The 121,896-nt window shown below is 29.6% G+C and overlaps 1 protein-coding gene across 4 annotated transcripts; it reads right to left on the reverse strand.

Annotated features, from left to right (window-relative positions):
* Positions 1-37,698: 37,698 nt before the first annotated feature.
* Positions 37,699-103,500, reverse strand: LOC129971050 (retinal-binding protein-like). 4 transcript variants are annotated; one of them, XM_056084517.1, is made up of 13 exons: positions 103,410-103,500; positions 72,880-72,930; positions 70,671-70,746; positions 69,598-69,641; positions 63,022-63,084; positions 60,746-60,839; positions 58,166-58,260; positions 54,633-54,705; positions 50,431-50,511; positions 47,905-47,991; positions 44,109-44,215; positions 40,924-41,221; positions 37,699-37,909 (listed from the first exon to the last, which is right to left on the reverse strand). In XM_056084517.1, exons 1-13 carry the CDS (start codon positions 103,425-103,427, stop codon positions 37,803-37,805), a joined length of 1,194 nt encoding a protein of 397 aa, XP_055940492.1. In that variant the 5' UTR covers positions 103,428-103,500; the 3' UTR covers positions 37,699-37,802. The 4 variants fall into 4 exon arrangements, with proteins under 4 accessions (XP_055940492.1, XP_055940493.1, XP_055940494.1 ...); XM_056084518.1 differs by lacking the exon at positions 103,410-103,500 and adding an exon at positions 87,789-88,143; XM_056084519.1 differs by lacking the exon at positions 63,022-63,084.
* Between the last annotated feature and the right edge of the window lie 18,396 nt (positions 103,501-121,896).

Here is a 121,896-nt window from a genome sequence, read left to right on the forward strand (position 1 = left end):
AATTATATTACATTTTCGTTGTAGTTCTCTTTCACACTTTTGTTTACAATTATTTGTTGCACAAGTAGATCAAATTACTGAATTTTTAGCATTTAAATCTTGAATTAAGTGAAACCATTAAGTGCAGGATGATTATAATTAAACTGACTCTATTCAGAGTCATACAGAGACCTTTCTTTTGACGTATTTTAATGAAACATTATTTGAACAATGGTATATGTTTTGGCATATATGTTATTTGAACATAACATAACGCCATCCTGTGCCCCCGGTGCCTATAACACTAAGTTATCTAACCAGTTGGATGAGCACAAGATGGAAGGGAAAAAAAAAGAAAGAAAGAAAGAAGATAAAAAGAAAGAGACGACAGACCATCCAGGGTTCTCCAGAGAGAATCACATTGGTGTCAAATCCTACATGACTATATTCAATTTTTTGGTGATGTAATAACTGGATAGAGGGGAAAAGAATACTTAAACAAATGGTGACTTTGAGTTGAACTTACAGGGAAATGAGATTACTAACTGAAAAATTGATAAATTACATTGAGAATATCTGTATGACATATATTAGCATATAAGTAATCACTAAAGAGTCAGAAATCTGTGGCGTCCGTCTGAATCCTGTGGTTTTGATTTCCTTCTCGAGAACTGCACTTTTGAGGGACTTTTGAAGTTATAATTTCGGCTGATTTTGACATGTGGCATTTTGGTCTCAGCTAATGTGTAGTCTTGAATAGGTCTTGGTATTTGTGAATATGGTTTACTATGGAGTGGATCTTGCCACTATGTTATTTGAACAGTGGTAAAAAAAGAAATATACAATAAAAATAGATAAATGAGATCTCGATCACCAAGTGAACATGTGGCGTATAAAAAAACAAACAAGAAAGTACTCTTAGGTAATACTGCGATAACCCAACCTAGCAAGATGTCGTGTGGGAAACTTGATGGGGCCGCCGAAGAGCAACCCCACCTAGTACGAAGGAACAAACTACTCTTGATGACATTGGACCCTTGCAAACAATAAAAAACCCTCTTAAAACACAAAACTTTTTAAATCACATTATTTGTTCATCCGTGTCAAACACATCTTCAAAGAATGTTATAATATATTGAAAAACATTGCAAAGAGTTTCTTATGGAATTGCGGCAACATGACGTGCTATTCTTAGACGCAATATTTCAGGAATTCTTAGAACCAGAAATTACAGGGATTCAAGTCTGAAGAACGAGGAGGCTAAGAAGTCAAAAAATGTCTCGAAATAATTCATCCAACGTCAAAGTTTCTTCATTTGTCAGCTAGTGTGGGATGTTGTACTATCTTTCATGAGGACAGTAACCCTTAAATATTTGTGTTCTTGTATGGCAGGAATAACTTGTGGCAATAGAAGTTTGTAGAAACGGCACAAATTCGACAGAATAATTTTTAGTCCCCTGAAATGCGTTATCTTCAAAGAAAAAGGAGCGAGGAATGAAAGCAGGAGTAAATCCATTCCATACAGTTGTGCAATTAGAATGCTGAGGCTGTTCAGGCAAAACGTTAGTACATACAGCATCCAATACAGTAGTTTTAAGTATTGACTGCTCCGTCTAGGATATTGACTGTTGAGTAGTCTCTACTGACCCCAAAATTTTCCAAGGTCATGCATTATCGATAGCTGCTCTGGCCAGAAACCGTAAGTAAACTCAGTGCATTATTTCAGACCTTTGTGTCGTAATTTTAGACGAATTGGAACTTGTATGGATATAATTTACAAATGGAATGAAAAACCTTTTATAACATAAACCTTTTATACCAATTATACCAAGTAATTTCATCCAGGGAATTTCAACTTAAATGAATATAACTTTTTTTATAATTTCTAAAACACATTTAAAAATAATTTATTATTAAATGCGTTTTCTTTAAATGTTCCTTTTCAAAATTCTATTAATTTTGAAAAACAAATCCATAAAATATTGAACTGTATTTTACTTTAAAAAAAAGAATCAAGTTTCTTCATTTGAAATCTCTGATGTTTTAAAAACGATTTACCCTCAAATCAGCAAAATTACGGACTTCACTTTTTATTTTATTTGGGTATGTGGGCAGTCTTTCTCGATGGACGGATGTTTTCGCATTCATTTCGTTTTATTCTATTTCGAAAGATTCATTTGCATATGAAAACAGAACCTAATGATTTCGTTATCAATGTCTAATTTTCCTTTCGGAACTCTTTTTTGCAAGACGAAATTAATGGAGAAATTATACTTCACTAGAAGAAAATTTGTAATAATTCATATTTTGAGGTATTCGTTATATGGAAAGTTATTCCATTTTTCTTTAAGAATAAAGAAGTTGTTTCAGAGATGACAAATCGTTCCGTGATTTTCATTTGAGAAGTGGAAAGCATCAAAATGTATACAGTTTGATAATTTCAAAATTTAAGTAAAATTAATCTCTGAAGTCTTGTCAAAATCTCTGGCATCATGAAAGCGAACAACAAAAACATTTTTTAGTGATGATTAATATCTACTCTTTGGAAGTCTAAATTGCCTCTATCCGGAAGTAAATGATTCGTTTCATATGTAAATTTTTGATTTCATTTCTTAAATTTACTTAAGTCTAAATGATTAATGTTGACTGTAGCTGTTGTTAACTACGTTTCAGATTATGTATAACTTATTGTAAAAGTGTTGTTGAATATTATTTAGTTCTATATATCTCTACAAAAATATCTGTATGCTCGGTTGCGTGTAGTTTCATATTGTTACTTTTATGGTTTATTGTAGTTTCATATTGTAACTTTTATGGTTTATTGTAGTGTCATATTGTTACTTTTATGGTTTATTGCAGTTTCATATTATTACTTTTATGAATTATTGCTTCTTTCTAATATAAAATTATTTCTTGTGGTTTGAATTAATTCTAATTAATTCTTGTGGTTAATTTTAAATAATTAAAACTTCTCTAATAAGTTATACTTTAAAAATACAGGGTGAGAACAAATGATGGACCCCATTAAAAAAAAATTCATTTTTGAAACCACTGCACATATTACAATAAGTGATACATGAATTTAAAGAGAAATATACCAAGTTTCTTTCAGTTATAAATTTTCGATGTGTGACCCTCTTGTTACACAGTATATGTCCAATTTGTAATCCAGTTCTTTCTAAATGTTTTGTAACATCACTCCGTCAATGGTTCTGAATGCTGCACAAATGCGTTCTTTAAGTTCTGGCAGTATTTTCGGCATTGGTGGTACATAAACAATCTCTTGTCTCAATGATTACTTTTTGTGGGGATTTCTTTTTGTGTCAAAGACAACAGACAAAACAAAATGCTACAAAATGTTTGGAACGAACTTAATTACATATTGGACGTATGCTGAGTAACAAGAGAGTCACACATCGGATATTCGTAATTGAAAAAAAAACTAGGTATATTTCTCAACATATTTATGTATCACTTATTGTAAAAAGTGCAGTAGTTTCGAAAATACGATTTTTTTAAAATCGGATCCATCATTTCTTCTCGCCCTGTATATTTATACTCTCGGTTCAAAGTAAATGGTCTTTGTTTATTAACCCTTAAATGTATATTGTTGCCAATTGTCTACATCCAGTTCCACTTATTCAGAAACCTGAATGTGTCCGTTTCCGAACGCACGTTGATAACCACAGACAATAAATCATGTGTGAAAGAAAAAAAAAGGACATTACTTTTGGTGGGTAAGTTGTATCGTTTTTTTAATTAATTAATTAATTTTTTACATTTGAATGTAGTGCTTGATGAAGTGCAGTGGGTTATCTGAAGAGATAGTTTCTATTGTCGAGTTCCCTATAAAAGAGTGATCTATCTAATTGTTAAACAAATGACCTCTCATCTGTTGTCAGGTACGCTATCAATGTTTGATGTTGTATGTGAAAATTATATTAAGTACAAGCTCGATTTTTGGGAAATACTGTATGCTGCCAAAAATCTACATACAACTTTTTCAAAATAATTATACTATGTTATTACCAGGAATTTTTAATTTGTTTTTACATAACCTATGACTATTTTCCTATCAGAAAGAATTTTTCTTAAATTAAAAACAAATAATTCTTGCATTCAAGGGTTAAAAAGTTTTCTAAAAATATTAATTTCTGAGCAATTTTGTATCATTGTTAAAAAAAATTAAAAGTATATTAAAAAAAACAACCTATCTATCTGTAGATTGATCTGTTACAAACTTTGATACAGATTTATATTTTTGGAATAAAATTAAAATAACGAATTTCATTCAGCTTATTGTATTTCTAAGCACTCAAATAATCATAAATAGAAGCATGGATCATATTTCAAATTGTATGTTTTGGAGACAAGAAATCTAACAATAAAATAAAGAGATTATCTTGTGGCTGGGTTTTTTAACGTTATAATGCGATTTTTTTATGTCTGACTTCTTTCATTTTAATATAAAACATAGTACATGATAAAAATTCATTAATATTCTCTTAAATTAGCAGAAAAAAATTATGAAAGTAAAAATAATTTTGAATTTGAAGATAGTTATTCAGTCACCATTTTTTTAGAAAAGAATCATTAAGACATTCACGAAATTTCAAAAATACATTAAATATATTTACCATTTAAACTTCGTCGAACACGTACTTAGACATTCTCATCAGAAGTTTCTATATTTGTTGAGTCATTGGGGCAATAAAATTAATCATTAAATTCTACTGAAATTTTTATAAATGAAGAAAAAAATATTAGTCTTTTAAATTATTTATTTATTTGTCGTCTACTACTACTTAAGTTCATTTTGTTTTAAATATAATAAAAATCGTTTGGGAAAATAATTTTTAAAAAAACGTCTGTTGATAATTTTATTTGTTTTTTTTAATCGCCTCTTATCAATAATTTTTAACATTTCTTTCTTTATTTTTCTTTATTTTAATTTTCTGCGAATAAAAAACTGTGAAGTTAAATTATTTAAAAAATAATTCGTTGAAATTTTCTACATTATAAAAAAATTGATCATACTGAAAATATTACAATTCTTTTCGAAAAAAAACAAAACATTAAGAGGAATAATGATAAAGGAAAATAATTTATTCCTTTCAAAATTATGAAACTTTTTCAATCAGATTTTACCATTATTATTTTGAAAACAATTTATAAAACTTATTTTCGTTCATAACTATTATTTGATTTGATAACAATATCAAGGAGTTTTATTATAGTATTTGAGGTTTAATCTATTTTTAATGAAAGTAATTGATAAACAAAAACCGAAATTATCTTTAAAATGTTTGAATTGATTTCTTTGACATTTTATATATGATTCTTATGAACTATTTGAAATATTATGATCTGTAAGATTAATTTGGAATGAAAATAGATTAATCTTCTGAAATGAAATACCTTAATTTCGCAGCAAAATTTATTCGTATAAAATGAAAACTGCATTTTAAGTAATAGATTCCTTTTCTTTTTAAATGTCATTCGATTTAAGATTCATTAATGTTGACGTAATTTCAAATCAATATTTTAAATTATGAATCTAAAAATACGCTCAACGTAATTGCCTTAAAATTTAGACTAAAGGAAATTATTCATATAAAAGCAAACTCATTATTTCTTTGTTATGCTTTTTTTGGATTCTCTAAAGAGGTTCAATATTAAATGTAATTGGAAGATATAAACTAATAAAAGTTTAAACATTTTTCAATAACTGAAATTTTAAATGCCTAGTGATTTTAGCTAATTTTTCAAATTTTGCTGCATTGCAGTAAATTATATAACGATAATGAAGTGCGTTGTAAGATTTAATTATTTTGAAATGTTTTAAATTATACAAAAATATTCAGTTATGCATGAAAAAAATAATTTAAGTAACCAAATCTCATGTAATTTGTGAAAGAGCCTTTTTAACTAATAATGTAATTAAAACGTATTTATAATGAAATTAAATGGAATAAAATTTTGTATATTTCTCTTTCTCCTTGGTCAAAACGTTATTTAACGGCGGTTATAATTCTTTTTATAGTTTCGTTTGTAGTAAAATTCCGGGCTTGAGATTATTTAGTTATGAAAGTTTAAAAATAATTTTCTTTGTCAGTACAAAATTTATTTATTTTTGATTCATTTGAATTTTTTTTTCAGTTTAATAATAAGATAACAAATTTAAAGAAAAAAATCCTCCATACACTAATAATGTTAAATTATCTGTAAAGATAATGTTAAATTTAAAGATAATGTTAAATTAACAATAAAGATAATATGTCTATACTTATAATTATGCAGATTATATATTTACTGAAAAATGTATAAACCAATGAATTTGATTCTGCAACTACTAATTTATGGAACAAAGCACTTCAGGCAATTTATTTCACTAAAGCAACTATGAAGTTAGCGTTTTACATAAGAAAAGAGCGTTCTTAAATTTTTACCCTATTTATGCCCTATCCATTTTGAGTGTTTAAAATTTCCTTTCTTTGTTAACTTAGCCTCTTTAGTCATTTCTTCCCCAGAGTCTGTCGAAATTCCATTTTTAGGTACGCATTATCCCATTTTCGTACCGCTCCAGCATGTTAAATCCTCAGTCACTTACCATTAACTTGGACTGTGCTTTCAGTTGTCCATTAAGAATTTTTGACGCAGAAAGCGTTTATGTAATTGAGTTGGAATTAGCGGATTCCCAGAGCTTCAGCACTCTAAACCTAGAACAGTGCCTTAAGTGGGTTTCGCTGATATTCTACGGTACGGAAACAGCACATTTCCCGAATAGAACATACTACTCAATGGTGAACATTTTATGTTTTCAGAGAATGATTCTTCAGTAAAGAATTTTTACATTTATGGTTAGTGTTAGTTAGAAAAATACACAGATTGCTCCAAAACAAACTGTCAGTGACTCTTATTGTAGTAAACAAAAATGTCAGACGATTCATTTACAGTATAGTAAAACTCATTTATACGAATGAGGACTACGAAATGTAGGAAAGAACCATTTCTACATCTCTCAAGAAACTGTTGTAAAACAATGCATGATAAAAAAAAAACGAGCAATAGAAATTTTAATAACTTCGATTATTTCAAATTGAAGAGATTTTCTAAGAATTTAATTACTTAAAAAAATACATTTGATTTTTACTTTCTTGTATATGTAGTATAGAGAAAATAAAGTAATCATCAAACAATTCGAACTCGAAATTTTGACGACTTTCCACGTTTTAGATCTCCCTGAATTCGAAAAATACATTTTTGAAAAATGTCCGTCTATCTGTCTGTTGCAAAGATAACTCTAAAACGATTTCAGCTAGACGGGTCTTTACACCAAATTTGGAGATTTATATCATATTATGAGTAAAATGTGTTCAGTAGATGTCCATCTGTCCGCCTGTTCGAATAATAGTTAATATGATAGTAGAAAAACAAAGAGAGCTAGATAGATAAAATTTGGTACACAGATTTAATATCTATAGCATAAGAACATGTCACATTTTTAGTCGAATCCAATAACGGATTGACTGTCTATCGGTCTGTACTTTCAGAAGCATGTGAAAGCGATCATTCAAAAGTACAATGACTTAAATATATCTAATTTGGTATGGGAATTTGTGACTTCAAATGCAGTTTTGTGTCAAATATATGTATCAATTGGTTGTGAAAAACTTGTCTAAAACACAAATTCGATTTTTGGATACTGTTAACAGATGCCAGAGATTGGTCGCCAAATAATTCGCCAAGGATGACACGATAGATTCAATTAAAAGGCTAAATTCACGCCAAATGTTAATATTTCGAAATATTGTACGCCATAGCCATGTGAGGTGTTCTCTGACTTGGCAAATTTATTAGAAATTGTGCGAGAAAATTTTGGAGAGACCAATCCCGCTGGTTTTTAAATATATGTTACTATATAGTATTCAAAGAAAAATTAAAATCTTAAATGAAATATGTATTATAATTGTGAGAAAGAATAAATATTTGTTGAATATTTTGAGTACTGATAACGTAATTCTAATATTTCAATATATATATATATATAGTAATATTTTTTTACGCTCGCCATTGAACGTTTAATTAATAGATATTTAAAAATCGTCTGCTTTACAGACGATTACTGAATTTTCTTGCTTTCTGCAAATATTAAACACAACGTCATGAATCCAGTTAAGTTTTTATAAGGAGTTTCACAAGTGTGTTGACAAAAATATAAATTCAAAGTCTTGTAATCTAATCTATTGAGATTCTAAAGAAAAGTAGAATAACTTGTTTCCGTTCTTCTTCATTTTAGCTTAAATTAGCAACGCGGAGCTATTTTTTTTTTAATTAATTCATCAATTGTGAGCAATTTTGAATTCGTGATATCGTTTCTAATACAGTTCACATTCTCCGAGAAAGTGATTTCTGCTCTCCTGAGATTCTAATCTACAACTATAAACATGGTTTAAAGTCGAAACTCTGCGTCTTTCGTATAGTATAAGTGTAGAATTTTATCACTGCAGTGAATAAGGAATGCGAAGTATAAACGAGAAAAGTTAAACATTGTTAATATTCTATTTTAGACAGCGATAAAAAGACTAACGAGGATAAACAGTAAGATCGATCCAGCATGATAATATTTTAGGGCTAATTCGCCTATTTTTATATTAGTTTCAAATTTAACTAAATTCATTTACTAATAATGGTTCCTTATTATGTTATAGTGCAAGGTGAATGCATATTATCTGTGAAGTCTCTTAAAAAAAACTTACTGAAAATTGTTCATAAATACGATTATCAGTGCAGTCTGGATAATAAACTCTCCACTGTACGGATCGCTGTTTTTACAAAGAGATCCATAAACGAATTAAAATTTTAGAGATCGTTTTCTATTTATCATGGATAAAAATTAAATATCTCACTTCTTTCAGTCAGTGTATATATGAAATGGATTTATGTGCATTTACTGATGGGTTGAAATTTCTATCGCATATAAATCTCAATAACTGTACTTAATGAATTGAACAATCGTCAAATATCAATTCTTAAAAAAAAATTGACTTTTTTTATAAGTCATATTGACTCAAAAATTTACTTGATTTGTGAAATAGATATCCCGTTTTGAAGCATGATACTATTTTGAGCCAATCAAAGTATTTTTATTTCGTTTCTTTGCATTCATATTTTTCCATTGATCGCGTTTACTCATCTTGGATAGTTACGTTTTGCTTTGAAACGACAGGAGGAATTTTTTTCAGGATGTACTCATAATTTTCAATCATAATCAGATGACAAGGAGACATTAACAAGACATGTCTTCTTCAAACTCTTATGTTTCACTGCAGACAGAAAGATCATTAGGTCCTGGCAGGTTTAAAGTGTTTCAAATCCCCTTGCATAGCAGTTCTTCTTGGAAGCTTTCCGTCCGTGGAACTGAGACTTTTTCCCCAAGCATTGTGATCATTATTTTTAAGTCATTATTTGATGATAAATTCTACCATTGCCTATCAGAACTCTCTTGTTTTATTTTCGCACTCATCAACATTAGGATCTTTAAACTATATCGGCCATCTTAACTTATTACCACATTTATGCTGGATATTAGTATTGCGTATCATTTCAGTATTGGTGTAATTGGATAGCTAATCCTTCCGATTCCTATTTCCTAAAGCCACTAATTAAACATGGAAGTTTCGATGTCTCTCACAGAAATATATAATTCTGGAAACTTAAGATAGAGAATCTTATCACGCAATACTGGATTTGTTTCTTTTTTCACAAACTGATTAGTAGACGAAGAGTATTTCTTTGAATAGATATGAGTCAATATTATCTCCTTTTTTTATCAAACACACAAAAGTTATTATTTTTTATGTATTTCATGATTTAATGGAGGAATCGCGTTACGGAAGTAATTTATTCTATAAAAGCAATCGCATAGAATGCCAAATATTATCTGAATATTTTTGGAATCAGTGTCAGTAACGATCTTCTATTTTTGATTCTGGAATATAAGGGTGATGTTTGATTTATTTTAGGGTCATGCTTCATTGATTAAACTCAATGTATTGCGTATTATTTTAGTACCTCGATAATAAAGATTTATATATAATAAGAAAAAAAATATTTAATGTCTATGAGAGATTATGAAGCATACACCTTAAAATATTTGAAAACTTATGACGAAATTTGTTAATATCAGAAATAAGAGTAATAAAATATAAATTTTGGAAAATTTTAGATATCAGGTGAGTTATCAGCTACCGACGTACCTAGATAACCAGATATTTGCCATAATAATACTTTTAGAAAATTTTTAGACAAATTTTTGATTGAATGTAAAATAATGCGGATGAAAACTTTTTACAAATGCACATATGCAAGAATACAATCATTCAAAAATTTTAAAAATGGAACTTAAAACTGCATTTGCATGAAATTTAAAATGGTTAAAAGATTTTATACTCGTTTATTTGTTAAAAACTTATTAGAAGAATTTAGAAATATACAGTTAAGATTTTATTTAGTATTTCAGGAAATTTTCCTTTGGAATAACTAATCTTGTATGCTACACACTACACGAAGTTTAAACTATAAAGATTCATTGAACGTATGCAATTGAAAACATAAGAATTTGGATAGAGAACTGATTTTTTTTATTAATATTTCTGCTAGTTATGTCTCACTATATATTTATTTGTTAGTTTTTTTTAACTAGCTTTTTTTTAAGGGAAATGTTTAATATTTGTTCCGATGGATTTCTCCAAATGATTTTCCATTCAATTTTTGATGTATCATAATTTTTAAATTTTGCATACTTGTGTATTCTCAATAATAATGAACTATTTAAATTTTTTAAAGTTATACTATTAGTTATTTGATTGATGTAATTGTTTTTTTTATTCTTTACACATGGCGACATCTGGTATTGGGTTTTATAAAAAATTTATTTCAAAATATCATGTTATTTACAATAACCAATTATAATTTAGAGACTAAAAACAAAAAACAAAATCAAATAAAAGAGTTATATTTAATAAATTTACAAAAAAAAAAAAAATCAAACTAAAAAAATTCTATTTAAGGCATTTACAAAAATAAATTTTTGAAAACTATTTTTAATAAATTTAGTTAAAACTAGCCTCCTTTGGCGACCAGCCGGTTCGCCAATCTTAATGTTCGTTTAAATTTTCATAATTAAATAGGTTGAACCGGAGTTTAACCCCCTGCTTCGCCAAGTTGCGATAACGCACCAAAGCTGGCAATCTTTATTATGCACTATAATTGAACATCTGCTCCTTTGCTTTTGAACATTTCGCAAGACCGTTGTTGGCGATTTTTAAAAATTGAGCGAAACAGGGGGTTAAACTCCGTCGTACCATTAAATATTTTATGCAATTCCAACTTTAATAGATTCTTCATCAAAATATTTTAAAACTTCAAATTTTGAGAGTCATATAATTCACTCATAATATTATAAAGGTCTACAGTCATAACGTAATATGTATCTCTCTTCTTTTCTGTTACCTCTCGTAGAATTTATGCTTTAAATTAAAGTGGAAAGGATTAATCTGCAATTAATATAATAATATTTTTTACTGAAACAAAGCATTTTTTTAATAATATGATTACTGATAACAGAGTCACTGAGCGTTTAAACTTTAAGGGCACTAAAGAAAATCTTTCTTAATTTATGTAATATCTCAAGAATTTGCAACAAAATTTTCTCAGATTCATCATGACCAGATCGATTCATTAACAATGTTTAATTTTAAATGCATCAAAAACTAAGAAAATAAAATGAATCGTTTAAAATAATCGGTCGAAAACAGGTTTATAAAAACTACTTAAAAAACGATGTACTTAAAACTATAAGCATATACAAAAAAAAACATATATAACTAGCATAAATACAATTTAATTACAAAAGCATGCAACTAACCTAAAAATAATTTAAATCATTGAAAACAGGTTAAAAAAAACTACTTAGAAAACGATGTACTTAAAACTATAAGCATTTACAAAAAATATATAACTAACATAAATACAATTTACTTACAAAAGCATGCAACTAACCTAAAAATAATTTAAATCCTCCGTTGGATGCCATGTCAACAATCAGAACACAAAGCGCATGCGTGAATTTTCTTCGCCAGTTACGTTAACGCAAATACGTAAATTTTTCTACGCCAATTGGGGTAACGCTATGCTGATTAGACATTTTTAATTTCCTTTAATCTGTGTTATTTTAATTCAAAAGAACTTCAGAATGAATCTGAAACATGGATTAATTAACAATGTTTAATTTTAAATGCATCAAACATTAAGAAAATAAACAGAATCGTTTGAAATAATCCGCCGAAAATTTTTTACCCTAGCCTCATTACTTTTGGAAGAAAAAAAAAAAAAAAACTGACGCCTTACTCATTTGGCGGTGGAGAAAATGGAAGATTTTTTTGGCGGAAAAGTTGGCGGTGGGGAAAATGGAAGATTTTTTTGGCGGGAAAGTTAGTTTTTAATTAATAATTAAAATTTCCAAAAAAGGTACCCCAGGTGCACATTCCCGACCTCCAAGGTATACATGTACCAAATTTGATAGCTGTATGTCAAATGACCTGGCCTGTAGAGCGCCAACACACACACACTTTGAGCTTTATTATAAGTATATAGATATATAGATGAAATAAACAACAAACGATGAGAAAGGATTTCTACTCTCTACAGATAAAAGATTTTTCTCTGGAATATGTTTTTGTCAAATACTTATGAATGTAATAATAATAATGATCTTATTTTCGGGCAATATTTATATTTTATTCATTTACACATTATTTTTTTTCTACAATATTTCGTAATTTTTATTAAAGCATAAAAATAATAAATAATGAAACAGTTTATGTTAGAAATAATCGTTTGATACGTTTAATTGATGGTGCATCATAAAAAATGTTTAAAAATTATTTTCTGAATGGGATTTTTTTTTTAAAGAATTTCACTAGACTAAATAATACGAAAAGGGAATTTTCACAATTTATTCAAAATATCGAAAATATTTGAATTTCACTTTTATGAAGATTATTTCTGACTACATTTGATTATTCGAATCTTCGTTATAATTCTGATGAAAAGAAATGCTTTGCCTTTGATTAAAGTATGCGATGTTACTTTCATTTGTTGAGCACTTTTATGATTAAATCTCTTTTAATAAAAGTAATTGATAAACAAGAAGTGATCTTGTTTACAATTTCTTAATAAAATTCTTTGATCTTTTAGCTTTAACTTGATGAGATACTTCAAAGATGACGATTTGTATGATTAACTTGAAAGCAGAATTTTTAATTTGGGAGTTAGAAATATCTTGATTTTTTTTAGCAACGAATCTATCTAAAGACGAGTGATAATTTAGGAATTAATTGCTTTTTATTTTTAAAATCAATTTTATCTTGAGATGGTGACTGAATCTTCGCAGAATTCTGAATATTATTTGAAGTAATAAAATTGTTATTATACTTAATATAGAAATAAAGAAAGAAATAGAAGTTGAGAAAATTTGACCCATAAAATTCATTAGAATGTTTCATGATATATTAAAACCGAATTTAGCATGATAATTTATTTGAACGAGTGTAAGCTAGCGCCATAGAACTTATTTTAACATTTTAGAAAAATTTTATATTTAATATGCCCTAAACAATAACATTTAAGATTTTTCTGGCAGCAAATTCGAAGTATAGTATTTAACAAAAATAATTTTTACTTCTTTTTAATATTCAAAACATTTAGTTTTTAATGATATCAGTTTCGTTGTTAAAAAATTTATTTTATTTTAATTAATATTTCAATTTTTTTTTAGATTTATATTTGTAAAATAGGATATTATTGTTGTAATAAAAAAGCAACCTTATTTTTCGATTCGTATTTTAATCGCTTATTAAATTATGATAAAGGATTCCTTATTTGATAATTTCTCACATTCATACTGTATTATATACACTTTTTAAAATAAATACCTTCTAAACACTACATTTGAAAATCATTTGACTTGATTGGACTTAATTGTTTGAAAAGAGAAATTCTTGATTGTTCGATACGTGCAGATAAATTTCACCTTCCTCCTATAGCTTTCTTGCATTTTCGTAGTAAAACCAAGAAAGGGGAGAAAAATTTTATTATTATTTTTTTTTTAGTGTTAAAGCAAATTATTTCGTCTCTTATTTTTGCATCGTCTCTTTATTAATTATTTTTGTATCTTTTAAAAAATTATATATGACGTATATAGTATAAAAATTTATAATATACTTTATTCAACAAATTATACTTAATCTTTGAATAAATTGCTTAATATTAAATGAAATGAAAACAAAAACAAAGATTCTTTGTCTGAAAGAATGAATTATTTCATAAATATATTTCGATGAGTGATTTTTTCCCCGAAATTACTTATTACGAAAATTATTTTTTCTATATTTATTAGGTAAAGAGATTTAGAAAATCATTAAGCCAAAATTTGTAAACGAAATTTACTCCTTCAAAACGCATTTAAAAAAGAGATTTAGTTTTCAAGGTGAAAAATAGGCTCTTAGTTAAAAAAAAGAAGATAGTTAATGTAATCTATTAATTAACATTAGAAGATAATTAATCTAATCTAACATTAATTAGCATTAAAAGATAATTAATTTAATTTATTATTTTGAATGGCAATAAAGGAATGACAACCTAATTGCGGGGATCAAATTTACAGTCGCAGCCTCTGCCATAATTCCTCGGTACTATTTGACCTTTAAGATAAGAGATAGAAGAAGAATTAATATTGGAAACAACAAGGTCTAGAAGAAAGTAGAAATCTCCCCTGGCGATTGACTAATGGCCCATCAGAGTTTCTTTTATCGATTTCTCTTTATTTATCTAGAGAAGTGTCAACTTAAAAAAAAAAAAATTCAAATTCTATTACTTATTGGTGAATGGGTTAAAAAGTCTTTACATACGATGTAAAATTGCTACCTAATTATTGATGGCCATACAGCATGACAAGGAATGAAAACATTGTTTTATGTGGACAATTAACATTGTTTCATCCATTTTCAATTAAAAAATAATACCTCGGTTTATGAATGATCAAGTCCACTAACGCAGAAAATATGTATAAAGAAGTATTTTTATGAAATCTATGATTAAAAATATCAATAAATAACATAATACAATTTATCACTAAATAACATAATACAAATGCAAGATAACGGAGCAAGAAAAAGAAGAGAGCCACAGTTGTTCAAGTGCTTCAATCATGAAACTGTGACTCATTCATTTATTATCCTATTAAAGAAGTTTTCGTAATCGTTTGGTATGTAATGGTTGAATTTCTGGATGGCTTGTATTTTCTTCATAGGAAACTTTTCTTGTCAGCAGTGGTATATTTTGGATTCGGAATGAAAAACGGAAAGTCATCCTCGTTTTATCAGGAATAGAAATCGTTTCTCTAAGAAGATTTAGATGTTCGATCTATTATTCTATTAAAACCAATTTGGATCTTCAAAGAATGAATGGGAATTCATTCTTTGAACTTTGTTCATTGCAAAATGATATTTCTGTTTTATAACTTTGAATGGCAAGAGCAATCGTTTTAGAGAAAGCTGACCACCAAATTTTAAAATCAGGTATATTTTGATATCTGGCACTTCTTGATTCGAATTTGTTAGTTTGTAATCTAATTTAGGTAATTAATGCATGCTTGGCGGTGGATGAAAGAGTGACTCTTTAGATGGCCCGTTTTCAAAATGAGAGTTGAAATGAGATCCGTCTAGAATTATTTAGAAGGAGAGTATATATTTTGTTTTCATATGTAATCGATGTTGAATAACCATCAAAAGGAGAATTTATATATATATATATATATATATATATATATATATATAAAGATTACCTCTTTGAAAATGTCTGGGCCGTACGCAAACAAAACCTTGAACTTCGTTTCTGCAATATGTCCAAGTTTTTTTCTTTGTACCATTTCTTACAAAAACGTTACAGCCATTTCCACGTTTCAATAATTTTGAACAATTACAATAATTCTTTAAATTGTTTTGATCTTGTGCAGAATGAGCTTTTAAAGGATTTTTTGACAGGATTCAGTGTTAAATCTGTTATCGTTCTATTTCGAAGTCGAAACTCTTCATAAACTACTCCAGAATTTAAACATATATAGACAAGATATACAACAACAATAGTGTTTACAGCATTGTGGATGTAAAAAAATATTTTTTTAAAAAAATTTGATTAAAATTAAACTATTTAATTCTTAATTAATGTCTTTTTCCTCATACATTCTTCCTAATTATCTATTCTTAACCAAAATATTTGCAAAATCTTAATTCGAAGAGTATCTTCAGATAATCAATTTTTCGAAAAACAAGAGTTTGATCAGTCTATTTGTTTATCTTTAATCAAGCATATTGCAAAAATGTTTTTAATAAATATTTGCAATTTTCTCTAAACATATACTTTTTTCTGTTGAAAAAAACCCCGTTGTTATTTTTTTTAAGTATTTGCATTGCTTTCTTTCTTGTTTTAAACCCTTTTATTTGTGGTGTATTATAAATATTCGATTTTTTTATATAGCAGCAATTTTTTAAGAATTTTTTGTAGATAAACTTTTATGTTATAGAACCCACAGTCTATGCAGTTGAACAGTTCCCCAAATATATCATCATGTTTGTTGTAACTATTTTGCACATTTAACAAAAAAAAAAGTCTCAATAAATTTCTTTTCAGTGAATAACAAAACTGCAACATGGTTTTCAATAAAAAGGTATAAAATTTTTATTTTAAAGTATAAAAGGAAAAGAATTCTTAAAGCTAATCTGATGAAAAATCGACTACAGAAAATTAATAAGTTTCCGCTTTTTACCAATAACCATCGAGTTACATCATCTTTCCATCCCAGCATCTGTGTTTTATCTCGCCAATCTATCTTATATTTCATGCACCTAGCTATACTTCTTATAAATGAAAGTTTTTGATTTTCTTTCTAAGTCCATTCTAAGCTGAAAAAGTAATAAGGTTAAAAAGAGAAAATTAAAAATGAAATTAATAAAGAGATAAAAAAAATGGGAACATGATTTGATTGACATATTTTGAATTTTTTTATTGACATTAAATAGGAATTAGATTGTTCATTTTATAGTTAGTAATTAAGAAACAGTTATTTTGCATATATTTCATTTTCTGCTCTCTTTTCTGCACATTTAGGTTAATTTTGTGTTCTCATTAAAAGAAAATATAGATTCTCTTATTCAAAAGAATGTAATAAGGACTGCTCATTGAGGTTTCTTACTTTATAATACATGAAATATAGAGAAAGTATTATAATTTAAAAAAAATTGAATTGGAAATATTGACGAATCTCCACGTTTTAAAATTCTATGAGTTAGAAAAATACATTTTTAGTATTATGTCAGTCTGTGAACAAAGATAACAAAAATAATTTGAATTAGACTAATGAAACCTGTTATATGGTCTTAACATTGGATTTGTAGGATTCATTAACATTGGATTTGTAGGATTCATTAACATTGGATTTGTAGGATTCATTAACATTGGATTTGAAGGATTCTTCACATTGGATTCATTAACAAGAAGTCTTCCTGTCAGTCTGTTGGAATATATACTAAAACGATAACTACAAAAGAAGAAAAACTAGAAGGTTAAAATTTGCCACACAGAAAAGTATAGAACCGAACGCCTTCTCATACCCCCGTATCCGTGACCATATTGGTCACTGAACGGTTTGGTGGTCGTGTTACGGGAAATTTATTTAATTAACAAAATATTTACAGTAGGAAAACGAACGAAACAAAAATAACTATTTACAGAATTTACAAGCATATAAGAAATTATATTAAGCTAAAACCGTTTACAAAATGTTTCAACTTAGAAATATAATTTGAAATAATAAACTTAGAAATATAATGCTGAGAGATAAAATGTGTAAAAATATACATATATTCTCTGCTCACTTATTTTTTATGATATAGTAGATCAGGATGCAGTTAAAAAAGTCAGATGAAAATAATTTGGTAAATGGGAATGAAGAGAATCTCTGTTTGATTGAAATGTATGACAGTTGACTACGGTGCTTGTTTTTTTTCCCCTTAGTCTTTTTTGGTATGAGGCAAGAATAGGTCTCTATTTTCACTTATACATTTGATTATATTGTGGATTTTTTTGCCTGGAAAGGAAGTTGCGTTCGACTCTTTTCAGCCATTCCTGTTCATGGCTTGATGATGGTTTTTTCATATGCCAGGAGATTGTGAGGATGCATTCCGTACCATAATGAAGTGTGGTGCCAATCCCACCGCAACTACACTGGTTACTCTCAGACAGATTGAACCTTTTGAGGTAGGCAGGCAAAGGGCCGTGTTCTGAGAAGAAAATGATATCCTCTCTGATCCAGTTAGTGGGATGAAGGTTGATTGAAGGCAGGATATTAAAAACTCTTCTGCCTGTTGCTACATTGCTCCAATATCCTTGCCATTCCTCAAGCATGTCTTTCCGGAGGTGGGCATTTATGTGTGGTTTAGGAAGCTTTGTTTGCATTTAAAATTGCTCATTTCGCGTTGCGTTCTTCGCCAGTCGGTCTGCTTTTTCATTGCCTATATTGTATGCATGTGCTTTAACCCATGAGACTTTTACTGTTGGTTTTGAAAGCAGTACACCAAACATTTATCTTGCTGTTTGGTATGTGCTCTTTGGATTAAGAGACGCCATGAAACTAGCTCTATTGTCGACATGTATTTTAAAAGTACTGTTATTTGAAAACTGAGATGCATATTTTACTGTTTCATGAAGTGCGGTGAGTTCAGCTTGAAAAATAGTATTGTTGTCATTCAATTTGGAAGACTAGTGGTAGGACAAGGAATCATTAAACAGGACACAAAACGCAGATATAGATATCGTATAATCCAAAGTATAGATACCTATACATCTAAGTATAGATATCTATGAAATTAGGAGCCAAATTCATCAAAGTTCTGACATTGTATCTATCTTCTGTAATTTCACAGGCATGTAAAAAATAATATATCAAATCTGGTATGGGCAAATTTATCAAATCTGGTATGCGGTTTTGTGAATACAATTTTAGTTTTATTGTAGTTTTTAGTTTTTGTGAATATAGTTAATTTTGAATATAATGATAGTTTTTGTGAATACAATTAATTATATTTTTCATTTTGCTTTCAAACGGTTGGAAGAAATGCATCTAAAATACGAGTTCGATTCTCAAATACTATTATTAGCATGCTTTGAATTCATCGCCAAAATCTCGCCAAGGATCACATGATTGATTCAATAAAAATGCTAAATTCACGCCAAGAGTTAATATTTTATAACTGTTGCATGCCAATGCCATGTAAGGGGGTTCCCTGGCATGACAAGTTTATTAAAAAATATGTGAAAAATATTTTGGGAGATCACTTCCCCTGGTCTCCCCAAAGATTAATATTTCGTAACTTTCTTCCATAAGGTATTCACGGCTTTACCCAAAGTCCAAACTTTTTGAGGGGTATAACATCTATATTAGAGAGTATGCTAATAAGCTTTAGTAGAGACCACTACAACTGGTGTTATTTTGAATCTTTTCGTAAATTAGTGAAAACGGGGAATAGGAAACATTCTTTTTTGAACAATATACAAAATATCGTCGGTATATATTTAAATGTGATCAATTCAAAAGAAAAGGGGAAATAAAATTAAGGTGCTCTCATTGTTTTAAAATAGATTTTTTGGGAGGAAATATCACGTATTACAGTGTACAATATTTGCTGCAAATATATCGATGTGTACGGTTTTTCTGCCACAGAAATGAATTCTAAAACTATTAGAATATATTAATTATATTTTTTCTTTTGGTTCCATTTAGTTGTATACTGTCTATTGAGTTGAAATTTGTCTGAAAATCAGAACAGAAAAAAATTGAATATCACCATATGCAGAAATATTTTTACCACTTTTGTTGTATATATACAGGATAAAAATTTAAACATAAAAACAAGGTTTTAATAATATATAAAAGAAATAATTACTGGAGAAAATTAAGCTGGAAAAAGGGAAATTCGAATGTCTTGTCTGAAGCATTGTAAGATTATATTTTTTTTCCAGTCTCGATCCATCTCTTTTGTTTTCTCTTGATTTGATTGCGTCGATTGATGAATTCTTAAAAATATTTATTACCAAAATTAATATTTTATTTTTATGATTTAGAGCAGTTTTTTTCTCTGATACTTTTACGAATCGACCACAGGGAAATGAGTCAAAAATTTCTTTTGGTATTTCATGTAATTTTAATTCGGTTTTAGATATTTACGTACAGTTTACCGAAAGAACGCCAGCTCATGATTAAGGAATCCTATTTCTTTCCTCACCCACGATTGTAAAACATTAATTCGTCGTCACTTACAAATCAAGTTTACGAATTTGAGAAAATTATACCAAGTACGCATGTGCGCGCGCACACACACACACACACACACACACACACACACACACACACACACACACACACACACACACACACACACACACACACACACACACACACACATGCCAGCGCGCGTGCAATAAAATCGAGATATTTTCATGAAATTTGAAACAAAAGTATGTAAAAAGGTTTTGATAACCGAAATGTACTGAAATGTTTGAAACTACTTTTGAATTGTAAATCTCGAATTTACAAGTTATACTTTAAACGCCACAATATAGCTTAACTCTCTGCCATAAAACGAATAATCGAGTATTTGAATTGTAAATGAGTGATAAATTCAACTGCAGTTATAGTTTCATGGCAATTCTTAAAAATTTATTAACTAGACAAAAAAAGTTCCACGGAAATAAAACTTGTTTAACTGAGAATATAATTTTTTTTGAGTTTTAAAGTGGTATCGCATTGGTAATAGAGCATTAGCGTTTCTGAAGTCACTGATAAAAACAAAAAAAAAATTGATTAGTGTTAATTAACCAAAAATATAATTAAACTATAAAAAAACTTTTTTAAATGAATCTCTATTTCCTAAGAAATAATTACGATCCAAATTTGGAAGCTTTAGATTCAGTGTTTTAAATCAAATTTGAATAATGTATCACTCTATTTACAGAAAACATGCCAGCTTATGAATTATATATTAACATTTTAATATATCAGATCAAAATGACTTTTTAGTTCATTTATCTTATACATATTGAAATTTTTTTCCACTTTCAACAGTACAAACTTTTTGAAATCCAAATATTACAAAATTGTGATAGAAGACAATATTTCTAATAACCGCTTTTAAGCTTAGGAAATTTTTGATATCAAACTATCAAAAAATCAGAAATAAAATTTTAAAATTAATGCTTAGAAATTTTCTAAAATTTTAATGCCTCCTTTCTGAAATGATCCTATCTTTGAAATATAGATAATAGAAATTTTACTATTAACAATTTTTGATTTTCAACTCACTGCATATATTAGATATTGACTGCCATCTGATACGAATCCCTTGGGGCAAGAACTGATTTTTAAGAGGGGTTATAAATGTCTTTTAGAGGGCATTTGGAGCGATTACAGCTTAAGTGATGTGTCATAAAGGAGGATGTTTCGGAAGTACTCTAATCGAGCACTATTGGACCGACCACGTGACCAAGTCTATCTAAAAGACTTCCTGATTTACCATTCTTCGAAACTTTAAAAAGACATGGATTTCATTCGAGTTACTACTCTTCAAGCAGTCAATCCAATCTCCGGCCAACAGGCAGTTGAATCGTTTGCTTAAAATGAAAGAAAAATCATGTCCACAGAGAGAATTGTTTAATGTTATGTTTGCTTAAAGAAGTAGCTATCTAAATTAAACTGGACTAAATTTGATTGGTATTGTATACATTCTTTTAAATATTTGAAAGTACGCAAAGGCAAATTATTTTGTAACGATGAAAATGTGATATATGAGAATGCTTTTGACTCAAAGCGCTAAATGCTTGCAATTATAGAATAAGTGTTTTGATTTAGATATTATAAATTAAATATTTTAACAGAACTAATTGTTAAATATTATTTGAAGATAAATATCAATCAAATTTTCAGAGAAAAGCTTATTTGGATTCAAATTATTATAATAGTTTCATTAAGATATATTAAATGTGGAATCTTTTCTTCCTTTATTTTTGTTTAAAATTTGTTCATACTAGTTTATAAGTGATTGCATAGATCTTATTTAAACCAAAGAGAATATTATCTTGAACTAGAATAATTACCCATAAAGGAGTTATTGTTGTAATAATAGAATATATCATATAAAGAATTGGAACAAATCAAAACAATTTGTTAATGGAGTAGCAGTTATTGTTAGAATAATAGTAGTTTTCATATAAGGAATTGGAACAAACCAAGACAATTAGTAAATGGAGTAGCAGTTATTTTTGTAATAATGTTTTCATATAATGAATTGAAACAAACAAAACAATTTAATAAATTTAGCATTTATTGTTGTAATAATAGCAGTTTTCATATAATGAGTTGGAACAAGCAAAACAATTAGTAAATGGAGTAGCAGTTATTGTTGTAATAATGTTTTCATATAATGAATTGAAACAAGCCAAAACAATTAGTAAATGGAGTAGCAGTTATTGTTATAATAATAGTAATTTTCATATAATGAATTGGAACAAACCAAGACAATTAGTAAACGGAGCAGTTATTGTTAGAATAATAGTAGTTTTCATATAAGGAATTGGAATAAGCCAAAATAATTAATAAATGGAGTAGCAAATATTGCTGTAATAAAGTAGTTTTCACATAATGAACTGAAACGAGCCAAAACAATTAGTAAATGGAAGTTAAAGACATCAAACTTTATTCTGAAACTATTATGAAAATTAGTTTCATTAACTGCTTAGAATAAAACTATTTTTAAGAACTTGTAACATTTCTTTCCTATAATGGTAATCCCAACTCTGAAAATAAATTAATAGATATTCTTAATGGATACCAAATGAATGATCCCCGTCAAAAATAAAGGTTCTAGAAAATGTGAGAAATACGGAGATAACTATTAGGAGCCGAGATCTAGAGATTCTTCGAGATAAATTCATTCCCTATTGGAAGATAATAAATGGTGATGCTCTCACTGGATGAGTAATTTTCTCTTTGTAGTGTTATCACATTTTGAACAGGTGCGCGCCGAGCGTTATTGTTTTGTCGTAATTTAAATAGAACAACAAAAACTAAATCTACTTGAGTTTGTATCATATATCAAGAAACAAAGGAAGAAGAAGAAACATAATAGTGCTTAAAAGACCATACACTTGGATCCATACATTGTGTGCTGAAGCGAATTTAAGATACAAAAAGTACTTTTGTTTTAATTTACCCTAAGAAAAATGACTCTTAAATTTGGAAAGCCAATGATACAATCTGGACAAACTAGTTTTTCTTCATTTCGAACGATTACACGATTTTTAAACCATTTCTTTATTTTATTAAAATGTATGTCATAGAAAAGTCGCCAACTTATCCCCAAAATTCACTATTAAAAATATATAATTCCTCATGCATACATTTTACACACATAAAGCATATCTGCTATTTTTATTTTAAACATGACCTGAATGGTAAGTAGCAATATGTTTCTACTACTTACCAGTTAGTATTATTTAAGATATTTGAACTGTTCGCTACAAGATTTTAACATAGTTATGTATGCAGACCTGGATTATTAAATAGGCAAAGTAGGCAATTTCCTATGTACCCTTCATCTTGAACGGACCCTGAGTCACATGTTTTTGTGGTATTTTGAAATTATTTAATTTTATGCTTTCCTTTAATTATAAAGGACGTGAAATCGAACTTTTTCTAAAATCATGTTAATTAATCATGTCAAAATTTAATATTTAAATTAATTTTCGAACATCATTATAGTAACATTCTTAATTATTGTTTACGTGTTTTATATTATACTTATTTCATAATCCTAAAAAAAATTATTCTTTATAATTAAAAAAAAATTCCGATCCTATTAATAAATAATTTTTAAATTTTGTTAAGAATTTTTTTGCCATTCTTTGATTATTTTGTTTAAATTTCAATTTGGCATTTTTTTTTATATTCGATGCACCAAAACCAACTTTTTAGAAAGTGATCAGCAATTAAGCATTATGCTATTTCAATTTCTATTTAAACTTTCTAAACAAACTTTCTATTTAAAACCACTAATATAAAATTTAAATCAAAATGTATAAAAAAAATAGGATTAAGCGATTGGACTGGAAAAGGAGTCCCAATATTTACATTGTCAAGAGTCCCTACAAGGCTTAATCGGACCTAAATCTAAAGTACAACAGTATTCACTATTGCTGAAGATGTTGATATTTGTCCAGAAAACTGATTACAACATCTAGATACAATGAACTTTGACCACATGTTACAAGTTAAATCCTTACACGAAGCAGACGAGAAAGTCGAAAGGAAAACACATGCACGATATTTTTTCTGTCACCACTGTGAGAGTTACTGTTCTTTATGGGCGGTGGGGAGGTTCCAATATAAGATGTTCTGTGGACTTCCGACAGAGCAGGAGGTCGTCTTCCCACTTCATCTCTTAGGGGGCTAACGATCAGATAGAATCGATGAAAGAGATGTTATTGTTTCCTTCCCTGCGCACATCCTTCCTCTATATAATCTAATAAAACAGAGCGTAATAACAATGGTGTTTCACAGAGAATTGGATCAGATGTTTGTTGAATGGATAAATTTGGGGTTAAAGAAAGATAAATTGTGATATCATTTGTATTCTTTCAGAAAGTTAAAAAAGAACCAAATTCATATTTTTATTATAAAATTAATGTAGTTATTTATATTACGTAGTATTATATTCGTATAAAAATTTTTAATTGCCTAAGTTGAATTGAAATTCGTATGATAATTGAATTGGTATCATTAAAAGGATAATTTTTTAAAATTTTGAAATGGTGTGAAATTTATTTTGTGCGATAATATTTTTGTAAATTAATTCTGAAAAATGCCAAAATTCAGCTATATTTTTAATTAATTATATTTCTTCTTAATGTTCCAAAAAATTGCTAAGCAAATATTCTAGCAACAAAAATACGATAGAATTGTTTTTAGAAAATATCTTGACATATTTTTTTCAAAAATTTAAGTATATTTGTATATAAAGCGTACCGATGTAGAAGTATTACTAAAAGTCTTTTCTACATATACTTAAGAAATTTTTGTTAAGGAAACAGTTTTAAAAAATATATAAAGTTTTGACTGCACGAAAATACTTGTAGAATGAGACGTTAAAAAACATGGATTTAAAAATCGATCAAAGATTTTTCCAAATATTGGCATGGTACAGTTTTTAATCGTATGCAAATATTAATTTTTAAAAATCCTCGCAAATGATAGACTGAAAAAAAACTCTTAATATAACAGAAATCTGAAGACATATTCAAATTTTTACAAAAAAAAACAACATTCATATAATTATATTTTAACATATTTCTTCAAAAATTAAGAAATAATGTTAATTTCAGGGAAAAAATATTTGCGTCTAAAAATTCAGAAGTATAAAATTTGTATTTTAAATGATTAATTTTTTATCTTTATAGCGTATTTAAGGCACTTAACAGAAAAAAAATCACATAATGTTTTCCATAGTAAAATTCAGAATGCTCTAAATAATGAATATAAAACTTTATTCCTATTTGGAATTCGCCCTTTTAAGTCTGATTTCATATCATGCCTTAGAAATAGAAAAATGTAAATTATATATAAATCACTATTTTCATAATATAAAGATCACACAAAAGTAGCTATCAGTAGTCCTCGTTAGGTTGAGGTTATTGTCAGGTCCTGGGAAACTATAACAAAGCTTGAAATATCCAATGATCTATGCTCTACAATCACATGAATAATATATGAGGATTTTTAAAATCCAGTTGTTCCGAGTTTATCTAATTTTAAGCATCCGTCATTGCTCTAGAGCCCAAATATCAAATTCCTTTTTTTATACATAAGTCGTTTATTTTTATAGAATAACAAGAAATACAGCAATTTTATTATCATTTCAATAAATTTTTTAAATTTCTAATTTCTCTTTTAAAGTATGTGACTACGTTCAGAAAAAAATGACTGAAATGTTCTAAAATAGTTATGTTTTTGAATATTTGCATTAAAAAGATTGAAAAAATTGTCTATGAAAAAACTGTCTATATCAGTTAAGTGGCAAATAATAAAAAAAAATAGGAAAAGGGGTCTTTTTGCAGCTTAAGAAGAGATGTAAAGCAAAAATCTTCTAGTTTAGAGGCTCATCAAATGATTTGTTTATAATTTTGCAGATAACTTCAGAAATATATTTTCTAGTTCCTGAACTAAAAGATAAATGTATTTCTATCCATTCTTTAAATATTGGATTTCGACTGATAAATAATATGAAAATTTCGACTTTTTTTATTTCAATTGTGAAGCCCTAATACCACTGTAAAATTATTCTAAATAAATAGATTACTTATTCGTTCATTCAAGAACTGCAGAACATATTGAAAAATCCTTATACCAAATTTGGACAAAAAATGTGCATTAGATTTTAGTTATGAGGTTTTTCGGTAGAAAATTCTGTCATATCAACCTATGCATATCAACCTACTATCGCAAAATTTTATAACTTTCCTTACTTCCTTACTAAGCTCTTGTTTTTGCTCTCAGACTATTAAGTCCATAGTTGTTGGAGCATGAAGCGTCGTCATTCGGGAAGCGTTAAAATCTATCTTTAAATGGTCCTAGTGAAAAAATCATTGTGGCTTAGTAAGCAACAGATGAATCCAGAAACGAGCTATTAAGCTTAGTATGGTACTAGAAACGAAATGAGGAGAAAACGTAAGTGGTGTATCGCATTCTGAAGAATAGTGATGTGATCTTTTTTTGTGTGTGGCAGTTCTCAATATTCATGTTGTAGAACTTGAATAATTGAAACTTTTTAATTAGAATTTTTTGATTATCTGAATTTTTCCTTTATATCTCAAATTTACTATTTAACCTAGGTGACTACGGTAAAAAGTACATCTTTTGCGAAATTATAAAATTTTTTATTTGATATTTGTAATGTTTGAACAGATGTCTTTACAAAAACATTTAAATTTTGTTTCGAATTCTATTTTGGGGGAAGTTATACTGACTTTTATATCGGAATTTACGTACATTTTAATGCTATTTTGTATCTTTAGGTGTTATTTTTTAAAATTCCAATCGTTGATAAAATTTTCTAACAAAAACCTTATAAATTAAAATCTATTGTAAATTTTTCGACCAAATTTTGTATAAAAAAATTCTTAATACGTTTCTGCAGTTCCTGAAGTAGAGAACAATTAAGCTATTCATTTAGAAATATTTTGTAGTTGTTTTACTGCTTCACAATGTGAAAAAATTGAAGAAATTCGTGTTATTTATGAGTCAAAACCCAATATTTAAAGTGTGGATGGAAATACAACTTTGTTTTTAGATCAGAAATTAAATAATATATTTTTAAAGCTATTTCCAAAATTTAAGCAATCCATTTGTTAAACTCTGAACTAGGAGAATTTTGCTTTATACCTCTTTTTTTTTGGACAAAAAAAAAAGCCATTTTATTTCCAATTTTTTACAAAAAAAAAACAATGCCACTTAATTGGAATATTTTGGTTTCATACATGTTTTTCCAATATTTTTTTATGCAAATATTCAAAAATATAACTATTTTCGAAAGTTTTTCTAAAAATTCGTCTAGAACGAATTCATATTTAACACCCTCCCTCCTTTGGAATTCTGGTAATTCGTCAGAAATGCTGCTGTTTGAGCCCTTAAATTATGTATTTTTTTTTTATTTTAGCCTTATAAAATATGGGACATTTCACTAATAAATAGAATTCATAAAATGTATAGATTAGAAAAACCATAGCACTTGAATTAACTTTTAATAATGTAATTAGCAAGAATCCTTATGGCGAAATACAGCCTCGTGTCTTTTTTGCAAAGCATATATTCGCATTTTAATATTTTTTTGTATTTAATATGGATATTAAAATAATTTTCGTTGCATTCGATTGAAATTTTGTTTAATAATATTTTCATTGTACATGCATGTGTTAAACCTGTTTTTATTTATTTCATGATAATAAGATATTTTTAGATCTATTTATCATGAAAAATGCAATGTATTTTTAAACTTTCAACTTCAAATGTCTTTTTTTTAATTTTAATTATATTAAAATGAAAACAAGTTCTCTATAATTATTAAACATGTTCTCACATAATAACTGAACTTCAAAATATTTATATTCAATTTTTTTTTGCAGGCTGATTTTAGATTATAAATTTGAAATTTTGAACCAGCATATTATCACCTCCTAGCCCATTTTCGATTTGATACCAAAATACAAATAGTCGAAGAAACAAATTTTTTTATGCTGCTTTATAATGAAAAAAGCTCCTTCTTTCTAAAGATACTAAATGTTACATTTTATACAATATTTCTTTTAAAGAAATTCTCTTTATTCAAATTTGAAGTTTCTGAGATTTTTGTTATTAAGGTCCCAGTCCCCTTAAACCACATTTGTAAAATTCAATATTTCTAGCACCTTCAATACGGTATTTTTAAAGAAAAAATAGCCCAATGCCTTTTCTCTTCATAACTTAGCTAATACGGGCGTATCAAACAAAATGACATTTATATGCAGATATAATTGTGCATAATCTTATAGAAAACCAGATACAAGCTAGCTCCGCTGTGCTATCGCATCTGGGATGAACCGAATAAACGACCTGTCACGACAGTATAATCATCATACACCAAGGTAAACGCAAAGTACCCCCCATTACTGTACAGCCCTTGCGTTTACTTCTCACAAATGAAGTACATCCCGACATAAGTATGGAGGCAGCTGATCCTGACAACATTTTTGAACCCATCAAAGAAGCGAGAATCTGCTTACTTATACGGAAATTTCTCATTCTCATGCCTAAAGTGCCTTTCACTGGGATAATAATAAGAGCTCTAGATTATGTGGTGATCCCTGTAGAAAATTGGCACAACATACACAAACACAAAAACGCGTGGGCGCTCTTATAGTAATAGATAATATTAACAGAACTTAATTTCCTTTAATTCAAATTTTTATTTTAATTCCATCAACTTTATTTTATTTAAGTACCAAACAAAAATTATGTTCATTCAAGATTCTTATTATGTATACAGCAAATGAGAAACATTTAGTAATAGGCATTCTCTATAAATTAAAATACTGCATTGAAAATCCAAAACCTTGAACGCTGTTGAAGACTTTACTAAATGTAAAAGTACGCCAATATTTAGAATTCGTACTATATAGCTGATGAGCATGAAAAACTTTATACAGATTTTAGAAAAAAAAATTTTCTTTTCAAAATACAGCTGAGCAAGCAGTTACTTTAAGCACGTAGTTTTTACTTGATATTGCAGCTGAACGTCGAAGAATTTAAAGTTACCAAAATTAAACTTTGAGAAGTACGATGCTTTTTAAATCTGAGTTTATTCGCTTAGATAATAATAATTACTTTTAAAAATGCGGGTACATTGTTCGCCCTTTGGGAATTTTATACTTCAAAAGCATATCAAGCATGATAAATCAAACTTCTTTTGTAATATTTGTAACAAAATTAAATATCTGGATCAAATTTTGGAATCGGCCAGTCAACCGTAAGCTTCAAAAAGCATATTGATTTTCTTCGTTGTGTTGCAATTCTTAAATTCTTGAAGAGTTGTAATGTTTAATAACAAAACGAAACTTCAACAAAATGTGATAGAATATTTCCTCTAAGTTTTTTTCTTTGTCTTTTAGAGTAAAAAAATGTCTCTTAGAGGAAATATAACCATATCAAATATGTAATATATATTTTGGAAATATAACTACAAGGCATTGCAATGTGGCAACAACAGTTACTTAACTAATTGAAAATTTTATTACATAGACGTATACGTAGTATTAAAAACTATAATAATCGTCAAAAAATTCGAAGTCGAAATTTTTACGAATCCCTATTTTTAGACTTACCTAAGTTCGAAAAAAACATTTTCAGAAAAAGTCTGTCTCTTTCTATCTGTGACAAAGATAACTCAAAAACGTTTTGAGAAAACTTGGTATACGTTCTTTGCACTAAATCTGCAGATTTTTATCAAATTATAACTAAATTCTGTAGGAAATCCATCCGTCCGAATATATGTTAAGACGATAAATACCAAACGAAGAGAACTAGATACATAAAATTCGGTACATAGGATTCACATTATAGTGTGAATCCTATGACACGTCAAATTTTGATCCAAATCCAACAAGGGATTAACCTGTTTGCCGGTCTGTACTTTCAGAAACATGTAAACAAGAAAACTCAAAGGTCCAATGACTTAACTATATCAAATACGGAATGGGATTTTGTGACTGCAATTATAGTTTTATATTAAATTTTTGTTTCAATCGGTTGGGAAAAGCATTAATCGATTGGGGCATTTAAAACAAAATTGATTTTCGGATACTATTAATTGTATGTCAGGAATGGATCGCTAAATAATTCGTCAAGGATGACCCGATTGATTCACTAAAAATGCTAAATTTACGTCAAAATTAATATTTCATTACTATTGTACGCACATTCCATGTTATTCGTTCTCTGGAATGACAAGTTTATTAGGGAGTATGCAAGAAAGTTTTGGGGAAACTACTACATTTTATTTTTAATTTCTGTAATTAAATGAATATATGCATGGATGCGAAGTCAGAAACAATGGATTTACCTCAAGCAATTTTAAGTGGATCAGAGATTATATTCGATTACGCATCAAATATGGAGATTAACTGCATGGCATGATTACGTATTATTATGACAAAATAAACAGAATCTCATAATTGACTTAAGGCATCACAGTTAAGATAAAGTGATAAACATATTCTAGTCAATCCCTAGGCACATCGTCGAAAGCTGCTGCCAGAGATATTATTAATAATACTGAACCGCAAACGATATGCTAATGTCTCTATCAGTAGTCAGTTTCGCACATAATATGGCCGCCTAGTTGTGAATTTCATATTATATCCTTTAAGTGGTTGATTATCTGGACAAATATCACGCAAATACTGGGTATCTACATTATGCTTCTTGTAGTTTAATTTTTTTTTTTCAGATTCTGAATTTTGGCGAAATAAGCTTGGGAAATACTTCATAAATTAAAATTTAATGTATATTTTCCCCTCAAATTAGAAATAATAATTTCTCAATATCAACCGAAGTTCCAGAATACGTAATTAACGGAATTAACAATCTATTTTAAAAAAGATTTTACAATTGTTTTAGTGCTTATAATGTGAAAAAATATTGAAAAATTTCATATTATTTATTATTTGAACCTCAGCATTTAGAGAATGGATTGAAATATAGCTTATTTCTTAGTTCGTAAACTAGATAATATGTTTCTTATCTGTAAAATCTTAAAGAAATCCTTTAATTAAACTAAAAAAATTCTGTTTCATTTCTCATTTTATACCCTTCCGAAAAAACAACACATTTCGTTCTATTTTCAAATCATTGCTGGTTTTTAACTATTTATTAACAAAAGCATTTTCGTTTCATACATATTTTATTTCAATCTATTTTATGTAAAAATTCAAAAATATAAATATTATACAGCATTTTACAAACAATTCACTCTAAATTTTATGATGCTGAAACACTGTTATTCAAGAAAGCATTGTACTCATAAAAGTATCTTCTTTTATACGAAGAGTACAATAAAAAAGTATAATCATCAAATATTTGATTCCCAGATGGTGAGGTTTAATCACCTCTCTCACTTTCTTGAATCAATAAAAGAAACATTGGAATGTTGGAAACGGAAAGTCACAAATAAGTTCCAAACTAAAAATTTACTAGCGAGCGAAAAACCAATTTCAAATAAATTTTGTCACTTACTGCATTTTCCAATTGAATGGAACTTATTTTGGTCCCTCGTACAAACGACCTAGTGGCATTTATTACTTTCTCCAGGTCACATATCTCAATATTTACCTCTTTGGTGAAGTATGTCGACACGATTTTCGACTATTTAGGTATGTTGGACATTTTCAATGTTGGAAACCCTGGAATATACGATGTTTTAGCAAGAGAAAATACAATTTTTTATATATCATCTCTTACTGCGTTTGTAATTTTTGGAACTACATATGTCTATAACAAATCAATAGCACAATGGTCTGGGACAAATGTTTCCAACACTTTTTTCTTCCTTACCCCTTAATTAGACTTTTAATTTTTGAATATTCCTTTATTCCTCAGGGCTTACTTTGTTCCAAATTTTTATTAATTTTTAATGCATAGTTCTAACAATAATCGAATGACTCGAATTAATATTAAAAATATGTGTAAAATGTTTTATGTTTTTTCTGATTTTGTAGCATAGCACCATTTCCATGTCTTAAATAAAAAGAACATTGAAATAATTTCTGGCCAAATGATGTTGAAAATAATGATATCTTATTGAGATAATTAAGTGCATGAATCTAAGAAATTATTAATGCCATACTCAAGCCTGTTTTAAGCTAATTAAACTTGTTTAGAAAGTTCAGAAATTTCGATTCAATAAAAACAAATATAATAGTATGACTGCATATAGTGATTTTTAAACTATTTATTGTAGATGTCTTGATCATGTTGTCTCAGCTGGACTCACATATCCATTATTAAAATCAATGCACATTCCGAAATATCCTTTAAGACATTTACACTCAGTTTCGTGCTCAACCATGTTGTCACAAGTGGAAACAGAAATCGAAACCATAAGACCCACTCATTAGCTACAGATTTAAAAACAGAGGTTATGATATTTCGCAGTGAACGATAGCCACTTCAGATGAAATTCTGAATAATTTTTCTACATTTTTGCTTGAGAGAATTCTTATTAATTATTTCTTATCATACATTCGTCGTTGTTCTGTTTATTACATGACTAGCATTACATAATTAACATTGAGTGCATGATTTAATCGTGTTTTCTTAAGAAAAGTATCTAAGATTTTAATTCCACGTAAATGTGTTGGAACATAATTGTTAAAAATCTTATCTGATTGCACCAGTGTTTACAATATTTTTACGTACAATATTTATTTATATGTCTATAGACGTCACATAGATGTTTACAATGTTGATTATCAATTTTTATCATTTTTCTATTTCTTTCTCTTTTTTAGTTAGTAATCTTTATTTAGTTTATCCTCTGATAACGGACTCAAAATGTAAACTGCATCTATAAACACTTTCAACGTTTTTCTGACAAGTTCAATTATCAGCATTTATTTTTAGATATATTGTTGCCTTCATCTGACTGTATCTGACTGTTATTCTCTTAAAAAGTTGAATATAACTGGCCAGGAAGTATCTTCTATGAGGTTCTCTATGGAGACCCCTTGAATGATTTGTCGTATCATTCTTTCCATTTTTTTCTTCCTTCTTTCTTTTCCTCCTCTAATGTACCCATCCAACTGATTAGATAACTCAGTGTTATAGCATCGGGAGCTCAGAATGACATTAAATTATGAGCTCCATGTACGTGCTGTGTTAGCTGTGCTTACATGCCAATGATAAAATTCCATGCACAGTTGAGAAACTGAGTAGAAATATTTTTAAAGATACATTCAGTTTCATGTTTGTAACAAATGCTCATGCTTATGTTTAATTATTAAAAAAGTGTAAGTGACTTAGACGTATCGTACTATAAATTACAAAATAGATAAATGAAGAATTTAGAATTGCATCGTCTTGTCGGAAGATTACTTTTAGCCAGAAATACTTGGGACAAAAAATATTAAATAGATGGTTGATTTAATTTTTTGAATGAATAAATATATAAAATATATTTTATGTAAAAAAAAAGTTCCCCCGATTTCAATACTTATAGGGTCCACTTAAATTCCTTATGTCCCCCTGAATGAAGGAACGACGGCAACCACAATCATGAAAGTGTTGTCTAGATATAGTACAAATAGCTATGCAGCTCTATACAGAGCCATCTGGTGGCAAACAAAAGTTATCATTTCTATCTCGAAACTGGAACAAGTTGGATACAAAATATCAATTGCAAAATTGTAAAGCGTTATCGATGTAGAACAAAAACTCTTGTGACCCATAATGCTAAAAACAAAACATTCAAAATGCATATACATTTGTTCACGATTTTCAAAACTGCGGTATCACAAAATGTGATAAAAAATAGGGGGGGGGGACCCGAATATCTGTAGATAGCTTCATTTAACAAACATTATAATAATTTAACAAACATTCTAACTAAACATTCAGATAAAAACAAAACATTCAAAATGCATATACATTTGTTCACGATTTTCAAAACTGCGGTATCACAAAATGTGATAAAAAATAGGGGGGGGACCCGAATATCTGTAGATAGCTTCATTTAACAAACATTATAATAATTTAACAAACATTCTAACTAAACATTCAGATAAAAACAAAACATTCAAAATGCATATACATTTGTTCACGATTTTCAAAACTGCGGTATCACAAAATGTGATAAAAAATAGGGGGGGGGGACCCGAATATCTGTAGATAGCTTCATTTAACAAACATTATAATAATTTAACAAACATTCTAACTAAACATTCAGATAAAAACAAAACATTCAAAATGCATATACATTTGTTCACGATTTTCAAAACTGCGGTATCACAAAATGTGATAAAAGAAGAAGAGGAAAAAAACCCCGAATATCTGTAGATAACTTCATTTAACAAACATTATAATTTATTTAACAAGCATTCTAACTAAACATTCAGCTAAAAACAAAACATTCAAAATGCATATGCATTTGTTCTTGATTTTCGAAAGCTGTGACGTCACAAAACGTGATAAAAAAAGAGGGGGGGGGGGACCCAAATATCTGTAGATGCCTTTATTTTGGCAGTTCAAAATGTTCTCCATTAATTAGAACGCAGATTTAGTTCATTATTTGAACTTTATTGTACATGTTTTAGCATATCATGTGGCGCGCTAGCACCAGCAACAAAAATATGCCATTAAAAGTCCTGCAGCGTTGGAAGAAATATCGCATATATTTACAGGAAAAAGTAAAGTAAATTGAGATAACCTTTTTTGCTGGACAAATAATATTTTCTACTTCTATCTATGCCTTGGAACGTCGCAATTTTGAAAAAGAATTGCGTTTTAAGCGTTCTATTCTTAATATTAATGTATACAACGAATTTTTTTGCACTAAATTAGTAATGTTCTACAATTTTATAATTGACATTTTTACCCTATCTCCTACCGTTCTCGAGACAGGAACTAATATTAAATAGCTGTAAGTTGTTTCCTCGTTTAGCGCATAGGCATTTTATTACACTTAGATACCACTTTCATGGCTGTAGCTGTCAATGTTTAGAAATTAAGGGAGGGGTTTAAAGAATTTCAGAGGCGCATTGTATGTTCTGCTTTTATTTTTAAAAGTGATCCCAAAATGTCGGAATAATGTGTTCAGAATATACTTATTTTTATCATTTATGAATGAAGAAAAACTATCAGAAATAACTTTTCACTAAAAAAAAAAATAGCACTTTCTTTTTTTAAATCAAAACCACTCTTTCATAATGGAAAGTTATGCATTACTTAAACCATTACAATAACTGTTTGCAGGTGAAATATGCTTTCCGTTTGATTCGTATTTAAATGTTATTCAAAAATAAAAGAGCCATGTTTATTAAAAGATATTGAAAACAAATCGTTTTATTGCTAAAACAAAATTCATTTTCTGCGGAACATTTAACATGGGCATTTCTGAACAATCGGCTTTTCTTTGATTTTCTGAAAAAGTAATTTGCATTTCATAATCTCGATTCAGGTTACATTTTGATGGATTGGATTGATTGTGCTCCGAGACAAAACAAAACACATTAATATTCATGCGACAATCTCAGTGCAACATTTCCATAGCAGAGACGATCATAATCATAGATAGAAAGTGTTTTTCACACAGACTTTTTCTCCTTTTTTTTTTTAAGAAAATCACCGATGTACCTATAAAATAAATTACTTTCGGGACCATCTTTTTCGATAGCAATGTGGAAAACCGAGTAATATTGCTTTGCTTAGTCCGCTGCGAAATTTGAGAAATGAGATAGTTTAAAGCTTTGAACGGTTTAAAGGATATTGCCACTTTAAAAATTGAATACATTTCGGTGAAATAACATTTATTTTCTGATTGGGTTGTTACATACATAATCTTGATTTAAAATGGAACTTTTTCTCGGTTTAAAAAATAAGTAGAAATCATTTATTTGTTTTAATTTTTGATTCAGATTAAGTCGTCTGTTTCTTTTCTTCCTCATATGCAAACCATGCAAAGATTAAGTATTATAAAAGAAAAAAAAATTCATTTTCGAGATTAGAGCGAATCTCTGTGTATCAGATTTATAGGAGTCCGAAAAATTTATTTTTGGATCTTTGTCTCTGTGTGTGAAAGGAATAATTCAAGAATGGTTTAAATTATTAGAGTTTATTTATTAACAATGTATAGTTTAAAAGATGTTTTCTCTTTAAAAATTCAATAATTTTTGCTGTGTTTCATTTGTATTTCTTGAGTGTCTTTCCGGTAGTTAATATTAATTTTTCCTTTTTTTTTCATTATTTGAAACTAGTCTTCTTTGATAACCAGCTCGGTCGTCGGGAATATTGGATATATATATCTATCTTATGCATAATCTGATGTTGATAATTCTTTCAACAAAATAATTTTAAGCAGTAATTAATGATTGATTATTAACCATGCCATTTTAATTGTTTTACACCAATTCTATTTATTGTATCGCTTGCATGCAGTTAAGATAAAGGTTCTAGAAAATCGACTACTTATTTTGGGCACCTTTTTCCGGACCGATTGATACAAATCATGACGTAGTTACAAAACCACGAACCAAATTTCATTTATTTAAGTCATTGTAGTTCTAATTATTGCGTTTACATGCTTGGGAAAATAAAGACCAACAGACAGTTCAGGCTTTATCAAATTTGATTTTGAATTTGTTACATATTTACGCTTTAAATGCTGTATCTGAGTACTAAATTTTATCCCACCTAGCTGTCTTGTATTATCTTGTCAATTTATATTCAGACTTACTCAGAAATGATTTTGTTCAAAATTTGATGTAAAGTCATATGCTAAATGTCATCCGCCTAGATCAAAGTGGTTTTGAATTATCGTGTTGTCAGAAAGACAGACAGACAGTCATAATTTCAAAAATTTGTTTTTCGAAGTTAGGGAGGTCTGAAATGTGAAGATTCGTCAAAATCTTGAGTTGGAATTTTTTGAAAATTACAGTTATTTTTCTTTCTTTATTTCGTGTACGAGAAAATAAAAAGGAATATCTTTCTTGTTGAAAACGGGTATGAAAGGTATTAATATTTAATAAAGTTATTAAACTACATGCATCTTTAAGAAAGTCATTTTCCACTTCCTCATAAAAGTCGTTTTGTTTGATGGTTGTTGAAATGAAATGATCTAACATAAAATTTCGATAGAACTTGATTTGAAATATAGTCTACTTTTAATCCATAAAATTGTTTTTATAAATACAATTTGGATATGTAAAAAAGGAAAAAATATGTATACTGGATAAAAATGAATGCGCTAAGTTTTACACAAACGTTTATTCCTTTTACATTACAGCCAAAGCTCTATCATCTTTTTCTTAGTTTTTTTTCTTCAACATTTTCTACTGTTATTCGTCCTGTTCCAGTCCTAGTCCCACTGCTCGTTTTTGTCATCATTCGGAGGTCTAATTGCTGCTTTGTAATATACCTCTTTCGAGTGAATCCAGCTGTAAGTATTATCTAATAACATTGTATCTGAAAGATGAAGAATATAAAAATCAATGCAATGTGAATTAATGCAACATCGAGATTGTTAATTAAATACAAGGTGATCAAAATTAAAACACCCAATTCTGAGCTCTCTATACAGCGAACTATTCAGTGTAAAGGCTCTAAAATTGTTGAACATACAATTCAAGTCATGGGCAGATGAGTTATTCGAAAAAAAAGTTCCAGGAACACCGATAGATGGCGCTGTACAACAAAAAATACGCGGTAAAGACTCAAAATACACATTTGTAACACAATTTATTCGAACTTTTCAAGGGCCGCGGTGGCCTGGTGGTAAGGCCTCGGCTTCGGAACCGGAGGGTTTCAGGTTCGTGACCCGATTCCACCGAAGAACCATCGTGTAAGGGGGTCTGTTGCACGTTAAATCCGTCATGACCAAACGTCCTCCCGCTGGTGTGGTGTGGTGTGGAGAGGGGGTGCCAGCTCAGATGTCGTCCTCGTCATCTGACCGCGGTTCCAAATTACGAGGTCCGTCCCAAAATAGCCCTAGTGTTGCTTCAAACGGGACGTTAATATAACCAAACCAAACCAAATCGAACTTTTCAAACATTCAATCAAAGGACATTATCAATGCAAGAGAAACTGCTTAATATGGTTCCCTTCTTCCAGGTGTAAAATCTGCATTCTATGGACAGCTTGTTCAACTGTGGATCGTGATTGGTTGATTGAGATGCTTCTCACATGCAGAATGCTACTTTCTTTCAAATCTGCCGAATGTCAGCAGACGTCCACAATAAGCAACATTTTTTAAATATCCCCAAAGCCAAATATCACAGGGATAAATATGTGTAGAACGAGATGGTTAGGTTGCCGGAAGCGCACGACTAATTACTCTAACATTAGTAAAATGCTGCCGAAGATATTGCTGTACACAGAGTCCAATGTATGGAGGCGCTTCATCTTGCATAAAAGTAATTGAATTAAGACATAAGTGCTGTTGCATTTGGGATACTACAAAATTTTTTAGCATGTTTTGGTACCTGCTGGCCTTTGGGTAAATTCTCAAGTCAACGAAACGCTCGAACTGCAGCTGCAGCATTTCTTTTGTTTTCATAAAACAACTTCACTAGCAAAGCTCGAAGCCATCGCTGATAAGAATGACATTTTACAAGCTTTATCCCTTTTGTGCCTAGAACAGTAGCAGCAATTCAAGGATTTATGAAAATTTTTGTGATTACAGTGCGAAATTGCAGTTACAATGACAGTTTGAATTTCTTCACATTTTTATCTTCATCTTTATCATTTGAGTAATAGAAATTAGAATGAAAAAATTCCATATCGCATTTTTTTTGTGTGATTGTTTGCATCTTTTTGGCATTTTTCTATTATACAACGTCATCTATTGTTATTTCCTAAATTAATTTTTAAAAAAAGTGTAATCAGTCACTCCATGTCTTGAATAGTATTTTCAACAATTTTGGAGTCTTTACACTGAGTAGTTCTCTATATAGAGAGCTCAGAGTATGGGTGTTTTAATTTCGATCTTTTTATAATTTTTTATGGAGAAGATCTGTTAAAATTGAACCATCGACTAGTGATCGGTATCATAATACCTTAATTCTATTAAATCTCTGAACCATAATGTAGGCAACTAATATTGTAACGATATAAATAAGTTTATTGAATTATTTTGAGGGCAGAGCTACATGGTTGCAGTTAGAGAAAAAATATAATTGCGGAAAAATTGTTCCGGTGAGCGTATGGTGGGAAAAGTCCACCACGTTGGATAATAAGAAAATGTTGTTTTATTCTACGAAAAACACGAAGAATACGTGGCAAAAATACAAACGAGCTCACAAAAAGGAACGGTACTGTAAAAATTGCAAGAATAAAGTAAATCGAAAATAATCTCATTAAGAGTGACAGGTAGAGAGCTCGCATTATGATCAGCACTCCAAAGGAAGAATTCACTCGACGTACTGAGAACATCTGCTTAAATAGTCTCCAAGATAGAGTATTGACTCTCTAAAAGGATCTTTATATTTTGAGTTCTGATACAGATAATGCTGTAATTCTTGTATTTTCTAGAATTTTTATTTTTGTTTTCAAATTTTTCACTGAGACGTCAAACCCGGGATCATTGAATCAGTATCCATTCAAATGTCTGTAAAATTCCCTTCCCCAATATTATACAGACTGTGTAAAGAAGTAATATTACAAATTGGTAAAAATATTTTTATTTTGATTGTAATTAAGTATTTTTATAAAAAGCTAGTATATTTATAATTTTTTTAAATAATAAAAATGATATATATTGAATGAGAAAGCATTTCGTTACAATTTTCTACCACAGGTAATAAAAAAAAAGAATTATGTTATATGAATTCATTTTTGAAATCGTCACCAAATTGAAATGCTATTGTTATTCCAGTTTGGAGCCAATATTTATTACTACGATCGATAGAATTTGGCGTAGATAGCAGAATTTTTTTTCTCTATATTAACGATGAAAGACACAAAAAAGGCAACAAAACAAATATTGGTACCAAACACCAAAGTTATCGGTAGTTTGGCGATTTGACTCTCGAATTTATCACAGATCGCCAAATTCTGGTGACCTTAATCTTAAATCTTGGCCTCGAAAACAGAATAGTGCCAACATTATAGCTTAGAGTGATGAGGCAGTTTTTCCTAAATGACAGTAAGACTTCTCACAATTTAATTTTAAAAAATTGAATAATGTTACGCGAATTTTCTTTTGAAATCATCAGCAAATTGAAATACTGATATTGTTTCCATTTTGAGCCAACATTTACCACTAAGATTGATGGAATTTGGCGCAGATCGTGAAATTTTCTCTATCCTAATGATGAATGTTACAAAAATAGCAATGAAATGTTGGTACAAAATATCAGAGTTATCTATAGCTTGGCAATCTCTTTGACCAACATCATAGCTTAGTAGGGATAAGATGTCTTTTATCTGAAGAGCACTTTTTGGATAATATAAAGATAAAAATAGCACTTTTATGTACTTACATGTTCCCGTTTTTTCACATTTAAAGAGTCCTTTCTCAGTTTCAAAATTAGTGTCTATTCTCTGTTTGGGAATAAGTTCAACAATTTCAAAATTATCTCCTTTGAAATGCAAGGAAAAGTCAATGTCTCTGGATTTTACTTCGAATTCCCACTGGAGATTCGAATTTTCTTCTTTGACTTCGAAGCTGATCTCTTCTTTAGAGAAGGGTAAGATAGTCAACTTTTCACAGCCAACTCTCAATTTTTTCTTTTCGTTCGCCATGTAATATTTTTTAGGGATTGGCTCTCCATGTTTTACCTAGTGAAAAAAAATGCGGAACATAATTATTAAATAAATATTTTCTATGAAATTAGTTACATTACTTAATTCAAAAATTCAGGAATTGCGTAAAAGACTTTCCAAATGTAAATTAATTATACAATATCCTCCTGAAAAAGTGAAGTATAGAACTTTCTTGTCTAATCATGTGATTAATTGATCCAGACAGATTTTGTTCGTTTGAAAGATGTAAAGAGCATGCGTGTTGTTCGTGATTTGAGCTATTCAGAACTTTCTGTCTCGGTGAAAAAATATTGAATTTCGAACGGCATTCAAGTGCTTCACAGAATTTTGTGTGTAGCTTGAAAATTCTTTCACAGAGACTTTTCAAAAGATTACATTAGCTTATGGTGAAATGTCGATGGTTGAAATTGAGTTTAAGGATGGAAACGAGAGATTGTAAAACGATGAGAGATCAAAGCGGCTTTAATGTCAAACAGCTAATGACCAAACAGCCACTATCAAAGAAATTGTGAAAAATGTCTGCAAAAAATTGCTGATATAATTGCCGAGTTTGTTATCGTGAAAATCTTTATTATTTGGTAAGACGCCAGTGACAAGACCTTTGGAAAGTCAAATCAAGAATGGTCCATGATTATAATGCACAACAAGTCCTTTCTGATGTCAAAAAACAAACAGCAATCATATTACAGTAGTCTAACTTATTTTACTGATTTCAAGCCCTATGTTTTTTCTCGTATAAAGAATTGTTATAATAGTTAGTTATAAGTTAAAACAGTTTTCAAGTTTTAGAAATGTGCATCGGAAAAGGTACGGGAGAAAGTGACAAAAAGAGATCTGTAATTCTTATTTGCAATTTAATACGAACATTGATAAATATACGTAGTCACATATAACAATTACTTCGAAAAAGACAACACATGAACTTGTTCTCTTTGCATTCTGTTCTCCATAATGAAACAAAATCCGGAATTTTTTGGAGTATGTATACAAAATTACTCCAATTAAATTTCAATATTACCTTTGATTTGATATCTATGCCTTTATATCGTATTATATAAAATAATATCGGATCTTTTTTACTTGTTTAAGTTGCTTCAGTAAATTTTTTTACTCTATTAACTCAAGATTTTTCTGCACTATTACTGCGATGCTTTCATGGTATTGAATTTCTTATATTATTATTTTCACTGATATTTAAAATATTCAGAATTATGAAACTAGTGCATAATATCTCATGCTAAATAGGTAACATTTAAAATCGTAATTGTAATCGTAATAGAAAAAAAATTTTGCCCAGTTTATTTAAAGGTTTTCATCGTTTTTCAGAGTGAGGTTTTTTTTTCTATGAAATGCGATTATTTTTTTTCCTTTTGTCTTCTACAAAGGAAATCAAAAGGGAAAAGAAAGGTTTTGGACACTTACAATTTTTACTATAATTTTTTTTTCATTCTTACTCCTTTTTTTTAATATTTGCACATTATTGAGTGAGCACATACTTATGAAATCTTATAAAAAATATGTTCTTTTGATAATTTTATCACTGCATAAATCATCTAATTATTCATTTCTTAGGATTAAAAAGTCATCACTTCTCCTCATTTGAATAAATGTCCGACTAACTGTCTAAATTATCTTAAATTCTTGCTAATATCAAATTATTATTATTTCTTCATAAATTATTGTTCACTAACTTTTATAAAAGTTTCAATTTATTCAAAGGCTAAAATTCATAGAATTACTGACATTGGTCTGAAGATTTCCGAAAATGAATTGCACATTGAAGAAATTTTATTTTATAATCTTCACTGAAAACGATATTATTTGCTCATAATTTTAAAAGGTCTTAAGAAACTAATTCGTTTTTATTTTGCCTTTTATTAATGAAAAATAGGCTATTCCTTTTTGCATTGCTAACACTGTTGCACCAAGCACAATCATTTCATTGAAAGAGAGGCGGTAAAATGATTATAACCCTTGGATTGAGACAATTTAATTGATAGATAATTTGGGTATTAAAAAGTCATAGATTCAAATGTGTGAGAACATACGCATATATTCAAAATTTAATCGCAATGGAGCTCGAATTGTAGAATAAAAAGATTTTAAGTCGCAGAGATAACTAGAATCACCATGTTCTATACTTTGATCGAAACTAAGACTGAAATTCAGTGGAGTTGTCCGTCTTTTATAAATTTCACAATGGAACTTTCTAGAAACTTCCTCGTATCTCGTGAACCAAGCTTCGTTTAGTCGTTGCGCCTCGGATTTTCTAAAGGAGCATTTAATTTCCAATCTGATTGCCAAGAAAAATATCATCAAGTCGAAGTCGTCAAGTCATCAAGAAAAATATCATCAAATCAAAATCGTCAAGTCATCAAAAAAAATATCATCAAGTCAAAATCGTCAAGTCATCAAAAAAATATCGTCGAGTCAAAATCGTCCAGTCATTAAAAAAACTATCAGGAAGTCAAAATCGTCAAGTCATCAAAAAAAAAATATCATCAAGTCAAAATCGTCAAGTCATCAAAAAAATATCGTCGAGTCAAAATCGTCCAGTTATTAAAAAAAAACTATCAAAAAGTCAAAATCGTCAAGCAATCAAGAAAAATATTATCAAGTGAAAATCGTCAAGTCATCAAAAAAAATATATCATCAAGTCAAAATCGTCCAATCATTAAAAAACTATCAGGAAGTCAAAATCGTCAAGTTATCAAAAAAAAAAATATCATCAATTCAAAATCATCAAGTCATCAAAAAAAATATTAAGTCAAAATCGTCGATCCCTTACTGTTTGTATTTAAATTCTAAAGATATTCATGCCAAAATATTTGTTTCGAAGCCAGCAAAAAGGAAGAAGCATATATGATGAAATAAAATAATAAAATCTGAATAAGTAACTCACGATGGTTTTGCAGAGGGGGTTACCGTCCGGATCGGTTTTATTTCCTCCAAGGAACGCAGGCAAAACGTCTGCGTCGATAAATTTCAGGAGCTCTTCTTTCCAACCGTCTGAATGAAATGAAATAGCTCAAATAAATATTGTTTAATAATTCAAATAAATTTCAAATAGATACAGTTTCTATAAGGGTTGTGCAAATGAAAAGTGGACACTTGCGATTGCGTCAGAATGACTGCAGCTATAACAGCGCTACTGTACAGGGATATAAAGGGTGGTAGAAGGTGCGCATTGCATACGGTGTTCAACAGTAGAAACTGCTTCTGGTAGAGGAAATTGATCAAAAGTAAAATCTACAATAGAGGGATGCGTCCAAATCAGAAAAACGCGATGTCATACGATGTCTGATTATTCAATTTCTATGGACTTCGCTTGATTGATTTCCTGCCGCAAGGGAGTAATATCAATTCAACACAATACTGCAGTATATTCTGACGAAACTACAGAAAGCAAACAAAAGCAAACGACCAAGCCTTCTCACACAACAATGATCCAACAATGACAATGCACGCCCGCACCTCTCCCGTGAAATCCAGACGACCTTGAAAAATAATTCCGCTGGGAAGAAGCGGAAGAATTCCAGTCGTACATTGCGGATTTATCACCCTGTGACTTCCAAATCTTTGGGCCTCTTAAAAGAGCATTTCAGGAGACATGTTTCCATTCGGAGGACGAAGGAAGGAAGCTGTACAGGACTTCCTCAAGAATCAATTACCATCTTTCTACAGCAAAGTCATAGACCTGCTCCCTAAACGATGGCGCCTCTGTTGCAACGCCCATGACGATTTCTTTTGATTTACAATAAAAATAGTCTTTTCATTCAACTTGTTCACTTTTCATTTGAGCAACCCTTATAATAATCCACGCTGCTTTAATCGAGAAATTCGTTTTTAAAAGGGTTCTTAAATGTAAAGCCGTGATGATGAAAAAATCGTTTAAAACTCTGTACAAAGACAGATCACTTGATATAGCGCTAACAAATTTAGTATGTAGTTACTTTTTGAGAAGAACTTAATGAGAAAGGTTATTTTTAAAATTTTAATTAGGTTTTTATTTAGAAATTAACTGAACATTTTGTTTTCTCTAGAATAATGTAGCAATGCGTGATTGCACGAAAATTATTTTTAGATCACTTTAAAATTTCAAAAAGTAACTTTTCAATAATAATTAATTTTAATAATGCCATGTAATTTTAGTATTTTTTTAAAAAATGTTTGAAAGTATGTTTTATACCAATCCTTTTCACTGTTTCAGTGATTATGATTATTTTTACGAATTTTGCGACAATCATTAAATTTATTTTTTGTGTGCTCATTGCAATTGCACCAATAATATGATATATAAAGATAAACAAATAAATAATCCATTTGAATTATCAGCTTTGTCACTACATTCCTTTCGTTTCTGGTCCTATATCTGGAAGCAAATATAATGATTTGTTTTGGAGGTCCAATCAATAACTTAACCCATTAAAATACCTTTATGGACTTTTTTTATGGATTTTTTATAGCAAAATAAGACTGGATTATAAGCCTAAAACATTATCATGCTGCTGTGTTTAGGGCGATAGAATTGCATGAGCTTTAACTATATTATTTTGCCGTATGTAAAAAAGAGAAAATATTGTGATGGTTAAAAAAAAATCGAATTCAGAATAACAATTTTTGGAATTTTGTCTTTCTGCTTACGATAACACACTAACTCAATAATGCGTTGAACTGGATGGATGAGATATAGATCTGGTCTTTAGATCGAAACTGTAGATTTTTTATCACACTTTGAATGAAATCCATTCGCAGGAAGTATGTTTGTCCGGTTGTCTGAATATGAGTTACCACAAGAACTATAGAATTTAGAGACTTAGATGGAAAAGACAGTGCACAGATTCAGCATCTAAAATCTAGACCCACATTTTCATTTTAAACCAAATCCGAGAAGGTGCCGACAGTCTGTAACTATGTACTTTTGCATGCATATAACCGTTATAATTCAAAAATGCAATGACTATGTGGTGAAAGCTTATAAGCCAGTTAACAGCTACGCTTTGTGAGCAATTGCTTTTGTATTGTGGTCATGTTACTGGGCTGCGAGCAACAAGGTTCTATCCTCGCTCATACCAATTCGCTACATTGGTGACCTCGGACGATGAACCTTCAACCTTCGTACAGCTGTTGTGGCGCCACAGCAATTCAAAGTCGTCATACTCACTTGACGCAGCAACACAAAGCCATCAGACTCACTTGGCGCATCAGCAACAGCAACCACTCACCCACACACACTCGCCATAACGCTTGACACTACTCAAATGGGTACAGGCGCATTAGACTCAACAGCTAATAAATACATCACCACTCAACAGCATATCGTTCATCTCACCTCCGACTCACTGGAGGGAGAGCATATAACCGTTATAATTCAAGAATGCAATGACTATGTGGTGAAAGCTTATAAGCCAGTTAACAGCTACGCTTCGTGAGCAATTGCTTTTGTATTGTGGTCATATTACTGGGCTGCTAACCACAAGGTCCCAGGTTCTATCCTCGCTCATATCAATCCTCCACAACTAGAATAATTCGATTTTGATTTGTGATTCTATTACTAAAATTGTGATCCTGGATCGAATTTTAGTTTTAATTGATCATATAATGGTATCAATAAGGCGTATTCAATATTCTTTATTATACTAAGAGACATAAAACTTTATGTGTGAGGGTTTGAAAATAAAAATTTAAGCATCCTTGCTCAAGACCCCCAGTTTAAAGCAGGAAGGGGGAGGGGTAGCATTTTTTTCAGAGGATATGCGAGAATATTTCGGTGAAACTACTACCGCAGGTTTTATTACTTTTAAATCCTTTGCCTCTGATTATATATAAAATAAACAGCAGGACTGGTCTCCTTTATACTTTCTCGTCTACTCTCTAATAAACTTGTCATGCCAGAGAACGCCTGCATAACATTAACGCACAATAGTAACGAAATATTAATTTTTGGCCTGAATTTAACATTTTTACTGAATCTATCGTGTCATCCTTGGCGTGTTTTTTGGCGATTAATCACTGGCATGTCATTAATAATATCCTAAAATCGAATTTGTTCTTTAGATTTTTTTTTCTTTATAAAAATCCAATACTAAATTTGATATGTTTAAGTCATTGCGTTTTCTAATTATCACATTTACATGTTTCTGAAAGTACAGACAGACAGCGAGACAATCAAGCCTTTATTCGATTTGGCTCCAAATTTGTTAGGTGTCTATACTATAGATGTTAATTCTGTGTACGGAATCTTATCAGTCTTGCTGTCTTTGTATTGAAGGTACAGTGTTATCTTATATTCGAACATCCGTACAGACGGTCTTCCTCTGAACAGAGTTTACACAAAATTTGATAACAATTTGCAAATTTTATGTGATGACCATATACAAATTTCAAATGTCTAGCTCAAAGCGTTTTTGAGTTCTCTTTGTCACAGACAGACAGATCGACATTTTCCAAAAATGTGTTTTTCGAACAAAATCTCGAGCTCAAACTTTTTGTCGATTACTATACTTTCTCTATACTACGCATATGAGAAAGTAAAAATTGTTTAAAGATTATTGGGGTGCAAAAGGTTATTAAAAATGATTCAAAGATGCTTTCTTTCACTTGAAAAGCATGTTTATGTATGAACAAGTAAACTCTTTTCACGCACAGAAATCGCATAACTTCAGCCGTAATCAATAAAATAAATAGTAGTATATTACCTGCTCCGTAGATCCGTATTTTTTGAAGAACTGCAGCAGGAAGGACTTGCTTGAAAACTGCAAACATCCACACAAAATAAAAGGGAGCTGAAACAGGAAATTTAATTACGATGGTTTCTCTTAATTTTCAATCAGTTTATCAGTCAGACTATAACAGAAATAGAAAATTTCTTCTCATCTTCGAAGTAGCATATCCATTTAGAAAGTTATTCCGAAAATGAAACGTTTGCAAAAGTAAAATTCGTTTTCATCAGCCATTTAACTGGAAAAAGATTATTGTACTAACATAGAAATTACATGAATTGATGTCCAAAACTAAAATTATATTCAAATATATTCATGATTTGATTGTGTCATATTTATCCTAGATGTTATTTCGTCTGTATTGAATAGCAACTTGAAACTGGTGTCATACAAAATATGAAAAAAAAATATTTCTTTAGGTAAATGAATGGTATTTTGACTGCAATTGTATATGAAAGTGAATAGTTAATGCGCATGCTTAAATAAAACTTTAAAAATAATGCTTGCGCTCGAATCCTGGCTCACCAACTGATAACCAAGCTCTTAGAGATAGATGTATGCTTCCAATTAGGAACTTGTCTAGGCCATTTAAAGATTAAAATTTTTCTCGCTTGAGTCGGTGAAATGTACGGCTGAAAGAATTAAGAAGTCTAAGTTTTTATGCATATTCCCGGTTCTTATTAATTATTTGCAGAAAAAATATTCCTGGCTCACTGATATTTTGCGCCTCCCCCCCCCCAAAAAAAAACTATTTTGTGATTAAAATTTTTCGAGTTAAGAATCTTCGAATCTTCTTATTTTGACAATCAATGATCATATCAGTAGGAGAGTATGTTTATCAACTGACCGATCTTCCACGAAGCTCCAATTGAAATGGTCTAAAATTGCGTAAAACAATGGTATTCAAAGTTTCTTTATTTGGTCAATTTGGGTCATGGGAGAGGGAATATTTTTCATTTAAAATGTTATTTTGTCAGAAATATTTTACTAAATAACAGTAATGAAATACAGGAATCTAAAAATAACTTAAATTTTTTTTATGTATATTTATTGACTGAAGGAACATAATTACGTTATTTAAAGCATTTTAACTTTATATATATATATATGTATGTGTGTGTGTGTGTGTTTGCAAACACTTTTGCAGATGCGCGTCCGAAAAAAAAGAAACCTTTGAAATCTTAACTTCGTCATATTTTATACATAGGAGAGGCTATGATAAAGAGACGTCTATTTTACATCGCGATACAAGAGAAAAATGTCAGAAATTTTTCCTTTCAGTGATTTTATTATGATATTCTGATAGAGATTTCTTTGACACGTGTAGACTTAGCAAAAGGAATCTTAGGTATCTTGGTTTGGGTGATAGGGATTTTTATCTTTTCGTTCTTAGTATGGAAACCCCGGAATCAGCAATTTTATTAAGTGCGAGTTAAAAATAATTAAAAAGTCAGAATGGGTTTAAGAAATAATAGAACGTTTTAGAATTAAGTAAACACAGTCTAATTTAGTATAAAAATTAGGAAAGTAATTAGGATTAGGGCTTAAAATTAAATTAAGAAATATCATTATGTATTTTGTTATGAATTCGGGGTTCTTTCGATTTCTCAGTCAACTGAATAAACAGTCTTTAGTAACGAGTGCCAACTTTATTAGCATGAAGAATCAAATACTCAGACACGAATACGTAGACGAAGACACGCAATACACAGCAACACAATACAACAAACAATAGCCCACGAGTAGTAATCGTTAGTAATAATAACCATAGCACACAAAGCGACCAGAAAGAATTCAGCAGGAGGAGGGAATCTACGTAGCTACACTCTACGATCACTCCAAACGCCTGCAATTCCCCACTGTCTCCTAGATTCAGCTGTATCCAATTGCAAACTCACTACTTCACGACTGGCTACTCCATACACGACTCGATGCTGCTTCTATAATAAACCCCAAAATTCGGCACGCAGCTCAATTCGCCAAATGCTTGAGCTCCACGCAACGCTTGCGCTTCGCCGTTGACTCGCTATGTGACTCTAAACCGCTCAATGACTCTATACACGATTGTCTTTAGCTTAGATTGCCGCCTTTTATAGTTCCCAGAACAGGGTAGAGAACGTTCTGGAACAGTCAGGCATATATCGGTTCCTATTGGCTCTATCACCAAAATTCTGAAAGATTCCGTTATTATCTATTTTGTCGCTTAATTTGTCACCAAGTTTGTCGCCAAGCCCTGAGATCACTAATTTGGCATCCGATCGACATCCGATCCGATTTTTAATAGTTAAATATCAACTAGTGATATATTGATTTTGTTTTGTTAGTTTCGAATTTTGCATAATTACACTGTATGGTATTAAATATCAACTGATATTTATTAACTTAATTATGTATATTGTATCTTATTGTATGAAATGATATTTATTTGTACTTCAGTGGCGCAATTTTACTCATTCTATACGAAGAAAGTAATTTGAAACTAAAGTAATGAAAGTTTCTTACCATTGATGACCAATGCACATTTCAGTCTTTCAGGAAAATTGTCCACATAGCCCTTCAAAAAATATAAGCAATATTGAAGCGCTGAAAAATAGATTATTCGAAAATAAGAATTGTACTGTTTGATAGGGCAATAAAAAGGGGGTGGAGAAGAAAATAAACAAGGAAGGATTGCTTCTGGATAGTTTGACTTTCGCCCAACTTTTTATAAAAAAATTTTTTGCTAAAAGATATTTTTCATGATCTTAAATTGATTTTAGGGGTTTTGTATTATTTCAAACCATATCCGAAAACCAAAGAAGGTAGAAAGCACACACTAAGAAAAAAAATTTCAAAATTTTAATTAGATATTTAATTAAAATTTTGCATTTTTACACCTTTTTTCACCAATAACTTTGGAGTATAAAATTCCAAAAATGAAATACATCATTTTAAAATTTAAATAAATTAGCTTTTAATAAATTATTTTTTTTCAAAAAATCTATTCATTTTTTAAATAAATTTCTAAAATTATTTCTTATTTAATTTACAATAATATCTTATATTGTTTAAGTTCTGATTCGATGCACATTACGATGATATGGAATGTGAGTTTTTCTTACTAAAATTAAGAGTAAATTATTTTAAATAATATAAATATACACATACAGTGGTGGCCAAAAGTGTGGACATTTTTTGAAAGTTTCATGTTTTTCAACTTTGCGTGCTTGTAGAATATATTAATTTTCACTTAAATACAAATGTTTATATATCAAATTGAAGGTAATTTATTGTAGAATTTAATAACAAAAACAGTATTATAATATCTGTATTACAAAAAAAGTTACGCTCATTTTAGTAGAACAAACAAACACAAATCGTTTTGAATAATGACGTGTTTTGTAATAAAAGCGTACTAGCCAAACACAAACACTGTTCTGAGGACCCATCAAATGTCTGTAACTATAGTTTAGGTTATTTGGTATGTAAAATAGTTATTGTTGTGGAAATATTTTGCGGAATGATGCATACAAGTTCAATTAAATAGAGTATTGCTGTTTTTGAATATTTTAAGTCCTTTTTTCTAATTATACTAATTTTAAACAATGTCACCAACAAGAAGAACTGATTGGACATCTACAAAAAGAAGCCGAATTGACATAGTGAGAGAAATTGTCCTCTCTTATGCTGAAATTGCAAGACAAGTTGGTGGTTCAGTGACTTGTTCTGGTGTACGAAAGTTCTGTTTACGTTATGAAAAAACGAAATCAGTGGAAAATAAGGCCAAATCAGGCCGAAAAAAGTGCACAAGGGCTACTGCCGATAGAAAAATTAAACGGCTATGCCTTCAAGATAGAAAAATTTCATCAGATGCCATTAGATGTGAAATGAATGCAGCGGGTATTGCAGTAAGTTCAAGAACAATAAGAAGAAGGTTATCAGGATTTAGACTACAAGCTAGAATTCCAAGCAAAAAACCATATTTAAATAAAAAGCAACGTGAAAAACGAGTTAAGTGAAAAGAACACATTAAATGGTCAGAAAATCAATGAAAGCAAGTAATCTGGAGCGATGAGACTAAAATATCGCTCTTTGGTAGTGATGGTAGAAAATATGTGAGAAGTAGAGTAGGTGAAGGACTTCATCCTGATTGCATTGAAGCAACTATAAAAACTACAACAAATGCGATGATTTGGGCATGTATTTCTGCAGATAGTGTGGGCCGAATTCAAGTGATTGATGGCATCCTGAATGCCAAAAAATACATCAAAACTGTCCTGGAACCAAAATTGATACTTTCCATCAGGTATTTCTTCCCCAACAAATCACCATTTATTTTTCAGCAGAATTCAGCTCCATGCCACACAGCAAAAGTATGCAAAGCATGGTTTCAAAATAAAGGCATAGATGTATTACCATGGCCAAGAAACAGTCCTAATCTCAATCCAATTGAAAATTTGTGGCGACGTTTGAAAATTCTTGTACGAAAAAAACGTCCCTCCAATAAAAGACAACTTCTTGAATCTATAATTGATTCTTGACACCATGTGATTACGAAAGATGAACTCCAAACACTCGTTCACTCGATGAAAAGACGCTGTGAAGCTGTCTTAAAAAATAAGGGTTATCCTACTAAGTATTGCAAATCTAAGATAGATCTTACTAAAATGAGCGTTACTTTTTTTGTAATAGAGATATTGTAATACTGTTTTTGTTATTAAATTTTACATTAAATTACCTTCAATTTGATATATAAACATTTGTATTTAAGTGAAAATTAATATATTCTACAAGCACGCAAAGTTAAAAAACATGAAACTTTCAAAAAATGTCCACACTTTTGGCCACCACTGTATTAAGTATGAATATCACACGCTTCAAATATTATATACTGCGGTGTTATGCGTTTACAAGCTTTGAATATCCTTAAAAAAATTTTCTTATTTACATCCTTATACAAAATGTAGAGATTCTTTTGAATTAGGACAGTCGAGTATTTCAGGAAGAAATCATTTTCTTCATCATTCCATTCAAAATTTTCACAGATTTGTTAAAATCATGTAATCGTCCTGCATCTGCGCCGTGATGGTAACATGGCTGTAAGAAATTCATGGCTGGCCTTCACTCCCACATGTGGGTGCATTTGTTAACAAAGAGATAGGTATAAAATAGACATCTAGTCGAAATAATAAAGTTGTAATAAATACAAATGTAGGGCGCATTTTCTTCCTGATTGTTTTAAAAAAGCCGAGTCTAGCCCTTTTGAACGATTTTATTACTCAGAAGGTGATATAAAATAAACAAGGGGAATATGAAAACCGTTTATTCTAACCTCCGAAAGACCATAAAAAAAGAGAAGAGAAGAGAAGAAAAGGAATTTATTACAAAAGGTCTGCACAATCATGGTCCCTCTTTAACATAATCCCCACAAAGATTTAGGCATTTGTCATATCGTTGCATCAGATATCTGATATTCTTTCAGAAGAAAATTGCTACCAAAACTATATATAGGTCTTAATGCTACTAAGAATTTCATAAATTTGGAAGTTTTAACCTCCTAGAGTGCTCATTAATTAAGGGAAGAGATGAAAGTCACTCGGATCGCAAAACAACCTGCATTACGATGGAGCCCAACCGCTTACTTATTCCCAATAAAGGGGAACAATATATAATTGAAGTGAAAATAGTTCGACCCCACTCCATTCTAGTATCCACCAGAGAAGAGAGAATCTGCTTACTTATAAGGCAACTTCTCCCTTTCATAACTGATGTGCCCTAACGGTGTGATTGAAGAAAAAGTAAAATGACACAAATCTGGCACAACAGATTTCCTTCAAGCATGTAATCGAATGGTTAGAAAAAAAAACTGTAGGTTCTGGTATCCTAGACAACAAGATGGCCGATTAGCTTTCCAAGATCCCGAATTCGCAATATAAATGTTAAGACAGTCTTGCTTCAGATTCTTTTCCTCAAAGAATTGCCAAACTAATGAGGAGATTCAGAGGAATATTAAGACCCACCTCACGCCACTGGTGCCAGTGTTTTTTGATGAGGGGACAGAAAATTTGATCCACCGACATGACAAATGTGTGAATATTCATGGTTATTATGTTGAAAAGTAACCATACGCAAAAATAATTTTTTGTACTAAATTCATACTGTTTTCTAGATTTTTCTTTTTTATATATACTATCGGTGGTTGAAAAAAAAAACTCTTTAATCCTTTCTCATAATGTTGGCTTTCTTCCATTGCACCTTTATTTTAGCAAAATTAAGACAAACTGGGATTCACACAAAAGTGCAAATTTTTTTCGTGTCTGAAAATAAGGTGTGCCTCCATTACTGATATGTCTGCAATCGCTTGTTAAGAAGAAGCAAAATGTAACTAGATATGAAAGAAATCAACTCTTAAACTTTGATTCCGTTCATCTTCTAATTTACAAAAATAGATTCTTTTAAAATCACGTGATAGTTACGTCACATCCGCCAATCCATCAGTGTCAACAAACAATCTGATATTATTTAGTCATGTGATTATCGTAGTAATGTAATATTGTTTGATCTAATCTGTATTTTTTTTTTCAAATAATAGATTTAACATTTTTCAAAGAAATAAAGCATTTTGTGAGTGTCATTTGTATTTCTCCCCTAGTAATCAGAAATATTAAATTGAATCAAATTAAATAGGAAATGATATCACTAAGAAATTTTTTAAAAAAACTTACTTTTCATGTTGGTGGCAGTAGCGTAAGACAGATTTTCAAAATTAAATATCGGTAAGAAAATTTGTTTCTGAAGCTGAAAAGGATTTTTACAATAATGATTAGAATCAGTTATCCGTATCAAAAAATTTTAAAATTCTAAACAATGATATTATAACTAGAAGAAGTAAATAGAGAAAATAGACCTGTGAAGGGAAAAAATTAAATAATAAGATCATAATTAATAAATAAAAACAAAAATGGTCATTAAAAATGTGCACTCTTTCTGATTTCAAATAAATAGTTTTTTTTAATTTTATTAAAAGAATTTTCCACTGTTTATCGTTTTAAAAAGAAATTAAATTTTGCTTACAGTTTTAAAATCAGCTGAAGTTGTCTGCCCAAAAGTTTCTAGCGTATTCTCACAAAAAGATGTCATCCCTAAAATGCCTTACATGATGACTTACGGAAGTTGTCTCCCCAAAACTTTCTAGCCTATTCTCACAAAAAGATGTCATCCCTAAAATGCCTTACATGATGCCTTACGGAAGTTGTCTCCCCAAAACTTTCTAGCCTATTCTCACAAAAAGATGTCATCCCTAAAATGCCTTACATGATGCCTTACGGAAGTTGTCTTCCCAAAACTTTCTAGCGTATTCTCACAAAAAGATGTCATCCCTAAAATGCCTTACATGATGCCTTACGGAAGTTGTCTCCCCAAAACTTTATAGCCTATTCTCACAAAAAGATGTCATCCCTAAAATGCCTTACATGATGCCTTACGGAAGTTGTCTCCCCAAAACTTTCTAGCGTATTCTCACAAAAAGATGTCATCCCTAAAATGCCTTACATGATGCCTTACGGAAGTTGTCTTCCCAAAACTTTCTAGCGTATTCTCACAAAAAGATGTCATCCCTAAAATGCCTTACATGATGCCTTACGGAAGTTGTCTTCCCAAAACTTTCTAGCCTATTCTCACAAAAAGATGTCATCCCTAAAATGCCTTACATGATGCCTTACGGAAGTTGTCTTCCCAAAACTAGCATATTCTCACAAGAAGGTTTCATCCCTAAAATGCCTTACATGATACTGAAATGTTAAGTTTTGGCGTGAATTTAACATTCAGGCTGAATTTTCGTGTCATCTTAATCGAGTTTTTTGGTTATTTATCTCTAGCATGCGGTTAATAGTATCTAAAAACCGAATTTATGTTTTATGCGCGTTTCTATCAACCGATTGAAACAAAAATTTGACACAAAACTACACTTGTAGTCACAAAATCCCATACCAAATTTGATACATTAAAGTTGCTGCGTTTTTCAGTCACGGACAGACGGTCAAGGTCAAGACATTAAGATTTTGCTCAAAATTTGATGTGTCCTTTACAGATATTAAATCTGTGTACCGAATTTCCTCTATATAGCTTTATTCGTTTCGTAGTTATTGTGACAAATTATATTCGGACAAACGGACAGACAGACCTGCTCTGAGCGTATTTTTATCCAAATTTGATAGAGACCTACACATTTGAGATAAATACCGTATACCATGTTTCATCTGCCTAGATTGAAGCCTTTTTAGAGATACCTTAATAGAGACAGGCCGAGTTTTCCCAACTCAGGAATGTGTAAATCTCGAGTTCGAATTTTTTGACGATTACTGTACTTTCTCTGTACTACGTGTAAAAGAAAGGAAATACAATATACGTATCACTAAAAGAGCAGTAATGCATTTATCGTTTGGTCTTACTGCTTGCAACAGACAATAGAAGATGTTCATCCGCACCGAAACGGAATCCAATAAGGTGCGTTGCTTTTAGATAACTGCATCTAAGTTATAGGGTAAAAGTTCTTTGAAATCCTTAAAATGGGAAGGACGATGTTCTGTTACACAAACACACAAAAGAATACACATTCCAATACATTAACAACTGCTATTCCCTGCAGTTTTCCACAAACCACTGCTGGAAGTGTTTTAGTTCCATTTTGTCGCAAACGTGCCCTGCCCAAATACTATGGTTTGAAATCCTTAAAATGGGAAGGACGATGTTCTGTTACACAAACACACAAAAGAATACACATTCCAATACATTTAAAACTGCTATTCCCTGCAGTTTTCCACAAACCACTGCTGGAAGTGTTTTAGTTCCATTTTGTCGCAAACATGCCCTGCCCAAATACTATGGTTTGAAATCTTTAAAATGGGAAGGACGATGTTCTGTTACACAAACACACAAAAGAATACACATTCCAATACATTAACAACTGCTATTCCCTGCAGTTTTCCACAAACCACTGCTGGAAGTGTTTTAGTTCCATTTTGTCGCAAACATGCCCTGCCCAAATACTATGGTTTGAAATCTTTAAAATGGGAAGGACGATGTTCTGTTACACAAACACACAAAAGAATACACATTCCAATACATTAACAACTGCTATTCCCTGCAGTTTTCCACAAACCACTGCTGGAAGTGTTTTAGTTCCATTTTGTCGCAAACGTGCCCTGCCCAAATACTATGGTTTGAAATCCTTAAAATGGGAAGGACGATGTTCTGTTACACAAACACACAAAGGAATACACATTCCAATACATTAACAACTGCTATTCCCTGCAGTTTTCCACAAACCACTGCTGGAAGTGTTTTAGTTCCATTTTGTCGCAAACATGCCCTGCCCAAATACTATGGTTTGAAATCCTTAAAATGGGAAGGACGATGTTCTGTTACACAAACACACAAAGGAATACACATTCCAATACATTAACAACTGCTATTCCCTGCAGTTTTCCCCAAACCACTGCTGGAAGTGTTTTAGTTCCATTTTGTCGCAAACATGCCCTGCCCAAATACTATGGTTAAGGTGATTAGTTTGCTCTATAATTAACTATAGTTGCTTTTGCCTAATGGCATTTGTATATCAGTGCAGTAGATTCCTTTTCTCTGATTTTCTTTCTAATTTACATAGGAGATAAATTTCTCTTGGGTAAATTACTTTTGCTCAATGATATCTGTAATTAAGTGGTGACAAATCTTTTTCTTCTTTCTGTTTTCATCTTTTTTCAGATAATATGTGTGTTTCATTAAGAAAAGTTGCTACACTCTATACTCAGGGAGCTTTCTTTTCTATTATTCCGCGAATGTAGACCTGTTATGTTGGAGATGTAGATATGGGGTTGGAAGGTGTATATCCTGCGTGGGTATTTTACTCATTCTGTAATTGTTGCAGTTGCATTTGCCGACTTTGCATTACTGGATCTTGGCCTGTTTTTGAGTAGACTTTCCCTGCCAGAACATTGTATATTATTTATGAATTATCCGTTAATGTTAATTATTAATTTTCCAGTCAAAGCAATCATGAAGCCTGAACTCTCCATGTTGTTAAAGCCTACAAAGGTAATTAACAATTGTCTCTCCGGAAAAAAAAACCCTCGGAAACTCGTTTTTGTTTTCAAACGCATGTAATTTTACTGAATGATCATGAAAATTTCTACTTCATTTATGAAAAAAAAAATCCTGTCTTTAAAGTCATTGGAACTTATCATTTAAAAGGAAATAATACCTTTTCGTTCCGTTTCCGAAGTTCCTGGAAATCTTGTTCGATACGATAAGAAAAATACTTCAGACAGTCCTGCTTTTTGGCACAATTCCATAAACCTTGAAGAAATAAAAACTATTATTACCAATTCAATATGATATTAACATCTGAAATATGTCCCAAAGCGTGAAAATTCTCGTTTAAATTTTAGTAAACTTAAATATGTTGCCCTTTTATGTTATGCTGGTTATGAGAAGCTTCTGATTTGGTGATTAGTTTTCTCTACCTTCATAATCAAGTAATGATGTAGGGCTGAGTTACCCTCTGCCGATAACGCGACATACCGTTTTCGAAAGCAAGTTTTACCGCGATTGGTACAACCTCGTTTCTTAAAGGATTGGCTTTGATTTGTAGGAGGTTGTACCGCTTATGTATTGACAAAGTTAAGCTATACGAGTGCTAATATTGATAGTTCTTATAAATTTAGCTTTGTTGTACTCATAAAACTGAGAGGTTAACAATTTCTTTGGCAACACGGGAGTTTGGCTCATTGAAGACTTGGTATATAATATGTATGACCTTGGCTTTGGGAGGATTGAACAATAATCAATATGACTTTTCCCTTGATCTGTATAGATCATTATCATATGCCATATATGATCTTTTTTTTAAACTGTGCCAGGCACAAGGCTTCAAACACGCATACCCCTCAAATTTTTTGTGAAATCGCTTCTCACATGACTATCCTATGTCTAAGACAACATTCTGTCTCTAGTTCATGCTATACGAGCTCTAATATAGGATGGTTCTTATAAGTTTAACGTTGTGCATTTATAAAAGTGAGAAGTTACACAGTTTTTCTATCAACATGAGAACTTGGCTCATTGAAGACTTGCTTTATAATCTATAGGACCTTGATTTTGATTTGAAAGTACGATTGACATATAATCATATGACTTTGTTACTGATCTGTACATATCATTATCAAGTGCTATATACGCTGAGTCTCCAAATTAGTGTGACCACCTGACAGTTTTATGCAAAATGAGTCATTGCGTCGCAGTGTTGCCTCTAGAGGGCGAGATAGCTACAAAAAGGGAATGCAAGGCAAGTGAACATCAATTGCACTGTGCTACGCGCAAAGATAAGGGCAAAAAACATGACTTAACTGAGTTGTAGGCTCTCGAAGCGTCGGAACCAGTATCAGTAAAACGGCTGTTCTTGTGAAATGTTCGAGAGCAGTAGTTATTAATGTATACAGAGACTACCGAACAGAAAACTGAGTCTCAACGTCAGACTTGTAGTCTTCACAGACTACTGAATACTCGAACTGAAAGGAAACTTGTCAGAGTTGTTCACTCCAACAGAAGAGCAACAGTGCATCAAATAGCGGAGAATCTTAATGAAGGAGCAACTGCGAACGTCTCTGAACGAATTGTGCGGCGCACATTACACCGTATAGGCTATGGGAGCCGATGACCTGTTCGAACGCCTCTGCTGTCACCCTTGAACAAGAGCAGACTACTCCAGTTAGCAAAGGCGCATCAGGATTGGACAGTAGATGACTGGAAAAGGGTCATGTGGTCTGATGAATCGCATTTTCAATTACAGGTAGGGTTCGGATATGGCGAAAACAGCACGAAAGCATGGACCCCAATTGCATTGCCAAAATACTTCAAGCTAGTGGAGGCAATATTAAGGTTTGGGGAATGTTTTCTTGGCATTGCATGGGTCCTTTGATTACTGTGGAACAATGTCTGAATACCCAAGGGTATTTAAGTGTTATCGTAGATTAAGTACATCCTGTTATGTTAATGGTGTACCCTGTCGGAGATGGATACTTTCAATAAGATAATGCTCCTTGTCATACAGCTGGTATTGTCGTCAGATGGTTCAAAGAACATGAATCTGACTTTACCTGCCTTCGTTCGCCCACCCTATCATCGGATTGCAATCCAATTGAGAATTTTTGGGATGAGATCTAATGGGGTATCAGACAGTTATGTCTAGTGCTATCCAATCTGGAAGAACAGGAAAGTGCAATTCATCGGATATGGGGCCAAATTTCTCCTACCACTTACCAATATCTCACAAAATCTGTGCCAAGAAGAATGCGAGCAGTATCACGGACTAAAGGTGGTCTAACACTATATTAAGGGAGAGGTCATAATAATTTGGCCACTGTATGATTTTGCCTTTGACCTATGTGAGGTACTAGACATCAGGTCCGCGTACTCCTCGAATTTTCTGTGAAATCGCTTCTCACTTGACTATCCAATGCCATATTCTGTCATGACTATCCTATCAGAGGCAATAAATCTCGTAGTATTTTATGACACCAAGAGTATAGCATACATATAAACTATTAACTTTTCATCTTTGCAATTGGAAAATAAACTTACAAACTGATATTTTCATTGATTCCATTAGAGATTATATAACCAGCGTCAACAACTGTAAAACATCGGAATTCACTTGAAAAAATCCTTAGAATCTCAGGATTTTCCGCTAGACTTTCTATCTGAATACGAATATTAAATTTATCAGTTAGAAACCGAGCACTGGACGGGTTATTCATAATTATTATCAAAATAAAAGACTCACCTTTGCAATCTAATCGACCGCAATCAATGTATCGAACGGTGCATCCTGTCTTATCGAAACACATCAAGCAAGTGGAAACATATTTCACAAGAACCTTGAAAAGAGTATTTATTAAAATTTCTGTTTAATTCATTGTGCCATGAAATTTACGTCAATGAGTAAAAATTTCATTCATATTGAATGGAAAATAAAATTTATAAAAAAATTTGATAATAAAGATTTAAAAATGAAAAATTAATTTAAGCTGATAAGGCATTTAGTAATCAATTATATGCAGGATAGCTCATTGATCTATTTTATATCAAAATATTTCAAGCACGCTGGAAATATATTCAATTGTAAACTAAAAATAGGTAGTTAGGTAATATATTTCTTCACCTAACAACTGATTTGATAAACTTCTAAACTAAAAGATTTTTGATTATAATAAATAATTATTTTTACTCAATTTAATAAGCCCCCTACCCTAAAAATAACCTTTTGATTTTCTAAATGCTTTTGGTTTTAAATTGATATATTTTTTGTTGTATATATTTTTTTCAATTTATTTAATGCATAATTGAAAAATTTAAAAAAAAATAACATTATATCAATGCCATTGAATCTGTGGGCCACACTCGAAATAGCGGTTTAAAAATACAAAATCAAAAACAAAACCCATTTAAAGCAAGTGGAGCAAGAATATATCTTCAGATACCGCCAAAAATTTGTGGAATCAGTACCACGACATTTAAAGGCCATTATGAAAGCTAACTGACATGCAACTAAATATTGACTCTTTCTTTCTATGTGAGATATTAAAAAATTTCATTGGCGTATTCTCAATTTTTTGATGCAAAAATGTGCGTTTATTTATTTAACCCTTTAAAGAGCCATTTTTTTCTAGTTATATTATTTCTAGACTTGAAATTAGAATAAGAAAAGTGATACATTTAGCTTATTAAATAATTTAATTTGATGAATTAATTAATTTGGTTAATTAATAATTAAGTAACAAATCAAGACACATCATTTTGTCTGAGAAAAAGAACTGAAGCATCTAAGTTTCTGACTTACTAAAAGGATTTGTCAGAACTTATGCCAACCTACATAATTTCAAACAAAGATTGAGAAATTTAGTGGGAAGCATACTTCTCACGGCCCTAGAAAGGGTTAAAATAACTTATGAAACATTTCAATTCGGAAGATTTTCGTTTATCGTTCTTTATTTTTACTTTAAATTAAACCAATTGTTATGTCTAAAAATAAAAACACGTTTGCACTGCTCGGTAATGTGTTATTTCTATTGAAAGTCGGATTTATCAAGTAAAAGTAAGGTGTATTCTAAATTGTTTGAGTCACTGTATGTAAAAATTTAAAATTCCTAATTCATCAGAGCATTTATTGACTCAAATTACATAAAATATAATTATTTAGTTCAATTAGGTCAATTTGTTAGCAGATGTATGTACCAGATTAGCTGATGGATGCTTAGAGTGATTATCTTATATATATTAAATAATGTATACCTTAAATTAAACTGTTTTATTGAATTAATAGTATAAATATTGTAAAATATTATAAAAAACTTTTCCTCCATTTGCTTTTTAGGAAATTTCATATATAATATATTTTTCAATTCATACAGACACGTGCTGAAAATTACACTTTTATATATTTAATTTGCAATAAGAGTTGATTTATTTTTGAATTTGTACTTCTGTTAATGTGACGGCAACACGCTGATAAAAGCTAATTTTTCCCATTGACGTGCTCGTGCAGATTAAATTTTATTTTTATTTGGTACGAAATACATTGCTGAAAAATATGGTTAAAATATTTCTTTAAAAATTGAAATTTAATTTATAGACTAGAACATTGGTATCGTTAAAAGATATTTTTTTTAGCTTTAACTTGATGCAAAAATCACTTTTTCACTTTAATACTTTTGGAAAAACACTGAAATTTCATTTAATTTTTAATTAATTAAAATTCTAATTAAAAATTCAAAAAAAATTCTCCAAATTGCACATTTTTGACCTCCAAGTTATGAACGTGGCAAATTTGGTAGCTGAAGGTCGAACGGTCTGGCCTGTAGAAAGCTAACACCCATCCACATGCACGCACGCACGCACACACACACAATGAGCTTTATTATAAGTATAGATATAGATAAGAAATTATGGCAGCTGTATATTGGAATTTGGATCCTTGATTACTTTTGGCAAATTAATAAATATTATTAAAGAAATTTTCCTTTTCTTTTTCAAAATGAATTTTTTAAAATCTGTCCTTACCTCTGATGGTGTGTAATCTGTCAATATTGTGTCGAGACCAAATTCTTTTCTCCAAACGAGATGCTGATAATTATCGGAGGAAAATTTAAAATGAGTCATTCCATAAGAAGCAGGATATAGGCAAGAGAAGATAAGAATAAGCAAGTTTTTTATTAAATAGTTATAATTTTAAAAAAAAACCTTAGTAATAGGATATATTAAAAGTATCGAATAATGGAATATCAAGATACGAAATTCGGCACAAAAATGAGAAATTCCCTTTGTATTGTTTTAAAAATGCAGCACACTCCCAAGTTTCCGGTTCACAACTATCCGGCCTAATTTTTCAAAAATTAAAAAAAAATAAGTTTTGATTCTTATCTTAGAGTTGCTTTTTGATATTTGTGTATCACTTATCAATGAAAAATAAAATCATTTTAAGTCAGTTTTCTTAAGACTTAAGCCTACGATTTACGTTAATGTTTTGTTCATGTTTCCTGCGTTTAAGTTCGGCATTGCAAAATTTGTGTTAAAATGTGAACAGTTTACATCCTTTAACTTACTTTTTCTCTAATATATTCTTGAAACGTGCAATGCAGTATATACACATATATAAACTACCAGTACAGAGCCTTCTATTTTAACTCGACACGTTACCGGCAACTACTTTTATGATTCAATGAGTTGTGGCTGTATTCACTTTAAGATAAATGGAGCGCTTGGTACTCAACAAGCTATGATAAAATACGTATTATAGCTTGAATTTTGGTATTAAATCTTTGTCTTTTGGTATTGGTGAGCAAAGAAATAAGTTCCTAGAAATTCATCCTATCCGGCTTTTTTTTTATCCGAGCTGTCCTATTAGGCCGAAAACTCAGGAGTGCACTGTATATAATCAGAATACGGGTATGGTAAAACATAAGCTTTAATTTATAGGAATTAAATAGTAAATAACGTAAATTAATGGGGGAAAAAACGTGTATTACTTTATCTCAGTCTAACTATTCATGTTGCAGCGTTGCACGTTGCAATCGCATTTCAATATTGGTTTAATTTCATCATTCTTAAGCCTTTCCAAATACACCTATGTCATAATATTTTAAATGATAAAAAGTAAAACTAGCTGCCTATGGCGACCAGTTCTTTCGCCCAATTTATCGGCATTTTAAGTTATTAAATGATTAATTTATTATTTGATTAGACTGAAAATCATGAATTCAATCAATGTACTGCAAATTAAAAAAGTATATATGTTACAAAATAAAAGGGGAAGTGAAAATTCTACTACTGAGTTAATGACTGGTAAAAACACGCGATTGATTGTTTTATTGTATAGTTTGAATTCCTTCGTAGCATTTAAAAATATTGTTTCAAGATATCAAATTGAATTTAAAATATTATTTCTATTAACAAGAAAATTGTGGAAAAATGAAATTGATATCATTAAAAAGATAACTCTTTGAGTCTTAATATAATTTAAAGGCGATTTTATGTAAGATAATTGTTTTAGAAAATATGAATGTCCATTTCCATAGTGAAGACATAACGATGCGGCTGGACATCGTCAACATTAAAATATCTTGAGGCGACTTGTCGCCAATTTTTTTTTTTTTTTTTTTTTTTTGCAATCTCTGAGAGCCATTTGTTACCATTTCTGGTATCCATTCAGAATAGCAGTTTTTAGACAATTGGCACGATTTTAATGTTCTTGTCGAGAAACCGTTAATTAATCTGAAACCTTACCGAATTACTTATCTCCAGATGGAAGCTTACTTTTGCCCTCGATTAAACTTTTTGTGAAATAGGTTTTTCTGAAACCTATTTCTTTATTTCATATATATCTTTTTTCCTCTGACTAAATGTACTTTTTGATGAGATGGCAAAACATCTCGAGAATATTTCTAATGACATTATGAAGCTCCATTCATTAGCTGAGCGAAGCGAAGGATTTAATGCACCTGTAAAAATATTCAATGAATGAAGCAGTCTTGATGGTTGGGTTGACGGGGCGCCTAGCCCCGGCAGGGGCTTATCCCCGGTAAGGAGAGACTTCACAGTGCTTTGCTGTCTATACTTTGCCGTGGCCGTCTTCGACGAAATTTGGAGATGACGAGTGTCAGGACTCATTGTGATTGTCTGATATTAGGGTGAGGGTGTGGGGGGGGGTACGCTGCCGTTGGGCTTAGTAAGTTTTTACTGCTTGTGAGCTAGAATTGGCTATTGAGAAACAGTATAATTTGAGTTTGAAAAAATAAAAGTTAGGAAGAAAAACTAAGGGGCTGAGATAAATTAAAGTAGTATATTACGGGGTCTTCTAGAGTTTGTAGATGGTTTATATTTAGGGATTTTAGCTATTGCTTCATTTTTATTCTTATCCATGTTTTTAAAGAAGTTAGTGGCTAGATTTTTAATGAATTTTTTAAGAGGGGGATAGTCTAGGCATAAGTACATATTTGTATTGGGCATGTAGTATTTCATATTGCAGAAATTTCTAATTAAGTTATTTTGCTGGCGTTCAATAAGTCTAAGATTAGTCTTGGCAGCATATCCCCACACATGGCAGGCATAAGTTAATACTGGACGCAAGTAGGCAGAGTAAATAAGCATTTTATTTTGTCTACTCATTTTGGAGTTTCGAGAAATTAAGGGATAAAATTTACGAGTTAGGTCTCGAAACTTTTTAGCTGTGTAAATAAAGTGGGGTTTCCAAGTTAATTTACTATCTAGAATAACGCCTAAATATTTGCATTCCTTAGACCACGGGACAGTTTGATTTTTAATTTTAACTGGGGAGAAATTCTTTTTACAGTTATTTTTGTTAAAAACTATAGCTTCAGTTTTACTAGCATTTATTTCAATTTTCCATTCGACGAACCAGTCCTCAAGAGATTTAATATGTCGGTTTAAAGCTATGGTAATGAAATTTTGATTTTTGTTTCTAGCTAGTATTGCAGTGTCATCAGCGTACATGCACAACATAGTGTTAAATTGCTTGGGGATATCATTAATAAACAAGGAAAATAAAATTGGCCCTAGTTTAGATCCTTGAGGTACACCTGCAAGAATAGGTTTTACTTCCGAAAATTCATTGTTTATCTTGATTTTAAAGGATCTGTAACTGAGGTAAGAAATTATAATTTTGATAAGGTGTGAGGGTATGTTGTAATTAATTAGCTTGTATATAAGACCATCTTGCCAAACTCTGTCAAAAGCTTTCTGAATGTCAAGGAAAACCGCTGCAGTTTTTTGTTTATTTTCAAAACCTTCCTCAATGAATTCTACTGCTCTAATTAATTGGTGGGTTGTAGATAGGTTACGGCGAAATCCAAATTGTTCAGGTGTTAGTATATTATGTTCTTCAAGGTAATTATTTAATCTATTGAGAATTATCTGTTCAGCAATTTTGCTGACAGAAGAGAGTAGGGATATGGGTCTATAACTGCAGAATGAAGCAGTCTGAAATTCGTATAATTTTTATATTATTTCAATATTGCCATTCTATAGTAAGTAATAAGCTCGATTTCTGTGCCACGTACGTTAGCGTTTTATATATATAAATAATAACAGCTTTGAAAAGTGGCATCAGAGCTGCCAAATTGCTTCGTAAGGGATTACTTCAATATGCGAGTAAAATTAGAATAATTTCCTTATCGATGACCTGCTAAGGAGTCATACCATCATCTAATTATCCATTTTGTTACAGAAGGTCATATTTCAAGGATACAAGTATTTTTTTATGGCAACTTCTGACGAATCGCAAGGAAAACTTCTCACGTCCCAACATTGGTTTAAACAAAGCTCGAATATAATGATTGAATTTAATTTAAATAAAAATCCAATTGGGTAATTAGATAAATCATTGGATTTAGTTCAGATAAAAATCAAATTAGGTAATTAGGTAAATCATACGATTAAATTAAGTCAAAATCATATAAGGTTATTTAAAATAATTGCACTGACAATAAATGGTTATAGCTTTCTTAAAAACGTCGATAAGAACTTATTTTGTTCAGAAGGAAGCTTACAATTTTCTTTGCGTACTTACTTATTGTAATAACTGCCCTGTGTGATTAGTAAATTCCCTTTATCTTAATCTCATGGTCAACTATGGGTTCAAATGGCAGATCATTTTATTATTGCTTGAAACATTTTCTAAATATGTTTTTAATTTGTTCGCTGATGCAATCTTAAGGTTCAAACATGGATTGAAACCTAAGATTATTTTATTATACACAAAGCATTTTCTACGAATATTTTTAGTTCGTTCTTTGATGTGTGCAAAGAAATATTACGACTGAATCGGTGGCATCATTCAAATAAAATGAAGATACAAAAAATGGTTTCAGAAAATTTCGATTGCCAGATGTAGCACATTCATACAGTTATTGAACACGATCAGTAGCTGATAATATGTTTAACAGCGTCTGCCATGAGATAAGATTTCAGTATAATATTGCCAGTTTGACCAGGGGAAATCGTATAGAACAATGATTATGCACACATGCAACATTTTATGCTTCTTTCTGTAGTATGCTTATGTTAGTTTTTCACATCTTTTTTATTTCAAATAAGAATTTTATATCTTTTAGTGGAAATAATAGCCGTTTGTCATTGGTGTTCCATGCCATTTGAATAACACTATAGTCGGAATATTCATGTGAAATTCTGATGTAAATTTTTCAGCAACTTGAAAATCTAAAAGGATTGCAAGTTTAAAAAAGTATTGTAAATTGTATTTTAGTTTTAAAAACATATGCATACATTGTAAGATTAATTTCAGTTATCTTTCGCTTATCGGAATGCGATATCCATCCAAAAGAGCTCTTCTTCGGTACTTCTTTTTGCTCTAAAGTATGTGACCAAAATACAAATATCTCTGAGCATTGATTTATATTTCAATAGAATGCAATAAATCTTGTAGATAATAAACACGATTTTTAAAAAAATATTTGAATAAATTCGCTTTCTTGTCTGTCTGTTTGTTTATCCGTTCGGTACAATTTTACAATCGATTTTAAACAAACCTCCCTTTGAGCTACAAATTTTAAATTTTAAACATATTTTATAATTCGATGATAATACAAAATTAACCCGCCTTCTTGTCTATTTAATACAAATTTTGTCATCAGGTGCAACTTATCGGAAAGTTAGTTTAAAATCGAATGCAAACTTTCACACGCACTAAGCTAAAAAGCAGAAAGACATTATTCGAATAAAAAGTACAATATTTTTTAAGCGTACAAAAAATATAAAATTGCATTTCCTAGCACCACAGAGATTTATAAATCTATATAGATTGTTCTGAAAATTTGTCATTGTAATTCCCAAGGTAAGGAATCTGCATGGAGCTAGGAAAAATTATTTTATATTTCTTAGTCCATTTTAAAAACGTGGCATAATCCTTTTTTGTTTTTAAGTAATTATAATCCTCAAATAAATATGAGCAACTGAAAAGAAATTATAATAAACCCCGCTGCCTTGATATAAAATCTTTGCTTAAATACAGCTTCGGGAACTTTATTTTAGTTTGAATACAACGTAAAACGAATGATTTTGAAAGGAAAAAAGATCATTATTTCGATAAATATACTCAGTGAAATAATCATGAATTTTATCGAAATTTAGTTGTTTACGATATGTGACAATAAATAAATTTAAATTGTTGTGGAAATATTGCTTGCTCTTTTAAGATTATAAAAATTATTTAAATGTCGTTTTAATGCGTTTTTTTTATTTAATCAAAAAATTTGTTCATTGAAGTATTTGGGGAAAATTGGTATGCGAAATCCCGTCATTATATTTCTACATGATACTTTTCCCTCTTACCAAACGATTCGAAGCCAATGAGAAATCTTCGTGTTTAAATTTTTCTTCACAGGGATTTTGATAGGGAATTTTTTAGTAACGATTTCTTTGAAATTATCATTTAAGTTCGTATTTTGTTTATACAACTTTATTTATGTTTTTATATTTTATTTATGATTTTTATGTTTTTGTATATACAAATTTACTATAAATAATAAATTTGAATTTTTAATCTTAAGAAGAAATAGTCACCTTTCAACACGAATCCTGTATTTTGTTAATTCTTTTTTCATTTATCTCATTTTTTACTAACTATTTTATTTGTAGAAGAATTTGTGAAATAATGGTATTGGAAATGCCGGTCTTTTTCGTATACATGAGACTTTTCCCCTAAAAAAATGATTCACAGCCAATGAGAACTATTCATGCTTGAAATTTTCCCCATGGGGATTTTAAAGTTCCAAAAAAAATCAATATATTTAAACTTTACTTTTATTTATGTAAGGTAATGCTGTTATATAATAAATAGAGGTTTCCAATCCGTTGAAAAAATAAGAATTTCTTTTTGGAGTGGATTCTTTAGTTTATCTGTAGGGGCAAAAATGTGGTATGTGTGACGAAATTGAATCAGCTTCTCGCCATGCTGAATGAAAATTTAAAGGTACGACATTATATTAATAAGTTAATTTTTTTAAAATTTGAACGTGCTGTAATGTCATAAATTATAAAATAAAGCGCAAAATTACAATTGGGAAATTCATTGCATTCATAATTCGGATAAATCGTACTTACTCTTCTTAACATGGATTCTGCTTCAGTTAGATTATAATCTCGAGCTGAAAATAATGAAAATAACTTTTAAAATATTCATCTTATAATTTTGATATTGAAAAAAATAAATGAACGATATAGTTTCGAAAGTAATCTCACACATAGAATTGAAATTAGATACACGGTCTTTACACCAAATTTGCAGATTTCTGTCAAATTTTGAGTAAAATTTGATCAGAGGAAGTCAGTCTGTCCAACTATTCCAATATAAATTAACACAATAATTACAGAACAAAGAGAACTAGCAAATAAAATTCAGTATGAAGATTTAACATCTATATTATAAATATTTGTCAAATTTTCAGTCAAATCCATTTACTGTTTGACTCTTTGTTAGTCTTTATTTTCAGAAGCACGTAAACGAGATGATTCAAAAATGAAATTTATAATATTTCATATGGAATTTTGTGACTACAAGTAAAATTTTATGTCGAATTTTTGTTACAATCGGTTGGGAAAAACCGGTTGAAAACACGAATTCGATTTTTGGGTACTATTAAACATGTTAGGGATTAATCGCCAAATAACTCGCCAAAGATGATATTATAAATTCAGGAAAAATGCTAAATTCTCGCCAAAAGCTAATATTTTGTAACTATTGTACGCCAATGCCATATGAGGCTTTCTGTAGCATGAGAAGTGTATTAGAGAATATGCGATAAAGTTATGGACAAGAAATACCTGATGGTTTCTAATTTGTAACGACATAAGATTTATGATATTATAAAAAACGACCAATGTGTAAAATCAAAAATAAACTCTGCAAATATTATGAGATTATCAAATCGTTTGATTCCTAAATTTATCTAAAGTTTGAATTAAAAAAATGTTGTCAATTCAAAAAAATTAAACATGCACAGAAAAAAAAATAAAGATAAAAGATAAAATTTTATATTTATGGATATGTTATATTTTTCAATAATGCCAGTTTGATTTCTACGATATTCTAATTTAGCTGCTTAGCAACATTTTTGCATAAAATTTCCTTTCAGTAAGATAATATTATGATTTGAGGATCAAGATTTGCAAATTACCTTTAGCAAAGCGATAAAATAGGTAATTATCTTCCAACATCATTGGCGTGACGTCATCAATTGTTCGCCTCCTCAACTGAAACAAACAATTAGTTTGATCATTTCAATATAGGTTAGTGGTTAATAAGGTCCATGTTTTAGGTACATTCCTATAGGAAGACAACCTACTGCAATGGTTCTCATGACAGGAAATGTTCTTCAGTTCTTCACCGATCATGGCCCCTAAAACTCAAAACCACCCTTCCTTCAAAAGCTTGTATATGCGTACAACGCTTTGCCCATATTATCTTGTGAACAGAATAACTAGAGAAATTTTGTTTGGATTTTAACTGGCTTGGAATACGTTGTTAGAAATGTACAAATCTCGGACGAATTCGTAAATGGCCCATCTAGCTCAAAGGGGTTGGAAATGGTGGAGGCTGAGATTTTCATTTCGCTATAACTTTCTTAATATTGAAGTTAGAAAAATAAATACAATTAGCCAAATGAGCGCTTTATTAAGATGAACAACTATTATATTTGAAGTTTTCCGGTTACTGCGACATCGTAGAAGTTAAATGCTAAAATGTAATTTTCATGACATAAGTTTGATTTTTTATCTAACGTTAACAATTTATGTTGCCAGAGAGTAAACTAGATGTAAAGGAATCTACTTCTGCCTTTCAGGTTGCCGAGAGGAATTTTTTTCTTATAAAATGCACAAAAATTTAGACCAATCATTCATAGATAGTTTCCATCAAATTTATAAGGCGAGAAATTTGGAATCTTCATGGTAATTATAAATTGTTTGATTCTTTAAATGTCTTATTATTATTTTTTTTATATTCATTAGATCTTTTTTTGTGGAGAATCACTTTTCTAAATATCTATGGTACGAGCAACGCAAGAACTTTTTAATTCATAGCATTTATTCTTAGCTACAAGGAAACGTCTATAAGTAATAAAGCCCTTTTATCTAATCTAACTATTCGCAGCCTTAATCCGTTATATTCTGAAATAATTTACCAGTAATTTTTAATTGTATTTTTTCATCAATAAATAAATTTTGGTATAGAATTACCCCAGAAAAGCAGGAAATGGTTTCTGATAATAAAATGACTAAACAATACAGTTGTTAAGATAATTCAATTAATAATCAAAATAACTAATTCCTATATTCACTTATAATTTATTTTTTGCTGTCTAAACTACATTCTTCAAATCCTAGTTAATCACACACTGACTTCTCAAAGGCACACGGTTAAATATGAATGATCGGAGCACTGCTATATCATTAGTAGGAATTAAGATGGATTCGTAAGAGCCATCACCGGCTACGATACAACCATTCCCGTGGGAAACACGTCTCTTCATTGGTAGGGGATAGTCGACCCCATACCATTTCTATACCTATCCGAGTGACGAGAACCAACCACTACGCAAGAAATTTCTCATCCTTATATCTGAGATGCCCCCTTGAGGGAATCATATCCTAGTTAAATTCTTCCGTCAAAGAAGGGATTAAGGGATTCATATTCAGAATATATAAGAATTTGATTAAATCTACACTTTCAGGTATTCTAAAGACATACAAAAATTACTACAATTTGCATTTGGTTTTCTTAACTGCTTCTATTTATGTGCTTGCCTGATTCAATGTTCATATCAAACCCTTAGTCCGGCTTAAGAACACATTCAGTTAGACAAAGTTTAAAATTCTGAAAGCATATGTTACTATATTTTGTGAGAATTCAAGATGGCGATCATTTGCACATTTTTGAATATTTGGCGCGATTTTGAAGTTCGTGGCTAGAAGTTGGATATTATTCCAATGCTCAAATTCTTTTAAAATGATTAATCAGAAGATCAAATTAAATACTGAATTTCTTTTGAATGGGAATTTTCCCTTTCTCTTTTTTATCTAGTCATATAATTTTTTGTTGTCAAATTACTACAAATACTGGTGATACAAGCAGATAACAGAATATATTAATTTTTTTTTTCGTTGACAGATAAAAAACACTAAATTGCAGTGACAAAATCCACTTAATTTTACCAATCATTCGGTCGCGACTGTATTAATTTAATTAGTACAGAATATTAACTTTGAATTCCTACTAAAAATAATATTTTGGCTGTATTTTGTCACAAAATATATGCATCTAATGTATTGAGAAGTAACTCTTCTTTACATGGAATAAATAATGAGAGAAAAAAAACATAACATTACCTCATCTATAACTGCTTGTTCTTCAGGTGTGAAATCCGCTAGCGTCATGTTCTGAAACAACAGTAGCTTATTAAAATAATATTACAAAAATCTGCTCACTACACACACACACACGCACGCACATAGGGTGATCATTAGAGATCTTTTAAGCTCATTAAATTCAGAACGTCTCGTATAGTTAGAAAAGTAACGCATACTTGTAGTAAAGTGACTTCTCTGAAATTATTAAGAGTGGTTAGAGCTCCTCTAAGGGCAAAATAATGTATTCATGAAAAATTGTTCTAAAAATTAATAAAAGAGATCGACAAAAAATTACAATTAGAAGAGAGGACGCTATGCCATAGTAAAATCTATATAATTTTCGGTTATCATAGTCGTCTATAAAGTTCTCGGACATATTTGCAATTAAAATCATGAGCTTTCAGTGACATAAAAAAGGGGTTTGTCCTAAAATTTAAAAATGTAGTATCATATAGTTTTTCTGAATTAAACAACGGCCAAACGGAATTTAAGAGACGAAGAAAGGAGCAAAAATAATAATAATAATAAAAATTCAAATACACCCTTGAGTAAAATCAGAGAACGGGATCTCAAAAGCACTTTACTGATCTTTCTGTGCATATATATATATATCTATATCTATATATATATATATATATATATATAATCCAAATTAATTTCCTAAATTTTTACCTAATTCGGCACATGTTGGGTCATTCTAAAGGGATCTCTTGTTTCCTGATCCCATTCCACGCATGAAGCTTTATAAAAATAATGCGCCATCAGTTCCACGTGGCAAGTGAAAATGATCACTTTGTTGCCCTTGACAAAGGTCAGCAAGTGTATTAATTGAAATAAGACTAGTGATCATTTGTTTCGTCCCTTCCTTACTTCTGCTTTTGTGCCGTACTGTGGCGGACGTATTTTGTCTGCGTATCTGCTTGTAAATAATTATGCTTTCCCAGAATGGATATTAAAATTAATTTAAAAAGTCTGTTCAATGTCTTTAAACCTGCTGCTTTAAACAACATAATGCTTATATATATATATATAAGCAGTATGAGATACATTACTACAAATCTATTATTCCCTAGACGTTAAACAAAGAATTATAATTAATTGATGTCTAAGTATTTGCGAACTTGAATAAAAATTAGATGATTTTTCTTGGCAAAGGCTTGAGTCAAGGAGAAAAAAAATCCCAGAATGTTGTATCGGAGATTAAAAATTTTTTCAAAGCCACATCTCTGTAAGTTGAATTTTTTTGTACTTTTTTACGGGATGTGACAAATGCTGCTCACTTCATGAAAACTGATGTACAAAATTTTGGCAGAAAAATTGAATTTGTACAAGAGACTTAGTCTTATAATCCTTTTACTAACTCCACGTGCAATAAATCTGTGCTGTACTTATGTGTCCATAATTTGTACTGTATCTTTGTTCATTGTGTGCTATAATACCTGTGAAATTTCCAATCGAAATTTGATATTTGTTCCCACGATAATTTTTTTTGTGGTTAATTGAATAGATTTTTTTCGAATGGAAAGTAATAAGTTTTGAATGTATTTAATTTATGAACGTCGAGAATACCGTGATTGCTTTTGTATGGACAAATACTTCTTTTTCGATAGAATTCCTGAGTAACAAGAATCTATTAGAAAAAAGAAAAAAAAATTGACTCATTTTTTTAAAATAAATTTTTGAAGCTAGTCGTTGAAAAATACTCACATAATGATACTTATAGACTTGATAGCATTTGTAAAATTTCGTGATATTATAAATATGATGCAAAAATGATATTAAATATTCTTAGGGGAGATCTTTCGAGCTTGAGCGGTAATTGTGTACTAACCGCACACCTGTGATTAATTGCCAAAAATCTGTCAAAGATCGCACTTTAATAGGATCTTTAGTAACTAGTGTTAGCCAATGGCATGCGGCTAATACATAAATTCCCTTTGAATTATCAAATTTAGGCATAAACTTTTCTGGAAGCAAATAATCCATCAAGGAGTATTTTTAAAAAATTTAAATCGTTTTCTTATTAAAAATTAATTAAAATTTAAAACTTTTGCTCAATATTTAAGTATATTATTCTTCTAAAGTCAATTGCCTCATTGCTTTAAAGACGAAAAATTTTAGAGTTCATTGTTTTGGTAATTCCATTTTTATTTCTTAATAATTTTTCTAATTAATTTTTAAAACATTTATATTTTAAAAATAAATTTCATTGTTTTAGTAGCTATATCGATACATATGCGCAATGTAAAGATATTTTAACAGAATTTTTTGTGTTCAATTTTAGTTATTACGTTTATATATTATCAGTGAAATGTAATCATATGTAGCCTATAACTCTACCCAAGATGCAAATTTTGAAGGAAAATCGAAACATATCCTTATTTTTTCTATATAAAATATGAGACAATATTTTAAATGCGATTATATTTTGTCACATTGTTCTTTGATAATCAAAGTTGACAAAAAATAAAAAAAATTAATCATATTTATCGGTTTTTAAATTTCTAATTTAATTTCTCATGTTTATTCAATATGGGAATATTATCCTGGCAAAAGATTCAGTCTCTGGATAAACTCCAATAAAATTTGATTCAAAAAGAATTAAACAACTACGCACATGCAAAATAACTTGAAAATCAGATTTTGAAACAAGTATCACCGATGATTACTAAGTCCGAGATACGATAAAAAATTTCCTGGCAAAAGATTCAGTCTCTAGATAAACTTCAATAAAATTTTATATAAAAAAAATTAAACTACGTCTTAAACAACTACGCACATTCCAAATAACTTGAAAATCAGATTTTAGAACAAATATCACCGATGATTACAAAGTCCGAGATACGATTAAAAATTTTTTTGGTTGTATCAAGGACATTCAGCGTTTTGATAAAATCTATTAAATGAAGGACATTATTAAAATGTGCTTTTTGTCCAATTAAAAGCGGGAAACAACAAAATATAATACGTGCTTATTTACGTGCTTTGTTTTAAGAATAAAGAATGTATGTGTGTTTCAGTGTGGGTTTGGATATTCTACTGGACAGACTATTTCATCTAGAAGTGCAGAAATTTAGTGCAACTATTGTTTAGAATGTGCATTTCTAAACAAATAAAGTTTTAATTAAATAAAAATGAAAGGAAATTTTGGCATCTTTCTGTAATAATTCCCGAAACTGTCACCATGTAAAACTGATTTTTGCACCATTTTGAAATTCAAAAAATTTTTATTGCCACCAAATTAATTTATATTTAAATTCTTTCCAAGTTTTTAGCGGTTTTTTTAAAATTATTTTGTTGCATAATTTTAAATAATAATAGCCATAAAAGAAATCCCTCAGTTTGATGTATTAAATTGAGGTTTGCCAAACGGTAGTTTCGCCTGATCATTATACTTATCTATCTATACTTATATAAAGCTTAATGTGTGTGTGTGTGTGTGTGTGTGTGTGTTGGCGCTCTACAGAAAAGACCATTTGACCTACAGCTGCCAAATTTGGTACATGTATACCCTGGAGGTCGGGAATGCGCACCTGGGGTCCCTTTTTTTGAAATTTTAATTAGAATTTTAATTATTAATTAAAAACTAACTTTCCCGCCAAAAAAAATCCTCATTCCCCACCGCCAAATGAGTAAGGCTTCAGCATTTTTTTCCCACGCTAATGAGGCTTAGGCTTAACATTTTTCGAGCGATTATTTCAAACGATTCTGTTTATTTTCTTAATGTTTGATGCATTTAAAATTAAACATTGTTAATTAATCGATTTTTCAGATTCATTCTGAAGTACTTTTGAATTAAAATAAAACAGAATAAAGGAAATTAAATATTTCTAATCTGCATAGCGTTACCCCAACTGGCGTAGAAAAATTCACGCACTTGCGTTACCATAACTGGCGTTGAAAATTCACGCATGAGCATTGTGTTCTGATTGTTTACAACTATTTTCAACGGAAACGAATTTGATTTAAATTATTTTTAGTAATTAAATTGTATTTATGTTAGTTTAAATTCATCGTTTTTTAAGTAATTTTTTTAACCTGTTTTCGGCCGATTCTTTTAAACGATTCTGTTTATTTTCTTAGTGTTTGATACATTTAAAATTAAACATTGTAAATGAATCGAACTGCTCATGATGAACCTGAGAAAATTTTGTTGACAAATTCTTGAGATATTACATAAATTAAGAAAGATATTCTTTAGTGCCCATAAGGTTTAAATGCTCAGTGACTCTGTTTTCAATAATCATATTACAAAAAAAAAGCTTTTTTTCAGTAAAAAATATTATTATATTAATTGCAGATTAATCATTTCCACTTTAATTTAAAGCATAAATTCTACAGGAGCTAACAGAAAATTAGAGAGAGACAGATTACGTTGACTGAAGGCCTTTATAATATTATGAGTGAATTGAAATTTGAAGTTTTAAAATATTTTAATGAAGAAGCTATTAAAGTAGGAATTACATAAAATATTTAATTATTAAAATTTTAACGAGCCTTAAGATTGGCGAACCAGCTGGTCGCCAAAGGCGGCTAGTACTAATAATAAAGATGAAAGTGTGTGTGTGTATGGGTGATCTACATGCCAGAAAGTTTGATTTACAGCTACCACATTTGGCCCATGTATGCCTTGGGGAGGGTAAGAATGTACATCTTACAGTATTTTTTTTTTGAATTTCCAACAGAATTTTAATTAATTGAAAATTAAACTGAATTTTGGCATTTCCTTCCCGGTAACTTCTGAAAATATTATTGTATACAAAAATAAATTTTATACCTTTTTAAAATTTAAACGATTGTTTTTTTTAATATTACCAATTTAATAGTCATGAAAATTTTTGTTACATTTTCTAATTTTTTTAAAAAAAATATTTTTGTCCGATTTTCCAACAATACATTACACTGTTGCCCTAAAACTCAAACGTTTTTCATTGCTTCATTAAATATTGAATCGAATGGTTTTCTTTTATTGTGGACCCTAAAGAAACAGGATTCTGTTTAATATTTGCGTAGTTTACAGGATAAATTCAAAAGCTAAGCTACAATTTCGCGAAATTAAGAACATAGACAAATAGGATATTTACGTTTTTAATAGCATTGTCTGTAAGCTTCGTTTTTAATAACTCTAAATGTCACGAAATTTGATTCCATTTGGATAAATGATGAACATATTAGTTATCAGACTATTAAAATTACATTGTTTTGATGTCCGTCATAGTTTGATACTTAAAAATACTTTCTTGGAATTATAATGAGCATCAAGTGCAACTGGTCTCAACATCAAGTCAACTAAGAGATTCAAGTGCAACTGGTCGACAGAGGCGGTTAGTTTTATATAGAAGCGTTCGCAATTTGTGTCGAAAAAAGACGGAACACATCCAACACACGACAAAATAAAGTTGATTTTAACATTGTTTGGTTTCAAAAGTGGGCCAACTCATTTGTAAAGACTGCATTTAGCGCTCAACTCGAGGTTTGACAGAGGATTTGAAACAAAGCCTTTTTAAAAAGTTCTGATAACAACACTTTTATTTCACAATTGAATTTTACCAGAGGTTTATTTGCATTTCATGAAATTGACACCTTCACCTTTAAAAATATTATGCCGGGTTCACACTCGGCCAGTTATAAGACGGCTAGTAGGCAGCACATGCTTAGAAAGGCTGAAAAATGCTATTCGGTCGATGGCAAGTAATTGTTCCGATAGGACAACTATAAGCAGCTGTATTGTATTTTTTCTTACTGTGCATGCGTTTGTAGAATTAGCGGTTTTTTTGGCGTGAAAAAATTAATCATTTATCATAAATTAATTCCGGCATTTTTTGCTCTTTGTTCTTTCTGATGCGAGGTTGTACTTTTTTTTTCCATTTGAATTTGCCATTTCTTTTCTATGGTTGTTCAAATTTAGGTATGTTGACCTTTTTTTTTATTTTACCATGTTTCTTTGTGTAAATATCCATCATTTTAATCCGATACTCAGGGGGAAAAAATTCAAGGATGCCAAAATGGCAGTTTATAGCCAAGCAAGGAATGCTTGAATCTATCTTATGAAACTGCGGCAAATATATATCAGTCCCTTTCTATGCATGCGCTCCCTACTTGCCGTCTTATAACTGGCCGAGTGTAAACCTGGCATTAATAACTATTCATTCAAAGGACTAATTAAATCTAATTAGCTGAATAAATGAAAATTAAATTTTTCTGAATTGAAAAGTAAGTCAATACTGAATAAATAGGGAAAGATTTGTTTTGAAATTCTAACATTTTTGTTTGGTGTCTATATTATTGTTTTTAAACTTGAATCGTATTCTTAGTGTGAATTGCATTAAATTGTATATCCTGTTAAAGGAAAAATAAAAGAAATTAAAAAGAATTTAGAATCTTTTATATCAATCAATCATTATCAAACATTTCAAAATTACAGAAATAAAGAAAGTAATTTTGGAAAATGTAGGTTACAATGGCATGTTTACGAGCTTTTCTAAATGTTCGTAATAGCTAAATTATATACTACTATAACGAACAATGGGAAGATAAAGGAAAGAAAAGAAAGGAAAAAGAAAAGAAAGAGTTTCAAGGGAGGAGAAAAAGAAAAAGAGAGATTATTCTATTTAGAAACGCTCAGATTAAAAAGCCGAGTTTCAAAATAGTAACTGTATTAATGACTCGATAGTAATATTAGATGGATTCTGCTAAACAATAGATGTCATTGTTTGAAGCAGATTAAAAACCGTTTCCATTGTTCTATCATATATTTAATTCTATGGTTTTCTTTCATTGTCAAACTCTAAGGAAGAATGGATTTGCTTTCTAGCTGAGCAATTAACATGATGAATCAGAAAATAAAATTCCGTTACAAAACTAAGGCAACGTGTCATTTGAAGTAGATCATGCTTAACATGTTGACTTCCACGTGACTTGCCTGTGATTCACTGCTATCTTTTTCATGACTATTATCTAATTAGATGATCTCTTCTGTATTAAAATTAAAAGATATCACAAAAATATCATGAAACTATGCAGATGACACGAATAGCAAGCGTAAACCCTGACAGTGTATGAATTAATAGACAAGTATGCTTACCTAAACACTTAATGTAATGAAAACACTTAACCAGATACTTAGGATTTAACCGTTAACTGTTTCGATTTCTTCGAAAAACGTGTATCTCAATTGTCATAAACATATATATATTATATAAATATTACGTAAATATAATAAATAATTCATTATAAATATAATAATTAAACAATTATTACATTTTCTATGACGAATTATTTCACGACGAATATTACTTTTTCCATGACGAATATACTCTTTAAAAATAGTTAACTGGAACTAGAATATCATGCAAATATATTTTACTAGCCGCCTTTGGCGACCAGCCGGTTCATCAATCTTAATGCTCGTCAAAATTTTAATAATTAAATATATTATGTTACTCCTATTTTAATAGCTTCTTCATCAAAATATTTTAAAGCTACAAATTTTGATAGTCATATAATTCATTCATAATATTATAAAGGCCTTCAGTCATAACGTAATATGTATCTCTCAAATTTTCTGTCAGCTCCCGTAGAATTTATGCTTTAAATTAAAGTGGAAAGGATTAATCTGCAATTAATATAATAATATTTTTTACTGAAACGAAGCATTTTTTTTTAAATATGAGTACTGAAAACAGAGTCGCTGAGTATTTAAACTAAAACTTATGGGCACTAAAGAATATCTTTCTTAATTTATGTAATATCTCAAGAAGTTTTCTACAAAATTTTCTCAGATTCATCATGAACAGATCAATTAATTAACAATGTTTAGTTTTAAATGCATCAAACACTAAGAAAATAAACAAATCAGTCGGAAACAGGTTAGCCTTCAAAACGTCCGTATCCGTTGTCAACAATTAGAACACAATGCACATTCGTGAATTTTCAACGCCAGTTATGGTAACGCAAATGCGTGAATTTTTCTACGCCAGTTGAAGAAAAGCTATGCATATTAAAAAATTTTTATTTCCTCTTTTCTGTTTTATTTTAATTTAAAAGCACTTCAGAATGAATCTGAAAGATCGATTCATTAACAATTTTTAATTTTAAATGCATCAAACATTAAGAAAATAACCAAAATCGTATGAAATAATCGCCCGAAAAAAGTTAAGCCTAGCCTCATTACTGTTGAGAAAAAAAAAAAACCTGAAGCCTTACTCATCTGGCGGTGGAGAAAATGAAAAGATTTTTTGGCAGGAAAGTTAGTTTTTAATTAATAGTTAAAATTCTAATTTAAAATTCAAAAAAACGAACCCCATGTGCACATTCCCGACCTCCAAGGTATACATGGGCCAAATTTGGTAGCTGTAGGTCAAACGGTCTGGCCTGTAGAGCGCCAACACACACATTGAGCTTTATATAAGTATAGATTAAGGAAATCAGGAACATGACTGGCATGCCTCTAACCTCCAGCCTTGCGGCTGAAAGGAGATGAAGTGAAGAGAGAGAAAAGGCTGTGCTGGGGTTGGTGGCTGATACCAGTAAGCGCGTGTGTTTGTAGACGCTCCGGTGGGAACTGCAAGAATTGAGTTTAGATTTTAATAGGAATTTAATTGTATAGATATAAACATTCATCGATCATTTAATCTTTAAAATATAATAAATTTCTATAGCCAAGAAAAGTGTCGACACTTGTGTCAAAGCACGCGACAATGACGTTATGGATAAGATACTTAATTTAAATGAATGAAAATTAATATTCCCATTAAAATATTCGAGCTAAAAAGGAACAAGAAATTCAACCTTGAATTTTTACGTTTTAATCAATTCCATTCAATCAAGAAGCTGACAGTCACTTTTACCACGGCTCCACTATCAAACAGGCCTTTTCAAAATGTTAATATTTTTATAAATTTACAAACTTCGAGTGTATGATTACAAGTGATTTCGAGTGATGTATACAAGTTGAGTGTATGATTTCAATTAACAAGGTTAATGAAGCCATTGATTGAACTGAATGAGATTTCCGAAATGTTGGTAGAATTAAAGAAAAAAAAATCATTGTCATAATATCAGATGAATTTCATCAAACCCAACTTGTAATCTCAAGGACTAAATAAGTAGAATTTAAATATATACCCAAAAGCCACAGGTATTAGGCAATTTGCTCATATCGCTTTTAGAACTACACAAAACTCATGCTTAGGTGATATAAGATTCCCCAGTAAAAAACCCACGCATCTAATTTAGATTATATTTCATTCGAATTTTTTACAAGTACCCTTTCTGAAAAAATTAATATGAGTTTTTTAATTAGTAATGTAAATAAATAAATGAAAGGAGCATCGATGACATATTGAATTTTTATCCTTGGCAGTTAGCAATTCTAGATGCCAAGGATAAAACTTTTATGGTATGGTAAACGAATTATTCTTAAAGAAGTACTAGGAAACTATATTACATATAAAGTTATGGGTTCTATAATGAATGAAGAGGCTATTTAATATTCTATAGAAATTCCGAATTCTTGGAACCTTATCAAATGCCACCTTTAGCACATTGAATATAGAATACGTCACACTGCTTTTAAATTGAGATCCTACAAAAAGTTTTAATGGGGCAAATGAACATGAGGTGTTTTATGCCCAATGGAGTTCATGCTACTTTCATTTCAGGCCGCCGTGACCTGTTGGTAACGTCTCGGCTTGTGAGCCGTAGGATTTCAGGTTCAAATCCGATTCCACCGAAGAACCGTCGTGTAAGGGGTCTGTTGCACGTTAAATCCTTCAGACCAAACGTCCTCCTGCTGGTGTGGTGGGGTGTGGAGAGAGGGGTGTCAGCTCAGGTGTCGTCCTCGTCATCTGACCGCGGTTCAAAATGACGAGGTCCGTCCCAAAATAGCCCTAGTGCTGCTTTACAACGGGACGTTCATATAATTAAACTAAACTAAACGTTGGCGCTCTACAGGCCAGAATGTTTGGCCTACATTTACAAAATTTGGCGCGTTTATACTTAGGATGGTGGGAAAATATATCTTGATGCGTGATTTTTGAAATTTTAATCAGAATTTTAAATAATTAAAAAGTAAGCGTGATTTTAACATTCATCCACTATAACGTCCGAAACTATCACAACATAAAAATGATAACATCAACTTAAAATTGAAAAAAATTGCCTTTAATGATGATGATTTAATAGTTGTCCAAATTTTTTCTCAATTTTAGCAATTTTAAAAAAAGTTATTTTCTTGGATAAATTTCACAATAGATTATTCTGTTGTTCTGAAACTGAAACCGTTTTCAATGTTTTATCAATTATCTGATATGGTGATTTTCTACTATTGTTGAAAGTTAAAGAAGAATGACTTAGTTTGACATCTGTATATCTGTATAGTTTACAAAACTTTAAAAAAAATACTGCGGAATTTCTTAGATGGATGAACTATATTTATTTACATTTATACTGAGCAAAAAAAGGTAGAAGGACAGCTGTTTTTTGCAAATTTTCTTTATATTTTCATCCTGCTTCATAGATTCTTATGTAGATTTTATTTAACAATGTTTTCTTTATTTTCATGTAAAAATGAAATAGCTACCACTATCTACAATTAGAAAGATGAGAATATGTGATTTACAGTGTGTAAAAAAAGTAGGACACCTACTACATTTTTCTTTTTATTTAGTGAAAGTAGAAGTAGTAGAAGAGTAAAGTAGACTAGTAGAAGAGTATATATATATATATTTTTACTGATGTTTCACTTTCATTCATTTCACTGATGCTTTAATTTTAGAATGCGTAAAGGTATTCCCTTCAATAATTTTAAAAAGAATCAAAATGTTGCATATAAAAATGAAGATTAAGGTATTAGAGAGATCGCTCGTACACTGCACGTCAGCTCCAATACAGTTTCTAACTTTATTAAAAATCAAACAGAAACGGAATAAGAAAGAAGACTGGTAGACCTAAAAAGTCAAAGCCTCGTGATGAAAGAAAACTTGCTCGTGATATTAAAAAGAGTAGTGGAAATGTTGTAAAAGCTCGAAATCAAGCAGGACTTATTCATGTGTTCAAGCATACAGAACACAACTACATCCAAAAGTCAAAAAAAATTCGTTTTCAAAAAACGGAGACATCATCCAAAATGGAAACACACACATATTAATAATCTTTTGTCTTGGGCTAAGGAATACATTTTATGGACCACAGAATGGACTTCTGTGATATTTTTAGATTAAAAAAAATTTACTTAGATGGTCCAGACGGTTATCAATCCTACTGGCATTATCTGAAGAATGCAAAACAATATTATTTAATTACTCAAATGGGGGGAGCACGTTTGATGATCTGGTTAGCAGTTGGTTATGGAGGAAGAACAAGTTTGGTATTTCTCAATGGTAAGCGAAAGCATGCAGACTACATTAATGTTCTGAATTCTGGGCTTCTTCTTTATGGCTCTGAATTAGAAGGAGAACAGTGGATGTTTCTTTAAGATGAAATCTCAATCCACATCGCCAATGGAGTTAAAATTGGTTCGCTGCAAATAATGTACAGGTTTTATCATGGCCAGCTAAAAGCCCCTATCTGAGTTTAGTAGAAAATATCTACACAAAGCTTGTTCGTCGAGTATATGCTGGTTTGAAGCAGTTTGAATCGCTCTCTGAGTTTCGAGTGACATTAAATACCTCATGCGATAATTTTTATCAAACAAAAATCGTATCTTTGTATGATTCACTTCCAAACAGAATATTCGAAGTCATAAAAACTAATGGAAAGAGTATTCCTTACTAAAACCGCTTATATTTTGTTCTTTTTATAATTGTCCTACTTTTTTTTACACGGTTTCAAATGAAAAAAAAAACATTTTTTGTTGTCATATATATTTTATTTTTGAATATCACGGTAATGATACTAATATTTTTTCGGTGAATGATCTAAAAAAATAATTTTTATAAAAATAATTATAGTAAAAATAAGATAAAAATCCTTATTTAAAAAAAATCTAGTGTCCTTATACTTTTTTCACACAGTATATCATAGTGCCATGATATTATGTTTCCAATAGAAAGTTTCTTGTACATAATGAGCAAAGAAAATGTAATTAAATTAAATATCTAAATTAATAATAATTAATATAATTAATTAATAATAATTAATATAATTAATTAATAATAATTAATATAATTAATTAATAATAATTAATATAATTAATTAATAATAATTAATATAATTAATTAATAATAATTAAAGTAATTAATAATTAAAATAACGCAATTTTAATATCTGGCACTTTTATGGTATTTTGAATATGAAGTTATATCTAAACGATTTAGTCGCCATTAAAAATAGATGGTCGCCGAAGGCAATAGTTTATAATTAAGATAAATGTGTTTATTTGTATGTTGGCGCTCTATTTGAGCGAAAGCTGCCAAGTTTGACCATATATAATCTTTAGAAGCTGGAAATGGGGGCCTTGAAGGGTTTTTTTTAAAATTTCAATTAGAATAGGATTAATTAAAAATTAAGCGAATTATTAGCTCTTTTTCGCAATAGTTTACAAAATATTATTGCATAAAAATAAAGTTCACACCGTTCTGAAATTTTAAAAAATGTCTTTTTAAAGATGAAAATTTAAAAATCGCTAGATTTTTTTTAATTTTGTCAATTTTTTTAAAGATGTTTTGTGCCTAACTTCCAATAATGGATTGCACTGTTACTCTGAAATTCAAACCATTTTCCTTGTTTTATCAAATATTTCATTGCACGATTATCTGCCGTTATTTAAAGCTAAAAAAAGAATTATGTTTAATATCTGTGCAGTTTACAAGACAAATATAGAAGTGAAATTACGATACCTTGAAATTTGAAAGATGGTTTAACCAGATATTTACGTTTTAAATAGTTTTCCGATATAATGAATCTTCTCTCTATCAGAAAAAAATTCATGCAAGTAATGAACAAAACACATGTGAGACAATTAAAATAGCACGGATTAATGCCTGACAGTTTGACAGATTAATGGACGTGGAATTATATCGAAATTATATGACTGAAATAAAATATAACCAATATCAACAAAGAACCAATTGGTCGCCCAGGGCGACTAGTTCTTAATACAATGAATGGCTATAAAGAAACCGGCACTTCAGAAGAGAAACTGGAACTTTAAGTTTTAAGCCAGAAATTTCATTTTTGTCCCTTGATATGTGTGTCATAATCTAGAGATAAGTTCTAAATAATATATATATATATATATATATATATATATATATATATATATATATATATATATATATATATATATATATATATATATATATATATATATATATATTAACAAATTAATGAAACTAAAAATCTTTTTATGCTAAAGGTTTATTGTAGCAATAAATTAATTATTACTTATAAATGAAGTTCTTGAAATATTTTAAGCAATTAAAAAAAAGAAATCTGTAGGCTGTAAAAATGTTTTTCTTTTTTCGTACGTACAAAACCGATGGTGAAAATCGCAAATGCAACTGATTTCTACATAAAATTGAATGCCCCATTGTTTGAAATATATATAATTCCAACTTGAGATATTAAATTCAATTAAAATTTGGTACGCTTTTTTAATATGTGCCAAATTTTAAAAAGATGCCATATTTTTTAAATATGCTTTTAAAAGGGATTCAAAGGGATACTTTTTAAAAAGGGATGCTATATTTTAAGAGGGCAGGCGAGGCAATTCCTTATGGATAGTTATTTTTTTTTAATTAGGCTTAGGATCTGAGGTATTATTCTACTTAAGAGGTTTATTTGCTGTTATTGAGTTATGATATTATTGCATAGGTTTCAAAATCATAATTATTAAAACGTTTGAACGAATTATTTCTTCTGATTTTCGGTATCATTTTAATTTCGCAATGCCAACAATTCATAAAGTTTTTTTTCCCTGTTACCAAATGTTAGCATATAATCGGGGCTCGAAATCTAAATTCTGGCTTTTGAGTATTTCATTAAACATCGAAAAAAAAATTTTTTGAATACCAGAGCTCTTAAAATAACATGGAGGCTTATTACTATGTCTATACAAAAACGAAAATATTTCATCAAAAATGTAAACTCAATTAAAGATATTTGCAAAAAATATAAACTCAATTACAGATATTGCAAATTATTTGCATACCAACGGGCATGAAAATAAGAAAATAAGCATTACCTAAATCGTATAATTATTAAAATTCTCTTTATAGTAATTGTCCGCATTAAACATCATGCACGTTTGTTATATCATCAATTGTTAAATAAAGGAATTATTAAGTGCCTGCGACCAGACAATCTTTTAGACTACCTTTTTTTAAAAAATTTCTAATCTCTTATTAAAAATTTAATCTCTTAAAGTTTACCAGTATAAGCATCATACTTATACAACTACAAATATATTTTGCAAAGTTCTGGTGTGTGAACTCCAATTAATTTTTACATGTATACACAAAATAATAAAATTAAAAAAGTCGTTTATCCGAAAACTTTCAATTAGTAACTAATTACAGCTAAATTAACTAATTACATTATTATTCTATCTAATTATTACCTAATTACATTACATTATCACTCTATCTAATTATTGACTAATTAGAGTACATTATTTCTCTATCTAATTATTAATTAAATTCACGGTTCCAAAATCTTTCAAGTGTTAAATAAAAGGATTGGAAACTATTGCACGTGAAAGTATTTGAATTTTACTTTTATTTACAAATGAATAGGCGAGTATAGAGTTAGTTTTAAAAATAAAATAAATATAGATAAAACAAGTTTAAAACATCAACATGTTACTATAATTTCGATCAGAAGTTCAAAATTTTTTGCTGTTGCCGTTGCTAAATAATAGAAAATTTAGGGGAAAAAAAGTTACTCACCAAATCCTGTGAGAATGTATCAGTGAATATAACTCAATCTGCAGTAGAAAATAACCTTTTGTTTCTTAATTCACGATGTTTTCGGTTATATCGAGTGTTTAACACGTTCCAAGGAAGAAATTTTCATATTTATACAGTACTAGACTGTTTATACTATTTGTACAGTTGCCAAAACTCGTTCTTGACGTAGCTGAAATTGAATTTTTCAATTTATAAGGAAAACATCGACCTAGCATATCATGAAATCATCATTATGTCGTTTCATTGTTCCGTAAGTGCTTGCATATTATAAATTATAAGAGAAGTGGTCATTTAGAATCCCAACACAACAATAAACTTTATATTTTTTTTTCCGCTAACGACGTCTTCAGCTGAATGTTGTAATACGTTTGAACTATTAGGTTTTCGAACTCTCGCTAACCAACACATGATCATACATTTTGTGTGCTTTTAATGATAGTAGTAGATCTTATCTCTCTGACCTCTTATCTCAAAATTGCAGTATCTATATTTTAAAATAGCGGAATGCAAATGAACATAATTTTTTTATCAATTCAGAAGCATCTGGATTTTATCAATTCTTGATTTCATGAGGAAACATTAACCATCAACTAGGAAAAATGTTTAAAGTGTCAGAATACATTTTGTTGCGCTTTATTTTATGTAGATTTGCATCCCAACTTTTGAAGTAATGCTTGATAAATAGTTTGTAAAGTCAGAAATAGAGAAAAAAAAATAAGGAATTCTCGGAAAAATAATCTAACAGTAAATATGTCATTCAAAAAATATTTTATAATTTCAAGAAATATTTTTCAAATAAAAAGAAAAACATATATCAAGCGTAACTCAAAAAAAAAAATCGTTTGTTCTTGATTTTCAAAAAAAATCGTTTGTTCTTGATTTTCAAAAAAAAATCGTTTGTTCTTGATTTTCAAAAAAAATCGTTTGTTCTTGATTTTCAAAAAAAAATCGTTTGTTCTTGATTTTCAAAAAAAAATCGTTTGTTCTTGATTTTCAGGATAATATGAACATTTTTCGATTTCTTATGTACTCTAAAATACTCTGAATCTTGAAATATGTTTACAAAATTGTATATTGATAAATTTAGGAATCGAAATAAATGCTGAACTTTTTTTTTTAGATTTCTAACTGCCTACAAAGCTACCGAAAAATTATTTTTTTCTTCAAGTTTATAAAAATGTTTGGCTTTCGGAATATTCTTAACATTCGTAAAATGATTAGGTTTTTCATCAATTTAAGATATGCATGATGGAACAATTTCCAGATGGTATCTTTCTCATAAAAAATGCCAATCAAATAAAATAAAGAATTTAAAAAATTCAAAGCTTTCGTAATGCTTTAATTTTTGAGCGATATTCGAATTTTATAGTTAATATTTTTTAATTATTTTTATTTTCAGAAATATAAATGAATTAAATCTAAAATTATTATATTACATGTTTTGGACTATATTTGGACATAGAATATGAAGGAGATTCCATCAATGTTCTAATAAGGGATATTTATTTTCATTTTTTAAAATATTTTTTAAAGAAATTTGATTAATTCTATTTTCATTGTTGATTAACTTGAATGAATTTATTCGGTTTGATTGAGCACAGTTAAAATTCAATATAACTGAACCCTAAAATTGAAATTAATTTTTTTTTAACTTAAGAGAAATATATGTTATAAAATGAGTAGAAACTCGTTTTACTTTATTTAAGAATGCTCGTAATTTTCAACAATTTATAATTATTTATTAAAGTAGATGTGTAGCATTTTTTCCCCTTGAGAAGAGAGCGCCCCCTTGTGGCGTTTTGAAGAAAACGACCAGTTGAACGGCATACCTGCACCCTGAAGTCGACTTTTTCCCCATGCGCAACCCTTGCGCTAACACCGAATGCTTTCGGCTGGAAACCGTGGAATACCTCCATCATACTGTTATTTAACCTAATTTTCTATGTGTGTCTGTAGTAATAAGTGTTTGTGAATTTTGTAGTGCAGCTGTGTTTGTGAAGCTTAAACATAGAGTATTTAAAACCGGGCAGTCCCTTAGAAAACCACAACACACCACTATACATGTTTATTACTACAAATGTGTCCTAATTTCTAAACCTACAAAGGAAACCTTTTTCCCTGAAATTCAAATTTCATTAACATTTTTTTGTGAAATTACTTATTAAATAGAAAATGATGACTACATAAAAGAAAAAAAAATTGTACTTATAAAATAACAAATGACATATACAGTACAAATTAAATATTTCACTAATAACATCATCTTTCACATTATCAAGGTATAAGTATTAGATGATAATTAATGTGCATTTTATTAAAAAAACATAATGGAATTAAGAATTAGAACAAATAAATTGCTACTCATTTTTGACATTATCATAATAAATAATAGATAATACTTAAAATATCAGAGAATTAATTGTTGAAAATTTGCATCGACAATTTCGAATGACACTTAAAATCAGATGTTTAAAAAATTTTTTAAACGATAAATATTTTCAAAAACATTTAAATTGTACTTATATGAGTTATCATTACATTTTCTGCAATGTATTAAATACTATTGTTCTCAAAATTTATGTTTTCATTAACCGCACATAGAAAAATCAGGTTTATTTTTCAAAAATTATCATTCCGGACTTTAAAGTCTTTTTACTTGTGAGTATATCTTTATAGAAAATTATTCATTCCTTAAATCATTCTAGCAGTGATTTACATGTGGAATCGATTTTCAAAGTTTGATTCGCATTTTAACATCGCTCAAAAATCTGAAATTCATTTTTATTAAATGAAGTTGAAAATAAACTCTTTTGCAAACGAACAACGTTACATTTTTTTTTTTTTTTTTTTTTGTGAAATATTTAACAAACACATTTCAGAATAATCAGCACTTCATCGATTTTTTGAGGTAGTAGTTTACATATAAATTCTCATCTTTTAAGTTTCATTTTGATGGATTGGGTTGGCTGTAGAGACATCTTGGCAAATCAAAACACATTAATATTTATGTAGTCGCCTCAGTGCAATATTTCCATAACACGGTGAGATCATAATCGTAAACAGAAAGTGTTTTTCACGGACGCTATTTTTTATTTTAAAAAAAATCTCATGGATGTGCCTATAAAATAAATTACTTTCACGATCGTCTTTTTTGATAGAAATGTGGAACACCGAGATATATTGGTTTTCTCGATCGGTAATTCGTGAGAAATTCGATCTTAAATATGTTGCCACAATGGGAAAAATTTTGGTAGAATATTGTTTATTTTCTGATTGCCATTATGTTGGATAATAGTAATTAAGTTTTTTTTTTTAAATTTAAACTGGAAACTATCCTAGGACTTAAAAATAATAGGTACCATTTATTTGCTTTAATTTTTGATTAATAATAATTCTTACAATTTTTACTGTCTCTTCATAATTATCAAAACATCTACGCTTAAAATTTTGAGGCATTATGTACCTGATTTCGATAAACACATTTTTGTAATTATTTCTGTATCTCTGAGAATGCTATAATTCAAATAGACATTGAAATATAGCAATGAAATTACACGATACAGTTCAATCAAAAAATTCGCGAAATATTCATGAATATTTGTCTGAATCCTATAAAAATATTACGGAATTTCTCGAATTGCAGCTTAAAATTTTATGTTGGATAATCGAGTTGTTATTTTATGTCTAATCTTATGAACATACACCAATAAGTAATCTGCTCCACAAAAAAAGAAAATAGAAAAAAATTACATTTTATTTCTTCTATAAACCAATAATCTATAACATCTATAAACCAATGCTTCTAAAAATATAAACGTTTCCTCTTTGAGTACTGTAAGAGAATAAAGTCAGAAAATCAAAGCCAAAATTCTTTTTTTTCTGACGTTTTCAGGCACCTATCTACTTCAGACAGTCATCATTTCTGACAGCCCTTTAAAATAAAAAGACGGACACAGTTTTTTTTTAGGAAAATAGAGGTTAGAAAAGAACCAGTAAAAAATATAATAAAATAAAACCCTAAACCTTTGTCAACCTGGCGTAAACGATTGTATCATCATAGCATAATCTTTACCTTTTAAAAATGGTTCAGACTTCATTGTCCTGATGATTGAGTTCCTGCTTTAAAATAGAGGTGTCAAATCTTTAATGTCCTACTCAATGTCATTCTTTTCTTGTGCATATTCTCCTGTACGTAGTTCCTCATGCAAGAGCAAAATCTTTCTTCTTTGTGTAAGTTCAAAATCTTTCTTTCACTATTATTTCCTCTTTTAGATTTTATTTTCTTAAAATTTTACCTCTCTCTTATCCTATCTTTTTGTTTTCATTTCTTATTCATTATCTTATCATATTCTTTTTCCATTGCTTCTTTACGAGTTGGGTCTTAAGGATTATTTTTATGTTAAGTGAACCTCTGATAGACTCGTTCAAAGGAGGGGGTGAGTCGGTTCCTTAGGGAGAGATCTGATTCTTGAAGGTGCATGTTAAAATTAAAAGCCGAAAGTCTAGCCACGTTAATCAAACATAAAGGAAGAAAAATCTTGGGAGTTCTGATGTGTCAAATCTTTCCCAGAGAAGTTGTTACAACTTATCTACATATTTCAGACAATTCCGTAGATTTATTAAGAAATATGAAGATTGGTAAAAAAAAAAAAAAAAAAAAAAAAAAGCTTTTTAAATTTTAAAAATACTTACTTCTTTTTCTTATTTTCTTTAAATTTTAAATAAATGCTTCTTTTTTTATTTATTTCTCAAGTTTTGGGGGACTGGGTAAAGGAACTAATCATATCTTATATAGCCTTTTCTATTATAGCACTAAAAACAAAAACATTTTAACTATAGGTGTTTTATTTTACGTAATTTTATTCTACATTAATTTTTAATATCTATAGACAATAAGATAAATAAGCAGGAGTGTCTTCTCAAAATGTTCTCGAATACTATTTAAAAAAAGTGTTATTCTAGAGAACCCTTCAGATGGCTTGGCGTGCAATAATTACGAAGTATTTTTTGGCGTGAATTTAGTATTTTGACGGAATCTATCATGCCATCCTTGGCGATTATTACCTGGCATGCGTTAATATTATTAAAAAATCGAATTTTGTTTTAGACACGTTTTTACCAACCGATTAAAATGAAAATTTGACACAAAACTAGACTTGTAGTTACAAAATCCCATCCCAAATTTGATATATTTAAGCATCTTCGTTTTTGAGTTACTGCGTTTATTTATTTCTGAAAGTATAGACCGACGGACAGTCAATTCTTAGTTGGATTTGGTTCAAAAGCTGATAGATATTTACACTATAAATGTTAAATCTGTGTACCAAATTTTATATATTTAGCTCTCTTTGTTTTTAATTATCGTGTTAAATTATATTCGAATAACCGGATAGACAGATTGCCTCTGAACAGATTTGACTCAAAATTTGACAGAAATCTACAAATTTGATGTTAAGACAGAATAACAAATTTCAACCGCCTAGTTCAAGTCCTAGTTTTGAATTTTCTTAGATAGACAGACAGATAGACATTTTACAAAAATGTGTTTTTTGAACTCAGGATGGTTCTAGAACTCGTCAAAATCTCATGTTCGATTTTTTTTGACGATTACAATACTTTTCCTATACTACGTTTATGAGAAAATAAAAAATATATAATCTTTCTGAAATTTCACTTTTTTGCAGAAAAAACACATTTATAACTACACTCACAAACAAGTACTGAACGGTAATCAAAAGTTTGTAAAGTACTAGTGAGTATTGATTGAGATAATTCAAATGTTTTTTCAATGGCAGCCCGTACCGAGAAAACAGATAGGACATAAAGTACACTACTAAAACTATTACTAAGATTCAACATTCTCTCTTATCTGAGAACTTTTGATTATGGAATTGATGATAGAATGGAAAAAAATGATGGAATTTTAATGATCGAAGGAATTTTTTCTGATATTTCGAAGTTGGTGGCGAATGCTATAAGTTTTTAGCGGTTTGAGACGCGCTAGGATAGAACCTGGGACCTTTAGGTTAGCAGTCCAGTAACTAACCGATTTTACCAAGACAGCTGTTCGGGTAGAAGCGCTGTTACTGGCTTATATGCAATTCACCACAGTACTCTCCCTCCAGTGAGTCGAAGGGGAGACAAACGATATGGCGTTGAGTGGTGATATATTTAGTAGCTGTTGTCTTAATGAGCCTACTCAGTTGAATAGCGCCAAGCGTTATGGCGAGCGTGTGTGGTGCTGATGCGTCAAATGTGTCTGACGGCTTTTGGGTTGCTGCGTCACGTGAGTCTGACGACTTTTAGTTTGCTGCGTCAAGTGAGTCTGACGACTTTTTAGTTGCGGGTAGATGGCGCCACAACAGCTGTATGAAGGTTGAAGGTTCAGCGTCCGAGGTCACTAATGAAGAGGTATGAGGTTCGAACTCGCAACGTTTGGGTTCGTAGCCGCGTAACATAACCACTAGGCAAAAGAGTACTCTCTTCTCCGGAAGTTGTTATCTGGCTTATAATATTACCACCACAAGTTTTTTAAAGCTGGAATGGAAAAAAAAAGATTTCGACATAATGTTATAACTTTAAACGAGCAATAATTATATATATACATATTAGATAAGGTTTTGCTTCTTAAGTTTATCTATATAAGTGCATTTCCTGAAAACACGCGATTTTACATGCACAAAAAACAACCATTTTTTTAATCACTACCTGTAAGAGCCTTTTTTTTTATCTGTGCTCATGCTGACAATGTCATAAAGCGCCATCTCGTATATCTTTTGCTTCTTGTATTGTTGCCATAGGATGATAACCAACTTTTACCTCAAAATTTTGTTAGATGGCGCTATGTGACATTATCCGAATATGAATACGTTCGGCTCACATCCAATAGCAACAATCCAATTACTGTGTTAACCAATTCCATTAACATATTAAACTAATTGCACTCACAATTTTTTTTATTTAAGTAACCAGGTTATATGCAGTAAAATTGAAAAATATTCTTCGGTAATCAGTAAGTTATTCGTATCTAAACATTTTCTATAAAAACACACGATTTTACAAGAAAAGAAAAAAAATTTCTCTGGTACTATTAAGGTATCCGACTACGTTGAAAACACTGGTTTTCGACCACATTGGCGAATTCTTCTTTTATTATTATTTCTTGTAGTTCAGGCTTTCCTCTTTCCAAAATAGTATTTTCTAGAAAAAGGAAGGTCTGATCTATCATCCAGGAGAATTTTAAACAATTTTTTTTAGCTAAAATGTTTTTTTAACTTCAATTTTCTCAAACTTTAATTTTTATAAAAATTATCCACCGTTAACATGATATCTCAAAAACTAATAGAGGTATTTACATAAAAATTTCAGCGTGTGTTTTAAATACTGTGGGCAATGAAATGAACCAAAAGTTTTATTGTTGGTGAAATATTTTTTCATTTATAGGTGTTTTTAGAAAAATGAAGTTGTAAATTTATGGAAAAAAATGTATATATACGTACATTTTTACCCATAATTTCTTTTCATCTCAAAATGTTTCTTAGATTTGGGTTCATTTCATTCATCATTATATTCTATAACTCGTGTACAAAGAAAAATAGGATTGCTGCATTACAATTTTGTGTAGAGTGTTAACCGTTTAGGTTAAATTTCATCGAAATTTACTACACATTTTCCTATTTCTCAAAATATATTATATTTCCAAATAATTTTTTTGTATATATAGTGTTTATAATTGACAATACATCTAAAAACGATAAATAGTTTTTAAAAAATCCAATTTTTCAAAAATATTGCTTCGAACGTAGTCGGCTACCTTAAATAAACAGTGGTTGCTGGGGAAGTTTCTGAATATTATTTAATTGTATTAAGACTATTATAATTGGATATGTTTATTTTTTAAATTATAATTATCATTATGCATTTTGTAGTAAAACAAGTTATTTTAATAAATTTCAATGTGTTTTCTGTCGTATTAGAGATAACGTCAAAGTGATATTCTTATTCATACCACATGATGTCTAATTTTTGTTGAAAAATACTAACCATAATATTTATTATATTAGTTTTCATTGTTTCAATATTGAAAGCTGATATGATAAACTCTCCAGATTAATTTCGGCATGTATTCTTAGACATAAAATAAACATTAAGAACCTAAACTGCTATAAATAAAAATTTGCATTAATACATGCAAATTTCATACCGTGCTAAGATTTCACAGCACGAAACAACAAGGAAAAAATTTTCAATTAAGCCAGGCTTTGAACTTTTTAAAGGAAAAATTTTGAATTAAAACCTTTCTAGAAAGCTTCTTTAAATCTTTAAGTTTAATCTTGATTTCTAGGATATTAAACTGTTTTATAAATTCTATTGGTAGATAGTCGCAAAAAGATACAATGAATGTAAATTATTTTTATTTCAGTGCATTCAAAAGGTGCCATTTGACATGCGTATCTGCGCATATTTAAGAATTTTTTTTTGCACGTGTCGTGTTATGCGTCTTATTTTTGCAAAATATTAATAAACTATATAAAATAATTCTATTATGTTCCATTCAAGTATCAGATAAAAATCGTTTTTAGAACTTTGAATCTGTTTAGTAACGTTTGACAGATGGCTAGAATCAAGATATAATGAATATTTAATTTTTTTTCTTCGGTGGAAACAATTTAGGTGATGACCTAGTCACAAGACATACTTATCTGCAAATGTTGTCTAACATCAATTTGCAAGAAGTCTTACAATGTATATATGATGCTCACATAATTTTAAGAGAATATAAAAGCACATGAGGTCAAAAAGTAAATTAAAACACTCATTAATTCGTCATAAAGTAAATTAAAACACTTAAGCATACCAATTACGAATTTAGTTTTGAAATCGATTGATAATTATTTACGGAAAGCATTTTCTATAAAGAAAATTCTAGAAAATAATCAGAATCACTTATTAACACCAAATTTATTTTATGTCTTGGAAATTTATAAGATTGGAAAAGCAAATTTTTTAAAGTTTTAATATTTTGCAAATTTTGTGAGGAAACAAATTATGTGAGTTTGTTTGCAATAAGTTGATATATGCATACAATGATATTTAATAATTACTGAATAATATTTTAAGCAATAATTTTCAGTAACTCTAGAGATTACCTTCTTTGAATAATTCTTATGATGGATTCAGGGTACGTGGTGACTTCAAATCTCTTTATCAATTATATGGAAAAAAATGCTACTTGTTATAGAAATTCCTGATATAAAAATTAGGTAATACATAATTCTGTTTAAAATATAGCTAAGCTATATATTTCCCATAATTGAGAAACATTTCTTTGTGTATATTAGAGAGGGAATGAAGTTCTTTGCTCTATTTTCCATTAATTTTGTGCCAATCATTTCGAAAAGTTTTAATCAGTGATTGCTATGAAAATGAGAAAAATTCTTTATTAATAAAATTATAAGGCGATAATCTTCTAGAATCCACCTTCAATATTTGGAAAAAAATTGTACTTTTTTAAGTAGAAAATTAATTAGATGAACCTTTATCCTCTTTCTATTTCTCTCATGTTTAACAAGATAATATCACATTTTATTCGTTTAACGCGATTAAGTCAACCATTAGTTTTGTCGACCATCTGCTGTGTTAAAAATATTTTAAGGAAATATGCAAGGAATAATACAAGCGTAAACATGGCAGCCAAAACATTAATTACTCGTTTGGGAATAAAATCATACACCACCAAATTACTTGGAATTGCAGTATTTTGCACATTCACTGTTTGGCTCTCCCTCTACTTTTTATTCATGTTTTCCTCTTTCCTTCATATATTTTTTTAATACTTTATTTTCGGTTTTTCTTTTTCTATTTTTATTTTTAATATTGCTTTTTCTTTAGATTTTATCAACATATTCTGTTTGAAGCAGAATGCAGATTGAATACAGAGACGAGACGTTCCATTTTTAATTTCGTTTTATTCTCTCTCGGCAGGCATGATACAAGAAGGCGCAGCGCGGCACAAAAGCAGAAGTCAAGAAGAGCGAAACAAATGATTACTAGTCTTATATAACATAGGATTTCCGCCCACGTGCCGATGGAATACATATGTTGACCTTTTACAAGGGCAACGGAAGTATCACTTTCATTTGATGCATAGTACTGATGGCGCATTAGTTTTACAGAGGAATTAATTAAACCGAAAGTGGAATTGGATCATGAAATACGAGAATACTTATACTATGGGCTAAATTAAGATAAAATCTCGGAAATTAATTAAATTGAAATTAGAATTAAAATATCATTATATATATATAATATTGTTTGCTTGGATATAGTTTAGTGGAATCGGGTTTCAAACATAGGACCCATCGGTCCAGAAAAAAAAAGAACTTATCAACAAGTCGCTGCAATTCCTCTTTCGTTATGCGAAATCAAATATCTGCAGTTGGAAAGACTGCAAAGCGGTCTGAAAAACACAACCAAGGCGTTATTATTGAGATTTCAATTTATAATCCAGCTTAAATATTAAAAGCAGACATTTTTGTGATTTGTAAGTAATTGGACAAATAGAGTTCAGTTGAAATATTTACATAATTGCGCATGCTTCTCATCAACCAAGGAAACTTTCTTTACTAAAAATGGAAATGTTTCAAATATACGAAAAAAATCCCAAATAAACAAGAAAACGATTTTGATACTATCGAGGGCATATATAAATCTTCTAAAGTTTAAGAAAAAAAGTAAATATTTGGATTAAAATTGGATTGATTTTAATAAGCAGTTGATGAACAATCTTAATACCAGTATTAGGGTCAATCTAAAAGGATTGAATTCTAAATGCGTAATATGACAACTAAGCAATTATCTAACAAAAATTCAATAACGTTTATAATTCGGATAAAAGATGGATTCAAATTAATAAATGAAATTATTTTGAAAATTTTAATTATATTAACACAATGCGTACGGGTTAAGAGATTTCTCTTTTTTAGCAGATCGACGGTTGTGACCGGGTCACGAGATTTCTCGTTTTTAGCAGATCGACGGTTGTGACCGGGTCACGAGATTTCTCATTTTTGGCAGGCCGAACGTTATAACCGGGTCACGAGATATCTCGTTTTTTTTTTTTTTAAATCGATGCATAACTAATCAGAGGTAAAAAACAAAAAATTTACGTTACCAAGGTAACGAAGCCTTACGCATTCTTATGACAAATGATTAGCAAAAATAACTGAATGTTGACATTCCAAGCATATAGAAACAATCAGTCAGTATAGCCAGTACGTCGATAGATCTGTGCTGATCATTTAACGTACTTTATAAAGTATTTTATAATTGTACATTTTATAAGTTCGTGTTTTAATTTAAGGAAAAAGTTTTTTGAAATGTAAAAAAAAATCTTATATAATAAATAGATGTATAAAATATATAGTAAAGTTTAAGAAAACTTTATGTAAATGTAATACAAAATACAAATTAAATGAGCATATATGCATCCTATTGCTTGTCAAGATGCTTCTAAAGCGTTCAAAAATACCCGGGCCCTGAGAGCACGTTGAGCGCGCAGATCGTAGTACGCAATGTGTTAACTAATATTTTGTTGTGGTTAGATGCATGAATTTTAATGTGGTTAAGTGCATGAAATTTAAATAAAACATATTCAAGTATACAGAATTAAAATTTTAGTTTTAAAAATTAATTTCTTATTCAAATTTTTATAAATTTTTACTATTCTATTCAAAACGCTGTTTATATATTTTTCAAATAATGTGCTTGAAAACAAACAAAAAATAACAATTCTTTTGATGGTATGAATTGCAACATTTACAAGAAGGTATTCTGGAAAACTCTCGTTGCTTCCATTCATTCTTGGAATCTCGTTTCCGTTTTTTTAATATCACAAGCATTCAGTATCCCCATAGAAAACGAAAACCACAGAAAAACTTTCCGAAACTCGATTCATCTTATTCGTGGTTCTTCGCATCGTTTCCACCACCATGCTAAGCTTAATACCAGGTTTCTGGTTTCATCTGGAATTTACTTTCCTAATCCGAAATTGCCTCTTTCAATTGTGCCATCAAACGATAAAATGTAGCTTCTCGTGAAAAGGCAGACACTCGCATTTCGACAGCTATAACCCTAGTCTAGGCCGAAAATCGAGAGTCTATTAAAGAATTAAGGAAGGCCATAAAATCTATGATAGAGGCTCATGTTGCTTCTTTACTGGGATTAACGTTAAGTGTCGTGTTTACGCCAGGGTTTTCCTTTTTTTTCCCAATTCCACAAGGGAAATACTCCGATTTGGTTTTTGAGTTTTTCTTAGAACATTTTTACTAGAAAGTATGCGAGAAAGTTTTAGGGTGACCGCGCTCGCTGGTATTTTTTAGTAATTCAGCAAGAATATTACCAGATTTGTTGAAGTGTCATAATTGTCAATTTTAAATTAAACAAATTTTAGATAAAATAATGGAAAATTAGAGAGACCTATAGTAAGATACACACACTCGTAACTGCATAAAGCATCTAAAATATTTTGAGTTATATGGCGATCAAAATTTGAAGTATAAAAACATTTTGTTGAAGAAGTCATTGCAATTAAATTGTGTACAAAAGATTCAATTGAAATTTTATGTAGTTAATAATTCCGGTAAAGCGATTGACCCCTAAAGGTGATTAACTATATAATTTGAAAAAAAAATTACTTATAACTTGGTCAAACTTACATATTTAAGCAGCCCTTCTAAAATAAAACAATTTTATTAATATTTCTTGAAAATAAGTAGCTACGATTAAGTAACTGCACAGAAAGTAAGCAACAAAAAATGGTACTTCTAACAGTTAAATTCATAGTTTCAGAATTGAAATAATTTTCAATGATTTGGTTATTTAAAAGATAAAAATGTTTCGAGAAATGCATTATGCCATCATGCAATTAGGTTGTAAGTTGAAAACAGACAAATGCTCAAATCGATTACTTATTTATCCTAGTTCATTTCCTAATATGAGATTTTAAATCTTTAGTCCATTAAGAATTTTCTTGTAATGTAATTCTTTATTTGTAAAATTAGTTATATTTTCAATATGGATAATTGTAGAAACTTGTATGGCTATAACAGAGCTAACAATTGTTTAAAATATTTTGATTTCTCTCTGAAATTAAAACGTAAAAATTCAGATTAATTTTTTTGTCTTTCTTTATTTTATTGTTCTTCTGTTATTTGTAGAATAATACCTCACATTTTTTAATGCGCATCTTGTAATAGAGCAAAACATAAATAACTCTTGGTATATACAAAAGTTTGGCCCAAAAATAAAAATGGTCAAATGCCAATAGTTTAAAATATCCTTTTGTGTCTAAAAAGATGAAAAACTTTATTTGCATTATTTATTTCGCCATTTAAATTCGCAAGTTTATCTTTTTTCGATGCAAATTCCAAAATTTCCTTATGCATTTTTAGAATACTCGAATGGTTGAAAAGATCAAACGATTTTTTTTATCTAGTTTGATATTTTTTTTAAACAAAAAATCGTCGCAAAAAATATTTTGCATCAAAGTTGTGTTTAGATAATTTCCTGACGATTCTTTTTGGGTTTTTTTCCCTTCTTCTTTAACGTATACTTTACAATTTATTTATAAAGTATTATTTGAAAAGTTCAAATGCAAATTAGCTTACAAGTATAAATCTGATGAAATATAGAAAAAACACAAGCTAAAAGGAGTAAGTGAATTATTTTTTATGATGGATGAGAAAAATATGACTCGTGCAATGAAAAATCGCTCAGTTTTTCATCCTCTTTTATTCGATTTTAGTACGATATTTCTCTAATAAAGCCCGTGCGTTGTATTCTGAAACAAGTAATTATCATTTATCCAATTACAAAAGTCTCAATCATATAAATATTTTTTCTTTAGATTTTATATCTATTTCGCTACTCTATTTCTATCCTCAAGTAGGCTATAAAACATCACATGTGCTCAGAATTTTATTTTCAGAGTCTCACATGGGAGTTTTGTTCTTCTGTAGTATAGCAACGTAAAACGAACATGGAATTTAAATTCTTAATTTTCGGCTGATTGTAACCAAAATTTGCCACAAACTGTTTTAGTACCGAAAAAAAAATCATTTATTTAAATCTTTGCTTTTTTTTTAGCTATCACGTTTACAATGAAAGTACGTTCTTGTTTTTAAATTAAAGATAAAGATTCAAATAAACACTTAAAAAATATGAAATATTAATGGAAATAGAATGTCGGATGTAGGAATTTTGTTAAGGGGAAAAGTGACTAATTCTCAAATATTTCTTAAAACTCTGTAATTTAAGTCAAAGATTTAAAACAAACTTTTTTTAAATGTCAGCTGTTTAATTCTTTTGATAATGCAAAGTTTTTATCCGGAACCATCAACAGCTATATTACGAGGAAATACTTTTCAAAAATCATCCAAAACAACTCAAAGCATTAAATAAACGGTTTTATATTTAAAATTCGGGTATCAAAATGCCTTGAGTCACAATTATGATTATCTGTGTGCCAAATTTCATGTCAGGATTTGCCTGGACACGCACAAACATTTCCTTTTATAACTGATTCATGAATTGCGTGGTATTTATATTTATGTCTAATGTTAACATAGTAGAAGTTCAGTGTTTATAATATTATAATAATTAAAGAAAAGTAATGAAATATCTAGAAGTACGCCCAATTACTCTGGTTAAATTAATAAATTCGTCAGATATTTTATGATTCATAGATTTTATTTTAAAATTTATTTATTTAGTAATTTGGAGTTACATGCCCAATTACTCTGGTTAAAGGAATAAATTCTTCAGAGTATTTTATAAATCCTGGAAATTTTTTTTTACAAATTTATTTATTTAGTAATTTGGAGTAACATGCCGAATTACTCTGATTAAAGGAATAAATTCTTCAGAGTATTTTATAAATCCTGGAATTTTTTGTTACAAATTTATTTATTTAGTAATTTGAAGTAGCATGCCGAATTACTCCGGTTAAAGTAATAAATTCTTCAGAGTATTTTATAATTAGTAGAATTCATTTTACAAATTTATTTATTTAGTAATTTGGAGTAGCATGCCGAATTACTCTGGTTAAAGTAATAAATTCTTCAGAGTATTTTATAATTCGTAGAATTCATTTTACAAATTTATTTATTCAGTAATTTGGAGTAACATTCCCAATTACTCTGGTTAAAGTAATAAATTTGTCACACTATTTTATAATTCATAGAATTCATTTTACAAATTTATTAATTTAGTAATTTGGAGTTGCATGCCGAATTACTCTGGTTAAAGTAATAAATTCTTCAGAATATTTTATAATTCATAGAATTGATTTTACAAATTTATTTATTTAGTAATTTGGAGTAACATACCTAATTACTCTGGTAAAAGTAATAAATTCGTCAGAGTATTTTATGATTCATAGAATTCATTTAAAAATTTACTTATTTAGCAATTTGGTGTAACATGCCCAATTATTTTGGTTAATGTAATAAATTCGTCGCAGTATTTTATAATTGAAAGAATCTATTTTACAAATTTATTTATTTAGTAATTTCGCTGGTAACATCTCTTAAATTAACTTACCTGCAACTCCCTTTTCATGCAGCTATCTTTCGCAGTTGCCTATTCTGCCTAATAGGAAATACTAAAGAGCGAAAATCTGTTTGTAGATTCCTTTACATCATATTAATATGCGTTTATTTCCCTGATGATAGGATGTTTCCTTAAAAGTTTGATAGACAGATTCACCAAGACAAATTGAATGTTAAAATCTTTTATTTTAATCGAGTTTATTCAGTTGAGGTTACAGTCACGTTTCACATTTAATTGAATAACCAATTTTACGTTATCTCAATAGAGGATGCATACACAATAAATTAGAAAATAAATAAAATTAAAAAAAATCCGCTATATTTAAACATTTTTTTATTTGCAAAAAAGATATCTAGATTAATTTATAAATATGCCTATTGTTTCATATATATATTTCGTATTAATGGAATCGAATTATAAAATCCTGTGCTCATACAAGACCTTAATTCATTTCTTGTTTTGATTGATAATTACTTGCGGGAAAATCTTCTATCAAAACAATCAAGGAAATTATGAAAATGCGTTGTTTACAGCACATTTATTTTGGATGTAGAAATTTAATAATGCTAGAAAAGCAATCTTTAAGAAATTTAATATGCACTAAGCTATGTGAGCCTCTTTTATTTACAATATATTAATAGACGTATGCAAACTTTTTTAATAACTGCTGAATGATATTTTGCGTGGGAATTTTCATTAACTTTAGGGTTTATTTTCTTCGAATAACTAGTAAGCGATGCAACCCTCGTTTTAGAATACTTGATGATGTCAATCAATAAAAAGGGAAGTAATATCACCTGTTATAGAACTACCTGACATAAATAATAAATAATATTCATTCGAAAATAATAATAAAGCAATGTGTTTTCGAAACATGGGGGGCATTTGATGTTATTTACGCTTTGCTATCACCATTTTTCATTATTTGATTGCATTTTCAATTCTTGCAGATTATTAGAATCAAAAAATTTCATTAAATAGTTTTTACTATTATTGAAATTATAAGATATTAGTTATCTGGAATTCAGAATCCAAATATGGTTGTAAGTGATATGCATTTTTGAACTATCATGTTTACGTATTTCTGAAAGAACAGACTGACAGACAGTGAAACGTAGTTGGATTTGACTCAAAATTTGACATGTGTCTATACTTAAGATGTTAAATATGTGCACCGAATTTTATCTGTCTAGCTCTCTTCGTTTTGCAATTATCGTGTTCAATTATATTTGAACAAGCCGCACAGACAGACTTCCTCTGAACAGATTTTGCTCAACATTTGACAGAAATCTACAAATTTGATATAAAATTTCACCGGTCTGTATCAAAGCGTTTTTGAGTTAGTTTTGTTATGGACAGACAGACTGACATTTTTCCAAAGCTGTGTTTTTGGAACTCAGGGAGATCAAAATTGTAAAGATTCCGCAAAATCTCGAGTTCGAATTTTTTATCGATTGCTATACTTTTTCTATACTAATTATACGAGAAAGTGAAAAAAAAGGGATACATTCGTGAATTTAGAGGGAAAATAATCTCATTTATCTAACTCAAAGAATCGCTTCTCCCTTTAATTAGCATCTGAAACATTCCCACAAATAAAAAAGACAACAGATAAATTCTACAATACTGAATGCTATTTATTTGTCCTTCGACAAGTCATTTCCAGAATCACATTAAGCATAATATCATGTTCCGGACTTCATCTGGAATTTGTTTTCCTGATCCAAAATTGCCTCTTCCAATTGAGCCATAAAGCGCGTAGATTTTGGCTCCTTGTGAAAGCGGATATACGTTACGCTCTGGCAGCTATAGACACGTCTGAGAACAAGAATCAAAGTCAATTATGGATGGCCATAAAAATCTAAGATACAAGTTCCGATTGCTTCTTCCTTTAGTTTAGCTGTAGCCGACGTTTTCATTTTTTTCGTTCTAGTAAAACTTGGAATAAAAAAGATGTTTCACAACCGAATGGTCTTAATATGTTAGTTGGCAATTTTGTTTCAACATCTGAGTATTTCTTTAGAATTTCAAAAATTAAATTCCAATTTATGACATTATTCCAATTCTTCTGATATTATTCCAATTTCGATTTTAATATGTTAAAAAGTTTTAATTATTTTATCGTCTATGAAATTATGATATAATTTTACTATGGTTTCCGAATTTCATCTATAAATTCTCGGTGATATCAAATTTATACTAAATGCTGGATGTGTCCGTAAAATTACAAACAGAAGTTCGCAAAAATAGACTGAAAATTAAATATTTTTTCTAAAATAAAATCTGTCCTCCATTTTTTTACTTTCTCGTATACGTAGTATACAGAAAGCACAGTAATCATAAAAAAAAATATGGACTCGAAATTTTTGACAAATTTCTATGTTTTAAACTTTCTTGAGAAAAACACATTTTTTGGAAAATGTCCGTCTGTCTGCCTGTATCTGAGGCAAACGGAATGGGAAGAAGGCGAAACAGGCCACTCAACAAAACACCAAAAGTTTCTCTCTACGCGGCCAACTGGAACAGAGTGGATGCCCTTTTCTTCACTGGACACAATCCATTTCCGACATACCTACACAGATTCCATCTGGCCAAACTCTCCTTCCTGTAGCTGTTGGGAGATAGGATCCCTAATTCACTATGCCACCTGACTATGCTTACTGATTCTCTCATGGCACACGAGAAAGCCAGAAACAAGTCTCGAGGAAGAATGGTACAGGAGAGTTGCATCGAATACCCCTTCACGCGGCAAATCCACTCCATAGTAAATCATATTCATAAATACCAAAACCTCTTCAAGACTACACAATAACTGAGACCAAAATGCCACTTATCAAAATCAATTAAATTATTCATTCAAAAGTGCAGTTCTCACGAAGGAAATCAAAACACAGGACCCTGACGAACGCTGCAGATTTCTGACTCTACAATGTTTGTTTATATGCTTATATATGTCATACAGATGTTCACAATGAAATTTATCAGGGTTTTTTTTTCTTTTCAGTTAGTAATCTCATTCCCCTGTAAGTTCAACCCATAGTCACCATTTGTTTAAGTATTCTTTCCCCCTCCATTTAGTTATTACTTCACCAAAAATTAAATACAGTCGTGCAGGATTTGACACCGATGGAATTCTCTCTGAAGATCCCTGGATGGTTTGTCGTCTCTTTCTTTCTTTTTTTTCTTTTTTCCATCTTGTGCTCATCCAACTGGTTAGATAATTTAGTGTTATAGGCACCGGGGCACAGGATGGCGTTATGTTATGTATCTGAGACAAAGATAACTCGAAAACAATTTGGGCTATACAGTTGAAATTTGGTATACGGTCTTTACACTAAATTTGCATATTTCTATCAATTTTGTATAAAATCTGTTGAGATGAAGTATGTCTGTCTGGCTGTAAGAATATATCTTAATTACAAAAGGAAGAAAGCTAGATAGAAAAAATTCGGAAAGCAGATTTAGCACCTATCGTGTAGACACACCTGTCAAATTTTTAGTCAAATCAACTATGGATTGGCCGTCTGTCGGTCTATAAAAGGCTTTAAAAAGATATTATTTAAATACATCAAATTCTAGTATGGAATTTAATTACTGCAAGTTCAGTTTCGTGTCAAATTTTCATTCCAATTAGTTCGGAAGAACCTATTTAAAACACAAATTTGATTTTTATTTATTATAAACAACATGCCAGGGAGCAATCGCCGAATAACTCGCCAAGTATCATACGGTAGATTCAGTAAAAATGTTCAATTCACGCCAAATTTAATATTTCGTAACTATTGTACACCAGTGTCATGTAATGTGTCTGGCGAGATAAATTTATTTTTGGAGGAGGGCACTCCCTCTGGTTTCAAATAAAGATTATAATCCTTAATTAAACCGTCTGCTCAAAATTCAACAGCAAATAAATGGCAAAAAATTTAATCAACTGTTGTATAGCAAATATTTAAAAAGTTATTCAAATTAAGCCATTAGGAGTGGTTTTCCTGAAATTTTCTTGCATACTCTCTAATAAATATGCTTGTATGTTATTAACCGCATGCCATTGGCGAACAATAATTATCCGTTTATTACAAATGGACCAAAATACCGAATGAGTATTTTTGGATTTTTTTAAAGACTGAAACCAAAATTTGACATAGAAGTACAATTTCCAAATCGAAAATCGCATAACATATTTCATACATTTAAATCATTGCTTTTTTTAAAAATTATCGCGTTTACATGCTTGTGAAAGAAAGACCGAACAGACGGTCAACTCCATGAAAGATTTGGTTTAAAATTTCATAAATATTTAAGCTTAAGATGTTAGATCTGTATACCAAATTTTACCCATCTAAATCGCTTTGTTTTGTAGTTGTCTTGTTATGTTATATTCAGACAGATAGACTGACAGACTCCTCCGAATGCATTTCATTCAAATTTTTATTTACAAATCTACAAATTAAATAAAGAACAACGTACCAAATTACATGCGTCTAGTTCTACATTCACATAACACACACACAAAAACATACTCATAGAAATCAAAACTATATATTTTGGATTCAAGGAAGCTATGGAACGCATAAATTCTTCAAAATCTGTACTTAGAATTTCTTTTACGATTACAACAATTACTTTTAGAGAAAAGAACTCGCACGGAACTAAAATTGATAAATTTACTGAAAACATAGTTTTGGGAATTTTGAAAGTAGTTTCAAAATGACTTTTCTATAACAATTTGCTCTTAAATTATTAAAGAAAAAATTAATCACAACTAGTTTTAATGGATTACAAGTCCAAAAGGAATATCTTTCTTAATGAGTACCCATTACCCAACAGAAAAACACGTGTACGAAGTTTTGAAGGAATTTCATCATATTTATAAAAAAAAAAAAAAAAAAAAAAAAACAGTGCGAGTGGTCTTCTCAAAACATTCTCGCATATTCTCTAATAAATGTGTTTTCCTAGAGAATCTCCAAATTTGGTGTTAAGACAGTATACTAAATTTCATCTGTCCAGCTCAAAGCGTTTTTGAGTTATGTTTGTCACAGACAGACATTTTCTAAAAATGTGTTTTTCTAACTCAGGTATGTCTAAAACGTGTAAATTCGTCAAAATCTAGTGTTCAAATTCTTAACGATTACTATATTTTCTTTATACTACGTTAAGTTTACAAGTTAAACTCTAGAAATAACAAAAAATTAATTTTTTGAAATTGATTTGCCATGACCAAGAAAAAAAAATCTCCCAAAAATGTAAAGTAATAACTTAAGTTTTTTTATTAACACCGTTTATAGCATAAACTATATTTCAATGTGATCATTAATTAAAAATGTAAATGTATGACGAAATAAATAAAGAAAATAAAGAAATTAAGATTCCGATGAAAGAGTTTTTGCATCTCTTCCTTTTCCATTATTTTCAGATGCAAAATTATGTCTCTCTTTTTTTTTTCTTTCTTTTTTTTTTTTTTTTCGTCTTTTCTGTAAAGTAATTTTTGAATTGATAATTTTTTATTATAAACTGACTTAAAATTTAGCCATTTGAATCGAATTCTAACTAATTCCATTGTGTTTCTTTTCTTAATTTTTTTTTGGTTCATTACGAGTAATATATCGTATGAAATGTTGTTAATTTACATTTTTCATTGCTAAAAACTCAAGCAATTTTTAAAAATTCGTTTTGAAAATTCAAACTACAAGATATTCAAACTCAACTAAAGAAAGTTATTCACCGATAACATAAACCATTCCTTTAAAGCTAAACAGCAATAAAATATTTTAAGCACACTATTTATATCTCCATTTACATTCATAAACCTTTCGATACGTATCTCAAAATTCTTTGATCTTTTTGAATACCTTATGACATCAGAAGATTTTTCCGAGTTTTGCGCTTTAAAACATCAAACGATTTTTATTTTGAATCACTATCGACTGTTATTTCTCTTTTTATTAGAAAAAGTGTCTTGAGTTCGTAAAAAAAGGCTTTGCATGAATGATTTCTTTTTAGATTATTCGTCTGAGAATACTGTCGCATTTTTCTGATATATCTATTTTGTGAGATATTACAGAATTTATTTAAGAAAAGAAAGCGTCAAGGAGATTTGTAAAATAAATAAAAAACATTTGTTTGAAAGGCTAAATATTTTTTCCACTATTTTATGATAGATAAAAATATTAAAGGTAACCTTCGAAATATCGCTTCACTTAACATGTAAATATTTTTTAGACTATACTATTTCTATGCCATAACATGATTCTGCAATTTTTTCAAAACACACTTTACAATCTATTAATGTTGTTTATTTTTATGTAAATTTATTCTTACTTTTTAAAATCTTTGCAATTCTAATTCAATATTATCTACAATACTATATTTTGATATTGTGAATAGTATATTTTAATACTGTTTGCAATTCTAATTCAACAGTTTTGTATATTTTGAAGTCGCGAATAAATTTTTTTGTATGAAATTAAACATTAAAGTATATAAAATGATTAATCATTCATGAAAGTGAATTCATTTCGCTTTTTAAGAAGTTATTGTACAATACAAGAGAAACTACATTGTACTCTGCGTTTTAACTCTTTATTTGAAGCTATCGTTCAGAAGAAATATACGTTTTCATCGTCTCTTATGGAAGATCTATAACTCCAGATATTTTACCTAATTGCTGCAACCATGCGTTTGTACACAGGTATTTGGATGATTATTAAAATGCATTTCTAATAATAAATGAATAAATAAAATAAAATGGATTGCTTATTTAGTTAAAATAAATTCCCAAAGACGTTTACTTTAACATATTTTGCATTATACATATTCTGCTTATTTAGTATGCTCACCTAAATAATATATATATATATATATATATATATATATATATATATATATATATATATATATATATATATATATATATATATATATATATATATGTGAATTTTTTCAAGCTCTAAAATTCCAAACACCTAGTGCCATGAACTAACACTGAGGTTAGTAATAATTATATAACATTTCACCTATTAATCAATTCTTTAACGCCTTATATTGAAATCTGAAGTCATTTCGCCAAGTTATATCGTAAAATTAAAACAACCAAATAATGTCCTATTAATAGAACTATAACCATATAGTTGGCGCTACAACCTCTACTTATAGTAAAAAAGAACGTGTTAGAAGTATGAGAGAAAAGAATATCCTTTATAAAACAATCAGATTACCAAAAAAATTAGGCACAGTAATACAGAGGCGTAATAGGGTGCGACAGGTTGAGCAAGAATCCTAGGTGCTAACACTGGGAGTTCAAAATAGTTGAATAAATTAATATAATTTTAAAAAAGATATTTTTTTACTCTTATTTCTAAAATGGTATTTTAAAAAATATCATTATATATTAACTATTATATTATATATTATTAAAAAATATCATGATGATAACGTAATTAAAAATCTTAAAATTAATTTAAAAAGTTAATGTATCAATGTTTTAAACCATTTGAATAAGAAATTCGAACAATTATTTCTGCGAAAAATTTGAATTATACTGATACTCGACCGTTAGATTATATTATTCAAAATCTTTTATATATATTAATTTAGATTTATTTTCAACTATACCCTAATAATAGCGTTTTTTGAGGGAGCAAGAGAGGGTAATATTGAGGTTTCCAGTAAAATAGGGAAGGGGAGGATAGCACAGATTTGGTATTTGCCCTACGCACCATTTCATTTAAGTATATCTCTGCGTTATACCTTCAAAAAAAGGTTATGCACTTAAAGGTACGGTTATTAAAAACTTTAATTAATTAAAAATTTCATGAGAGTTTGGCATTTTCCATCTATAACTCCCGGAAATAGACACTATTTTAAAATTTAAAAAATTGCACTTTTAGTCAAATATTTTCAGATTTTTGATAACTTTGATTATAGATTTTTTGGCATGATTTCCAACAATAAATATGAATGCTGCAATTTGATTCAAATCGTTTTTCATTATTTCATCAAATAATAAATCGAATAATTATTTATTATCCTTGAAGTCAAAGAAGAAATACTATAATTATCTAAATTGGTAGTTTATACGAGGAAAAAAAAATGAAATTATAATGCAGCAAAAAAATTACTTGTATAATTTGAAATAGACACTTATGTTGTTTTTTTATGTCACGGAATTTGACTTCATTAAATAAACTCCTTTTTACTTTAGAGAATCATGAACATGTATAAGACACACAAAGATATTTCAATTTAAACACACCAGCTGTCCATAGCAGCTATTTTTTCCCCAAAATAATGAAGAAATCCTATACTATTACAATATTCATTATTAGCTTCTTTCCTCTCTCTCTGCAATAATTTGTGAAGAATATTATTAAATTGGACAATAATAATCCTTCGTCATTGATCCCACAAAAGAACAAAGAAGATTCAGCGATAATTGAAACCAGGTAATCTCGGACACTACGCTACCCGGAAACAAAGGAAGGCCCTAGTTTTGAAATGAGAAGCGTTGTATATACCATATCCTCGAAACAAATTAAAATCCGAGTAAGAGAGTGTTATAACCATATAGGATTAAAAAGCAAATAGAATTGCCGGATTAATGGAAATAAATTGGATAATTCTTTTTAAATATTTCTGTTGGGACTTCTCTTTTTGTATTTGTTTAAGAGATAAGTTAAATTTTGTTTTATAAATTGTATGGATAATTACCATTGTTTTTGAACATCCGTGGTTTTTTTTTACGTAACGGATTGAAAATCAATTCCTTCCATAATTATAAGAGAGTGTTATAACCATATAGGATTAAAAAGCAAATAGAATTGCCGGATTAATGGAAATAAATTGGATAATTCTTTTTAAATATTTCTGTTGGGACTTCTCTTTTTGTATTTGTTTAAGAGATAAGTTAAATTTTGTTTTATAAATTGTATGGATAATTACCATTGTTTTTGAACATCCGTGGTTTTTTTTTTACGTAACGGATTGAAAATCAATTCAGTTGATGGCAAAAAATTTCAGTTAATATAATATCAGATAAGCAATGAAACATTTTCAATTTCCAGTTTTAGCAAGTTAATTATTATTTAGAGAGAAGTTATATTAAATTTGGTATTAAATCAGAGAAATCGTTTTCCCTCGAATTTTTACTACTTATTTAGGCAATCTAGTATGTTTTTTTTTTCAGTTTTTCTTTCTATCCTCTTCTATTTTTTAGAAAAAGTGGGAGTATTATAGTTTAGGACGAAGAGGGGCAAACTCTCAAAGGTCACGATAATCGCAAGTTTAATTGCCCCATTCTCGACTTTTGCTCATAGAGTAAGAGTATGGCAAATTTTGTGTTCATAATGAAGTAAAAAGTTAAGTATGAATTTTGAGCAGCTTCCTTTCTACTGATTAGTATTATAATTTCACACAGATCTATAATTATAAGACCATTTGTCAAATTTTATTTATTTAAATCACTAACTTTGTATTGCGCTTAGATACACACGAATAAACAGATCAACGAATGGCCTCCTCTTTTGACAGATCTAACAAAAAATTTGAAAAGCGTCTATAATTCTAATGATAAATCTACTTACCAAATTTCATCTATATCTCTCTTTGTACTTTTGAGTTATAATGTTAATATATATACAAATAGACCGACATAATTCCCTCTGATAAATTTTGTCTAAAATTTTTTAAAAAATTGAAAAAGGTTTTAGGAATCTGAAAATCAAATATTTTGGCGATATTTTCACCTTTTTGTAAACGAGAATATAAAATAAGCAGCTTTCCTAAGTTTTCTTTGAAACAAGGAAATTTGAAACATTGCAAAGTTGAACTATCACTTATACTTTCTATGCAGTAAAATTAATGGAGTTATGGTTCATTTTATTTAGGGTTCTATATAAGAAAAGGCACATAGACCTTTCATTTTCTCTTTGTTCTTCTGAACTTTGAAACGTGTTAACATTAAACAACTGAGAGGCTTGAAAAAAAAAAACTTCAATTTTGAATCCGAATTTGCTGAATATCCACAACCGAATAATTTAAAATAATATTCTATCTACCATTGTCAGGGCATGTAAAAGACAGGGACATTGAAGAGATTTCTTTCTTTTTTGGGGGTAGGGAAGGGCTGAGAAAATATATAGCAAGGTTTTTCCTTCGTTGAATCTTAAGATTTTACTATGTAAAATATCAAAAAATTGTAGAAAGAGTTGTAAAAGTACACATGTCGTTAATGCAATAATGATATGGAAAGGGGATAAAAGGATGAAAAGGGAAAATTTTTTTAAAAAAATTAGAAAGGTAAATATTTATAAAAAAATGCTACAAAAATTTCCATTTAGAAACTAGGATTATATAAATGGCATAAATATGTGTAAATATAAACTAATTGTCATAAAAGTATTTGAAACTTTAAAAAATAATTTTTTTTTCTAAAATATTTTTAACTAGCCTCCTTTGGCGACTAGTTAATGTGCCAGGAGAGATGGTTACTAAAAATTCCAATTGTTTCCTTAGCAAAATATTTTTACAGATTTTGATATACTTATAACTTAATATTATTCCAAAACTTTTACACAGTTCTGTTCATTGTGTTTCGCATTTCCCTACTTTTCTTTCTACATTTTTATACATTCAATTATATCACAGGAAAAAGCAAAGTATTTTAAACTGCGGGTACTTTAACATTTTTTCCACAATTGTCTGTTTCTGAAATTTATAATAAAATAACAAAAAAAATTATAAAAAGTATGTCTTATACTGTAACCTATTCAGCATGAAAAAAGTAAGCCCAATCTTCATACTTCAATCACAATAATAGAAATAAATGGCAGAATGAAATATTTTAAGCAACATTGCGAACGATTTAAATTTCACTTCAACAATGAAATGTATCCTAGTAAAATACAGTTAAAATATTGTTAAATGGTTTGTTTTAATAATAAGTATTTTATCAATAATTTTTATTAATTAAAATTAGACGCAAAAAATTTAATATAATTGAAAAGACAGCTTTTTGAATTTTAATATAATGTAAAAAATATTTTTCTACTGCAATATTTTATAAAAACGAAAAAGTGCTAAATTTTCGCTAAATTTTCAATTAATTAAAAAAATGATTAAAATTTCAAAAAAAATCGTTCCGAGTTGCACATTTCAACCGTCCAAATTATATATGTGCCAATTTTGATAGATGTAGGTTAAATGATATGATCTATAGAACAACAACACAAACACACACGCACATTTTCATCTTTATTATTAGTAGAGATATATAAGAAACAAGAGGTAAGTCAAAATTACAATGTTAAATTTTACTTAAAAAGAGAACAAACGAAATTTAAGTTTCATTTGAGACATAGCTTTTCATAAAGAGAGATTAAGTTGAAAAGATAAAAAATATCTCATGTTAATTTCTTACAAAAAGGAAACGTTTTAAAACAGTGAAAAGAAAAAGAAATCTATACCATGAAGTCAAAATATTTCAGGTAACAAGCTCTTTAAATTAAATACTTTCCTCAAATAATAAAACGTTTTTCTATTAAGGAAAAAAGTTAAATGTGCAATTGCTAATAATTAGGGAATTTCACATTAAAACGGAGCTCGTGTTAAACTTGAAGGAAATAATTTTTAAAAAAAACCAAAAAAAGGTCACTAAGATTTGCAATTCAATTAAGAAATGACACGTTCTCTTTAACTGATGCAAAATGATTGAATGGATGGTCAAAAACGGTCAAGGACGTTTTTAGATCGTGAGACTATAGCATCATAAGAGGAAGATCTAGATAAAATTTGTTACGAGACAGTTTTTAAAAAACCTTGACAGAAGTTTCCTTGATATGATCCACAATAGGATAATTTCATTTTAACACTAGGTTTGCCAAGGGGTCATTTTGACCCCTCTGAGAAAACCTTTCATTCATTTTCTTCAAGAAAATTATTGCCGTATTTTATGAAAATATTTTAATTAATTTTTTCTTACATTTATAAGATATTATAATCGTAAGTATTATCTTTTACTTTTTTTAGTTTCGGAGGAGTGTATGTAGTGTACCTATCGAATGGTTCATTTTTACCATTCGAGTAAATATTGTTGAGAATACATACATTTATATTTAAATATGTAACAGCTTGATAGGACGCACATAGATATAGGTATAAATATAGTATGTGTTAGTAAAATGTGTGTATATAAGAAGCAAAAAGACGATGCCAAAAGTCAGTCAGAAAGAAGATTTTTTAGGTTGTTTGTAAGAAGACGCGTGAGTCAATGTTTTGGTAGAAGATCAAATGATGGTAAAAGAATAGATGGTCTTGAAGACCTAGATTAGAAAATAAACACTTTTTTTTAGTAAATAAACAAAGATGCTTTTTCATCACATCGCTCCTCAACAAATAGATTGAAAATATAAAAGTTTTTTCTACTTTAGCTTCATAATAGATAGGTCAATTTATATTTTTCTAATTAAATACCGAAAGAGGTCATTTTGATCCCTTTGGGAAAAACAGATATATGCCAAATCATGGTAAACCTAGTGTTAAAATCGTTAAGTGTTAATCCTAGTGTTAAATATTTATTAACAAAACCTTGTGTTTGATCGCTGGTTTGCCATTTTGAGCCGTGAGTTGACTCGTTTGAATACTAGCAGTATAAAAAAATATTAGACATAAGATCTGCACGAAAAATTTCTACTTTTCACTAATGGATAAAAAAATGGAACCAGCTCGTATGAAGTAAAATTATAAGTTAATTTAATAGTATGCTATTGGATTGAATGGTGATAAACCTCGAATCAATAATGTCATAATTAAACTTGAAATTTTTTATAAATATAAACATTAAAAGTCCTAGAAAAAGATAGAAAAAAAAATTCAATCTTCTTCCAAATCTTTTATTTTCTCGTATACCAAGTATACAAAGAAGCCGCGGTGGCCCGGTGGTAAGGTCGCGGCCTCGAAAACGGTGGGTTTCAGACTCGAGATCTGATTCCCCCGAAGAACTGTCGTGCAAGCGTGTCTGTCGGGGCTAGACGTCCTACTGTAGTGTTATGTTTGGAGAGGGGTTGCCAGTCCAGGTGTTGTTCTCGTCATTTGACAGCGGTAGAAAATTACGAGGTCCATCCCAAAATAGTCCTAGAGGTACTTTAAAAAAATGGGACATTAATCTAATGAACTGAGTTGAAGTATACAAAGATAAAGTATTGCTACCGTCAAAGAACTCGAACTCGTATTTTAATGAATCTTCACGTTTTAAATCTTCCTGAATTCTAGAAATAAATTATAAGGAATTATGTCTATTTTTGAACACGATAACCCAAAATCCTTTTTAGCTAGATGCCTGAAATTTGAAATAAAGTCTTTACACTACATTTGTAGATTTTTTTTATCAAATTTTGTATGAAATTCATTTAAAGAAAGTTTGTCAGTTTGAATGCACTCGATCAGATTAACTACAATATTTAAAGCACTTGAAAGTTAAAACCGAGTTTAAGAATTTAAAGTGTAAAACCTTGCCAAATTTTGAACTATACCTTTGAAATTGTTATCCTTCGATCGGTCTATTTTCACATGCTCATAAAAGCGCTATCTCAAAAACGCAACAAAACGTAGTATTGGTGAAATTTGGTATGTGATATTAATACTGCAGTTGCTGTTCTATGTAAAATTTTGGTTTCAGTCTGTTGAAAATAGATGTCCAAAATATATATTCGGTTTTCTTTAATCGCAATAAACGCAAAATACTCAAGAGTGAGACTCTGAAAATAAAAATCTGAGAACTCGTGGCGTTCTCAGTTTAGCATAAAGTCCACTAATTTTTTCTGAAGGAGAGGTCGCAACATTTTTACAAGAGGAAATGCGAAAAAGTTCTGACAAGACCATTCTCACTAGTTCTCATTCAACGACGATGAGTGCTTCTTCTTAAATAATCGTTCCATTTTCATATAATTTGGATAAAAAAAGTGTTCTCAATGGGTGATGTTTAATTTGAACAACCCTGCACAGTAAGAAAAATCTATTCAAAAAAATTTTAATCAATTTTTAATGTTTATTTCACTCTTTTATTACACAACAGATACTTCAGACATCTTCAAATGCTGATTTCATTTATCGCATCCTTCTAACACAGATAGAATGATTTTCAGATAGATATACTCTTATTAAAATTTATTCTAAATTTCTGGTCATAAAGTGATTGTATCCATCTTGCAAAATGTTATTACATTTTATTATTATAGTATTATTCTACGTACCTTTAAACAATCCAGAAAATTAGCAATTATTCTATAAGATTCTTAAAATCAGTCATTTATTTTAATGCCCGAAAATGAAGTTCACAATAATTATCCAAATTATGTCAGAAACGACCTACGGAGAGGGAGATTAGCATATCATTTCCATTACAATAACATTAATAAGGCCAGTCGAAGCAACATTACGTGTTTGACCCCCACAGTCAGAACCAGAATGTATATAACACTTCATCGGAAGTGTGACAGGTTAAGTCACTTATGATATGCCACACATCAGGTGATAATGGATTACTTAACAATGCCTGTTAACTGATGTCTATAATTAACATCTTATCAACTGCCTACTTTATACTTTATCGAATCTGTTGTGTTTCTGACGTTTGGAAGTATCAGTCACGTTTATTTTTAAACTGTCATATAGCATGAACTAGACTTTTTAACGAATTAAATAAACTTTCATCCATTCTTGAATACAGCCATAAATTTCAAGAATAAAGGAAACTATATCTAATGCATTTTTCTTAAACGCCTATTAAATGATGTCTATAATTAGCATCGTATCAACTGTCTTCTTTATAATACTTTATTGAATCTGTTGTGTTGTTGACGTTTGGATATATTACTCACGTTTGTTTTTAAACTGTCATAAAGCGTGAACTAGACTTTTTAACGAATTAAATAAACTTTCATCCATTCTTGAATAGAGCCATAAATTTCAAGAATAAATGAATCCATATCTAATGCATTTTTCTTAAACGCCTCTTAACTAATGTCTATAATTAGCATCGTATCAACTGTATTCTTTATAATACTTTATTGAATCTGTTGTGTTGTTGACGTTTGGATATATTACTCACGTTTGTTTTTAAACTGTCATAAAGCGTGAACTAGACTTTTTAACGAATTAAATAAACTTTCATCCATTCTTGAATAGAGCCATAAATTTCAAGAATAAATGAATCCATATCTAATGCATTTTTCTTAAACGCCTCTTAACTAATGTCTATAATTAGCATCGTATCAACTGTATTCTTTAAAATGCTTTATTGAATCTGTTGTGTTGTTGACGTTTGGATATATTACTCACGTTTATTTTTAAAATGTCATAAAGCATGAACTAGACTTTTTAACGAATTAAATAAACTTTCATCCATTCTTGAATAGAGCCATAAATTTCAAGAATAAACGAAACCATATCTAATGCATTTTTCTTAAACGCCTGTTAAATGATGTCTATAATTAGCATCGTATCAACTGCCTCCTTTATAATACTTTATTGAATCTGTTGTGTTATTGACGTTTAGATATATTACTCACATTTATTACGTTTATTTTTAAAATGTCATAAAGCATGAACTAGACTTTTTAACGAATTAAATAAACTTTCATCCATTCTTGAATGGAACCCTAAATTTCAAGAATAAACGAAACCATATCTAATGCATTTTTCTTAAACGCCTGCTAACTGATGTCTATAATTAGCATCGTATCAACTGCCTTCTTTATAATACTTTATTGAATCTGTTGTGTTTTTGACGTTTGGATATATTACTCACGTTTATTTTTAAACTGTCATAAAGCATGAACTAGACTTTTTAACGAATTAAATAAACTTTCATCCATTCTTGTATAGAACCATAAATTTCAAGAATAAATGAAACCATATCTAATGCATTCTTCTTTAAAGCCTGTTAAATGATGTCTATCATTAACATTGTATCAACTGCCTTCTTTATGCTACTTTATCGAATCTGTTGTGTTTCTGACGTTTGGATGTATCTGTCACGTTTAGGTATATCGGTCACGTTTATTTTTAAATTATCATAAAGCTTGAACTAATCTCTTTCACCAATTAAATAAAATTTTATTCACTTCTTCGTAGGTCATAAATTTCACGAATATATAAGAGCATATCTAATGTATTCTTACTAATCTATAGCTGACATTTTTATGATTAACGATATAATAGATAAAAATAATCAAATTTATTAAATTACATTCAATATTATTACCATTGTATTCAAATGCACATTCAAATTCAAGGTTTTAGTGCTGATTTTTATTATTTCTACTTTTCTAATTGGCATTACGTTAATGAACAGGAAATTCTTTTTTAGCATGTGTACACATGATTAATGTATTTTTGTCTTTATATAGAAAAGAATATAAATTAAAAAATACGTGCAGACGATTTTGCATAAGAATTTTTCTGCACTAATTTTAAATTGGATAAATTATTTTATCTATTTTTTTAATCTAAGAGGAATGTATAAAAGGTTTACAAAAATCATGAAGGATTTGGAAATTTCATCTCAGTAACGATAAAATTAAAATAATTTGTAATGGAAAATGCGCAAAATAACGATAGATTGAAAAAAGAAAAGAAAAAAGAAAATATGGTAGATGATTTCACATAATAAATAACATTGATTTTTAATAACTGCTTATAAATTGCTGTTAAAACTTTTTTGTAAGTTCTTATAAGCCTTTGTTGTATTTATTAAACAATGTATATGTCTTTAAATATTTTGTCTTGCAATCATAAGCACTGCTGTTGTTTTATTTTTATTATTAGAAGATTAAGATTTGGTTAAACTTGAGAGGGTCATCATCTCTTTAAAGTTCTTTTGGTGAGCAATATTTAACCACTTAACTGTTTTATTCTCTTTATTATCTAACTAGCCGCCTTTGACGACCAGCCGGTTCAACAATCTTAATGCTCGTTAAAATTTTAATTAACTATTTTATGTAATTCCTACTTTAATAACTTCATTAAAATATTTTTAAATTTCAAATTTCAATTCACTCAGAATATTATAAAGGCCTTCAGTCAACGTAATCTGTCTCTCTCTAATTTTCTGTTAGCTCCCGTAGAATTTATGCTTTAAATTAAAGTGGAAATGATTAATCTGCAATTAATATAATATTTTTTACTGAAACAAAGCATTTTTTTTTGTAATATGATTACTGAAAACAGAGTCTCTGTGCATTTAAAACTTATGGGCACTAAAGAATGTCTTTCTTAATTCAAATTGGCTTTCAAATTCTTAATATCTTAAGAATTTGTCAACAAAATTTTTTCAGATTCATCTTGAGCAGATATATTAATTAACAATGTTTAATTTTAAATGCATCAAACACTAAGAAAATAAACAGAATCGTTTAAAATAATCGATCGAAAACAGGTTAAAAAAATTACTTACAAAACGATGAACTTAAACTAAAATAAATACAATTTAATTACAAAAGCATACAACTAACCTAAAAATAATTTAAATCGAGTCCGCTTCTGTTGAAATGTAAACAATCAGAATACAATGCACATGCGTGAATTTTCAACGCCAGTTACGGTAACGCAAATGCGTGAATTTTTCTACGCCAGTTGGGGTAACGCTATGTAGATTAGAAATTTTTAATTTCCTTTAATCTGTTTTATTTTAATTCAAAAATACTTCAGAATGAATTTGAAAGATCGATTCATTAACAATGTTTAATTTTAAATGCATCAAACATTAAGAAAATAAACAGAATCATTTGAAATAATCGGCAGAAAAATGTTAGCCCTAGTCTCATTGCTATTGGGGGAAAAAAGAAAAAAAAACTGAAGCCTTACTCATTTGGCGGTGGGGAAAATGAAAAGACTTTTTTGGCGGGAAGATTAGTTTTTAATTAATAATTATAATTCTAATTAAAATTTCAAAAAAAGGGACCCCAGGTGCACATTCCGGGCCTCCAAGGTATACACGTACCAAATTTGGTCGCTGTAGGTCAAATGGTCTTTTCTGTAGAGTGCCAACACACACACACACACATTGAGCTTTATATATAAGTATAGATTATGAGTAGTATCATTTATTAGTAGTAGTATTTATTAACTTCTAAATTACTCTTATGTATTTTGCGATCTCTTCCAACATGTTTATGAAAACTCTTTCCCTATACTTGCAGACCATAAGATTGATTTAAATAATTAATTTTAGTGTGTGTATATATATATATGATTAATTCGTTTATTATTGCTTTGAGCGCTATGCAAACTGAATTATTAGAGATTTATGTAGAAACTTTAATATTATTTTTGTATTAATATTTTTATTTATCTAGAAACCAGCTAGTTAAGATGAGTTATTTTTGTGTTGATAATGCCTCTTCAATTTTAAAACTGTCCACTGCAAAAAGATTCAAGCATTCATCTTTCTTTAGCAATTTCATAACAGTAATTAGAGCTACAAAAG

This window comes from Argiope bruennichi, chromosome 6 (genome assembly GCF_947563725.1).
Source record: "Argiope bruennichi chromosome 6, qqArgBrue1.1, whole genome shotgun sequence".
NCBI classification, from domain to species: Eukaryota; Metazoa; Arthropoda; class Arachnida; order Araneae; family Araneidae; genus Argiope; species Argiope bruennichi.

Bases quoted from the DNA above. Each gene is read 5' to 3' on its own strand.
- LOC129971050 (XM_056084517.1), bottom strand. The intron at 63,085-69,597 runs GTAAGTACGATT...GATAATTATCAG, and splicing joins CAGAATCCATGTTAAGAAGA to CATCTCGTTTGGAGAAAAGA. The intron at 47,992-50,430 runs GTAAGAAACTTT...TTCCTGTTTCAG, and splicing joins ATGTGCATTGGTCATCAATG to CTCCCTTTTATTTTGTGTGG.